General features: G+C 46.2%; 1 protein-coding gene across 2 annotated transcripts; it reads left to right on the top strand.

Annotated features, from left to right (window-relative positions):
- The first annotated feature begins 819 nt into the window (after positions 1–819).
- Positions 820–90,900, top strand: BRMS1L (BRMS1 like transcriptional repressor). Of its 2 annotated transcripts, XM_044271736.1 has the most exons (11): positions 820–1,042; positions 10,781–10,871; positions 33,271–33,398; positions 35,599–35,678; positions 41,488–41,584; positions 44,401–44,487; positions 75,405–75,469; positions 84,760–84,799; positions 84,945–85,013; positions 87,909–88,035; positions 89,687–90,900. In XM_044271736.1, the coding sequence occupies exons 1-11, from the start codon at positions 907–909 to the stop codon at positions 89,802–89,804; spliced, it is 1,038 nt and encodes a 345-aa protein (XP_044127671.1). In that variant the 5' UTR covers positions 820–906; the 3' UTR covers positions 89,805–90,900. The 2 variants fall into 2 exon arrangements, with proteins under 2 accessions (XP_044127671.1, XP_044127672.1); XM_044271737.1 differs by lacking the exon at positions 84,945–85,013.
- Positions 90,901–121,896: the final 30,996 nt, after the last annotated feature.

The following is a 121,896-nucleotide window of genomic DNA, read 5'->3' as shown; positions in this document are numbered from 1 at the left end:
CCGATCAGGCAAAAGATAAAACCGCAGCATGCTACGGTTTTATCTCCGGCGAAAAAAACTGAAGACTTGCCTGAATGCCGGATCCGGCATTTTTCCCCATAGGAATGTATTAGTGCCGGATCCAGCATTCAAAATACCGAAATGCCGGATCCGTCCTTACGGCATGCGCAGACCGGTAAAAATGTGAAAAAAGATACAAGACGGATCCGTCTGTCCGCATGACAAGCGGAGAGACGGATCCGTCCTTGCAATGCATTTGTGAGACGGATCCGTATCCGGATTCGTCTCACAAATGCTTTCAGTCAGCGGCAGATCGGCGGATAGTTCCGACGATGGAACTGCCTGCCGGATCACACAAGTGTGAAAGTAGCCTAAACTCTCCATTCAGAATGTATGGGGATATAACTGATCAGTTCTTTTCCGGTATAGAGCCCCGCCCCCTAGGACGGAACTCAATGCCGGAAAAGAAAACCGCTAGTGTGAAAGTAACAGTAATTACCAGTAGGGCGCTCCAGCCCACTCAATCTTTACTACCAAGACATTAGCATTTGATTGCTTTAGTCTGCCGCCCGTCTGTTTATAAGCCGCCCGACAGCCACGCTGTTTCGCTATGCTACATGGGACATGTAGTTTCATTCTCCACAAGCTTCTGGGACGCACAACGAGAACAGAACAGCCACAAAACCACAAATCCCGGCATGCAGCGCAAACGCGAGCACCGCCTTGCGCTCTCAACCAAACCGCAAACTCCGCAGTGAAGAAAGCAGCAGCAGTTCACATCCAATCAAATTGCTGAAGGAAGGGTGATTTGGGCGGGGCGTTAAAAGTAGTACGGTAGGGTGAGCCTTGGGTCGCCCGGGTAGGAAGGCAAATCTGAGGCGCTGGTGGACGGGCTGTGGGGTGGAAATGCCGGTGCATTCGCGGGAGAAGAAGGAAAGTAACCACAATGACATGGAGGTGGATTACCCGGAAAATGAGGGCAGCAGCTCGGAGGACGAAGACACGGACAGCTCCAGCGGCAGTGAGGAGGGGGACACCTCGGGTAATCTGCGCTCCCCTAGTATAGTCTGCCGGTGTGCAGTTATGGCGGAGGGAACTGAGGCAGTGATAGGACTGGAGGCATCTACCCCATAGGGTGACAGGGCCATCACTGCCGCAGGCTGGCAGGTGACTGGCATTCCTTAAAGGGGTGTTCCAGTAATTATCCTCAGGGTGAGGGGTGGCTATTATTGGCTCAGCCCCCCCATGAGTATTGGAGGGGAGGGGTCATTCATCTGTCGCTCTGCTATGTCTGGCGAGTCCCAGCATCAGGACCCCCACCCGTCCTGTGGATAGGGGATAATTTCAAATTTCCAGATTATCCCTTTAAGGCTACATGGTGACAATTTATGAGACCAAAAAATAAACGCTATGTGCCACTTGTTATGCGACTATTCTACTGCTGTGAACAACCGCCACACAACAGAAAAGTCACATGCGATCTGCGGCCATTAATCAAATGGTGTGGGAGTCTTGGCGGTGGTTGCCCGGCAGATGACATCAGACGCATTTGTCTCCCATGTGTGTACAGTATGTCTGGGCACTGTAGATGTTTGATGCCCCTGAGTTGGACCAGATGATGGTGGCAGCACAGATACAGTTCCACCAGGGACATGGCAGTCTCCTGTTCACACTAGATATAGTGGTGTAGATGCAGGTTGGAGCACTCGCAGGGCATGTGCCCAACTGATGAGTGCCAACAATTTTTTCCCCCTTGTGAAGGCAATATGGCCAAGTCCAGATCAGGTGGGAACGGTTCAGAGATTGTACAACCACCGGCTACGCTTTATAGACGCCTGGTTAAAGGGAACCTGTCACCGGGATTTTGTGTATAGAGCTGAGGACATGGGTTGCTAGATGGCCGCTAGCACATCCACAATATCCAGTCGCCATAGCTCTGTGTGCTTTTATTGTGTAAAAAAAACTATTTGATACATATGCAAATTAACCTGTGATGAGTCCTGTACCTGACTCATCTCACATACAGGACTCATATCAGGTACAGGACTCGTATCAGGTTAATTTGCATATGTATCATATTTTTTATTTTATTTTTTTACATAATAAAAGCACACAGAGCTATATGGGGACTGGGTATTGCGCATGTGCTAGCGGGCATCTAGCAGCCCATGTCCTCAGCTCTATATACAAAATCCAGATGACAGGTTCCCTTTAAGGGGTTTTCCGAGTGTTTAGTACTGACTACCTGTCCTCGGCATAGGTCATCAGTATGTGATTGGTGGGGGTTCGATGTCCTGCACCCCGTCAGTCGGGGCTCGGGTGAGCACCGCAGCCACCTGGCAGATTACCAAGTGCAGCACGGTCAGTTCGATATTACAGCTCAGCCCCATTCAGTGGATAGGTCATCAGTATCTGATCGGTGGCGGACTGACACCCGGGGCCACCACTCATCAGCAGTAGTTCCGTGGCTTTCTCAGCTTTTCCTAGGTCATGTCACATCCCGTTCATCAGTCGTGTGGCCTAGGAGCAGCTCAGTCCTATTCAGGTGAATAGGGTTGTGCGCGATACCAAGTACAGCCGCTGTATAATGTACGGCGCTACTGCGAGTGCTGCTGCCTTCTCAAACAGCTGATCTGCTGTGGTCCAGGGTGTCGGACCCCCACCGATCGGCTACAGATGACCTATCCAGAAAACCCTTTTAAAGTGTATCTAAACCTAACCATATGCTTTATAAAAAAAAAAAACTTATTGTAAATGCATAAAATGAATCTTTCTATTTCACCACCATGACGGCATAGCTATGGATATGAAGAGATTAACCCCTGACCTCTGTAGGGGCAGGAACAGAGAAAGGTTAAATTGCTCCCTGCCACCACCGTTCACCAGTGTGTTCCTGTCCCTACAGTGGCCAGGGCAGAGAAAGTCCTCTCAGAGGGGTAAAGTGGATTATTATATATATATATTTTTTTTTGTTTAAACAGATTTTTATTTGAACTGATGGGTAAGATATATTGTGCCCCCCTTTCATATATTCACTTATCTTAACGTATCCCCTGCTCGCCGGCGGTCTCGTACTAATGCTGGGCTATGGCACCGCTCCTGTTGATCAGGAGCCTGGTCCATATGCTGCAAATGGCTGCCTTTCCCCCATGTGGGATAATCTGGCAGACGTGCACATCTACTTCCGCCCCAAGAATCTGACGTTACATCCAGGGATGTGGTGGAACGGAGCGGCAGCGTGCTGCGCAACCAAAAACAGCAGTCTACTTCCACCCCAAGACTCTGATGTCACCTCTGTGGCGGAACGGAGCGGCAGCACACGCACCCAGAATTGGGAATGACGCGGGCAGAGGTATTTAAAACCCAGCAGGAACTGGCCGTAGTGCACGGAATCTGGGTTCTGTGGAGACCATGTCAGGTTCGGGTTCTAGAGAGCTTGATGCTCCAGCCACCATACCATCTAGAAGTCCCTGTTGGGGAAGTTTTGCTTTTGATATGCAGCTTTCTTTAAATTCATGACTCCTATCATGATGCTTGGTTGCTCATTTGTCATCTCAAAAGAGACTCAGAAGAAAACTAGAAGAAGCGTAAAATGGATATTCTGCTTTAAAAAACTACTGGATTTATATACAAAAAAATGATGCCAAGAATGTTTTTCAAGTATTGTGAGAGAAGAGCAACCTTCTATCATGGAGGAATTGAGATGTGTGATACAAGAAGAGGTTAAATCCTCTAAACGCCAGAAACTCCTAGTTCAAACCCCCTTGGATTCTGAGGATCTCAGGGTAGATTCATCTCCCCAATTTTTCCCTGTGATGGTGAAATAACTGAAGAATCTCCAAAATGTTATTTCTCATCTAAAGAAATTAATGACCTTCTGAAAGCGGTTAGTGCTACAATGGGTATAGAGCAGGTCCACAAAGCCCACTCTATACAGGAAGAGATGTTTAAGAGTGACACGTTCAATTTTCCCAAAAATGAAAATATTAAGGACATGGTGTTGGACGAGTGGTTAGACCCAGAGAAAAGACAGGGAATTCAAAAATCTCCTTTTATTTGATTCTGTAGAATCAAAGATATTTGATGAAATCCCAAAAATTGATGTTCTAGTGGCCAAGGTGGTTAAAAAAACTTCCCTACCATTTGAAGATTCTTCCTAACTAAGAGACCCCATGGAGAGAAAACCTAATCGGTTAAAGGGGCTCTGCAGTTTTTGAAAACTGATCTATCCCCTGGATAGATCATCAGCATCTGATCGGCGGGGGTTCGACACCTTGGGACCCCTGCCGATCAGCAGTTTGAGAAGACAGCAGCGCCACGGCCTTCTCGCTGTTTACTGCAGGCCCAGTGACGTCACCACTAGTATCACTGGCCTGGGCGGGGCTAAGCTCCATTGAAGTGAACTGAGCTTAGCCCCGCCAAGGCCATTGATACTAGTCGTGACGTCACTGGGCCTGAGGTAAACAGTGAGAAGGCAGCGGCGCTGCTGTCTTCTCAAACAGCTGATCGACAGGGGTCCTGGGTGTCGGACCCCCGCTGATCAGATGCTGACGTTTGATCCAGAGGATAGATCATCAGTTTAAATAAACTGCGAACCCCTTAAGGACCCATGACGTATCTGTACGTCATGGGTCTGATCCCTAAACATGCCTTAGGCCTCCTGCACACGACCGTATTTTTTATTTTCCCCGTTCCGCAAAAAAACGGAATGTACTCCGTATGCATTCAGTTTCCGTATTTCCGTTCCGTTTAAAGATAGAACATGTCCTATTATTGCCCGCAAATAACGTTCCGTGGCTCCATTCAAGTCAATGGGTCCGCAAAAAAAAAGGAACATAAGGAAATGCATCCGTATGTCTTCCGTTTCTGTTCAGTTTTTTGCGGGACCATCTATTGAAAATGTTATGCCCAGCCTAATTTTATCTATGTAATTACTGTATACTGTATATGCCATACGGAAAAATGGAAACAAAACGGACCACAAAACACTGAAAAAGCTATACGGTCGTGTGCAGGAGGCCTTAGCCGCAGGTCTCTGCTATGGCTGATTGCATACATCTTACCTTTCAGATGCCGCGGTCAAATGTGACCACGGCATCTGCGCAGACCGGAACCAGAAGTTGCGCGCTTCCGGTCCGGTAACGGCGTCCCCGGCTGAGATCGGGGGGGGACCCTGTTACCTCGATCTAATTGACCGAAGCCCCAAGCCGGCTTCAGAGTCAATTAGATGTATATATCAATACAGGCCACTAGGTGGCAGCCTTGTATTGATATAGTGCAATTGAAGTCTTCAATGATGGCTATTTAGCCATCACTGAATACTATGGGCAATTGAATGATTGCCAGTTATTGTCACCCAAGGCGACTTAAAAAAAAAAAAGTAAGAGATTTTACAAATATAAAAAAATTTAAAATAAAAGTTCAAATCACCCCCCTTTCTTATAAAAATACTTAACCAATAAAAAAAATAAACATCATGGTCATCATCGCATGTGAAAATGCCCATACTATTAAAATATAACAATATAAATGGCGTAGCGGGGAAAAAAAAAAGCAGCCAATTTGCCATTTTTTTTTGTCACTTAACTACCCAATAATTTTTCACTAAAAAGTAATCAAAAAGTCGCACAAACTTAAAATTGGTATCACTGAAAAGAACAGATCGTCCCGCAAAAATGAGCCCTCACACAGCCCCATACACATAGCTACATACATTTTTATAGGGGTCAGAATCTTGTTCTGAAAAAAAAATAATAATAATTTCCTCAATTTTTCTTCAGTATTAAAACGCAAGAAATATTATTCAAGTGTGGTATCGTTGGAACCGTACTGACCTGGAGAATGAAGATAACAGGTCAATTTTACCGCATAGTGAACAGTGTAAAAAATATAAAAACCTTTTATCAGAATTGCGTTTTTTCCCCAATTCTACCCGATTTGGAATTTGTTTTCCCGCTCCCTACTACATAGTATGCAACCGTAAATGGTGTAATTAGAAAGTACAACCTGTCCCGCAAAAATGAAGCCCTCATAAGGCTATGTGAATGGAAAAATAAAACGGGACTATGGGAAGGCAGAGAGTGAAAGACGAAAACGCAAAAAATGGAAAATCCCAAGGTCCTTAAGGGGTTAAGGATGCTGATCTTTCAAATGCAGATAGAAGGGCGTTATGGATAAAATCATGGTCTGGCGATAAAACCTCCAAGATGAAGTTATGTTCCATAGCCTTCTCAGGAGAATATATTTTTGGGCCTATACTAGATACAATTCTACAAAAAGCAGCAGAGAAAAAAATAAGGTCTTCCTGGAAGAGAAGCCCTTCAGATGGAAATTCCCCTTTCGCCCCTATAACAATTCAGAAAGATGGAGGTGAAGATGGGGTGCTGGAGCTACCAAAAAGGGGGGGAAAGGAAGAGTGTTTCTTCTTAACCCCCATAATAAAACAGGAGACAAACAATGACGCCGAGATAGGGGGGAGGCTAATGAGATTTCTACCCAAATGGGAAGTTGTAACTTCAAACCCTTGGATCTTAAATCTCATAGCGAAGGGGTAGGCAACCTTCGGCACTCCAGCTGTTGTGAAACTACAACTCCCAGCATGCATACTTGCTCTGCTCTAAGAAATCACATAGAAATGAATGGAGCATTCTGGAAATTGTAGTTTCACAACCGCTGGAGTGCCGAAGGTTGCTGATCCCTGTCATAGAGAATGGATACAGATACAGAATAGAATTTTCTTTAGACCTCCCCCCCCCCCCCCCCCCCCCCCCCAAAAAAAAAAAAATACTGATTTATAGTCACCGCACACAAGTCAGATTCCTCTCATCAAAACATCTGGCGGGGGGTTCAGGACCTAATAAAAATAGTTGTCCAGATTCTCAGAAGGGCCAGTGATATTACTCCAACCTGTTTCTAGTGAACAAACCAGACGGTTCATTCCGTACAATAATAAACCTGAAAACCCTAAACACGTATATAACATACAAAAAATTCAAAATGGAATCTCTGATAGAGGAAAATGCCTTCATGTGTGCAGTCGACTTGAAAGATTCTTACTATCATGTCCCAATACATCTACAGTCTCAGAAATTCCTGAGATTTGCCCAAAGAGATGTAGCAGGGAAGATAAACCATTTCCAATTTGTGGCGCTTCCCTTTGGCATCTCTTCTGCTCCAAGGGTTGTCACCAAAATAATTGTAGAGATGATACATTCCTGAGGAAAGAAGGGAAAATTATCATTCCTTAACTAGACTATTTTCTTTTAGGAAATAGTCTAGATCAAAAAAAATACTTTCTATCCCTCTTACCAGAACTAGGGTGGGTTAAAAACTTGAAAAATCTTGGCTCTACCCAACTACAAAAATGAAATTTCTAGAGATAGAATTAGATTCAGAAAAACAGGTGTCTATTCTACCACAAAAAAAGAGACTTTCTCTAAAACAGAAAATCTGGAAATGCCAATCAAGAAAGATGTGCTAGATTCGAGAAGTAATGAGTACTCGGATTGTTGACATCATGTATTGCTTCTGTAGCATGAAGCCAGACTAACTTTGACTATTAAAAAAATGGGACAAAAGTCAGACGTCCCTAGACCACATAGTTTATATTCCAGGACACGTAAAATACTCCCTTCAGTGGTAGACAAGATCAGAGAACTTGTCAAAAGCAGTTGTATGGCAAAAATTTCCGGTGATCCAGATTCACACAGACGCAAGGAAGACAGGTTGGGGTGCAAAAATAGGAGAAAACTTCTACCAGGGCACATGGTCAACAGAAATAAGCAACCAGTCTTCAAACTATCGAGAACTAAGAGCAGCTTGGAAAGCCTTAAAAGCAACATCAGAAACCCTGAGAAGTTCTCACATAAAAATTTTCTTGGACAACACCACTACTGTAGCCTACCTCAGACATCAGGGGGGAACAAGATCAGAGAAATTGCTAAACCAATCAGGGAAAATTATTTTTCTGGGCGCAAAGGAAAGTGGAATCAATAACATCAGTCGACCTCAAAGGATCTCAAAATCAAATAGCGGACTTTCTCAGTTGAGAAAAATTGGATCAGGCAGAATGGTCACTAAACCCAGAAATATTCAAACTAATAATGGAAAAATAGGGCCTTCCTTCTGTGGATCTGTTTGCCTTAACAGAGCTCCAGACAAAAAATAAAATAAAAAATAAAGGAGCCATTGGCTCCTAACCTGAAAAATTTAGGAGCCAAATTTAAATTTTTATAAGTAAAAACTGGGCACTCCCTGACAATGGAGAACAAATTAAGGGCAATTTATTTGAACAATGAAAAAATAGGATAAAATACAAGTACGTAAATAGGGTACAATAGATAGCAGCAGTCCTGTATAATACTTCAGAAGAGGGTCTCTAAAGTGCAAAATCGTTAGCGGCATACAACTATCCCAAACAATCAATAAAATCGATATGATCGAATGATACTGAATAAATCGGTTGTTACATGGAACAATTCAAAAATCTATGCATCACAAGGCAAGTAACAATCAAAGATAGTCAGGGACCTGAGGGCTAAGTGCATCAAAAACATGTACCTGGGTACATAAAAAATGTTCGGATCCTTTCAAAAATTTCTAACGAAAATATCTTCAACATTCAAGAATATTGGTGTAAGGAAATAAATTTGTATGGTTAAAAGAAGTTTGCACGAGTTAGCGGCGTCCCGTTACTCTAGATATATAAATGGCGTCCTAATTTCCAAATACTCTTATTTAGTAGATTCCCTTTGCTGTTTTCATTCTCATATATTATCGAAAATAGTCTTGGGTAGAATAGCATGCGATATGTTATTTTCGTGAGAGATGTATAGCACTTCAGTGTACTCGTTCAACTCGCGGTTTGGCGTCCTCGCTACTTCTTTTTCCCACGCTTAGCTAGCACCGCACTCTGACCTTTGTTCGTGTGCCGGTTCACTTAGGACCGAAGCTCTCTTGCACGTTAGGTAGATCTGTATTGAAGAAGTAAGGAAGCTTTTTCGATGATTTTCAAATCGCAGAGAGTCCGTTAGTGAATAAAACCAGCAATGTTTGAAGAGTGAGTCTTCTTAATCTTTCATGGAGGATTGTCACCACTGAGGAAGGGACCGTAGTCCCGAAACGCGTTTGGTACCATCCTCCATGAAAGATTAAGAAGACTCACTGTTCAAACATTGCTGGTTTTATTCACTAAGGACTCTTTGCGATTTAAAAATCATCAAAAAAGCTTTGTTACGTAGGTAGATCTGTATTAAAGTAGTAACAAAGCTTTTTTGATGATTTTTAAATCGCAAAGAGTCCTTAGTGAATAAAACCAGCAATGTTTGAACAGTGAGTCTTCTTAATCTTTCATGGAGGATGGTACCAAACGTGTTTCGGGACTACGGTCCCTTCCTCAGTGTGACAAAAGTACACTATGTGACAAAAAAACAATCTCTGAAAGGCCTGGATAAGTCAAAGCGTTTTAAAGTTATCAGCACTTATTTATAAAGTGGCTAAAAGGTGTAATGCATATCACGATTTCACTAAGGGCTCTTTCACACCTGCGTTATAGTCTTCCGGCATAGAGTTCCGTCGTCGGGGCTCTATGCCGGAAGAATACTTATCAGGATTATCCTAATGCATTCTGAATGGACAGTCCGTCCTTCAGGATGCATCAGGATGTCTTCCGTTCCGGAACGGAACGTTTTTTGGCCGCAGCAAATAGCGCAGCATGCTGCGCTTTTTGCTCCGGCCAAAAATCCGGAACACTTGCCGCAAGGCCGGATCCGGAATGAATGCCCATTGAAAGGCATTGATCCGGCCTTAAGCTAAACGTCGTTTCGGCGCATTGCCGGATGCGACGTTTAGCTTTTTCTCAATGGTTACCATGGCTGCCGGGATGCTAAAGTCCCGGCAGCCATGGTAAAGTGTAGCGGGGAGCGGGGGAGCAGCATACTCACCGTCCGTGCGGCTCCCGGGGCGCTCCAGAGTGACGTCAGGGCGCCCCAGGCGCATGGATGACGTGATCGCATGGATCACATGATCCATGCGCATGGGGCGCTCTGACGTCATTCTGGAGCGCCCCGGGAGCCGCACGGATGGTAAGTATACCGCTCCCCCGCTCCCCACTACTACTATGGCAACCAGGACTTTAATAGCGTCCTGGGTGCCATAGTAACACTGAAAGCATTTTGAAGACTGATCCGTCTTCAAATGCTTTCAGTACACTTGCGTTTTTCCGGATCCGGCGTGTAATTCCGGCAAGTGGAGTACACGCCGGATCCGGACAACGCAAGTGTGAAAGAGGCCTAACTCCGGATCTACTGCTGTTCCATTATTACCCCGAGGGCACAAAGATGACACAAATTAGGGGTGTTTATATATTTATGTTAACTTAACATGAAAAGTGTGCAGGGTTTGAGTATGTCTTTTGACGAGCACAAAAGCCGTATTTTGATATCTATCAATATATGTACGACATTGTGAAAATGATATATGTATCTTGTACACGCAACAGATGAATGTCGATCTAAATAAATTTATAAAAATTTGGTTTAAAAAAAAAGTTATCAGCACTTAAAGGGACACTGGTCAGATTTGCAAAAAATGGCCAAGTCCTTAAGGTGAAATAGGGCTGAGTCCTTAAGGGGTTAAAGGCACATCAAATTAATCAAACTGCCTGTGACATTTAATACATTTTGGCCCAAATTACAGCCAGACCGACTCCTGCAAATCTGACTTTAATAATTCTCCTGATGATAAATACCCCCGCATGGGGTTACTTTTGGTTTTCTTGCAGAGATGGATGATGAGGACTGCGAGCGGCGGCGGATGGAGTGCCTCGACGAAATGTCAAACCTCGAAAAGCAGTTTACAGATCTGAAAGATCAGTAAGTGTTTTATTACCATCCAGGAAGATATATAGAAATAAATGGGTCGTCTTCAAGGAAAATAACGTGTATGTGAAAAGGGTGAAGGACTTGATGATATCCATTCGTACCTTCTCACTGTTAGTGTATTAAGAAGGTGCTTGATATTACTATGGCTGAAACTGCCTCCATATATAATATCAGGGTCTGCATCCTCCGGCACTCCAGCGGCTGTGAGACTACAACTTCCAGCATGCACACTGTTATTCGAAAGGGGTTGTGCAGTGCAATCATATTTGTGACAGGTCATCAACATCAGATTGAAGGGAGTCTGACATCCGGCACCCTCTCTGATCAGCTGTTTAAAGGGGTAGCGGCACTTTGCCATCAAAATTTACCTGTGCACAATCTCCTTTGCAGCAGTCAAGCAGTTGTAATTACACTGCGCAGTCCCTACAAAGGAGACGACGCACAGGTAATTTTGAAACTTTTAACAGCTGATCAGCGGGCATGCCGGGAGTCGGACCCCTTCCAATCTGATGGGGATGACTTATCCTGAAGACAGGTCATCAGTTTGTACTACACAACCCCTAATGAAAGGGGGATTCTGGGAGTTGTAGTTTCGAACCCTGTATTATATGTAAGGGAGACCATTTCCTAAGCACCCAATAGTTATGTACAGTTATAATAAATGTGGATTATACAAAGTGACACAATACTGAATGAAAATACAGTACGAAAGGAAGGTATAAATCCTACAAAGTAACTGAATACAGAGAGTAGAATTACTGGAATAATGATCTTAAAGGGGATGTGTCACCAGGAAATTCCCTGTTATACCAGGCACAATGCTTTGTAGAACAAGTTCAGGTGAATGCAGTGATGCTTTTCACTTAAAGGGAGTCTGTCACCTCCATATGGCCATATACAGCACTTACATGGCTCTGTAGCACACCTATACAGGATTGTAACTGTACCTTTGTTCTTTTCTTTAGACTTGCACCAGCAGGAAAAACGAAATTTAATTCATATGCAAATGAGCACTCGCAAGTGCCCAGGGGCGGCGTTCACTGTGTAGGTGCCCAGGCTGCTCTGCCTTCTTTTCACTTTACTCCTCCCCAGTCTCTGCCTTTGCCCGCCCTCCAAGTCTCTTGCCTCATCGATAGGGCAAAGGCAGAGGCTGGGGAGGAGTAAAGTGGAAAGAAGGCAGAGCAGCCTGGGCACCTACACACTGAACGCCGCCCCTGGGCACTTGCGAGGGCTCATTTGCATTTGAATTAAACTTTGTTTTTCCTGCTGGTGCAAGTCTAAAAAAAAGAACAAAGGTACCGTTATAATCCTGTATAGGTGTGCTGCAGAGCCATGTAAGCACTGTATATGGCCATATGGAGGTGACAGACTCCCTTTAACGATTCTTCACCCCAGCCTAGAGAAAAAGTATTTTAAATCCATATGCAAATGATTGATTAAGTGCACTGGTGGCGGGAGTAAGCCACTCTGTGCACCCTTGCTCCTCCTGGTTCCTTTGACAGCTCTTCCTTCTCCTTTTTGATTGAAAGGGCCAGGTAAGATAACTAGGCATGATCCCTGTCAATCAAGGAGAGGGAGGAGCAAGGATGCACACATTGATGGCCTCTCCTAAGAAAGCAATCGTTGTCTTTACCTTGAAAACAGTTTTAGGTTCCAGAGCTCTTTCAATTGTGTACGGCCACACATAGCGACTTAAAGCGGTTCTCCGGGAATTAAGTAAATGAAAATATGTAAATATTAATTCTATTATAAATATTTTCCCAAATACTTTTCATTAGTTAGAATGGCTTGTTTTGTCTAGGGAGCAATGATTAGGAGAAACAAAATAGCCGCTGTCCTATTAGTACACACAGGACCTGTCCTAATCCCACAGCAGGACAAGTTACTTCACAATACTGAGGTAAAGAGCTGCTTCATCCTCCTATCTGCTCTGCTTGTCAGGGATTATCATCCTGAATACAGTTTAATATGATATTTAGCTGAATCTTTGTGGGAATGGAGTTCATGAGGAGACATGAAGTACAGAAAGGATTGACAGGACATTCTGAGAAAATTTGTTGCTATGATAATGGAGGCTGTAAACAAGAGCTGCTGCTCATTAGCCACATCTGCTCATGAACTCAATTCCAACAGAGATTCAGCTAAAGATCTTTATCATCTGTGTTCAGGATCATAATCCCGGACAGGTAGAGCAGGAGGAGGATGAGGCAGCTCTTTAGCTCAGAGTTGTGAAGTAACTTGTCTTGCTGTGTGATTCGGGCAGATTTTGTATGTACTAATAGGACAGTGGCCATTTTATTTCTGCTAATTATTGCTCTCTAGACAAAACGAACCATTATAACGTAAGTTATTTGGGAATATATTTATAATAAAGTAATATTTAAGTATTTTCATTTTCTTAATTCCTGGAAAACCCCTTTTAATCCACAGCAGATTTGGCCGAAAACTGCTACTGCAAAAAATATCTGAACTGGGCTGGTGTTTGTGGTGGCACTGCTGCCGGGATCGCAGCGGGTCTTCCACTGCTTTCAGCCTTTGCATTGCCAAGGTAGAAAGCCACGTGTCAAACAGTTGACATGCTTCGGATTGAAAACTCATAGCACCAATCAGCTCAGGGACGGACTGGCCATAGACTCTACAGGAAAACTTCCCGGTGGCCAGAAACCCAGGGGGCCGCCCCTTCCTCGCAGCTGACGGCTAGGTACACAACTATCTGATGCTCTAGCATTAGTGCTAGAAGCGTCAGGTACTTGTGCATCTGGATGGTGGCCATAGATCCTCCTTCTTAACCTGTTAGGGAACAGGGCGTACAGGTACGCCCTGATGTCCTGGTACTTAAAGACACAGGGCGTACCTGTACGTCCTGTGTATTTCCGATCTAAAATCATTGAGCAGGCACCTTGGGTCAATGCACGCGGGGGTCCTTCGGTTTGAGGCTTTTACTGGAGGTTGCGGCGGGAGGTGCCATCGGCTCCCCGTGCGGCTGTAGAGGGGACCCGGTGGCATGGAAGGCAGCGCAATGCCTTCCTGTGACGAGCCTGTGAGATCCAGCCCCCTGGATCTCACAGGCCGGAAGCTGTGTGAGTAATACACACTGTATTGCTCATACAGCCAATGCATTCCAATACAGAAGTATTGGAATGCATTGTAAAGGGGATCAGACCCCCCAAAGTGGGACAAAAATTAAGTCCCCCCCCCCCCCCCCCCCCAAAAAAAAATTACGTTTCTAGTAAAAAAAAAAAAGAAAAGTAATTTCCCCCAAATAAAGTAAAAAAATACGGGTGAAAAAAGACATATTGGGTATCGCCGCGTCCGTATCGACCGGCTCTATAAACATATCACATGACCTAACCCCTCAGATGAACACAATAAAAAATAGAAACTGTGCTAAATAAACTTATTTTTTTTTATCACCTTACATCACAAAAAGTAATCGATCAAAAAGGCGTTTGCCCACCAAAATAGTACCAATCTAACCGTCACCTCATCCCGCAAAAAATGAGCCCCTACCTGAGACAATCGCCCCAAAAATATAAAAACTATGGCTCAGAATATGGAGACACTAAAACATAATTTCTCAGACTTTTTTCCGTTGGGGGACACAGACCATGGGTATAGCTTAGAGGTATTAGTAGGAGGGACAATATGCAAATACAAAAGAGCTCCTCCTCCTCGGGCTATACCCCCCGACTCCACCAGGAGGAACTCAGTCTTTGCTTAGTGTCTGGTGAAGGAGGTTGACACTTTTTGATTCGTCTCCCTTTTGTTATTTTTCTTCTAGATGGGGACACAGGTCGGTATGGCGCCTTCCTGGTCCCCCATGGAGTGCCCGCCGCCGTCTGTTGGACGTTGCCAGGCTGCCTCCATTATCCCCCCAAGAAGGCAAGTGGATCCGGGCTCGACCTGTTAGCTCCGGCATCCCACCAGCTCCTGGGTCACCTGCTGCCACCCTCCACCAGAGCACTGCACTCCTGGGCAAGGAGTCAGAAGTCTGATGAGGTGCATCCCTGCTGGTCCTGGAGTCGAGGGAGAAGATCTGCAGGAGCAGATAAGTATGAAGCTGCATCCTTTGTGTCCCCTCCCTCCCTCCCTCTGCACTAAAGACCTATGGGCCTCCTGGGTGAAGGGGATCTGGGTGTCATTGTATGTTCTGTCTGGGGCGCAAGGGTCTGGAGGCACTTAGCTGAGCAGGCGTATCTGGACGCTCCTACTCCTTACGGCTTTCTCTGGCGGCATATCATTTTCTATGAAGCGGCGCCGCTTTTCTCTCTGCAAGCAGCGCACTTCCCCCTCCGGTCTCCACTCTCTCTGGGCCTTACAATCCCCTTGCTGGGGACGCCATATCTTTGTTACTCGCCACGCCGAGCGGCGCCGGAGGCCATTTTATTCATCTTCCTTAAACAGAGAGCGGAGCACGTGCTCTTTTCACTCTCCTATGACGCGGCCGGGGGGCGGAGCCTAATCGGCGGCCGTGGGTGGGGCCTAATCACCGCTCCTGCCTGCTGCTGCTGCTGAGAAGCTTCTCACACCGAACGGCTGCTCCCCCGCTCCTCTCTGGGTTCGTGGCTTGTGCTGTTGCCTGAGCGGTAGGATTTTTTCATTTCTCAACTGATTCTAGTCACTTTTTGTGAGGGACCATCATGCCTAAGCCTAAGTCCGTTAAGACCTCTTCTCAGACCTGTATGGAGTCTCTGCTCCCACTTTCAGTCACTGGTACCTGTGCCTCCTGCCCTGCTCCTGGACAGAATCACCCTTCTCCCCCTTCTCTTGCCCAGTCCAGTCCCCCCCTGGTCACTGCAGAGTCTGCGGCTCCCGCTTGGGCATCTGCCATGTCCAGCGCGTCCGCTGATTTGGCTCTGTTCGCCAAGGCAGCCATGTCCTTTATGGAACGTATGGCAGTTTCCAATCCTGCGGCGCCAACCACTCCGTCCCCTCACAGTGGTTCCCGCAGAGGACGCCTGACTACTAAGAGGCAGCGTGAGCGACAGCATTCCTCCTCGGATGACTCCGCTCTCCCCCCCCCCCTCGGCTAGAAGCATGCTCAGACGACTCTTTCCCCCCCCCCTAGGGAGGGCAGGTCTGAAGGGGAACTGTCCGGTTCGGAAGAGGTCACGGAGCGAGACCTTCCGCCTAAGCTCTCCACTATGGTGGCTGACTTAGTAGCGGCTGTCAGGGACACCTTTAACCTCCAGGGGGATTCTCCTCCTTCCACTAGGACGGAGTTCGCCCTTTTTCCTCCCAAAAAAACGGAGGCTGCTGTCTTTCCGGCCATGAGGAATTTTCCGCGGTCATATCCAGGGCCCGGGACCGTCCTAATCAAAAGTTTTCTGCCACCAAACGCATGGATACTGTCTACCCTTTTCCGGCGGACAGCGTGGAGAAATGGTCTTCTCCCCCTAAGGTGGATCCCCCGGTGGCCAGGTTAGCCAAAAATAGAGCCCTCCCGGTCCTGGACGGCTCCTCTCTGCAGGACGCTGTGGACAGGCGCCTAGATTCTTTGGCAAAATCCATTTTCTCCCTGGCAGGCACGTCCCTGCGACCTGCCTTTGCCTCAGCATGGGTGGCCAGAGCTCTCTCTATGTGGTTGCAGCGCCATCACAAGGACCTGGCGGAACAAGGTGCGTCAGCTGACACACTGGATTTGGTCCTCCAGATGTCTCAGGCTTCCAAATTCCTATGCGAGGCTTCTATGGACATTGGTTCCCTTTTTGCCCGCATTTCAGCCCTCTTGGTCATTCAGCGCAGGGAGGTCTGGTTGAAAGTATGGGACGCCGACGCTTCCTCCAAGCGTTCCCTTGCTAACCTCCCCTTTTGAGGGTTCCAGACTTTTTGGGGCTCAACTGGATGAGTTCATCTCTGCCGCTACTGGGGGCAAGAGCACTCCTCTTCCCCAGCCCAGGTCTAAGCGCTCCTTTCGGCCTAGGACTTCCAGTTCTCATTACCAGTCCTTTCGCCGCTTCTCTTCTAACAGGTCATCACCTGCTTCCTCCTCGTGGTGGGGGGCCGTCTGCTCTCTTATCAGCAAGTGTGGAGGGCTCATGTTCAGGACGCATGGGCTCTAGAGATTGTAACATCTGGTTACAAGATAGAGTTCGCGTCCAGACCGCCGGAACGTTTTTTCCCTTCTCGCGTTCCGGGGGATCCGACCAGAGCCTCGGACCTCTTAATGGCAGTTTCCTCCCTTCTGGATCGGGGGGTTGTTACCCCCGTTTCCCCAGAGGAACAGGGCACAGGCTTCTATTCAAACCTTTTCGTGGTCCCAAAGAAGGAGGGGTCGGTGCGTCCGATCCTGGACCTAAAACTGCTCAACAAGTCTCTACGGGTGCTGAGGTTTCGAATGGAATCCCTCCGCTCCGTTATTGTTTCCTTCTTCCAGGGGAGTTCCTCGCGTCCGTGGACATCCAGGACGCATATCTGCATGTTCCGATCGCGGAATCTCGCCAACTATTCCTGCGCTTCGCCATAGGTGGTCGACACTATCAGTTTGTCGCCCTTCCCTTTGGGTTAGCAACTGCCCCTCGGGTCTTTACCAAGATCTTGGCACCGGTCATGGCGATTCTTCGTACCAGGGGCATTCCTTTACTGCCCTATCTGGACGATATCCTGATAAAGGCCCCCTCGCTTCAGCAAGCCGAGGTCAGCGTCCGGATCACTGTTCAGACTCTGGAACAGTTCGGCTGGATAATCAATTTACCGAAGTCCTCTCTCCTCCCATCCCAGAAGCTCTCCTTTCTGGGAATGATTTTGGACACCTCGTCCACCAGAGTGTTCTTGCCAGCCTCCAAGTCCTCCCAGATCCAGGGGGCAGTTTCGCATCTGCTGCGCTCCCAATTCGTCTCCATACGGGAATGCATGCGGGTCCTGGGTCTTATGGTGGCCTCTTTCTAGGCCGTTCCATATGCCCAGTTTCACACACTCTTGTTGCAACCGGACCTCTCGGGGTCTGGACGATCACATCCGCTTGTCTCAGCAGGTTCGGGCAGCTCTCCCTTGGTGGCTGTGTCCGGTGAACCTGAGGTCGGGGAGATCCTTCTCCCGCTTTCCTGGGCGATCGTCACCACCGATGCCAGCCTCTTGGGTTGGGGCGGTGTTCTGTAGTCTCGCACGGTTCAAGGGGTTTGGTCGGCGGCAGAGTCTCGCCTTCCGATCAACATTCTGGAACTGAGGGCGATTATTTTTATTTATTTATTTTTTATTTTTCTCCACACTCTCTCCCATTGGAGAGAGTCCTTGCGGGCCTCCCTGTGAGGATTCAATCGGACAATGCCACGGCTGTGGCCTACGTCAACCATCAGGGCGGGACTCGCAGCCGGATGGTGATGCAGGAGGTGACGAGAATTCTGACGTGGGCAGAGTTGCACGTTCCAGTGTTGTCAGCGGTTTACATTCCAGGAGTGGACAGCGGACTATCTAAGCCACAACAAGGTGGATCCAGGCGAGTGGTCTCTGCATCCAGAGGTGTTCGAAGAAATCTGCCGCAGATGGGGCCGTCCGTATGTGGACTTGATGGCTTCCAGGCTCAACAACAAGCTCCCGGTGTTCCTGGCTCGCGCCCGGGATCCGAAGGCATACGGGGTGGACGCGCTGGTGTCTCCTTGGCAGGATTTCAGTCTCCTCTGTCTTCCCTCTACTACCGAAGGTTCTACGCAGGATCGAGGCGGAAGGGATTCCGACCGTTCTCATCGCCCCAGAGTGGCCTCGCCGCGCGTGGTTCTCAGATGTGGCTCGGATGCTGGTGGGCGCCCCATGGCCTCTTCCCGACAGGACCTATTGTCTCAGGGCCCGCTCTTCCACCAGAATTTACGGTCTCTTCGTTTAATGGCGTGGCTGTTGAAACCGCCATCCTGAGGACGAAGGGGTTCTCGGATGCAGTGATTAGAACCATGATCAGGGCAAGGAAGCCGGCATCCTCCCGGATTTACTATCATACCTGGAAGGCCTTCCTGACCTTTGTGAGAGCTCGGGCTCCCTCCCCTTCTCCTTTCCATCCCGGTGGTGCTTTTCTTCAGTCCGGGCTTGAGATGGGACTGTCGCTGAGTTCCCTGAAGGGTCAGATTTCGGCGCTGGCCGTCTTTTTTTCAGAGGTCCCTTGCTCTTATGGGTCCTGTAAAGACTTTTCTTCAGGGGGTGGCACATTCGGTTCCCCCGTATGTTCCCCCTTTACCTCCATGGGATCTCAATTTGGTCCTGCACGCTCTGCAGGCGGCCCCCTTCGAGCCTCTGAGAGAGGTCTCCCTGACTCTTCTCACCTGGAAGGTGGTCTTCCTTGTGGCCATAACTTCCATCAGACAGGTGTCGGAGCTGGCCGCTCTGTCCTGCCAGGAGCCTTTTCTGTTTTTTCACCAGGATAAGGTCGTGCTCCGTCCGGTTCCCTCCTTTTTACTCAAGGTGGTCTCTCCCTTCCACCTTAACGAGGATCTTGTCCTGCCCTCTTTTTGTCCTTCTCCGGCAAACCCCAAGGAACGCGCTCTACATTCCCTATATGTCGTCCGGGCCTTGAGGGTGTATCTCACGGCTACCACGTCCGTCCGCCGGTCACTCCACTAGGGCGGTGGGGGCTTCCTGGGCAAGGCGCAATCGTGCCTCTGCGTCTCAGCTGTGTAAGGCGGCCACCTGGTCGTCCTTACATACCTTTTTACGAAGTTTTATCAGTTGCATTCTCTGGCTTCGGCTGATGCTGTCTTTGGCCGCAGGGTTTTGCAGGCTGTGGTTCCTGTTTTTGACCGTTGGACGTTCCTCCTGGCGGTGCTGATATTTTCTCGCCCAATTCCTTGGGGGACACAGGAAAACCTTGGGTATAGCTCATCTCCATAGGAGGCGTGACACTAAGTAAAAGACTGTTAAGCCCCTCCTCCAGCAGCTATACCCTCAGCCTGGAGAGAGAGACTTCCAGTTTTTTGCTTAGTGTCAAGGAGGCAAGACACTCTCTGCACTGCAGAGCTGTCTTTGAAAAGATATATATTTTTTTTTCAATTGTTTTTTTCCACAGGGACAACAGAGTTGCAGTAGACCTCTCTGTTTTCCCGGGGTTGAGCTGCGCCAGGGCCGGTTATCCGCCCTGCTGCCTCCCCCACAGAAGAAAAGGAGGACCAGGGCAGCCCATGCTCCCCTGCATCCCGCCAGCACTGGGTCGCCCACCTGCAAGCCCCTCTCCAGCTACTGCCACTTCTGTGCCAGTGGCTGAAGGGGCGTCCCCAGCTGGATGGACAAGAGGGTGAAGACATCGCATGGTGAGGTGGCTAGTGCAGCCGTTCTGCTCCCCCCTCCCCTCCCCTCCATCCCCTCCGTTCCCGTTCCTGTTAGGTTCCTGCCCTTACTGTCTCTGCTGGCCTCCGTTTCAGGGGCAGGCCTGGCGCCCTGTCGGTTTGGGTACTGAGCGGCGCTCATGGGGGAGGGTTGCTTAGGAACGGCCGGGTATATGCGACCGCTGGTTCGCGCAGGGCCGTTTCTTCCTACCCTCCTTTCGGCTTTCCTACCTTCGCTTCCGGCGGGGGACATGGAGTCGTACGGGGCATGTGGTGGGTTCGCCGGCATGCGGGATTTGAATCGCGCGCGCGAAAATATTTTTCGGCGGGGGGCGGAGTTTTCGTTGTCGCCTTCCTGTGCTTTTGGCCTTCAGTCAAGGGGCGGACGTCCTTCTTCCCGCGCCTCACTAGTCCCGCCTCCTCTTGTGCCTGCTTGCTACTGTGATCGGTCTCACTGCAGGACGGATCTTTGCCTCAGGTTGCCGCTGCCGTTCTTCTGCTGTTGCCGCTGCCGTCTGCTCCCACTGTGATCTGGTAGGACTGTTGACCCTCTCTACCACTGCAGCCCCCTGGCCTGGACGCAGTTTTTTTTATATTGCTCCAACCAACATGTCTGACCCCTTAGTGCCTGTGGGACCTTGGTATCATACCTGCACCGCGTGTAAGGCGCCCCTTCCTCAAAAGCAGTCTGACCCGCATTGCTCGCTTTGCAAAGACCCATCGCAGGGTCCGCCATCTGTTGTGTCACCCCCTGGCCTCTTGGATCCCCCTGACTGGGCTAGATCCCTCTCCCAGGCTGTGGTTAGTCTCACTAGCGTTGTGGGCCGACTTGCAGATGTGTTGCCTTTGCCGCAGCCGGATGATTCCCCTGCTGGGCCCTCCGGGTCCGCTGTCTTAGCCGACCCGTCTGAGTCTCTCTCTGCAGGCGACACCTCCAGAGCCCGTCAATCCCAGAAACGGCCAAGGGCGGATCACCGGTCATCCTCGGATGCTTCGGTATCCCCCCCAAGGGTGCGCTCTGTCGGGTCCTTCCTCATTGCAGGATTTGCCCTCTGAAGGGGAGCTAGTCGATTCCGATTGGGATATGGACTCGGCACTGCCTTCAAAGCTGGCTTCCGCCGTGGGCCATCTTATTAACAATATCCGTGATACCTTTAAGATTCACGATGATCCTCCTGATCCTAAAAAAAACTGTGTTTCCTTTTTTCGCCAGAAGCAGGCGTCTGCGGTTTTTCCCCTCCATGCTGACTTTTCGTCAGTGGTTTCTAAGGCCTGGGCCCGTCCTGATGCACGTTTTACCCCGCCAAAAAAGTTAGATGTCTGTTATCCGTTCCCGGCGGATTGCATTACAAACTGGGCGTCACCTCCTAAGGTCGACCCCCCCCCTGTGGCCCGTTTGTCCAAGAGTACGGCTATTCCCGTCGCAGATGGTTCTTCCTTACAATCCACTGAGGATCGCCATATAGAGGCCCTTACAAAGGGTATCTTTGCGGCCTCCGGGTCCGCTCTTAGGCCGGTCTTTGCCTCCGCTTGGGCTGGAAAAGCGGTTTCAGAGTGGGCGTCTCAGCTGGATCTGGAGCTTGAATCCGACGTCCCTATTCAAGACCTCCGTGCTCTGGCTCAACTTATCGTTCAGGCCGGTAAATTTGTATGTGAAGCATCCCTGGATGCGGGGGCTCTCATTGCCCGTTCGTCTGCCCTGGCCATTTCGGCTAGGAAGGAGCTTTGGTTAAAGGTTTGGTCGGCGGACGCCGCGTCAAAGCGGTCTCTTCCTAGCCTTCCCTTCACTGGTTCTCGTTTGTTCGGGACCCGCTTGGATGAAATCATCTCTGAAGCCACGGGGGGGAAGAGTACTCATCTTCCCCAATCTAAGGCTAGGAGCGCCACTCGTGGTCGTCCCACCTTCTCCCGCTTCAGGTCTTCTCGTAGGGCTCCCGCACCTCGCACCACTTCAGGTCCGCCCACTAACTCTGTCCAGGACAGGCGTAAAAAACCTTTTTTTCGGACCCAGCCCTTCTGGCGCAAGTCGCAACCTGCTCGCCCTCCCGCGGCCAAGCAGACCCCCGCCTGAAGGTGCGCCCCCACCCACCCGGGTGGGGGGACGTCTCCTCCTGTTCAGGGACTTCTGGCAGGCGCACGTCTTTGACGCCTGGGCACTCGAAGTTGTGTCTTCCGGGTACAAGCTCGAGTTTGCGTCCCTTCCCCTAGTTCGGTTCTTTCGTTCCCGGGTTCCCCAGGATCCCCGAGGGGCGGCCGATTTCTTTACTGCCGTTCACACCCTTCTGGACAAAGGGGTCATCGCCCCGGTTCCTATGGGAGACAGATTCAAGGGGTTCTATTCGAACCTTTTTGTGGTCCCCAAAAAGGAGGGTTCGGTTCGTCCCATTCTGCATCTAAAACGGCTGAACCGTTTCCTTCGTCTTCAGCGATTCCGGATGGAGTCTCTCAGGTCGGTGGTGGCCTCTCTGGAAAAGGGGGAGTTCCTGGCATCTATCGATATCCAGGACGCCTACCTTCATATTCCAATCGCGCAGTGTCATCAGTGCTTTCTGCGCTTTGCAGTGGGGTCCGACCACTACCAGTTCGTTGCCCTCCCCTTCGGGCTGGCGACGGCCCCTCGTGTTTTCACGAAGGTCCTTGCCCCTGTCCTCGCCTTACTTCGTTCCAGGGGAGTTTCTCTACTTCCGTATCTGGACAATCTCCTAATCAAGGTGCCTTCTCTGTCACTGACTTCCACCAGTGTGGATCTCTCGCTACAAACCTTACGCCGGTTCGGTTGGATTATCAACCTCCCCAAATCCTCTCTTGTTCCATCCAGGCAATTGGTCTTTCTGGGGATGCTGCTGGATACGGATGCAGCGGTGGTTCGACTTCCGTCGGAGAAGCGCCAGCTCCTTCATCGGTCGGTTCGGAGCCTTCTGTCCCTCCGCCATCCTTCCTTCCGGTTCAGCATGCGGGTTTTGGGACAGATGGTGTCCTGCTTCGAAGCGATTCCTTACGCACAGTATCACTCCCGCACCTTTCAGACGGCCATTCTGTCCGCCTGGGACAAGTCCCAGGAGAGTCTGGATCGACATTTTCCCCTTTCCCCCCAGGTTCGCTTCTCTCTCCTCTGGTGGCTGTGACCCCCTCTCCAGTGGAAGTCTTTCCTGCCAATAACTTGGTTGGTGATTACCACCGATGCCAGTCTGCGGGGTTGGGGGGGAGTGTTTCCTCCTCGGTCCGTCCAAGGCACTTGGTCTCCATCGGAGTCCAGACTGCCGATCAACGTTCTGGAGCTGAGGGCCATCCTCCTCTCGCTCCGGCATTGGACTTCGTTGCTTCAGGGTCGCCCAGTTCGGGTCCAATCGGACAATGCCACGGCTGTGGCGTACATAAATCATCAGGGGGGCACTCGCAGCGCGGCGGCGATGAGGGAGGTGTCTCTAATCCTTCGCTGGGCGGAGGTTCATGTTCCTGCCCTTTCGGCCATTTACATCCCGGGGGTGGACAATTGGGCGGCGGATTTCCTCAGCCGGACGACGATCGACCCGGGAGAGTGGTCTCTGCACCCCGACGTCTTCGAGTCTCTTTGTCTCCGTTGGGGTCGTCCGGACGTGGATCTCATGGCCTCCAGATTCAACCACAAACTTCCCACCTACATGGCCAGGGCCAAGGATCCAGACGCTTACAGCGCGGACGTCCTCCCCTGGACGGAGTTTTCGCTCCTCTACGTGTTTCCGCCCCTGCCTCTTCTTCCGCGGGTCCTTCGGAAGATCGCGGCGGAGGGCACGCCAGCAATCCTGATAGCCCCGGACTGGCCGCGTCGTCCTTGGTACGCCGACCTTATGTTGCTTCTGGCAGACGCTCCCTTGCCTCTGCCTCTCAGAGAAGACCTCCTCTCTCAGGGGCCGATCTTCCACCAGCATTTAGGGTCGCTACGTTTAGCGGCGTGGCTATTGAAACCGCGGTCTTGACGCGGCGGGGGTTTTCTGCTGACGTGGTCCGTACCATGATTCGTGCGCGTAAACCGGCATCGTCCAGGATTTATTACCGAACCTGGAGGGCCTATTTAACTTTCTGCGAGACCTTGGGGATTCCTCCGCTGCGGTTTTCTCTTCCCACGGTTTTATCCTTTTTGCAGTCTGGTCTGGATCTGGGCTTGGGTCTTAGTACCCTGAAGGGTCAGATATCTGCTCTTTCGGTCCTTTTTCAGCGCCCTCTGGCTCCGCTCGGTCCAGTTAAGACCTTTCTGCAGGGGGTTGCTCACTGTGCTCCCCCTTATCTCCCTTCCGTTCCTGCTTGGGATCTTAACGTTGTACTGACGGCTCTCCAATCTTCCCCTTTCGAGCCTCTGCGCAAGGTTTCCCCTCGCTTGCTGTCTTGCAAAGTTTTCTTCCTCGTCGCCATCACGTCTCTTCGGCGTGTGTCTGAGTTGGCGGCTCTTTCTTGCGTGGAGCCCTTCTTGGTTTTTCACCAGGACAAGGTGGTTCTCCGCCCAGTTCCAGATTTTCTTCCGAAGGTGGTGTCCGCCTTTCATCTGAATGAAGATATTGTCCTTCCTTCTCTGTGTCCGTCCCCGTCTCATCCTCGGGAACGGGATCTTCACCGTCTGGATGTTGTTCGGGCTCTGAGGATCTACCTGGATGTGACCAGACCCTTTCGACGCTTGGATTCTCTGTTTGTGGTACTGGAGGGTCCGCGCAGGGGGCTGGCGGCGTCTAAGGTGGTTGTTGCCCGCTTCCTCAAGATGGCTATCATTGAGGCTTACCGTGCTAAGGGCAGGGAACCGCCCTTTGGTGTTACCGCTCATTCTACCAGAGCGGTCGGGTCTTCCTGGGCTCAGCGTAATCGTGCTTCGGCTGAACAGTTGTGCAAAGCGGCCACCTGGTCTTCTTTGCACACGTTCACCAAGTTTTACAGGGTGAACACTTATGCATCGGCGGATGCTGCTTTGGGCCGCCTGGTCTTGCAGGCGGCGGTGCCTTAATGCTTATGGTGCTTTTGTTCGCCTTGGATTGTGGTCCCTCCCTATTTGTGGACTGCTTTTGAACGTCCCAAGGTTTTCCTGTGTCCCCCAAGGAATTGGGCGAGAAAACGAGATTTTTGTATAACTTACCAGTAAAATCTCTTTCTCGCTCTTCCTTGGGGGACACAGCACCCACCCATTGTTTTGGTTGCCCTGACGGGTGTTTTTGACTTGTTGGTGTTGCTTTGGTTACTCCTTGCCTTTTGTTTTTCACTACTTGGGCACATAACTGGAAGTCTCTCTCTCCAGGCTGAGGGTATAGCTGCTGGAGGAGGGGCTTAACAGTCTTTTACTTAGTGTCACGCCTCCTATGGAGATGAGCTATACCCAAGGTTTTCCTGTGTCCCCCAAGGAAGAGCGAGAAAGAGATTTTACTGGTAAGTTATACAAAAATCTCGTTTTTCCCACCCCATGGATTGCTTTAGGACGTCCCATGGTCTGTGTCCCCCAATGGAAAACAGTCAGAAAAGGAGATTTTTTGTGAAACTCACCTGTAAAATCTTTTTCTCAACTTTTCCATTGGGGGACACAGCTCCCTCCCATTCTGCCTGTTGCATGAGGGGTCTTCAGTTCAGTTTCTGTTTGTGGTTGGACCTTATGGCTTGGTCCGATGGTTTCCATAATTTCTTTTCTTGCGCCTTCTCCTACTGCTTGTGCAACGCCTGAATTCCTCCTGGTGGAGTCGGGGGGGGGGGGGGGTGTATAGCCTGAGGAGGAGCTCTTTTGTATTTGCATAGTGTCCCTCCTACTAATACCTCTAAGCTATACCCATGGTCTGTGTCCCCCAATGGAAAAGTCGAGAAAAAGATTTTACAGGTGAGTTTCACAAAAAATCTTTTTCTTTTTTTTTTTTCTTTTTTTTTTATTATTATTTTTTTAAAGCTGTTATTGTGTAAAACTTAAGTAAATAAAAAAAGTATACATATTAGGTATCACCGCGTCCGTAATAACCTGCTCTATAAAAATATCACATGACCTAACCAATGAGGTGAATACCGTAAAAAAAAGTGTGAAAAAAAGCAATTTTCGTCCACCATGATGGCTCTACCATGATTGACCCCTTGACCTCTGTAGGGGCAGGAACACAGAGTTTAAAAGGCCACCACCCACTCTCACCCTCAGTGTTTCCTGTCCCTACGGGGGCACCTCACAGAGAGTCCTCCTGGTGGAGGTGAAGACTTTTTTTTTTTTTCTACCTTTTTATTATTTTAAATACCTTAGTGATCTCTGTCCCTTCCCTCTGCACTCCTACGGTTGAGTCCAAAGCTGGGCAGAGGATGACAATGGAGCTGCATCTCGTCCCTGTATCTCCCCTCATAGCGTCTGGTCCCCCTTCCCTACATTGAAGAAGCTGACCGCGTGCCGCAGAGACACGCTGCACTCTGCTACAGACCGGCAGGAGGCTGAGGGGGCGGAGCTTGGACTGGACGCGCGCACTGCGATGACGTCAGACGCCGCTTTGGCCATTAAGAGGCGGCAGTCTGAAGATGTGGTGGAACACGACTGGGCCTCCCTCTGAGTGTCTCCAAGCTCCAGATGTCTGTCCCTGACGCCCCTGCAGTCCAGATGGAATCTTCTGAAGCTCCCTTAGCTACTCCAACCGTGAGTTCCCCTGAGGGGAGAAAAAAATGGTGCATCATACCGACCTGCTATACTTGTCTTGTCTATTGATACCTGGTTACTCCTCTCTTATAGGGAGTAAAAGAGCCCAGAACTAAAACTAAAGTCCCTAGGTGTGCGACTTGTAGCAAGAGGCTTCCAGAAAATCACAAAAATAAACTCTGCCAAGTTTGCATCAATGATCTTGTAAAGGAGGAGCAACCATCCATACTCATGGAAGTCAAATCCTTGATTCAGAGCAAAATAAAGTCCTCCCTGGCCTCTCTCAGATCTGTCCCTCCAACACCACCGGCAAAAAAACCTAAGGTGTCTGTTCCATCCTCCTCTGACTCAGAGGACATGGACGAGGAGGCTTCCACCTCTAGACAGAACGTAGATATTGACGCTCTGTCTGAGGGAGAAATTGTGGAAGATAGTAAGAAATACTTCTTCTCATCTGAGGACATGGATGAATTATTGGGCGCTGTCAGAGCAACCATGGGCATTGAGGAGGTGAAAAAAACACGATCTGTCCAGGATGAAATGTTCGGGGGACTTGGAGCCAAAAAATTAAAAGCATTTCCTGTGAACGAGAACATAAAAGATATATGATCCTGGATGAATGGGGGTATCCAAGGAATTCAGAAATAGGCTATTATTTGATCCGACTGATGTTAAATTGTTTAATGAGACACCAAAAATTGACGTCCAGGTGGCAAACTTAGTCAAAAAGACCTCCCTCCCATTTGAGGACTCGTCACAATTACAAGACCCAATGGAAAGGAAGGCCGACTCACTTCTAAAAAAAAATCCTGGGAGGCGTCCATGTTTGGTATAAAAACAAACATAGCTGCAAAGTCGGTAGCTAGGTCCATGGGTTTCTGGCTCCATGAGTTGGAAAACCATATTAAAACTAAAACCCCAAGAGAGGAAATATTAAATTCTATTCCACTCCTTAAATCAGCCACCGCATTCTTGGCGGATGCCTCAGCTGAGTCTGTGAGGTTCGCCTCCAAGGATGCTGCTCTCTCCAATTCAGCTAGAAGGGCATTGTGGATGAAAGCGTGGGGAGAGGATAGAACCTCAAAAGCTAAGCTATGTTATATAGCTTTTTCTGGGGAATACGTTTTTGGACCCGTGCTAGACTCCATCCTTGAGAAAGCGGCAGACAAAAAAGGGTTTCCAGAAGAAAGTAAAAAGAAGCCCTTTCGTTCCTTTAATACCCAGACTAATCCTATAGGGGCAAAGGGAAGTCGGGTAGGTGGATTTAACAGAAAGGGGAAAAGGCAGAGGATTCCTTCTCAACCCCCAGAGTAAGCAAGCAGATAAGCAATGATGCCAGAGTAGGGGGGAGACTGAGGAATTTTCTGTCCCGTTGGGAAACCGTGACCAAAAATCTGTGGGCCTTAGACATCTTAGGAAATGGCTACCGCATAGAATTTTCCTCAGTCCCTCCAAAAAAGTTCAGAATAACATCTCACAGCCAAAAGACTCTAGAAAAAATCTGGCAGGTGGTCCTTTAACCTATAGATTCAGGAGTGGTGGCAGAAGTCCCCAGTGCGGAAAGAGTAAGGGGTTACTACTCTAACTTATTCCTGGTTCAAAAACCAGACGGTTCCTTCCGCACTATTATAAATCTAAAGGGACTAAACAATGCTATCACATACAGAAAATTCAAGATGGAATCCATAGCAACCATCATTCCTTTAATCAAAGCCGGAGATTTCATGACGTCCATAGACTTAAAGGACGCTTACTATCACGTCCCCATAAACAAAACATCTCAGAAATACCTCAATTTGCCCTAGTAGACCACTCGGGAGAAGTAAAGCACTTCCAGTTCACCGCGTTAACATTTGGCATTTCCTCTGCTCCAAGGGTATTCACGAAGCTCGTAGTGGAAATGATATCCCCCCTCAGAGCAGAAGGAATAAAAGTATTTCCGTACCTAGACTACTGGAGACAACCAGCCTTACCAACGACCTAATACGCAGGTTCTTGGATCTAGGCTGGATGATAAACCTAAAGAAATCGTGCACAGTTCCATCCACCAGAATAACATTTTTGGGAGTGATCCTAGATTCAGTTTCCCAGATAACCTCCCTCCCTCAGGAGAAAATAAAATCATTTTATAGACAAAATAAAAAAGTTCCAATGCCAGTCTCAGTGCTCCATCCGCAGTGCCATGAGCCTCGTGGAAATGATGACCTCCTGTATAACAGCAGTATCCTGGTCCCAAGCTCATACCAGGGTAGCCCAGTCTTGGATCCTGAAGAATTGGGACAAGAGGCAGTCCTCTCTAGAAAAAGTAATCTCCACCCCCAACTGCGTAAGATCAGATTTGAACTGGTGCACGGAAAACAAAAACTTGCTAAGAGGTGTACCCTGGATAAAAAATCCAGAAAAACAAAAATATATAGATGCAAGTGGCACTGGATGGGGAGCAAAGGTAGGCTCACTAATCTACCAGGGCACTTGGTCGGACAACATAAAAATAAAATCATCAAGCCACAAAGAACTGAGGGCGATCTGGGAGGTTCTAAAGGCCTCACAGGACAAGGTATCCGGAAGACACCTGAAAATTCTTACAGACAACATAACAGTAGTCGCATATTTAAAACATCAGGGGGGCTCAAGATCCCCAAGCTTAAAAGATCTGGCGTAAAAAATATTCTTCTGGGCAGAAAGAAATGTTCCATCCATCACAGCTATCCATTTAAAAGGTACAGAAAATATACAGGCGGACTTCCTCAGCAGGACCCCCCAGATAGACCTGTTTGCGTCAAGTAAAAACGCAAAAGTTCATCCTTTATGCTCCCTAAACCCCAGGAAGAACCCTTGGGCAGTGGATGCATTCTCAATCAGGTGGACTTGGGATCTAGCCTATGCCTTTCCCCCTTGGACGCTAATACCCTGAGTACTGCAAAGAATAAGATCGGAACCGGTAACAGTAATCCTATTGGTTCCATACTGGACAAAAAGAAATTGGTTCCCAGTACTAAGAGAACTAGCTCTGGAAGAACCCAGGAAAATTCCCACGCAGGGGAACATCCTTTCTCAGGGTCCAATCTTCCATCAGAATCCAGGACTGTTCAAATTATCAGCCTGGATCCTGAGTGCGAGGTCCTAAAAAGCAGACAGCTGTCTGAAAAGGTTATAAATGCACTCAAATCCAGCAGGAAAAAAGTCACTTCTGCGATATATCTTAAAATCTGGAAGAGGTATTGTAGCTGGCTAGGACAGAACCCTCCTGTAGATTCTGCCCCAAGCATTGAGAAAATACTTGATTTTCTTCAAAAGGGATTGGATTTGGGCCTGAGACCAAGTACACTTAAAGTGCAGATCTCAGCCTTGGGGTCCTGTTATAATACAGACCTGGCCAGTCATAAGTGGATAAGGAGGTTTATAAGAGCCGCCTCTAGGTTAAGGCCATCCTTAACCCCTAGGACTCCTCAATGGGGCTTGAACTTGGTCCTGAAAGGACTTACAAAATCTCCATTATTATTTTTTTTTCTTTTTCCCCCTATTCAGGATATTTCACTTAAACACCTGTCATTAAAAGCAGCCTTCCTAGTAGCCATAACTTTGGCTAGACTGTTGGGCGAGATCCAGGCGCTATCCTGCCGTGAACCATACCTCACTATCTTTCCAGATAGAATAGTATTACGTTTGGATCCTGGTTTCTTGCCGAAGGTTGTATCGGACTTTCACAGAGATCAGGAAATTGTCCTTCCATCTTTTCCCAGGGATTTATCAGGTCAATCACACGATCAGTTCCAGCTCCTGGATGTTCGGGATACTATTATACAGTATCTAGCAGCAACAAAGGAATTTAGGAAGGATGACAATCTTCTTGTTCAATACGCAGGTCCAAACAAGGGAAAAAAGGCATCCAAAGCCTCCATTGGACGATGGATTAAATCTACCATTGCCTGTTGCTATCAAATGTCAGGTCTTAACAGCCCTACAAATATAAGAGCCCACTCTACAAGAGCTATGGCTTCTTCGTGGGCAGAAAAAGGGAGTGTCTCCTTAGACAAAATTTGTAAAGCGGCCACCTGGTCAAGTATAAATACCTTTTATCAGACATTACCGCATTAATGCTTCTGCTGACTTAACCTTTGGTCAGAAGGTTCTGCAAGCAGTTGCCCACCCTATTAAGTAATCTGGTAGCTCTCATGGTAGAACAGTCATGGTGGACGAAATGGAAAAACCGTAATTAGACTTACTGGTAATTGTTTCCTTATATATATTTTTGCCTAAATTAAGGCTGCACCCACTTGGTAATTTGGAAAGCACTGAGGGTGAGAGTGGGTGGTGGCCTTTTAAACTCTCTGTGTTCCTGCCCCTACAGAGGTCAAGGGGTCAATCATGGTAGAGCCGTCATGGTGGACTCAAGGAAAAAGAATTACCGGTAAGTCTAATTATGGTTTTTTGTCACCTTACATCACCAAAAAGTGTAATAGCAAGCGATTAAAAAGTCATATGCACTCCAAAATAGTGACAATCAAACCGTCATCTCATCCCGCAAAAATCATACTCTACCCAAGATAATCGCCCAAAAACTGAAAAAACTATGGCTCTCAGACTATGGAAACACTAAAACATGATATATTTTTTTTGTTTCAAAAATGAAATCCTTGTGTAAAACTTACATAAATAAAAAAAAAATAGTATACATATTAGGTATCGCCGCGTCCGTGACAACCTGCTCTATAAAAAATACCACATGATCATTAGATGAATGTTGTAAATAACAAAAAATAAATAAAAAAATGCCAAAACAGCTATTTCTTGATACCTTGCCTCACAAAAAGTGTAATATAGAGCAACCAAAAATCGTATGTACCCTAAACTAGTACCAACAAAACTGCCACCCTATCCCATAGTTTCTAAAATGCGGTCACTTTTTTGGAGTTTCTACTCTAGGGGTGCATCAGGGGGGGCTTCAAATGGGACATGCAAAATCTGCCTTCCAAAAACCGTATGGCATTCCTTTCTTTCTGTGCCCTGCCATGTGCCCGTACAGCAGTTTACGACCACAAATATTGAGGTCATAAATATTGAGTTTTGTTTGGCTGTTAACCCTTGCTTTGTTAGTGGGGAAAAAAATATTAAAATGGAAAATCTGCCAAAGTGAAATTTTTAAATTGTATCTCTATTTTCTATTAATTCTTGTGGAACACCTAAAGGGTTAACAAAGTTTGTAAAATCAGTTTTGAATACCTTGAGGGGTGTAGTTTCTAGAATGGGGTCATTTTTGGGTGGTTTCTATTATGTAAGCCTCACAAAGTGACTTCAGACCTGAGCTGGTCCTTTTAAAAAAAAAAGTGGGTTTTTGAAAATTTCTGAAAAATTTAACGATTTGCTTCTAAACTTCTAAGCCTTGTAACATCCCCAAAAATAAAATATCATTCCCAAAATGATCCAAACATGAAGTAGACATATCGGGAATGTAAAGTAATAACTATTTTTGGAGGTATTACTATGTATTATAGAAGTAGAGAAATTGAAACTTAGAAATTTGCAAATGTTTTCCAAATTTTTTGTAAATTTGGTATCTTTTATTTTTTTTTATAAATAAAAATGAATTTTTTTGACTCCATTTTACCAGTGTCATGAAGTACAATATAGCACATAAAGTGACACTGGTCAGATTTGCAAAAAATGGCCTGGTCCTTAAGGTGAAATATGGCCGTTTTCTTTAAGGGGTTAAAGGGGTTGTTCAAGCTTTTAATATTTATGACCAGAATAGGTAATCAATATCGGATCGGTGGGGGTCCAACACCCGAACTCCCGCCAGTCAGCTGTATGAAAGGAAGGCGCGCGCAGTGTGCACGTGCTGTCTCCCTTCCTGCTCGCTGCAACCAGGCAAAGCAGCAGCAAACAGGCGCGCCATCACCTCGCCATCACCTCGTATAGCTGATCGGCAGGGGTGACGGTCCCCCGCTGATCTGATATTGATGACCTATCCTGAGGATTGGTCTTCAATTTTAAAAGCCCAGACATCCCCTTTAATTCATCCTCATCCCCATCCCCTGGATAGAAATACAGTTGAATACTGTGGGGGGGTATTTTGCAGTATTTTGTGCTGTATGAAGGATTGCTGGCCCCGCCTACTTGTTGACCCGCTTACACGGGGCTACTTTTAAGGTTTTACCAGGGCCTCTTTAAGTTTCTAGTCCGGCCCTGAATCTGCTTAATCTGCGGGTGTTCTCCACAGTGTGTGGTTGAGTTCTAAAATCTCATCCACTTTTCTTGTAATGCAAATGTTGAGGATTTTTCGTGCAAAATTGCTCTGTGAAGAATCCACGGCTTTTATACCACGTGTGGCTGTGCCCCTAGGGATCCAGCATGTGCAAAATGGAAAAGTGGTCTAGATCACCATTTTCAGCTATCTTTGCAGAACCAGATTTCCTATATATATATATATATATATATATATATATATATATATATATATATATATATATATATATATATATATATATATAATATTTTTTTTATATATATTTTTTTTCCTATCTTTCATTTTTAGACTTTATAAAGAACGTTTGAGCCAAGTGGATTCCAAGTTGCAGGAAGTGATTGCTGGGAAAGCTCCGGAATACTTGGAACCGCTGGCAGCTCTGCAGGAGAACATGCAAATACGAACAAAAGTCGCAGGTACGAAGAATTGCGTTAACGCAGACATTAACTCTTCATGTGGACCATAGCCCTGAAAGACAAATGTTCTTAATTAGTGCTGCGCCTATTCTGTGCCGTGGCATACTGTATCGCTGTACAGCCTCTGGGTGGGAGCTCTCAGGGTGGCCATACTTTTACGTTATAATGAAAAGCTGCCATACACATGACAGATCTGTCGGCCACAAATTACATACATGGTAACACTCGCTCAGTAGTCAATTTATTTATACATTTCTAGGAGAATTTGTAAGAAAACATGCTTGAGTCATTTTTTATTTTTTTCCTGTAGAATACCTTTTATAAAGGGTACTATAAGACATACCAAATACCACTTTATATGTGTACGGCTAGATTCAGACAGAGGAAAAGCGGTACCGGCTGGAAAGCTATCCTGTCATCTGGACCAAAATCTGTATGAGCTTCTTGCAGATTTCACCCTTTTACATTGCAGAATTGTCCTTTTCAGGTATTTGCAGTCAGCTAGTTTCAAGTCTTAGTGCTATATTCTACTGGAATATTCAGGCTGTTTCTGCGATCTTGCTAACCCTTTAAATGATCTGGCGATCTACAATCGCTTCTTAGGGAAATGTATGCAAACAGATGGCCTTTGTCAGACGGATCAGGATCCTGATGTGTCTGACAAATGCATTGAAATGCTGGATCCGTCTCTCTGATGTTATCCGGAAAAACTGATCCAGCATTTATTTATTTTCACATTTTTTGCAGTCTGAGCATGCGCAGACCGCAATGCCGGATCCACTTTGCAGGAATACTTGGGCCCGGATCCGTCATTAATGCTTTTCAAAGGGAAAAAATGTGTTACAGAATTTTGGACGGAGATAAAACCTCAGCATGCTGCGGTATTATCTCCGTTCTGAAAAGGCAAAAAGACTGAACTGAAGACATCCTGATGCATCCTGAACGGATTACTCTCCATTCAGAATGCATGAGGATAAAACTGACCAGTTATTTTCCGGTATAGAGCCCCTAGGACGGAACTCAATGCCAGAATAGAATAACGCTAATGTGAAACTATCCTTAACACAAGCCTTTCTCAAGAAAGTCTTATTATGTTAAGGCTACTTTCACACTAGCGTTTTGGGGCTCCGCTTGTGAGTTCTGTTTGAAGGCTCTCACAAGTGGCCCGAACGCATCCGTCCAGCCCTAATGCATTCTGAGTGGATGCGGATCCGCTCAGAATGCATCAGTCTTCGCACCGTTTGTCCTCCGCTCAGCAGGCGGACACCCGAACGCAGCGTTCGGGTGTCCGCCTGGCCGTGTGGAGGCAAACGGATCCGTCCAGACTTACAATGTAAGTCAATGGGGACGGATCCGTTTGAAGTTGACACAATATGGCTCAATTTCAAATGGATCCGTCCCCCATTGACTTTCAATGTAAAGTCTGGACGGATCCGTCTGAGCAACTTTCACAATTTTTTCTAAAATATAAAGCAGACGGATCCGTTCTGAACGGATCCCATCGTCTGCATTATAGGAGCGGATCCGTCTGTGCAGACACCAGACGGATCCGCTCTGAACGCAAGTGTGAAAGTAGCCTTAGCCGAAACGTTGCCTGTTTGCTGTGTTGATCGAGAATAAAAAAGAAAAAATCTTGCACAAGGAAGACACTGTTCATGATCTTATTTTATTCCTGTTATTTTCAGCGGGAAGGAGTCTAACAGCTGGCGACCGTGACTCTTCCAGAAGGTGGGACGTTGGTGCTGTCCTTGAAAAAAAAAATTCCTGCTATCCTGAGGATGGGTCATCAGTATCTGGTCGGTGGGGGTATAACACTGGGGACCACTGCCGCTGAGCTGTTTGAGAAGCCACTAGCACTCCTATGAGCACAGCGGCCTTCTTCGCTTTCACCAAGCACAGCGCCATACATTGTATAGTGGTGTGCCTGTGAGAAGGCAGTGGTGCTACTGCAAGCGCCTCTGCCTTCTCAAACTGCTGATCGGCGGGGGTCCCGGTTGTCTGACCCCCACTGATGAGATACTGATGACCTATACAGAGGAAGACTGGAGCTCTACACATAATAAAATCTGTATTCAGAAATGAATCGGCGTAGAATTTCTTTTACCGATGTAGACCAAATAGTCATTGTTTGTTTGAACATAATGCAGTGTTTTGGCAGATGGATATACATGGTTAATTTTTCCCAATTTTTCATTTCAAGGTATTTATCGGGAGTTATGCTTAGAGTCTGTAAAGAACAAGCATGACTGTGAGATCCAAGCAGCACGGCAACACTGTGAGGTAGGAATCTCTAATACTGTGCTATGATCATATGCATAAAGTTTTACATTTGTGTGGGTTTATCATTTGTGTATGTTATGAAGTAAAGGAAGCCTGCACATAGGTCTTGTGCTATCGCTAAAGGGGTTTTTAGAAAGTCTAATATAGAACATCAATATCCGATCACTGGGGGTCCCAGTCAGCTGTTTGCAGAAACCTGGCACTGGAACGCCACAGCTTCATCCATGGTGTAGTGGCCGCGTTTTATCTACTGCAACACTGCGCCCATTCCCTGGAATGTGAGCAACACTTAGGCTGGGTTCACACTTGAGCGTTGCGCAAACGCGCGTTTTACGCGCGTTTTTGACGCGCATTTTTATGCGCGTTTTTGTAATAGTAAACGCGCGTTTGACGCGCGTTTGTGTGATTCACTACAGTGTCCTATGGCCACAAACGCCCCAAAAGTCGCTCATGTACTTTTTGGAGCGTCGGGCGTTTTACAGCGCGATCGTACGCGCTGTAAAACGCCCAAGTGTGAACCATTCCCATAGGGAATCATTGGTTTCTCCTTGTTGAGCGCTTTACAGCGCGTAGGAACGCGCTGTAAAACGCTCAGGTGTGAACCCAGCCTGAAGAAAGCAGGTACGGCCACTACACAGCATATGGAGCTGCGGTGTTCCAGTGGTAGGTTCCTGCAAACAGCTGATCGGCAGGGGTGCCAGGAATCGGGCCCCCATTTATCTGATATTGATGACCTATCCTAAGGATAGATCATCAATATTCAACTCCCAGAAAACCGCAACCCGTAGAGTGGCCATACACTGGAAAGCAATATTGCACCGACCAGTTTGCTAGCAGTTAAATTATCCCAGTTTATATCCACTGAACCTAGGAGCCAGTTTAATTAATTTTAAAGGGTTGTCCAGCGATATATATTGATGACCTATCCTTTGGACTCCCAGCACCCCCCGCCGATCAGCTGTTTGAAGAGGTGGCGTGGCTTAATCTGAGCGCAACTTCCTCTTCATTACGCTGCACTTCGTCTCGGCAGTGCAATGACGAGTATTCGCTCCATAAGGTTTCACCACGACACTTGTCTTGTTTTCTTTTGCTCTTTTATTTCATAATATAAATCAGTTCAATTATCAGTATGGGTCCATAAACTATAACAATTATGATAATGGATACGGCTCACATTATCAAGACGTTTCGCTCCATGAAGGGACCTTCCTTAGTATCATGAGCCTAATAGACAAAAACATGTATATCAGTATATAGAACGTAAAGGATGTTTAATTACAGATAGAATATATAATATAAACATGTGTATTATATCAAGGCTGAAGAATAGAAGTTCATAAGATTCCAAGAAAGTCCTGGATGGATCATCGCTGCTTGTATCATATGCCCATAGCGCATCATTGGCGCTGGTAATCAGTAGATTAATGACTGACAAGCCATATAAGAGAAGCATAAAGGTGCGCACAAACACAATTACCTGTAGCTGTACAATGTAGCATTGTTGCAGGACTGGTAACTGTGTTAGTGCAGACCTTTATGCTTCTCTTGCTTTTTTTGACAGAGCAAAGAGAAAATTCAGATCCTGCTAGTAGAGCATCTTAGCTTTGTATAGAGAAAAGGACTCCATATTTTTAATAGACAAAAAAAATTAGGTTTAGCTCAAAATGAATACAATGTAATAATAAAAAAAAAAATCCTCCCAAAGATGTACATAGCCTTTAAATATAGATAGTGAAAAAGAAGGCTAGGCGCAGCCCCATAGAAGTGAATGGGGTTGAGCGTGATACCAAGCACATTTGCTATGCAATGTACAGGGCTGTGCATGTTAAGCACAGAGAAGGCTGCGGCGCTCACAGTAGCATCAATGCCTTCTCTAGCAGCCGATTGGTGGGGTCCCAGTTGTCGGCCCCCCACCGATCAGACACTGATGAACTATTTTTTTATGTGTGATTGAAAGTGTCCCTTTAAACTCATCCCTATTAGTAGGGGAGGGGGCTGCTTATCGGGTTCAATACCGCCCACTAGGTGGACCGTTCTCTTCAAAGGGGATGTTGAAGTTTTTCAGACATCGATTACCTGTCCTCCAGATAGGTTATCAATATTGGATCAGTGCGCGTGTCCGGTGGATAGGTCACCGGTGTCTAAAAGGAACGCTAAAAATTATAATGGCGAGGCGATTTGTATTTTAAAAAATAATTATTATTTGCCTGCCTTTTAAAAGGGTAATCCTATGACTAATGTAAACAATTAAAATCAGAGATCATATAGTACATGACAATCTCTTTCTAACAAAGCTAGAACCAGCCCTGTACCTCCCATGGATCCAGAGATCTCCTCATTCATTGCTCTGCTAGATTTATATCAAGCTGACCGCTCAAGGGGCGTGTCTTCTCTGCTGCAGCTAAGGGGGCGTGTCCATGCTCTCCCTATCACAGCTCAGGAGGCGTGTCCATGCTCTCTCCCCCATCTCAGTGAGCAGGCCAAAGAAATAAAAAATAAAAAAAACAGCAGGTGGCGCTATACAGATGAATTTTATTGAATAACTCAGTAGCTATACTAAAAAAAATGTATTGCCTGCAATTACAAAAGTATTCAGATTCAAGAACTAGTTTGAAAACTGTAGAATATTTTTGGTGGGACAAGCCCTTTAACTTTTCATTTGTGTCGGCAATTCCTTTTAATGATAGAATAAAAGAGAGAGATTACCCCCAGGGGTTCATTGACATTAATTCGGAATCGGACATACCGGTACATAACTTGTGACCTGGCTGAACTCTTCACCTCTCAAGGTTTTGTCAGGAGGTCAGTGGTCTGATTCAGAATTAACCACCTAGGGGTTCTAGGGTGTTATCTTGAGTTATTTAGTTTAGTTTATTTCCGGGTTAGGCTACTTTCACACTGGCGTTTCTGGGTCCGCTTGTGAGATCCGTTTCAGGGCTCTCACAAGCCGCCCAAAATGGATCAGTTCAGCCCCAATGCATTTTGAATGGATAAGGATCTGTTCAGAATGCATCAGTTTGGCGGCATTTGGTCTCCGTTGCGCTTTTGAGGCGGACACTAATACGCTAGTTGCAGCGTTTTTGGTGTCCGCCTGATGATGCAGAGCCAAACGGATCCGTTTTCACTGACACAATATGGTGCAATTAAAAACGGATCCGTCCCCATTGACTTTCAATGTAAGTAAAGACTGATCCGTTTTGACTTGGACTTTTTTTTTTTTTTTCAGTTTATGAACGGATACGTTATCGGTGCGGATCAGTCTGTGCAGATACAAGACTGATCCACACCGAACGCAGGTGTGAAAGTAGCCTTACATTGGTTAGTTTCTATGTGGGCATTTCCCAGTGGCTCTGCTCATATCTGTTGGTGGCACGTGCACAGGATACATATGTACAATTAGGGTGCATTCACATTATTGTATGTATTTTGCGGTACGTAAAATGCGGATCTACAGAAAATATGGGTGACGTCTGTGCTGAATGCTTTTTATTTTTATTTATTTTATTTATTTATTTATTTATTTTCTCCTGGATCCATTGTAACAATGCCTTTTCTTGTCTTCAAAACGGAGAAGAATAGGACACATTCTATCTTTTTTGTGGGATTGCAGAACAGACGTATGGAGGCATTTTTTTTGTGTCCTCATTGAAATGAATGTCAGCATCCGATTCACAAAAAAATGTGGACCAAAAATAGTCGTGTAAATCGGACCTTAGTTGTAGAATTGGATATGTTATAATTATTACCCAGCCTAGTCATTACACTATAAAACCAGCTTTATTTTATTCGTTATGAGAGTTTAACCCCATATATGTCCTGGCTATTTATTTTTTCTACTCTTCTTTCCTTTTGATGTTATATTAGACTACTTTCACACTGGTGTTTTGGCTTTCCGTTTGGGAGATCTGTTCAGGGCTCTCACAAGCGGTCCAAACGGATCAGTTTTGCCCTACTGCATTCTGAATTGAAAAGGATCCGCTCAGAATGCATCAGTTTGCCTCCGTTCCGTCTCCATTCCGTTTGCAGCGTTTTGTTGTCCGTCTGACGAAACTGAGCCAAACGGATCCGTCCTGGCACACAATGTAAGTCAATAGGGACGGATCTGTTTTCTATGACCCAATCTAGCACAATAGAAAACTGATCCGTCCTCCATTGACTTTCAGTGGTGTTAAAGACGGATCCGTCTTGGCTATGTTACAGATAATACCAACTGATCCGTTCTGAACGGATGCAGACGGTTGTATTATCTGAACTGATCCATCTGTGCAGATCCATGATGGATCAGCACCAAACACGAGTGTGAAAGTAGCCTTATTGTGTATTTCTAATAAATTGGGATGTATCTCTTCTGACTTGGGCTACATGCAAACGAACGTTAGGGCTCCATGCCCGTGTTGCTGACCGCAAATTGCAGTCCGCAATGCACAGGCACAGATCGTGGGGCAACCGCATGCGCATCACTTGAATGGGGTCCACGATCCGCATCCGACTGTCCGCACTGCAAAAAAGTAGTGCATGCGCTACTTTTTTGGCGGTGCGGCGGCACGGGCAAAAACACCATGGAAGCACTCCGTAGTGCTTCCGTGGGGTTCCAATCTGTGCCTCAGTTCCGCATCTCTGTGATTGCAGACTTGAATCGGTTCGCGATCCGTGATGCGGAATGCACTCAGCCGGTGTCCGTGTATTGCGGACCCGCTGTATGCGGGCTGCAATACGGCCAACGGGGGGCGCACGGTCGTGTGTATGTAGCCTTATGTTGGGAGTGCCCTAGTGTTGTTTTTGGTTGGCTCTAAAGAAGTAGATTAAAGTTGTTGTCCAGCTGTTAATATTGGTGACATGTCATGATAGATCATCAATATATGACCGGCGGTGGTCCGACAGCCAACACCCCCGCTGATCAGCTGTTTGAAGAGTAGGCGGCCCTCCAAACGAGCACTACTTCCTCTTCATTACAATGCACTTCATCTCAGATGTGCAGTGTATTACAAGTGCTCGCTCCGCTCAAGTGAATGGAGTGAGTTCTTGTAATTACACTACGCAGCTGCTCCACAGGAGACGACGCACAGTGTAATTACCAGGAAGCGACGCTCACTCAGAGCACCGTCGTCTTGTCTCACAGCTGATCGGTGGACGTCCTGGGTGTCAGACCCCCGCTGATTAGATATTTATGAACTATCCTGACGATGGGTCCTCAATATTAACAGCTGGACAACCCCTTTAAGGGCTTGTCTGCACGTCATGGATTCCCAGACGGAAAATCCTCAGTGCTAGCAAAGTTAATGAGATCTGTAGAAATCTCATCCACACATTATGTAAATTGTTCTTGTGGACATTGATCTGCAGAGTGCATTTTGTAATCCACATCACGTTAATTTCTGTTATGGAGTAGTCCAGGATTTTGCCCGTTGACTTCAATCAGTCTATTCCCGATAAAAGCAATTCAGATGGAACATCCGCAGCAAAAAAGCTGCATCAAATCTGCAAGCAAATCCACGTGAATTGATGGAGGTTTCTGCAGCGAATTTCCTTTGAAGAACTGTGGGTTAGACGTTGGAAGAATGTACAGTAAATCTGTTAGGTCATGCATAAGGCAGAAATGGCAGGATTATTTTATGACTTTCTGTATTTTCGAGGTTTAGTTTTCCTTTAGCATTTGTTCCCTATATGCAGAAATGATTAGGAAGTCGCAAAACTGGCACATTCTATAGTTCAGGATATGATGACGAATGAGAGGGCTGGGAAGCTAGGATATGACCATGTCCACTTATTAGGGTTTGGTCCTAGTCCTGAACCTGCTCTTGTATTCCAGAGTGAGAAGCTGCTACTTTATGACACCGTTCAGAGTGAATTAGAAGAGAAGATTCGAAGACTGGAGGAGGATCGTCACAGCATTGATATTACCTCAGGTACGTTGTTTCCGAGACCCTATTTCATGTCTCCTCAGGTTTGAAACGGTTTCCAACACTGTGGACAAAGGGATATTCCATCCTGGACACCATGGCTCATCCACAGGATATGTCCTTAATCTCGCAAATGCATGGTCCCACCTCTGGGACTTGCTCTTATCTGTAATGAGGCCCTGTCTCATGCCACCAGGAATGGTGCAGTGGCTACAGGATTTCAGAAAATAGCTGAGAAGGCACGCCTGGCTATTTTCTGAAGAGCCCCACCTCACTGGTCCCCAGTATCTTGACATAGGAGCGGTTCCCAGAGGTGGAACCCACCCCTCTCCTGTGTTTGTGCCATAAATGTCAAGATGGAAATATCCCTTCAAGTGTTTGTCTATATAAGCCTTACAGGGGTTCCCCAGGTTAAAGTCTTTATTTCTGTCTTGGCTAGAAAAATGTTATTATAAATTCATGCCATTTACCATAGGGCTTTAATTCTGGCATTTTCTCCATTTGGAACAAATATTCCATATGTGCCTCAGGGACCTCCACCTGTCTTCCTATAATCCCCCACATACCTTCACCATAGGGCTGCACGATATGGGAATTTTGTGCGATTGCGATTAGGGCCCTAAAAATTGCGATAACGATATGTGATGCAATATTTTAAGGGAATTGTGTTAGAGCTCTGTTTGCTGTGGATGGCGCTGTTATGGAGGGGATCTGTGGATGGCGCTGTTATGGAGGGGATCTGTGGATGGCGCTGTTATGGAGGGGATCTGTGGATGGCGCTGTTATGGAGGGGATCTGTGGATGGCGCTGTTATGGAGGGGATCTGTGGATGGCGCTGTTATGGAGGGGGATCTGTGGATTGCGCTGTTATGGAGGGGGATCTGTGGATTGCGCTGTTATGGAGGGGATCTGTGGATTGCGCTGTTATGGAGGGGATCTGTGGATTGCGCTGTTATGGAGGGGATCTGTGGATTGCGCTGTTATGGAGGGGATCTGTGGATTGCGCTGTTATGGAGGGGATCTGTGGATTGCGCTGTTATGGAGGGGATCTGTGGATTGCGCTGTTATGGAGGGGATCTGTGGATTGCGCTGTTATGGAGGGGATCTGTGGATTGCGCTGTTATGGAGGGGATCTGTGGATTGCGCTGTTATGGAGGGGATCTGTGGATTGCGCTGTTATGGAGGGGATCTGTGGATTGCGCTGTTATGGAGGGGATCTGTGGATTGCGCTGTTATGGAGGGGATCTGTGGATTGCGCTGTTATGGAGGGGATCTGTGGATTGCGCTGTTATGGAGGGGATCTGTGGATTGCGCTGTTATGGAGGGGATCTGTGGATTGCGCTGTTATGGAGGGGATCTGTGGATTGCGCTGTTATGGAGGGGATCTGTGGATTGCGCTGTTATGGAGGGGATCTGTGGATTGCGCTGTTATGGAGGGGATCTGTGGATTGCGCTGTTATGGAGGGGATCTGTGGATTGCGCTGTTATGGAGGGGATCTGTGGATTGCGCTGTTATGGAGGGGATCTGTGGATGGCGCTGTTATGGAGGAGATCTGTGGATGGCACGGTTATGGGAGGGGATCTGTGGATGGCGCGGTTATGGGGGGGATCTGTGGCTGGCGCGGTTATGGGGGGGATCTGTGGCTGGCACGGTTATGGGGGGGGGGGGGGATCTGTGGCTGGCACGGTTATGGGGGGGGGGGGATCTGTGGCTGGCACGGTTATGGGGGGGGATCTGTGGCTGGCACGGTTATGGGGGGGGGATCTGGATGGCACGGTTATGGGGGGGGATCTGTGGATGGCACGGTTATGGGGGGGGGGGGGGGCACTGTGGATGACACTGTTATGGGGGGGGGCACTGTGGATGACACTGTTATGGGGGGCACTGTGGATGACACTGTTATGGGGGGGCACTGTGGATGACACTGTTATGGGGGGGGCACTGTGGATGACACTGTTATGGGGGGGCACTGTGGATGACACTGTTATGGGGGGGGCACTGTGGATGACACTGTTATGGGGGGGGCACTGTGGATGACACTGTTATGGGGGGGGGCACTGTGGATGACACTTATGGGGGGGCACTGTGGATGACACTGTTAGGGGGGGGGCACTGTGGATGACACTGTTATGGGGGGGCACTGTGGATGACACTGTTATGGGGGGGGCACTGTGGATGACACTGTTATGGGGGGGGGCACTGTGGATGACACTTATGGGGGGGCACTGTGGATGACACTGTTATGGGGGGGCACTGTGGATGACACTGTTATGGGGGGCACTGTGGATGACACTGTTATGGGGGGGGCACTGTGGATGACACTGTTATGGGGGGGGCACTGTGGATGACACTGTTATGGGGGGGGGCACTGTGGATGACACTGTTATGGGGGGGGGCACTGTGGATGACACTGTTATGGGGGGGGGCACTGTGGATGACACTGTTATGGGGGGGGGGCACTGTGGATGACACTGTTATGGGGGGGGGCACTGTGGATGACACTGTTATGGGGGGGGCACTGTGGATGACACTGTTATGGGGGGGGGCACTGTGGATGACACTGTTATGGGGGGGAGGCACTGTGGATGACACTGTTATGGGGGGGGGGCACTGTAGATGACACATTTATAACATGTTATGTTCACCCCCTCCCCATAACAGTGTCCCAGCAGTGTGAATGACCCCCAATACAGGGGATAGGCCATCAATATAAAAATCTCAGATAATCTCTTTCAATTTCAGTAGTTCATGGTGAAATAAAACAACGTCACATTAGAGAAAGGATCTACTCTCCTGACGTTTCTTGTTATTTCTTCCGCAGAGTTGTGGAATGATGAACTGCAGTCTCGGCGGAAACGCAAGGACCCGTTCAGCCCCGACAAGAAGAAGAAACCTGTTGTTGTCGCTGATATCCTTTTGTATGCAGCATGTGAACTGCTCCTCTCAGTGGGCTCCACAGTATGTATGGAGGTTTTCTACTAGAGCCTCCCACTTATGCCTCATTCACACGTCAGTGATTTCCATCAGTGATTGTGAGCCAAAACTAGGTGCAGATCCTTCCCTTATCTTTGTGGAGGCTCCAATCCTGGTTTTGGCTCACAATCACTGATGGAAATCACTAATGAAAACACTGATGTCTGAATGAGGCTTTAAGCGATTCGTAGAGCGAAGGGTAGAATCAAGTGGATGAATCCATCTCCTGTTTAGTAAATATGTAAAAAGTGAACCTCCAACCTCAGCTGCAGGACCTGCACTGACATGACAAATGAGTGTCATCAGTAGGAAGAGCACCCCTGTCCATGCTAGGACACCCAGCTCAGCAACTATAAGCTTAGCCAACTTGGTATTAGTACATCCCTGTGCAGTTTGATTCTGTAAAGCAGAATGTAGAGATACAAAAAGAGGATTATGGTACAATTTGAACTCCCTGGTATAAAAGTGCCCCAGGAGTCGCAAAATAGGTACCTAGAGTAGAGGCTATCAGAGGCGCCAGGGGGCGGAGGAGGGTTCTATACAGAACAATATAGGAGTTATGCTCATCTGAAGTTATGGAACAAGATAGGCAGCTCAAGTGTTTCAGTGGATCAAGGATTACCCTTGTCCACTTGTGAAGAGATATAGGCGGTGTAGAGAGGACAAAGGAAGAAAAGCCCTTCACACCCGTGAAAAAAAGTTTGAAACACGTACCAGGCGCCAAATCACTCAGTCATTAGTCGTGATGAAAATACAGATGGATTCTTATTTGTATATAAGATGTAGAGAAGACCTTCACCGGGGTCTGTTTGAAGAGCTAGGAGTTTAGAAAAATTTGTATATAAGATGTAGAGAAGACCTTCACCGGGGTCTGTTTGAAGAGCTAGGAGTTTAGAAAAATTTGTATATAAGATGTAGAGAAGACCTTCACCGGGGTCTGTTTGAAGAGCTAGGAGTTTAGAAAAAACTCCTCAGCTCTATATTAGTGATGTTAGAGATCATAAAATAGTGATAGTATTAAAATTAAGGATAATAATAAAATCAAATCCACTCACTTCACAGCGGGGGCAGTCACCAGGATAAACTCAAGACACCTGGGACTATTTTTCCCCCCCAGCCAGGATCGCATGTAGAGATGTAAATAATTGAACGCCGCCTACACATGTGGCTTCTGGTCAATCATTTTATTAGTATAAGGCTCAACGCGTTTCGAGGGTCTGAGGCCCTCTTCTTCAGGAGAAATAAATACATTAATTTCGTTATAACAGAAAAAATATATATAAACAAATATATAAAAATAGAATAAAATATAAATAAAAAACATTAAAAAAAATAAGTTTTATAGGTGTATATATGTGTAAAATTGTGTATATGTATGCTTCAATGCATACACACACAACTACACAATCCCACTCATAAAAGGAGGATTTTACCTCCGATTCTTCATTGGGTACATGGATCATAAAAATATGTATAATATGTATTATAGATCAGGTCTATTCAGAGTTTATGAGCAAATACACCTAACAGAGAAGGAACGAATGGGACCTTGATAGAAAATGAAATATAATATAATAAATGATGATATATATATAAATATATTCGTATGTAAAATAATGAACACATATATGCTGTCCAACCAAGAAACGGATACACACATATAAAATCTACATAGAGAAAACCTAAAATGAAAACGTATATGTCCATAATAATGAGTCCAAAGAAGATTAAGTTGATCCATACCTTCAGGAGTGCTTTGGTAGATTCTGAGACCAGTCAGGAGTCATTAGGATGAGTTGTTCCAGTGAAGTATTTATAGTTTGCACGTGTAGTCTATAGAACCTCCCACTTCCTGTCTGCATGGATCAAATTAAATCCCCCTCTGGAGTCATCTAATTCATATATTTTATTCTCTTTTGCTACAATGACACAGTAGTCCCTAGTCTTATTGTTTTGGGCATAGAAACATTATCTTAGAAAGCAGACTGAATATTTCTAATCGCGATGCGTTCCACTGTGGAACGCACCGCCATTTTCTTCCGGTTGTTTGATGTTAATATAGGAAATGGGTTTGGGAGATTAATGTATAGAAAAATATCTTTTCTCGCCCATTTTCCTTGGGGGACACAGACCTTGGGTATAGCTCAGCTCCCTAGGAGGCGTGACACTAAGTAAAACTGTTAAGCCCCTCCTCCATCAGCTATACCCTCAGCCTGGAGATAGAGGCTACCAGTTTTAGCTTAGTGTCCAAGGAGGCAAGACACCCCCTGCTACTGCAGGGCTGTTTTCTCCTTGTTTTAATTTTTTCTCTAATTTTGTTATTTTATTTTTGTTTTTTCCTAGGGATACCAGAGACGCATTGGACCTCTCTGTTCTCCCGGGGTTGAGCTGCACCAGTGCCAACGTATTTGCGCTGCTGCCTCCCCCACTGAAGCAATAGGAGGATCTGGGCAGCACCGGCTCCCCTACATCCCGCCAGCTAGGGGGTCGCCCGCACGCCAAGCCCCTCTTCCAGCTTCCTGCCACTGCGGTGCCAGGGGCTGAAGGGGCGACCCTGCTGGAAGGAAATGAGGGTGAAGACAGGTAAGATGGCTTTTCCAGCCCATTCCCTGTCCCTGTTGCACTGGGTTCGGGGGGGGGGCACCCGTGGTCGGCCGTTTCCTGCGCTTCTCAGAGCGCTCTGTGGGATCTCCCCATCTGCCTGCTTTTCATGTACCTCCCGACCTTACACATCCTGCCGCCGCCCGCTGCTTAAAGATAGCCCCTGCTTCTTACTACCTCCCCGCCGCCGCCCGCTCCGTACCGTGATCGAGGGGGCGGGGCTTAGGCCCGGCATCGGCGGTTCGGTTCGGCGGGACGGGGGTCAGGTGACCACCTTACCTTCTGACGTCCGGTTATACCGCCGCGCTTTTGGGGCCTGCGGGCCCTTCTTTGACAACATATGCCTGGGAATCTCGGGCAGCACGGGGTGCGGGTGTTTTTTTCGCGCGCGCGCGCGTCATGGGGGCGGAGTTTCGTTATGAAACATTCAAGCGTGGAGGGGGCGGAGCTTGTTCCCGCGTCTCTGCTCAAGCTTGCCGCGCTTCCTCACTCCGGACTGAAGTGGAGACACGTGGGAGACACCGGTGCATCGCTGGGGACGCACGCTGGTTTTCTGGCTGCCTCGCGGCTGCTGATCTGGACCTTCGCTCCTAGGGATCTGACCTGACGTTCTTCTGAGGCACTGGTAGGGCTGTTAACCCTCTCCTAACCCCACTGGTCATAGCCGCTGCAATCCCTTGTCCCTGTATCAAGGTACGACCACTTGTCAGCATGTCTGATCCCACGGGTGCCCCCAAACCCTGGTACCACGCCTGTACCGCCTGCAAGGCACTTTTTCCAAGTGGGCAATCTGAGCCGCATTGCCTTGCATGTCAGGCCCCGGTGCAGGGCCCGCTTTCTGCTGTGCCCCCTGTTGTTTCTGAACCCCCTGACTGGGCTAGGTCTCTGTCTCTGGCGGTGGAGAGCCTTACACACGTGGTGGGCCGTCTCGTGGATAGACCGCCTCTCCCGCAGACTGCCGAAATCCCTGTCGCACCTGCTGGGAATGCCGTTTCTGCCGCCCCCACTGATTCCCTGCCTCCCAGTGAATCTTCCAGGGCCCGGCGTACTCAGAAACGTTCAAGGGTTGAGCGCACATCTTCTCCTGATGTTTCGCTCTCTCCGCCATGCGTGCGAGCTCAGTCAAGCCTATCCTCTCAAAGGGATACGCCTTCTGAGGGAGAACTGGCGGATTCGGATGTGGACATGGACTCAGAGCTTCCGTCAAAATTGTCATCCGCGGTGGGGCATCTTATCACTAGTATCCGCGATACCTTTCAGATACACGATGACCCCCCCAGCTCTGAACAGGCCGGCGTGTCCTTTCTCCGACCCAGACAGGCCTCCAAGGTCTTTCCCATACATGCAGATTTTTCTTCTGTGGTATCCAAGGCTTGGACTCTGCCAAACGTCCGCTTTGTTACACCAAAAAAGCTGGACATTTGTTATCCCTTTCCGGCGGAGTCTGTGACCACCTGGACATCTCCGCCCAAGGTGGATCCTCCTGTGGCTCGCCTGTCCAAAAGCACTGCTATTCCTGTACAGGACGGATCTTCCCTCCAGTCCGCTGAGGACCGTCGGACGGAATCCCTTTCCAAGGCAATATTTTCTGCCTCTGGTTCAGCCCTTAGACCGGTTTTTGCCTCCGCCTGGGTTGGCAAAGCGGTCTCTGAATGGGGTTTGCAGCTGGAGCAGGAGTTGGGGTCGGACGTTCCTGTTCAGGACCTCCGTTCCTTAGCCCAGCTAATTATCCAGGCTGGAAAATTTATTTGTGAGGCCTCCCTGGATGCGGGGGCCCTCATTGCCCGTTCCTCTGCCCTGGCGGTTTCTGTCAGGAGGGAACTCTGGCTGAAGGTTTGGGCGGCGGACGCCGCTTCCAAACGCTCCTTGGCCGGTCTACCGTTCACGGGTTCCCGCTTGTTCGGGACCCGCCTGGACGAGCTTATATCAGAGGCCACGGGTGGGAAAAGTACTCTCCTTCCCCAGTCCAGGCCAAAGGGCGCCCCACGGGGTCGCGCGGGTTCGTCCCGTTTTCGGTCCTTTCGTAAGCCCTCCGGATCTAGACCCGGGGCCGGTTCTTCTTCCTCTGGCCCAACCCAGGATAGACGCAAGAAGCCGTTTTTTCGGGCGCAACCTACCTGGCGCAAGACCCAGCCTGCACGGGCTACCACAGGCCAGCAGCCCTCTGCCTGAAGGTGCGCCCCCACCCACCCGGGTGGGGGGCCGCCTTCTCCTTTTCAGGAACGTTTGGCGGAACCACATCTCAGATGCATGGGCGCTCGAGATTGTATCTTGCGGGTACAAGATCGAATTTGCGGCCATTCCGCCAGACCGTTTCTTCCGGTCCCGTCCTCCGCGGGACCCCGTACGAGCGGCCTCTTTCTTCGCGGCCGTTCGCTCACTCATGGACAAGGGTGTCATCGCCCCGGTGCCTCCGACGGAAAGGTTCAGGGGGTTCTACTCGAACCTCTTCGTGATCCCCAAAAAGGAAGGCTCGGTGCGACCGATCTTGGACCTGAAGCGCCTGAACCGCTTCCTCCGCCTGCAGAGATTCCGGATGGAGTCTCTCCGGTCCGCAGTGGCCTCCCTGGAAAAGGGGGATTTCATGGCCTCCATCGACGTTCAGGATGCATACCTCCACGTTCCGGTTGCTCCATGTCATCACCGCTTCCTACGCTTCGCGGTGGGGGACGATCACTTCCAGTTCGTTGCCCTTCCCTTTGGTCTAGCAACGGCTCCTCGGGTGTTCACCAAGGTCCTGGCCCCTGTCTTGGCCCTTCTACGTTCAAGAAGTGTTTTTCTTCTTCCGTACTTGGACGACATCTTGGTCAAGGCACCCTCCCTTTCACAGGCATCCGGCAGTGTGGATCTCACTCTGGAGACCCTGACGCGGTTTGGTTAAATTATCAACCACCCCAAGTCTTCCCTTACCCCCTCCAGACGGCTGATCTTCCTGGGGATGCTCCTGGATACGGAACTGGCAGAGGTCCGTCTTCCGTCGGACAAGCGTCTGGCCCTTCGCGGGTCGGTTCGCAGCCTTCTCCGTCATCACCGGCCTTCCCTCAGATCCGGCATGCGGTTGCTGGGGAAGATGGTTGCCTGTTTCGAGGCAGTGCCGTTCGCACAATTCCATTCCCGCACCTTTCAGAGGGCGATTCTGTCGGCCTGGGACAAATCACTGAGGAGTCTGGACAGGACCTTCCTTCTGCCTCCCCTGGCTCGGGCTTCCCTCAACTGGTGGTTGCATCTCCCTCTGAGGGGGAGGTCCTTCCTTCCACTGAACTGGCTGGTGATTACCACCGACGCCAGCTTACGGGGGTGGGGGGGGGTTTTCCCTCCCCGATCCGTCCAGGGCGTTTGGTCTCTATCGGAGTCCAGACTTCCGATCAACATTCTGGAGCTGAGGGCAGTTCTTTTGTCCCTCAGACACTGGACCCATCTACTGAGGGGCCGCCCTGTTCGGATCCAATCGGACAATGCCACGGCGGTGGCGTACATAAACCATCAGGGAGGCACCCGCAGCGCTGCGGCGATGCAAGAGGTGTCCCTCATTCTCCTCTGGGCGGAGACGCACGTGCCAGCCTTGTCTGCGATTTACATCCCGGGGGTAGACAACTGGGCGGCAGATTTCCTCAGCCGGTCCACCATCGATCCGGGAGAATGGTCCCTGCACCCAGAGGTGTTCGAGGCCCTTTGTCTTCGCTGGGGTCGCCCCGACGTGGACCTCATGGCCTCCAAATTCAACCGCAAGGTTCCCCTATACGTATCCAGGGCACGGGACCCGGAGGCTTACGGCGCCGACGCGCTTGTCCTTCCGTGGTGCCAATTCTCCCTTCTGTACATCTTTCCTCCTCTTCCCCTCCTGCCACGGGTTCTTCGGAGGATCGCGGCAGAGGGCGTTCCCGCGATTCTGATCGCCCCGGATTGGCCCCGTCGGTCCTGGTACGCCGACCTAATGTTGCTGTTGGCAGACGTTCCGTGGCCACTGCCCTCCAGGGAGGACCTTCTCTCTCAAGGTCCGATCTTCCACGAGCATTTAGGCTCGCTACGTTTGACGGCGTGGCTGTTGAGACCGCCGTCTTAACGCGACGGGGTTTCTCCGCGGACGTTGTCCGCACCATGATCCGTGCTCGTAAACCCGTATCTTCGAGGATCTACTATCGGGTTTGGAGGTCCTATCTGGGGTTCTGTGAGTCCCGGAGCGTCCCACCTCTCCGGTTTTCTCTTCCCACGATCCTGTCCTTCCTCCAGTCGGGCCTGGGGCTGGGCCTCAGTTCTCTGAAGGGACAGATTTCGGCGCTGTCTATTCTTCTCCAGCGTCCCCTGGCCCCTCTGGGGCCGATTAAGACCTTTTTGCAAGGGGTGGCTCACTCTGTTCCACCGTATCGCCCTCCGGTTCCTTCCTGGGACCTGAATGTGGTGCTCTCGGCGCTTCAATCTGCCCCCTTCGAGCCCTTGCGGGAGGTCTCCCTTCGCCTTCTGTCCTGCAAGGTCATCTTTCTTGTGGCCATCACGTCTCTCCGGCGGGTGTCTGAGTTGGCGGCTCTTTCTTGTTCCGAACCTTTCCTGATCTTCCACCAGGATAAGGTTGTGCTCCGACCAGTCCCGGCTTTCCTGCCAAAGGTGGTCTCCGCCTTTCACATCAATGAGGACATCGTCCTTCCGTCGCTCTGTCCCTCTCCTTCCCACTCCAGAGAATGGGAACTGCACCGTCTGGATGTGGTCAGGGCATTGAGGATTTACTTGGAGGTCACCGGATCCTTCCGGCGCACGGATTCCCTGTTTGTGGTCCCGGAGGGTTCGCGCAAGGGTTTGGCGGTCTCCAAGGTGGCCATTGCCCGGTTCATTAAACTGGCGGTGTCTGAGGCTTATCGAGCCAAGGGTAGGGCTCCGCCTTTCGGCGTCACTGCTCATTCCACCAGAGCAGTCGGGGCTTCCTGGGCGCAGAGGCATCGAGCCTCGGCTGAGCAGTTGTGCAAAGCGGCCACTTGGTCCTCTTTGCACACTTTCACCAGGTTCTATAGGGTGCATACGCACGCGTCGGCGGATGCTGCTTTGGGCCGCCTGGTCTTGCAGGCTGCGGTTTCCTGATGCTCCGGTGGTCCGCCTTGGGTTATGGTCCCTCCCTTCTTGGACTGCTCTTGAACGTCCCAAGGTCTGTGTCCCCCAAGGAAAATGGGCGAGAAAAGGAGATTTTTGTATAACTTACCAGTTAAATCTCTTTCTCGCTCTTCCTTGGGGGACACAGCACCCACCCTTCTGTGTTTGGTTCTAGGGTTTTGGCTGGCGCCCCGTTGGGTTGTTGGCTGTTGTTTGCATTGTTGGTTGTTTCCTTTCACTACTTGGACACGCAACTGGTAGCCTCTATCTCCAGGCTGAGGGTATAGCTGATGGAGGAGGGGCTTAACAGTTTTACTTAGTGTCACGCCTCCTAGGGAGCTGAGCTATACCAAGGTCTGTGTCCCCCAAGGAAGAGCGAGAAAGAGATTTAACTGGTAAGTTATACAAAAATCTCCTTTTTTTGGTGGAAACAGGGAAAGGGGAAAGACGGGCCCCCTCTAGTTTGAATCTGTGGCTTAAAGTTTGATTCTGGACTGTCTGACAGACTGGGGTTATCCAGAGACTGATAATGATGACCTATTGTCAGGCTAGATCATCATTATTAGATCAGTGGGGTTCCGACCCCCACCGATCAGCTGTTTCAGGTAGCTGCTGCCCTTTCCTGAGCTCTGGTGAGTGCATCTGCCTCCCGGCAGCTGTCCAAGCGCTGTATAGTGGCTGTGCTTGGTTTTGCAGCTCAGCCCCATTATCAATGATGCTTAGCCGCCCCTAGGCCACTGATACTAGTCGTGACATCACTGAGTTTGCAGGAAACAATGAGAAGGCTGCGGTGCTCCTGCCAGAGCTGCTGCCTTCTCAAACAGCTGATCGACAGGGGTCCCAGGTGTTGGACCCCCACCAATCAGATTCTGATGGACTACCCAGAAAATAGATAATCAGTAAAGGTGCGTTCACACTTCAGTTATGCCCATCGGTAGTTATGCCAGTCAAAACGGAGTAGGCTTCACTATGGGTTTTGGCTCACAATAACTGAAGTGTGAACTCTGCCTAACAAAAAGCTGCACAACCCTTTAACCTATGACTGTGTTCCTGTTAATGGTGGTAATGCCAAATTCAAGTTTGCGGATGAGCCATAATAGTAATAGGTTTGATTAGAGGTGATGATGAGATGGATTACAGGGATGTGGTGCAGCATCTGGCTTCATGGTGTCATGATAACTTAGCACTTAATACTCAAAAAAACTAGAGAGATTGGGGGGATTTATCAAACTGGTGTAAAGTGGAACTGGCTTGGTTGCCCATAGCAACCAATCAGATTCCACCTTTTGTTTTTCCACAGCTCTTTTGGGAAATGAAAGGTGGCATCTGATTGGTTGCTGTGGGCAACTAAGCCAGTTCTACTTTACACCAGTTTGATAAATGCCCTCAATGTTGTGGATTTTCGGAAGGGTAGGTGCTGGGCACATGCCCCTATTCACATAAATGGAGCTGTGGTAGAATAAGGCCCCTTTCACATGGGCGAATATTCTGCAATTGACGTGAACGCATTGCGCCCGCATGGAATCTGGACCCATTCATTTCAATGGGGTTGTGTACATGAGCAATGTTTTTCACGCATCACTTGTGCGTTGCATGAAAATCGCCGCATGTTCTATGTTCTGGGTTTGTCACGCAATGCAGGCCCCATAAAAAATGAATGGGGCTGCGTGGAAATCGCAACAGCAAGTGCGGATGTGGTGCGATTTTTCACGCATGGTTGCTAGGAGATGATGTAAGTAAATAGGGATGAACAAACCGGACCCTATTAAAGTAAATTCACTGCATTATTTTACCTTCTAACATTCCCTAATAGCATTCTTAGTACAGACTGCTAACTAAAATGTCCATTGAGGGGTTAAAAAAAAAAAATTAAAATCTCCTAATCCACTTGATTTCACAGCCGGCATCGTCCTCTTTCTTCTTCCTGCAGGACCTACAAAAGGACCTGCGCTGATGTCATCGCGTTTACCATGTGGTGAACAACTGAACGCAATCGCAGACAAAACTGACTGAAATTGCGTGCCTACTCACGCGGGTTTCCCGCAACGCGCCCTGAACGCATCCGGCCCCTCACCCGCGATGCCCGTGTGAAAGGTCCCTAAGTTTCTGCTTTAAGGCTTTTTGGTTGTCCTACTTCTGATGATGGTCTTTTGTTATGGTCAAAAAGTGCAACAGCATTTATATTTTTAAGGTGCCTTAGAGGGAGTCTGTTCTTAGTTTTCACTCTTCTAACTACCACTAATGGCCGCCGGAACTTTGCACAAGCATGCTAGACATACCTTTTGTCATTTGTCTCATTATTGAATTTACAGAAAAATAACTTTTAATCCTCTGCAAAATGTTTCTCAGGTGCCCAGTGGGGTGGGCTTTGATTTTAAAATTGGCCAAGCCAGCTGCCCTTCTCCATTCTGTGCTCCTTCCCTAAGCTGCCAAGCTTTCCGCCCCTCTCCACTTACATCAGGATAATGCAGTGCTTGCCCACTGTGTGGACCTCCTGTAGGCTTCCTCCCTTTCTCCCTAGAAGCACAGCCCCAGGCGTGTGCACGAGATTTGCCAATGGCCCTGTGTTTTTCTCCCTAGGAACATAGGTGTGGCAGCATCGGATCCGTCAGGGGGACAAACTCTGCCACAGGGAATGAACAGTTCCCTGATCGCCACTAGGGGGAGCTGTTCCATCCCTGCGCACGCAGTATTCAGTACTCTGCTCCCTTCACACATTCGGCCTGTATCAGTGGAGCATCGGAGCATTTCTAGCTCTGATGCTTGCGCTGCATAGCGCAGGACAAGGGCTTTTTCTTCACTGCTGGTTATGTACCGGGCTTCTCATGGGCATGCTAGGCGGAAACTTCCGCCTAGCAGTGATCCCTGTAACGTCACCGGCACACATAGGTGGTCTTTAGCGCTGCCCTCACCTGTTTTACAGGCTAGGGCAGCGTTAAAGACCGCCCATTAGTCACCAGGCTCACTGCTAGGCGGAAGCCTCGTCCTAGCATACGGGGGTTAAAAAGTCAGGTACATCACTACTAGCACTGTGCAGCGCAGGCCAAGGGGGGCCATCGGCTAAATGTGTGAATGGGAGCTTATGTCTGAGCTGAATCCAGACAACCCCTTTAAATGTATGCGATCAGGATTAGCCTTGGGTGTCTGCTGTGTGAAACAGGTACCCAGTGGCTATGGTGTGTGCTCTGGAGTGGGCACCATCGTTAAAGAGAGGACATCTGCCGTACATGTACTGCGGATGTTGACAGGGGGTTAAAGGGGTTTTCCATAGTTCCATATTGATGGCTTATCCTCAGGCTAGGTCATCAATATCTGATTGGTAGCGCCACAGCCTCTTCCTAGGCCAGCTGAGCCCTCTTCAGGTAAATGGGCCATTGCTACAGTACCAAGCACATCCACTATACAATGTACGGCACTGTGCTTGGTATGTCTTGAGGTGGCTGCAGCCTCTTCAAACAGCTGATTGGCAGGGGTGCAGGGAGCTGGACCCCACCTGAGGATAGGCCATTGATACTGAACTCCTGTAACCCCCCATAATACATTTTCCCTAGTGTGTCTTGCAGGACCTGATGGTGTTGTCCATGACATAGGGAATAAAAAATAAATAAATAAAAAAACAGGGAGACGCTGTTAGCTCTATTATGATGGCACAGCAAACAGAGCTCATAAATGAATGGGTTAATAAGAAAGAGACTCGCCATTAGCCTGTAAATCTGTGGGGCAAATGGAAGGGGTTAATAAGTGGTAGTAAGAGTAGCCCACAGATTGCTTGTCTGCCCCACTACCTAGCAGCGGGTATGTATTATACGTACACTATATGTGTATGGATCCTGTATCACCGGTCAATGACGGCATCTTGGTGCACGTGTGCTTCCGTTACCAAAACTCAGCACAGAAGTTTTACATTTCACTCCACGATGGTGGGCTCTGACGGTTATTTTTGCGTTACCTCTGTAACATTAATTTCTCATCCAGAATCTCATTATGTTCTTACATAAGAATAAAATGAATAAGTCTGCTAATAGATACAGCGGTCCGGCTTTCTGGGATGGGCTGGGGGTGACGCAGGCTTTTAGCATGCTCTTGAACCACCATAAAATGTTCTCCCCATATCTGTAGGTCTTTGTTTCCGTAGCTTGGTAATCACTTAATCGTCCAAAATATAAGACTGTCGGTGGTCAGACCTTCACTGAAAATGGCCTCCCTAGGAATGTGGCACAATGTCCATTCACTGCCATAATAAGTAATTATCTTATTATTCTAGTAAAGCCTTTAAGACTCTGCATTTAAATGCACTCCTCCTGCTGTGAATGAAGTCTGCCCACACGAGCAGATTAAGTACTTTTGTCTATGATTATGTGTCAGTGTAAAGAGCGTTTGAGAGTTTAAAGCCCTGCTCTTTTTTTATATGACTAAGTGTAGAATTGACTCTCACAACAGATTTATGGTGAGGACTAAAAGTAAAATGTGGAAGTAGCAGTGTACATCTTTAGTATATGTCAAGAGGATCTCCCAAAGTACTCTATAGGCATACAGTGCCATATATTGCCCATAGGCGTGTGCTATATATCGCACAGAACGCACCACAAAGTATACATTTTTTACGAGATGGCTCTGCATAGAATAGCGTCATCGACTACTCCATGGATGCCCAACCTGTGACCCTCCAGCTGTTGCAAAACTACAACTCCCAACATGCATGGACAGCCTACAGCTATTAGGCCCCTTTCACACGGGCGAGATTTCCGTGAGGTGAACGCATTGCACCCGCACTGAATCCGGACCCATTTATTTCTATGGGGCTGTGCACATGATCATTGATTTTCACGCATCACTTGTGCGTTGCGTGAAAATCGCAGCATGCGCTATACTGTGCGTTTTTCACGCTAAGCAGGCCCCATAGAAGTAAATGGCGCTGCGTGAAAATCGCAAGCAGATGCGGTGCGATTTTCACGCATGGTTGCTAAGATGAAAGTCTATTCACTGTATTATTTTCCCTTATAACATGGTTATAAGGGAAAATAATAGCATTCTTTAATACAGAATGCTTGGTAGAAGGTCAATTGAGGGTTAAAAAATAAAATAAAAATTAACTCCCCTCCTCCTCTTGATCACGTAGTTGCCGTTCTCTTCTTTAATCATGAGCTGCCGGCTAAAGGACCTGTGGTGACGTCACCGTGGTGATGGACCATGTGATGAGCTCAGTGAGGTCACGACAGGTCCTGAAGAAAGAACAGGAGACCGGCAGCTACGCGATCAATTGGAGGAGTTAATTTAGTTTTTTTTAACCCTCAATTGACCTTGTACTAAGCATTCTGTATTAAATAATTACATCTACACAACCTTGAACCCAAACCTGAACTTGCACCCGCGCGATAAAAACTGAACAACGGAACGCAATCGCAGTCAAAACTGACTGCAATTGCGTACCTACTCGCGCGGGTTTGCCACAATGCACCCGGAGCCAAAACGTGACACCGGTGTGAACCCAGCCTTAGGTACGCTGGGAGTTGTAGTTTTGCAACAGCTGAAGGGCCGCAGGTTGAGCATCCCTGGACTACTCTATACTGTCTAGCAAAAATAGAGTTACATCGATGAATGCATATTTAAGGAGGCCTCCTTCAGGTGAATGGTAGGCTTTGTATGCTTTATATCTATTGGCCAGGGCTTTCCTGGAGCGTATACCTAACGTACACTGCAAATAGCAGATAGTTATTCAAGCACTATATTTCTCGTACATTCCATTGGGGGACACAGACCATGGGTATAGCTTAGAGGTATTAGTAAGAGGGAGACTATGCAAATGAAGAGCTCCTCCTCCCCGGGCTATACCCCCCGGCTCCAGCAGGAGAAACTCAGTCTTTGCTTAGTGTCCGGTGAAGGAGGTTGACACGATCACTATCTCTACTCCGGTTTGTTATTTTCTTTCTAGATGGGGACACAGGTCAGCATAGCGCTTTCCTGGTCCCCCGTGGAGTGCCCGCCGCAGTCTTTGGGACGCTGCCTCCATTGCCCCCAAAGTAGACAAGTGGATCCGGGCTCGACCTGCGGCTCCGGTATCCCACCAGCCACTGGGTCACCTGCTGCCACCCTCCACCAGAGCACTGCACTCCTGGGTAAGGAGTTAGAAGTCTGCAGAGGTGCATCCCTGCTGGTCCTGGAGTCGAGGGAGAAGACTGCAGGAGCAGATAAGTATTGCCTGCATCCCTGCCACCCCCCTCCTTCCTTCCTCCCTCTCTCCATCCTCATTACTCCTGAGGCTGCCTGGGTGAGCTGCAGAGATAGGAGTCCTTCTGGGGGCACGTGGGGCTCTTTATTAGGGGCACATATTGCCTGTCTTTAAGGCAGGCATGGCATCTGGCATGCTATGCGCGGCACTTGCCGGCATCGCTCCTTTCCTTGCAGGGGATGCACCACAGAGTTCGGCGGTAGTACTCACTGCGGCAGCCGGCGGCGGCGCTTTCCTCCCCACACCCCAGGGACGTTAGCCCCCGATATGTTTGCTGATCGGGCCCTGGTGGCCATTTTTTCTTCATACGGCACGCGCGCTCTTTTCGCGCCATTATGATGCGCCGGGGGGCGGAGCCTCAGTTCCGCTCTGGCGCTTTCTCCGCTGTGTACGGCCGTCCAATTTCCAAACTCTCGCGTGACTTCCCCTGCTCCTCTCCGCTGGAGGTCTTCTCTTCTGTTGCCTGAGTAGTGGGACATTTCAGACAACTGGTAGGAGATTTTCTAATTCTTATTTGTCAAAGCCATTATGCCTAATCCACTCCTGGCCTGTGGCAGATACAGATGGACTTTGTCAGACCTTGTTGCTAAGCTAAAACAGGTGTAGGGATAAAGACTTTAAAAAGATGAGGGAGGTCTCTGGGGTCTCCCCTTAGTCTGCCATAGCCATTTCTCAGGCCCCATCGGGGTCCTGTCAGGTGTGCCTTCAGCCTTTTTTCTGTCGCCTGTGTCTTGTGCCCTGCCCCTGGACAGGATCTCCTCCATCTCTTGTTCAGCACAGTCCTCCATCTGCATGATGCAATCGTGCCTCTTTGCGGAGACGGCGGTACCCAATGTCCAGGGCGGCCGCGGATCTGGCCTTAGTAGCCAAGGCGGCCACGTCCTTTATGGAGCGTAAGGCGGCTACCAATTCTGTGGCAACCCCCACTCAATCTCCTCTCAGTGACTCTCACAGAGGATGCCTATCCACTAAGAGGCAGCATGGGCGGCAGCATTTCTCCTCGGATGACTCCGCTCCCGCCCCCCTCCCCGCCTAGGGCGCGTTCGGACGACTCTCCCTGGAGGGGAATTGTCCGGCTCGGACTAAGTCATGGAGCGGGGCACCTTAGCCTTCCACCACCACGATAACTAACTTGGTGGCGGCTGTCCGTGACACCTTTAATGCCTGAGACGGTCTTTTTGCCTGTCCATGGGGACTTTTCCATGGTCCTAGCTAAGGCCTGGAACCGCCCTCATCAAAGTTCTCTGCCACCAAACGCATGGCTGTGCTTTATCCTTTTCTTGAGGATAGTGTGGAGAAGTGGTCTTTTCCCCCTAAGGTGGATTACCCTGGTGGTCAGATTAGCCAAAAATACGGCTCTTCCTGTCCTAGATGGTTCCTCTTTGTAGGACGCGGTGGACAGGCGTCTGGATTCCCTGGCCAAATCAATTTTCTCTCTGGCAGGCACGTCCCTGCGGCCTGCCTTTGCCTCAGAATGGGTTGCCAGAGCCCTTTCAGTGTGGTTACAGTGCCACCACCAAGAAATGGCGGAACAAGTTGCGTCTGCTGACACACTGGCCTACGGCCACACCACCCTGAGCACGCCCGATCTCGTCTGATCTCAGAAGCTAAGCAGGGTTTATCCCTTATCTAGACGACTTTTCGATAGTCCGAGAATCACGGTAGGCCTGCAGGAAAGCTGTACAGGAGGTGTTGCAGATTCTGGAAGATATGGGATGGGTCCTGAAGAGAGAAATCGAGACCAGAACCATCACAGTCAGCATTTTCTGGTATTGCTGTTGGATTCAAGGATACAGAAGTGTTTCCTGACTGAAGAGCAGATCTGGAAATTAAGAGAAAAGATACAAGATCTAGCCCAGAACCCAAGAGTATCCTTGATAAAAGGTATGTCGATTCTGGAGAGTTTGACTTTATGTATCCCAGCGGTTGTATGGGCCCAGTTCTATTCCAGAAGGCTACAGTGGGACCTGTTGACTGCCTGGGAAGGGGGCAAGAAACCCTTAGAATCTTGTTTAGTTATACCAGACCCTAGAGGAATTAAGGTGGTGGTTGATGCTTGACTACAGATGCAAACCTTTAGGGTTGGGGGACTCATATTCTAGAACACTCAATCCAGGGCTTATGGCTTAAAGAAAATTTATAGTTCCATCTCTGCAGTTTATATTAAAGGCACAGAAAATATTCATAGTATTAGGTATATGGGCGGATCACCCTATATCAGGAAAGGTACGGTGCTCCAACTGAAATTGATGCACCCAAATCAATACAATTAGGAGGTTACAGAAATAAATATAGAAGGGCACTCAACAAGTCACACCGAATTAGAGAGATCTAAAATACAATTTATTGTACATATGTCTAAAACTATGCGATAATACAAAATATCATAAAACAAATGACATAGAACAAAGAATAAAACAATGGATAGATGATATACTGATGGTAAAATATAATTGTCCAATATCGCTAAAACCGCAACTGAAAAAATTTGAAAGTCAGTGTCACATCCAACTTAAGATCTTTTTTCTGATGCACACAAGGACTTCCGATATATTATCATATACTAGAGTTTCAATATGAGTGTGTGCAAAATCGTATGTTTGGAATCAGTCCATGCTAAAACAATTTGTGGCGTCCCAGGTTTTCGTATAATGGCATATTTAACAAAGCAGCAATATTCGACAAAGTAGTGTACATTAAAATCTGTAATTGTCTTTCTGCGGAAGAACTTTTTATGGCGATCCACTGATAGTCTCTGTAGCAGCAATCAGCTTGTGGAGTGTAGAAAGTTCGTATTCGGCGTCCCACGTGTCTCGGACTATAGTCTTGGCGTCCCACGTGTCTCGGACTATAGTCTTGGCGTCCCACGTGTCTCGGACTATAGTCTTGGCGTCCCACGAGTCTCGGACTATAGCCTTGGCGTCCCACGAGTCTCGGACTATAGCCTTGGCGTCCCACGAGTCTCGGACTATAGTCTTGGCGTCCCACGAGTCTCGGACTATAGTCTTGGCGTCCCAAAATTTCCACTATGCAAGGTGGATAAGGTACCAAACGCGTTTCGGAGTGTAACTGTACTTCTTCCTCAGTGGTAGTACTTGCATAGACTGTTAGCTGCCTTTTATATCCCTCCTTCTTGGGTTCCTTACAAAAGATGGACTGGATTTCAGTTCTAAAAGTACTTGTAAACAGAGTTGCGGTTTTTGATGCTTGATGCGTTTTCAATAAAATCATTGCTTTTACCCTAATTACTTAAAATACAGTAAAAGTTGCAATAAAAATCCAGAAATAAAAAAATAAAATAAGGAACAATTCTTAAAACTTGAATTATGCACATCTCATCAGCTAAAGTTGACTGGGATTCTTTTAGCTCATGTTATCTATTCAGGCGGATTTTTTAAGTCGTCACGTTATCTCCCAAGGGGCATGTAGTCTAAACCAGAATTTTTTTTATAGGATTTCAGACATTTGAGGGGTTCCTTCAGTAGACCTCTTTGCTACCGGTCAAAATAGGAAAGTAAAGAAATGATTTTCTTTCTCCAGAGGGATCTTCCTGTGGTCTAGATGCCTTTTTTCACAGTTGGAATTTTCCCTTTGGGGTATGCCGTCCCTTGATTCACAGAGTATTGCAGAACATAAGGGAAGATCGTGCTTGGGTGATTTTAATAGCTCCCTTTTGGCCCAGAAGAACGTGGTTTACTTGGCTAAGAAAGATGTCTGTGTCGGACCCATGGGTCCTTCCGGAGATCCATTACCTTCTGTCTCAAGGGCCAATTTTCCATCCACATATAAGGAGCCTCCATCTGATGGCATGGAATTTGAAAGGTTCCTGCTAGCCAAGAAAGGGATTCTCGGCCAACTTAGTAAATACCCTCTTGAAATGTAGAAAGAAGGTGACAAATTCCATTTATGCCAGAGTCTGGAAGAAATTCTTGAGTTTTGCTGATATTGATTTTAGGGACATCCCTCCCCAGGTTTGGGTTTTCCAGGTGTTAGAATTCCTTCAGAAGGTGTTGCAGTTAGGGTTATCTCCTAGCACTTTAAAGGTTCAAGTTTAGGCACTCTCTGCCTTGTTTAATGAAAATTTGTCCTCCAATCCGTGGATATCTAGATTTTATTTTTTATCAGATATTTATACTCTACATTAATATCTGTCAAGCGTGCCAGCTCTAGCAATAGTAAAACACATTGTGTTTGGTCTAGGGGCTATATATATCTCTGTAATGCTGCATCCAGGAAAACCAGACTGCTCAGATTTTTTAATGGAGCCTCTCTTGTGATAAACATACTTCTCCATTTGAACCAGATTGTGTACCCTAGCCACCAGCTCATGTATCGTCGGTGGTGTTTCGTCTATCCAGTGGGATGCAATAGTTTTCCTAGCTTGATATAGGATCCGCTCAATAGCCAGCTTCTTTTTCGCCATGCCCAGCAAGATCTCAAAATATCCTAGTACACATGGTAAGGGTGCAACATCTAAGCTTACATCAAAGACAGTGTTTATTAGTTCTATGACCTCTGTCCAATACCGCCTCAGTCTCGGACAGTTCCACATGAGATGAATTAAGTCCGCATTGGACATGTCGCACCTTGGGCAGAGGTCATTGTCCCTATATCCCATATTTTTTTATTTTTTTTTAGGACCACTGCCGTTCTGTAGACCCTATGCAATAGGTACAATTGGGAGACTCTATGCGCTTCACTGACCGCTAACAACGGGCAGTCTCACTCCATTAGTTTTAGGTTGTTGTAAAGTGGTAGGTTTAAATCGGGGGATACCCTTCTTCCAAATTAAATCTCTAAACAGGGCATTTACTTTATAGAAAAAAACGAAGCGGCATCCAGCAGGGTGCATTATGAAGAAGGTACAGTAACTGGGGCATCAAAATCATTTTTATACGGTTGGTCCTCCCGACCATGGAGAGCAGCAGTTTAATCCATGTATTTACCTTATCTTTAAATCTAGATAATCTAGATTTAGCAAATGCGTTAAGTTCAGGTTTTTCCAAACACCCCCACAGCGGCACGACAGGAGGATACCCCGCCTCCCCAGGGACAGGAAACAACGTGGAGATCTTTAAATACTCCCCTCCCCTTACCTGCTCCAGTTGTTTCCTGTCCCTCTGGGAGCAAGACGTGGAGTTCTCTTCGCTGGTGGGATGTCTTTCGCCCATCAGCAGGATCGCCGGCAGGTCGTTAGGGGAGCAGGATCGCGGGACTGCGGTGCGGTTCTCCCTGTCTCCCAGGCACAAGTCCTCCGGTGGAGGCAGCCCCGGGCAGCGCTTCCTCGCTGATATCGCGAGAAGGAAGCCACAGGATCGCGGGTCACGTGAGCGGGAGCTCACAAGCGCGGGAGTTAGACGTCACTTCCCTGCGCAGATTTCAAAAAAACGGCGGGAATCGGCGGTGTCCTAAGAACAGCCTGCAGCATGTCGGCATCAGGAGAGGACGCAATGCGCAGACCCTCGGATCCTTCCAAGACCGGCAGCCCGGTAAGCTACCCTCCTCTGGAGGGAAATGAGGAATGTATATTGCCTGTGATTCACTGTGGGGTTTAGGTTTTCTGACCTTCTGCACTGGATAAGGGACTGCCTCTCCCTTTCTACAGACTAGGCAGCCCCCTTTTTTTATTAAACAAATTTTCTGACTTATATCTAATATAGGTCAGGGAAATTCAGAAATCTGAGGCCCAGCGTGTCAAAAAGTGTTCCATTTGCAAAAAGGCCCTACCGTCAGGGTATAAAAAAGCCCTTTGTACCAAGTGTTTGGAAAAGATTGTGGCAGAAGAGTCTCCTTCCTTATTGGATAATATTAGAAATATTATTAAGGATGAAGTAAGCAGCGCTGTGGATCAAAAACTAGCTGCTACGTCCCAGAAGCCTTCTACTTCTATGGCTGAGATGCCTGCGACTTTAGAGGCAGAATATCAGGAAGTGGATCTTGATGAAGGGGAACTCTCAGAGTCTGAACCTCTTTCCTCTGAAGATGAGTCCGGGAAGCCTCTTTGTTCCATTGAGGAGACCGAAGTATTATTAAAGACCATTAGGGCAACTCTAAACCTAGAGGAGTCTAAACCGTCCAAAACTATACAAGATTTAATGTTTAAGGGCTTAGGAGAAAAAAGGAAGAGGGTGTTCCCCCTCCACTCTAATATTACAAAGTTAATTAATAAGGAGTGGACCGATGTGGAAAAGAGACCAAGCGTATCTAGGGTCCTAAAAAGAAAATATCCCTTTGCTGAGGAAGATACGTCCTCTTGGGACAAGTGTCCTAAGGTGGATGCCCCCGTAGCAAAGATTACAAAAAAGTCAGCCTTACCCTTTGAGGATTTGGGTCTCTTAAAAGACCCAATGGATAAGAGAAGCGAGGCCCTACTAAAAAAATCTTGGGAGGCTTCCATGTCCATCCTTAGACCTAGCGTGGCCGCTACATATACAGCCAGGTCCATGTCTATCTGGTTAAACCAGCTAGAGGAGCACCTAGTATCAGGAACCCCTAGAGAGGATATTTTAGCTTCTCTTCCAGTTCTTAAACAGGCGGCAAAATTTTTGGCCGATGCTTCGGTCGACTCTATTAAGTTAGCAGCCAGGTCAGCGGCCCTCTCAAACTCTACCAGAAGGGCAGTATGGCTTAGGTCCTGGTCAGGTGATGCGGCATCCAAAAACAAACTCTGCGGCATCCCCTGCGAAGGTGATAGGGTGTTCGGATCAGTACTGGACGACATCCTTGATAAAGCCACAGACAGAAAGAAGGGGTTTCCTTCGGAACAAAAGAATTTTCGTCAGAGACGGTTTTTTCCCACATCTAGGGGCAGACAGGACCAAAAGAGAAGGGATTTTTCCCCCCGGTGGCGTTCGGGAAGAGGAAGAGGTCGAGGGTTTTTATTCAACCCCTCTGACTCCTCCCAAAGGTCATCAAAGCAATGACGCCAGATGCAGGGTAGGAGGAAGGCTGAAGTACTTCCTTCCAGCCTGGGAGAATATCTCCAATTCCCCATGGGTTTTGGACGTAGTCTCCTCAGGCCTAAAGTTGGAGTTTTCCACTCTTCCCCAGGAGGTGTTCCACATCACCAAAAAAGCCGGTCCAGTCCAAGCTCTAATACTAGATCAGGTAAAAATCCTTTTACAAAAAGAAGCCATAGCGTCAGTTCCCCTAGCAGAACAGGGAACAGGTTATTATTCCCCCTTATTTTTAGTCAAAAAGCCGAACGGCTCATACAGAGCCATTATAAACCTAAAGTGACTGAACCAACATCTACTCTACAAACGGTTCAAGATGGAGAGCATAAAATCCACTATAGGTCTGTTACAGAGAAACACCTTTATGGCAACCCTAGACCTTACCGACGCGTACTACCACATTCCAATCTGCAGAGAGCATCAGAAATTCCTAAGATTTTCAGTACAGCGGGGTTCGGTGGTACTCCATTATCAATTCCAGGTCCTCCCCTTCGGCATTACGTCAGCACCAAGAGTCTTCTCCAAAGTGATGGCAGAGGTGATAGCAGATCTTCATCTAAGGGGCATATTAGTTGTGCCGTACTTAGACGACTTCCTTATAGCCGCGGCCTCAAAAAGTCTCCTATTAGAACAGATAGAAATAGTGAAGCAGAGCCTAACAGACCTGGGGTGGCTAATAAACATAGAAAAGTCAGACCTCCAGCCCGAAAAAAGGAAGATCTTTTTAGGAATGCTGCTGGATTCAGGCCTCATGAGGACCTTCCTCCCACAGGAAAAAGTCCAGACTATCAAGCAGGAATTTACGCTGTTCCGCAGCAGATCAAGAGTGACAATCAGGTCAATAATGAAAATCTTGGGTCTAATGTCCTCAGCTATCCCAGCAGTAAAGTGGGCTCAGGCTCACTCAAGAACCCTCCAGGCTTTCATGCTCAGGGAATGGGACAAGAGCAAAGCTTCTCTAGAACGGAGAGTAAGAGTCCCTCAATATGTAAGAGACTCCGTAAATTGGTGGTTGATCAACCAAAACCTAAACACAGGCGTCCCGTGGCAGCAAACAGATGTGGTCACTATCACTACAGACGCCAGCAAGAACGGTTGGGGGGCCTTTTCAGACAGGTCCGTAATACAAGGGGGCTGGCAAGAAAATCAGATCCTAGCCTCTTCCAACCTGAAGGAGTTAGGGGCAGTATGGGAGGCCTTGAAGGCCCTTCACTCAGAAGTCCACGGGAAAGAAGTGAGAATACTCTCAGACAACACCACAGCGGTGGCCTATCTGAACAGACAAGGGGGCACAAGAAGCCCATCCTTGGCAAGGGTCTCAAGAGAGATTTTCCAGTGGGCGGAAAGAAACATACTATCAATATCGGCAGTTCACATAAGGGGAGAAGACAATACAGTGGCGGATTTTCTCAGCAGAGATGTCTTGAAAGAAGGGGAGTGGTCCTTAAACCCAAGGATATTCCATCGGATAGCACAAACATGGTTCCTTCCAGAAATAGATCTGTTTGCCACGCGTCAAAACAGACAAGTAGAGAAGTTCGGCTCTCTGGCTTATTCAGATCACCCTCTTATAGTGGACTCTCTCTCCCACCCATGGCCAAGAGTAAACCTGTATGCCTTCCCTCCCTTTGCGTTAATCCCCAAGGTGCTGCAAAAGGTACTTCAGGAGAACCACAATCTGATCCTGATTGCTCCTTACTGGCCCAAGAGGTCATGGTTCCCTCTCCTAGTGAGGATGTCAGCAGGAGACGTGTGGCATCTACCAAACATCCCGGATCTCCTTCACCAGGGCCCAGTATGGCATCCCAAGACAACACAACTTCAGTTGACAGCATGGAGACTGAGCGGGAAATATTAAAAGGAAAGGGCCTCTCGGACGCGGTAATTTCCACAATTCTTTTTAGTCGCAAAAAGGTGACTTCGAGGATCTATGACAGGATCTGGCAGTCTTTCAGAAGATTTACAGGGGGGGATACCAGAGGTCCCCTTATAGTCACTAAGGTCCTAGAATTCCTCCAGTCAGGTCTTCAGAAGGGGCTAAGAGTAAGCACTATAAAGGTCCATATATCAGCCTTGAGTGCCTTACTTGATATAAAATTAGCAGACATAGACCTTGTTAAGAGATTTGTGAAAGGAGCTCGGAGAAAACAGCCAATAGTGAGGTCCACTGTCCCTCCTTGGGACTTAAATCTAGTTCTAGCAGCCTTATCAGACAACCCTTTTGAGCCCTTATCTGAGATATCTCTAAAGATGCTTACCTTTAAAACAGTTTTCTTAATAGCCATCACCTCGGCTAGGAGGGTGGGGGAGATACAGGCTTTCTCGTGCAGGCCCCCGTACCTGTCCATCAAGGATGATAGGATAGTACTGAGACATTCTCCCTCTTTTTTACCCAAGGTGGTCTCTAAGTTCCACTGTCTTCAGGAAGTGTCCCTCCCTTCCTTTGGATCCCCATCAGGCAGTCAGGAACAAAGACGCTTCCATAACCTGGATGTAAGAAGAGCCGTTCTTACCTACCTAAAGGCTACAGAAGATCTCAGGAAGACGGACAGACTATTTGTTCAGTTTGCAGGCCCAAATAGGGGAAACGCGGCAAGCAAAGCATCCGTTAGTCGATGGATTAGATCGACAATCTTGGCTTGTTATGACTTAAGGGAGGTTCCTCCCCCGGCAGGCTTAAAAGCCCATTCAACCCGATCTGTAGCAGCCTCTTGGGCTGAATCAGCGGAGGTTCCGTTAGAACAAATTTGCCAGGCAGCCACCTGGTCGTCACCTTCTACTTTCTTTAGACATTATCAGTTAGATGTGTTGAAGAACAGGGAATTATCATTTGCTCGCAGAGTGTTATCTGCTGTTGTCCCCCCCTGATATGGGATTCCTATGTTATTCCTCCTGTCGTGCCGCTGTGGGGGTGTTTGGAAAGATTTCAATTACTTACCGGTAATTGGTTTTTCCTCTAGCCCCCACAGCGGCACGGGGAATTTCCCTCCCAATGATTATTCTAACTTTTATTTAAAAAAAAAAAAAAAAAAAAAAGGATGAAAGAAGGAAAAAGTTATGTCTTTCTTGGAGAGTATCCTTGTCTAATTCTCAAATATACATAAAGATTAATTTTGTTGCATCCATTCCAGAGTTTTCTCGGTTATTTACTGGAGCAGGTAAGGGGAGGGGAGTATTTAAAGATCTCCACGTTGTTTCCTGTCCCTGGGGAGGCGGGGTATCCTCCTGTCGTGCCGCTGTGGGGGCTAGAGGAAAAACCAATTACCGGTAAGTAATTGAAATCTTTATAATCCCTTATATCAGGGGTTATTTGGACGCCTAAATACTTAAAGGAGGATACTATCGTTAGACCCATGGCCTCTTCCGGGGTCGGAGTGCCTCCATTAGTTAATGGCATAACCACAGACTTCGTCCAATTAATTCGAAGACCAGATAGTCTACCATAGTCATTAATGATCTGCATGGCTCCTTTAAGGGAGTTCCTCCAGTCATCCATGAACAGCAGTAGATCATCTGCACAAAGTGCAACTTTTTCAGTCAGCTCATCATACTGAAAACCTCGCACTGAGACTGCTCGTCTCAAAGCTTCTGCCAAAGGCTCCACCGCCACCGCAAATAAAAGCGGCGACAGGGGACACCCTTGCCGCATCCTCCTATGCAGCTCAAAGGGGTCCGACAGAGTACCATTAATATGGCTTTCAGGGATGCATACAGAAGTCGTACCCACTCTATGTAGTGATTTTAAAGCCCATCCTTTCGAGCACCAGCCATAAATATCGCCATTCCACACTGTTGAATGCCTTGGCCGCATCAAGAGATGCAACCCTGCCACACACGAGGTGTGGACCTGGCTCGCCTGAATATTCAGAAAAAGTCTTCTGACATTAACAGCAGTGGAAGCATTTGGCTTGAAGCCCGCCTGGTCTGTGTGGATAAGCATTGTAATAACCCGATTTAGTCTGTTTGCCATCACTTTAGCCAGCAATTTCACGTCCGTCTGCAGGAGCGAAATTGGCCTATAAGAATCCGCTCATCTTTACCGGGCTTCGGAATGAGCACAATTATAGCTTCATTCATCGAGGCAGGCAAGCGTCCCGCTTCTTTCGCCTCCTTGCAAACATCCAGCAACTGGGGAAAAAGTATGGATGCATACCTTTTATATAGTTCAGGGGGTAGGCCATCTCTCCCTGGTGCCTCAATATTAGACATGGATCCTAAAGCCTCCTCCAACTCCTTTAAGGGTTACTGGGGCATCTAACATATCTCTCTGTTCCCCCGAAAGGGTACGCATCGGCAGCTGCTTTAAAAACTTCTGAATTTCCTCCTCTGAAGCTGTTGGACTTGTACAGCGAGGAATAGAAGGACTGCATAATATGAACTATCATGTCAGGATCATCTCTTATTACTCCCTCTGAATCCCTGCGCGCCGCTATATATGATGTCTGCTGTTGAGCTCTGGAAATTAAGGCCAACAGCCTCCCTGCTTTTTCGCCCTCCTCATAATGGGACTGCTTTTGGAAGAATCTTATTCTTTGCACTTTGCAACAATTTGTCATTAAATTTTTCCTGCGCCTCCTTCCACCTTGTCTCAGTGTTCGCCGTTGGAGCAGGGACATGCGGTGCCTCCAAGAGCCCCACCGTGGTAGTCCATTTTTATTTTTTTTGCATTAATGTCCACTATTAACAGCCCCCTCAAATAGGCCTTCATGGCCTCCCACACCACAAGTTTAGATGCCGATGGGAGATTGATGTCAAAATATTCCTTCAGTTTGTCACCTATTCCCCCCAGATCCAGTAATACATACAGCCAGTGCGGGTTAAACTTCCAGACCAGGTTTCTCCGTATCCTGGTGGGCTGAAAGTCAGCGATCGCCAGAACCGGAGAGTGGTCCAAGAGTCTACGTGGTAAGTATTGGATATCCCGGAGAAAGCGCCCCATACCAGCATTCCCCAATATGAGGTCAATCCTTGATAAAGAGTCATGGGTAGAGGAGACACACGAATACTGTTTCATCAATGGATCTTTCAACCGCCAGAAATCCAACAGAAGGGATTCCCGCAGAAGCTTTCCAAATGGAGTGAGGTCACACCCAGGAGAGTGAGAGCCCCCTCACATCTTATCCAGTGCAGGGTTAACAATACTGTTCAAGTCTCCCATAACTATGACTGGAACATCCGGCACGTCCACCAAATAAATCGGAATAGATTTAAGCACCTGCAGATAGTAAGGCGGTGGGATGTAAACCCCTATTATACACGGGATAGTATACAGCATGCAGTGCAGGCAAATATATCTTCCTTCCCTATCTATCCTATGTGAGATGCAAGTAAAAGCGATGGATTTGTGTACTAAAATGCTTACGCCTCTCGCATATGTAGAGTATGTAGCATGATGGCAGTGTCCAGCCCAATGTGGACTCAGCAGCTTTGTTTGATCCTCCAGTAATTGCGTTTCCTCGATGCAGCATATCACAGGGTGGTGCTGTTTGACACTATCTAGAATAGCCCTCCTTTTATTACATTCCTTCACCCCTCTGGTATTCCAGCTGAGGAAGTGAACTATCCCTGCCATGATGATAGTTTATTCATCGGCACATTGAAGCGGGTGAGACCCAGGGAGTCTACTGTTAAAGGGCACAACATATTCCTCACATCATGCTCTAGGACTCTAACTATGGAACTTTGATAAATCATGGTCACAATTTACAGACTCTAACTAGCAAGAATGGGAACCGCCCCCCTCCCCTTTTCATTAAACTAAGCAAACAAATAGAACCCAAAAAGGCGCTCTAGCCTCAACAGCGGGGTCCCACCAATAACACCCGAGTTACCAGGCCCGTGGGATCCAATTGGCACCCGCCGTCAAGGCCAAGCACCAGTAGTTAGCCTAGGGCGGTATCAGCAACATATATCTGTAGGAAATAACAGAACAATTTACGTTGCACTTAGCAAATACACAAAGTATGCGACATACACCCACACCACCTGCACCTCTAGAACAGAAAGTATTGAACCCAATGCGAGATGTCCCCTCCATTAATAGGTTTTAGGAGCCATTCTACTCTGTACATTATAAACCACTAATAATCTCACCAGCCATATTGTCGCACATACCGACTGACACACCACACGCCCTCAATGATGGTTGTGTAGATTATCACCGCATCTTACGGCCATCAATTTCTATCTGCCGCCAGCTGTCTCTCATGACAGTCCAGCCACTTCCTTGCTTCCTCTGGGTTGTTGTGGAAAGTCAAAGTCCCCAAGGCCACTATCCGCAACTTGGCAGGGTATATCATGGAATACGCAACATTCAGGGACCTTAGACGTTTCTTTATGTCCAGGAATTTCGCTCTTCTTTTTTGCACTTCCTGAGAGAAGTCTGGATATAGTGACACCTTATTTCCATCAATCGTAAGATCCGTCAGCTCTCTGGCTTTTCTCAAAATAATGTCTCGATCTCTGTAGTGCAGTAATTTCACCAGTATGGGTCTCGGAGGCGCCCCCGGTGGTAACGGTCAGGTAGGAACTCTTATGAGCTCGTTCTACAGCAAAAAACTGCGTCAGCACCTCCACGCCAATTTTTTTTTTAAGCCAGGTTTCAAAGAATTCTGCCAGCTGATTCCCTTCAGCCTTCTCAGGTATGCCAACCATTCTAATGTTTCGGCGGGCCCGGTTTTCCAGGTCGTCCTGTTTGGCAGCAATGACATCCACCCGCCTGGCGTACTCTCTCATATCTCTTTTCAGGGGGGGCAAGATATCCTCTACCGCACCCATTCTGCCTTCCAAGGCTGTGGTGCATTCTGCAAATTTTCTCAAATCGTGGCGGACAATGGTAACGTCTTCTTTCATGGATCCTACTTGTTTAGTAAGAGTAGTAAGTGACTTGGCACAGTTAGTTATTCCCAGCGTCACCTCTTTCAGAGTAGGTTCATCCATATCAGACTCTGTAGCCCCCATAGTGTTTGCGTCAGCATCAGGGCACTATGGAGAGAATCTATTATTGTGGACGATATGCTCCCCAAACGGCTCCTCCATTTCAGGATCAAAGTCCATTTGCTCACCGCCACTGAAGAGGACCTGGCAAACTTCTCCAGCCTGGCCGCCGCGTCCCGTTGCGCCTCTGCTGTCCAGCACTGTCGGCCTGGAGTTGCCGAGCCAGCGCCATCTTGGATCTCCCTCTCCACCACTTTCCCGTCCTTTTTCACTTTCATGGTTGCAGGAAGCCTGCTCTGGTGCAGTCCAGGGGTCAGCAGTATATTAATGAACCGATCAGAGGCTTTTATCTCCGGTTCCGTGTGGGTTTCAGGATGTTTGTCCCGTATGGTGCAGAGGGCAGAGGAGCTCGGCCGCCGTGCTGCCGCTCACATGCTCTGCTTAGCTTCGCCCCCCCCCCTTCTCTTAATATTTGATTAATATAATGATTTTGGTCCTAAACGCCTTAATAAAACATCCCTTTGAGCCTATTTAAGGAGATTTCCATAAAATGTATATCTTTCCCATAGGATTAGTGATTTCCATCAATCCTTCCTATACAACCATACTAGAAGATGGGGTTCATTTAACCTGATCCATCCTTTCAACCTTATATCATCTACTGAAGAAGAAAAGGCTGATCATTGTCTTGACGTTAGAAGGTGTTTAACACAGTATTGGTCCAGGACTAAAGACTGGAGGAAGTATTCCTCAACGTTTGTTGTTTTTCAGGGGAAAAGGGCCATGCAGCATCAAAAAATAACTTTGCCAGATGGATTAATTCAGCAATCTCATTGGCATTTTTTTTTTCCATAGGAATGTATTAGTGCCGGATCCGGCATTCAAATTGCCACATTGACGGATCCGGTATTCCAGTCTGCGCATGTGCCGACCTTTAAAAATGTGAAATAAATACCCGATCCATGCGCTCCTCCCCTCCTTTAGGCCGGCGGCGCACATAATGGTGTGCTGCCAGCCTGTGTGGATGGAGCTTGCAGCCTGGAAATCTGCATAAGCACCACCAACACAGTGCTGCAGAGCGATCTGTGTCTGCAGGTGAGAGAAGACTGTGAGCTTCAGGAATGGGACAAGGTGAGTAGTTACTGTGTTTTTTTTTGTTTGTTTTTTAACGCAGAGGGCATTTCTACCCTGGAGGGGGGGCCGCAGAGGGCATTTCTACCCTGGAGGGGGGGCCGCAGAGGGCATTTCTACCCTGGAGGGGGGGGCCGCAGAGGGCATTTCTACCCTGGAGGGGGGGGGGGGCCCGCAGAGGGCATTTCTACCCTGGAGGGGGGGGGGGGGCGCAGAGGGCATTTCTACCCTGGAGGGGGGGGGGGGGCCGCAGAGGGCATTTCTACCCTGGAGGGGGGGGGGGGGGAGGGCCGCAGAGGGCATTTCTACCCTGGAGGGTAGGGGGGAGGGCCGCAGAGGGCATTTCTACCCTGGAGGGGGGGGGGGGGGGCCGCAGAGGGCATTTCTACCCTGGAGGGTAGGGGGGGGGCCGCAGAGGGCATTTCTACCCTGGAGGGGGGGGGGGGCCGCAGAGGGCATTTCTACCCTGGAGGGGGGGGGGGCCGCAGAGGGCATTTCTACCCTGGAGGGTAGGGGGGAGGGCCGCAGAGGGCATTTCTACCCTGGAGGGGGGGGGGGCCGCAGAGGGCATTTCTACCCTGGAGGGTAGGGGGGGGGGGCCGCAGAGGGCATTTCTACCCTGGAGGGGGGGGGCGCAGAGGGCATTTCTACCCTGGAGGGGGGGGGGCGCAGAGGGCATTTCTACCCTGGAGGGGGGGGCCGCAGAGGGCATTTCTACGTGTCAGGGCCACTTAGGGGTATCATACTCTGGCGCACTAAAGGGATATTGTACTGTCCGAGGGGCTTTAAAGGGGCATCATTCTTGTCAGGGGGCACTGAAAGGACATTCTTGCTGTCTGGTCGGTAGAAAGGAGATTAGGTGGGTTTGGAGCTGTGGATTATTGTATTTTTTTGTTTTTGTTTTTGTTTTGCAGCTCAGACCTTCGTCCTACAATAGACTCGGGTATGTAGACCTTTACAAAAAGTACTTGCGTACCCCTGTACTACAAAAAAGTCGCAATTTCACTCCAGTGAGGACCATGCTTATCTTATGAGACTTTTTAATAGAATATGCGACTTTTTCATAAAAACCTGCGACTTTTTCATAAAAACCTGCGACTTTTGTAAAGCTGCTTACTGACAGATAAACTGCTACCGTCAAACCACATTTATTACAGTCTTAAAGGGCCGATCATAAATCTGACTTTGCTAAAACCGACTTTAACCATATGTGAAAGTGGAGTGAGCTGTCAGAGTAATGATAAATCTGGCCCACAATGTATTGTGGTGCTTGACAAAATCTTGGTCTTGTTTTAAAACCTAGATTGTCAACTTTTAAGACAAGTCTTGGCTGATATCTCTAGCTGCTACACAGTTATATCATACTTTCTTGGCAGGGGAACAGTTAAAGACATTACAGTAGGGGTGGGTTTTAATTGACTGGCACTACTAAGTAGCTAGAACTTGTATGATTTACTATGTTTGGGCATTGGTGTATGGCACCACAGACTCATATTATCTGAAACCCAAATGGTATAACTCTCTTGGAGGTAAAAACCAGGGTCTTTACAAAGTTGGTAAGGACATCTCTTGTATAAAGGCACAGACCATTTCAAGATGTGTGTGCCTGGGTATGATCCTTATTATGTGAATTTGTGATGTAATTCCGCCCTCCTTCACTCCGTTTCTAATATCCATAATGTTTGTAATTAATGATGTTGTATTTATTATTGGCTGTGCTCTTTGAGGCAGTACAGTCATTTTTGCCAGCAGTGTAGGCGGTGGGTCCTTCAGCTTGTTGTTGGCTCGTATGCCCACACACATCTTTTTCCTGTTTTCTTGAAGGTCAGTTATTGCTTTCCACAGTAGTAACAACGTTTAGATGATCGTACGTATTGGAACATGTCTCCTACAGATTACAAGGATCCTTAACATACTCACGACCATATATTGTTTACATGCTACAAGACCTGGATATCCTTGAAGACTGGACGACTATTAGAAAGGTGAGGGTTTCTGCCAAAATACAGCATTCTCACTCATTGAATGTGAATTTACAGGTGCACCAAGATAATGGGTTGCATGGCATTTGCCAAATTTACTTTGTTTTAGACACACTTTACACCTGCAGCAAAAAAAAGTATTTAAACACTGTGTAAAATCTGTGCGCTATATTGGTGTAAAGTATGCCAAATCTAAGCCAAGAATGTCTACCATCCCTAGCGAGTTGCAGCAAACTTACGGTACTCTATTTTGATCCATTTGGATTAGTTTGCTGCATCATCTTGTAGGACCTTGACTCTTACGTGATTACTGATCCATCTGTAGAGATTTGTGAACCCATACTTCTTTTACGTCTTTTTGGAATACAGGTACTGTAAGGCCTCTTTCAACAAGCGAGTTTTCCATCCGGATATGTGTTGTGAATGCATATCATCCCGACCTATTCATTTCAACGGTTCTGTGTACCAAAATTTTGTTTTTTACACCATCTTTGTGTTCAGGAAAAATCACAGCATGAGCGTTTTTCAGGCAGCCCTGGCTCCAAAGAAGTGAATGGGGCTTGCGTGAAAAACAGAAGACCTCCAGATGCAATGCATTTTTCACTGATGGTTGCTGGAGATGTAGGTTATTTTTCAGTTTTTCTTCACACGCATGAAATCGGACGGGAAAAGAAGAACACACACAACGCAATTGCACAAAAAACTGACTTAACCACTTCAACCCCGCTAGCTGAATCCCCCTTTAATGACCAGGCCACTTTTTACACTTCTGCACTACACTACTTTCACCGTTTATTGCTCGGTCATGCAACTTACCACCCAAATTAATTTTACCTCCTTTTCTTCTCACTAATAGAGCTTTCATTTGGTGGTATTTCATTGCTGCTGACATTTTTACTTTTTTTATTAATCGAAATTTAACGATTTTTTTTGAAAAAAAAAGACATTTTTCACTTTCAGTTGTAAAATTTTGCAAAAAAAATGACATCCATATATAAATTTTTAACTAAATTTATTGTTCTACATGTCTTTGATTAAAAAAAAAATGGTTTGGGTAAAAGTTATAGCATTTACAAACTATGGTACAAAAATGTGAATTTCCTCTTTTTGAAGCAGCTCTGACTTTCTGAGCACCGGTCATGTTTCCTGAGGTTCTACAATGCCCAGACAGTACAAACACCCCACAAATGACCCCATTTCAGAAAGTAGACACCCTAAGGCAGTGATGGGGGACCTTTTAGAGACCGAGTGCCCAAACTGCAACCCAGAACCCACTTATTTATCGCAAAGTGCCGACATGGCAATTTACCCTGAATACCAGAGTCCAATATAGTATATCTTCAATGTACTTTATCATTTGGCTATAACAACCTGCCTACATTCAGTGTGCTGCCTGCGTTGTTCGTAGTGCGCCCTGCACTGATGAATGGCAGGAAAAGTCTAAGGCATATTGGTACACAATAGACTTTTTTCAGGGTGCGGGTGCCCACAGAGAGGGCTCTGAGTGCCGCCTCTGGCACCCGTGCCATAGGTTCGCCATCACTGCTCTAAGGTATTCACTGATGGGCATAGTGAGTTCATAGAACTTTTTATTTTTGGTCACAAATTAGCGGAAAATGATGATTTTATTTATTTATTTTTTTCTTACAAAGTCTCATATTCCACTAACTTGTGACAAAAAAATAAAAACTTCCATGAACTCACTATGCCCATCACAAAATACCTTGGGGTGTCTTCTTTCCAAAATGGGGTCACTTGTGGGGTAGTTATACTGCCCTGGCATTCTAGGGGCCCAGATGTGTGAGTACTTTGCAATCAAAATCTGTAAAAAAAAATGACCGGTGAAATCCGAAAGGTGCCCTTTGGAATGTGTGCCCCTTTGCCCACCTAGGCTGCAAAAAAGTGTCACACATGTGGTATCGCCGTACTCAGGAGAAGTTGGGGAATGTGTTTTGGGGTGTCATTTTACATATACCCATGCTGGGTGAGAGAAATATCTTGGCAAAAGACAACTTTTCCCATTTTTTTATACAAAGTTGGCATTTGACCAAGATATTTATCTCACCCAGCATGGGTATATGTAAAATGACACCCCAAAACACATTCCCCAACTTCTCCTGAGTACGGCGATACCACATGTGTGACACTTTTTTGCAGCCTAGATGCACAAAGCGGCCCAAATTCCTTTTAGGAGGGCATTTTTAGACATTTGGATCCCAGACTTCTTCTCACGCTTTCGGGCCCCTAACATGCCAGAGCAGTATAAATACCCCACATGTGACCCCATTTTGGAAAGAAGACACCCAAGGTATTCCGTGAGGGGCATGGCGAGTTCCTAGAATTTTTTTTTTTTTTGGCACAAGTTAGCGGAAATTGTTTTTTTTTTTGTATTTTCTCACAAAGTCTCCCTTTCCGCTAACTTGGGACCAAAATTTCAATCTTTCATGGACTCAATATGCCCCTCACGGAATACCTTGGGGTGTCTTCTATCCGAAATGGGGTCACATGTGGGGTATTTATACTGCCCTGGCATTTTAGGGGCCCTAAAGCGTGAGAAGAAGTCTGGAATATAAATGTCTAAAAAAATTTACGCATTTGGATTCCGTGAGGGGTATGGCGAGTTCATGTGAGATTTTATTTTTTGACACAAGTTAGTGGAATATGAGACTTAGTAAAATGTCTGAATGGAGCCTTACAGGGGGTGATCAATGACAGGGGGGTGATCAGGGAGTCTATATGGGGTAATCACCCCCCTGTCATTGATCACCCCCCTGTAAGGCTCCATTCAGACGTCCGTATGATTTTTTTACGGATCCACGGATACATGGATCGGATCCGCAAAACGCATACGGACGTCTGAATAGAGCCTTTCAGGGGGGTGATCAATGACAGGGGTGTGATCAGGGAGTCTATATGGGTGATCACCCCCCTGTCATTGATGGTCGATCCAAACAAAAGGGACCACCAGAGGACCAGGTAGCAGGTATATTATACGCTGTTATCAAAACAGCGTCTAATATACCTGTTAGGGGTTAAAAAAATCACATCTCCTGCCAGCGAGCGATCGCCGCTGGCAGGCTGGAGATCCACTCGCTTACCTTCCGTTCCTGTGACCGCGCGCGCCTGTGTTCGCGCGTTCACAGGAAATCGCGGCTCTCGCGAGATGACGCATATATGCGTGACTCTGCGCAGAGCTGCCACCTCCGGACCGCAGATCTCCGTTAGGCAGTCCGGAGGTGGTTAATTTGCGTGCAAAACCATCAGTTTTTCTCTGAACAGACCCTGACACAATCTATATTGCTTGCGTGAAAGAGTCCTAAGGATAGTCACCCAGCTTTCCCAGACTCCAGAATGGCATAATTACCCAATTCTGCAGTATTATGAGAATAGGTGGTAACCAGGGGTGGAACGTAAAGCCTCCCCGGAAAATAACTAAAAGTGGGCCCAAGTTGAAGGAGAGCTCAAATTGACAGAAGGCAGAGACAACAGAAGTCGGCGCTGCCTGCAGCACTGTAGTGAATCACAAAATACCGCCCCAGCAGAACCAAGTACCACAGTGCAGTGTAAAATACTGCCCTATCACCATACTGAGGACAGGTGGGCACATGGCTACTGCTGGCCAGGTGCATAACAACCTGATACTCTTGCAGTACATTAACCACCTCAGCTCCCCTAGCTTTAACCCCCTTAATGACCAGACCACTTTTTACAATTCTGCACTTCACTACTTTCACAGTTTATTTCTCGGTCATGCAACTTACCACCCAAATGAATTTTACCTCCTTTTCTTCTCACTAATAGAGCTTTCATTTGGTGGTATTTCATTGCTGCTGACATATAACTTTTTTTTGTTAATCAAAATTTACCAAAAATTTTGCGAAAAAATAACATTTTTTAGATCCGATCCGCGGATCCGTAAAACACATACGGACGTCTGAATGGAGCCTTACAGGGGGGTGATCAATGACAGGGGGGTGATCAGGGAGTCTATATGGGGTGATCAGGGGTTAATAAGGGGTTAATAAGTGACAGGGGGAGTGTAGTGTGGTGTGGTGATTGGTGCTATTTACTGAGCTACCTGTGTCCTCTGGTGGTCGATCCAAGCAAAAGGGACCACCAGAGGACCAGGTAGCAGGTATATTAGACGCTTTTATCAAAACAGCGTCTAATATACCTGTTAGGGGTTAAAAAAAAATCGCATCTACAGCCTGCCAGCGAACGATCGCCGCTGGCAGGCTGGAGATCCACTCGCTTACCTGCAGTTCCTGTGAACGCACGCGCCTGTGTGCGCGTGTTCACAGGAAATCTATCGATAGGACGCGTAGATGCGTGACTGTGCCTGAGTGAGCCGCCTCCGGAACGCGATCCTGCGTTAGGCGGTCCGGAGGCGGTTAAAGGGGTGCTCCGGGCTTTTAATACTGATGACCTATCCTTAGGATAGGTCATCAATATCAGATCAGCGTGGGTCTGACGTCCAGCATCTCGTCGATCAGCTGTATGAAGGGAAGGCGTGTGCATGCAGTCTCCTATCTCTCTTCCTGCTCGCTGCTGCTATGTCTATGGCGAGCAGGAAGAGAGGAGGGAGACGGCATGCGCCTTCCCTTCATACAGCTGATCGGCGGGGGTGTCGGACTGCCGATCTGATATTCATGACCTATTCTGAAGCTACTGTAGGTCATCAATATTCAAAGCCCAGAGAACCCCTTTAATAAGTGCTGAGAGTGTCAGATCATTAAGTACCTGGCTGGTGGCCAAGAGGAGGGCTCGGACAGCCCACCAGGAAATTTCCCTGTAGGGCAAGGATCGGCAACCTCCTGCACTCCAGCTGTGATGAAACTACAACTCCCAGCATGCACACTTAGTTGTTGTCGGGACTCCCATGAAAGTGAATGAAGCATGCTGGGAGCTGTAGTTTTACCACAGCTGGAGTGCCGGAGGTTGCTGATCCCTGCTGTTGGGTCTTTCGTCAATCAGCGCAGTTACCACTAGAGGTAGAGTCAATTTGATAATTGGGAGTCTGCGTAAGTGCCATGTATCCAGGTGGGTTGTAGCAGCCATTGTTTGTTCCCCGTTTTTCCGAAAGCAGCTGTCATAAAACTACGTGTTTCCATATAGGTAAAATTAGTTTGTACCTGCTACTTTGTTACGCTACTTTGTTTGGTGCGTTCACTGTGCTCCGGCCCCGCCGCTCCAGTACAGTTATAAAATGTGTAATTCAGTTAATGATTCATGCTGCCCCCTCTGTAGTATAACATTCAATATATCCTACTCACAGGGCTACTGTTATATCGTAATGCAGTCCGGCCGGGCAGACGAGCGTCTTCATTATGAATGAAGCAGGCATGTGACGTCAGTCAGTCTGCATTACGATATAACAGTAGCCCTGTGAGTAGGATATATTGAATGTTATACTACAGAGGGGGCAGCATGAATCACTATTAATTGAATTACACATTTTATAACTGTACTGGAGCGGCAATGGGGGGTCTGTGGATGACACTGTTAAGGGGTGGGGGGGGGGGGGGGTCTGTGGATGGCACTGTTGTGGAGTGAGGGAGGGGGGGGGTCTGTGGATGGGTCTGTTAAGGGGTTGGGGGGTCTGTGGATGGCACTGTTAAGGGGTTGGGGGGTCTGTGGATGGCACTGTTAAGGGGTTGGGGGGTCTGTGGATGGCACTGTTAAGGGGTGGGGGGGGGGGGTCTGTGGATGGCACTGTTAAGGGGTGGGGGGGGGGGTCTGTGGATGGCACTGTTAAGGGGTGGGGGGGGGGGGTCTGTGGATGGCACTGTTAAGGGGTGGGGGGGGGGGGTCTGTGGATGGCACTGTTAAGGGGTGGGGGGGGGTCTGTGGATGGCACTGTTAAGGGGTGGGGGGGGGGTCTGTGGATGGCACTGTTATGGGGTGGGGGGGGGTCTGTGGATGGCACTGTTATGGGGTGGGGGGGGGGGTCTGTGGATGGCACTGTTATGGGGTGGTGGGGTCTGTGGATGGCACTGTTATAGGATGGGGGGGGGTCTGTGGATGGCACTGTTATAGGATGGGGGGTCTGTGGATGCCATCCACAGATCCTCCACCCCATTAACAGTGCCATCCCCAGATCCCCCATTAACAGTGCCATCCCCATCTGGGGAGTTTCTTTGCTGGGCTGGACTTTTATAGCCCGTAGGGGTAAAAGTACACTGGGGGTAGCAACTTTTGCAAAAGTTGCACACAGTAAATGAGCCATAATCCAGGTCTAATCTCACTTTTAGCTCTTAACCCTTTCATGACCAAGGGTCATTGATGCCCCAGTGTCCAGGTCAAAATTTTCAAATCTGACATGCGTCACTTTATGTGGTAATAGCTTTGGAACACTTTTACTTATCCACGCCATTCTGAGATTGTTTTCTCGTGACACATTGTACTTCATGATAGTCATATATTTGAGTCAATATATTTCACCTTTATTTATGAAAAAATCCCAAATTTACCAAAAATTAGGAAAAATTCACAATTTTCCAAATTTCAATTTCTCTGCGTCTAAAACAGAAAGTGATACCTAATAAAATATTTATTACTTAACATTCCCCATATGTCTACTTTATGTTGGCATCATTTTGGAAATGTCATTTTATTTTTTTAGGGCGTTAGAAGACTTAGAAGTTTAGAAGCAATTCTTACAATTTTTAAGAAAATTTCCAAAACCCACTTTTTAAGGACTAGTTCAGGTCTGAAGTCACTTTGTGGGGCTTACATAGTGGAAACCCCCATAAATGACCCCATTGTAGAAACTACACCCCTCAAGTTACTCAAAACTGATTTTACAAACTTTGTTAACCCTTTAGGCGTTCCACAAGAATTAAGGGAAAATGGAGATGAAATTTAAAAATTTCACTTTTTTGGCAGATTTTCCATTTTATATATTTTTTTTCTTTAACACATTGAGAGTTAACAGCCAAACAAAACTCAATATTTATTACCCTGATTCCGCGGTTTACAGAAACACCCCACATGTGGTCGTAAACTGCTGTACGGGCACACGGCAGGGCGAAGAAGGAAAGGAATGCCATACGGTTTTTGGTAGGCAGATTGTGCTGGATTGGTTTTCTGAACGCCATATGTTTTTTATTTTTCTGCCGATCGTCTTGTGCAGGGGCTCGTTTTTTGCAGAAAGTGTTGAGGTTTTTATTGGTACCATTTTTGGGTACATAGGATTTTTTGATCATTCATTATTACACTTTATAGGGCAAGGTGACCCAAAAATTGGCTGTTTTGGAACAGTTTTCATTTATTTATTTTTACAGAGTTCATCTGAGGAGTTAGGTCATGTGATTGTTTTATAGAGAAGATCGTTACGGACGTGGCAATACCTAATATGTATACTTTTTCTTATTTATTTAAGTTTTACACAATAATAGTATTTCTGAAACCAAAAAAATGATGTTTTAGTGTCTCTATAGTCTGAGAGCCATAGCTTTTTTATTTTTTGGGCGATTGTCTTAAATAGGGTATCATTTTTTGCGGGACGAAGTGACGGTTTGATTGGTACTATTTTGGGGGTCATAAGCCTTTTTGATCGCTTGCTGTTGCACTTTTTGTGATGTAAGGTGACAAAAATAGCTTTTTTGGCACTGTTTTTTTTATTTTATTTTTATGGTGTTTATCGGACGGGGTCCATCACGTGATATATTTATAGAGACGGTCGTTACGGACGCGGTGACACCTAATATGTGTATTTTATTTTATTTTTTCATTTTTTTATAGGAAAAGGCAGTCTTTTTTTTTTATTTACATTTTAATTTATTTATTGATTTATTTTTACTTTTATTATTTTCACTTTTTTTTTATCAGTTCCCTCTTGGATCTTGAAGATCCAGTGGGGCTGATAGTTGTACTATACTTTGCAATGCTCTTGCATTGCAAAGTATAATACTTCCAGACTGCCTGTAGGTGGCAGCACTGGACACCTTTGCCATGGCAACCGGACGCTTTTGCAAAGCGTCCGGTTGCCATGGCAACCATCGGGCGCTGCGATCACAGCGCTGCAGCCCCGATGGTGGAGAGAGGGAGCCCCCTCCCTCTGTTAACCCGATGGATGCCGCAACCGCAGCATCTATTGGGTTACAGGAGAGTGTCAGCATAGAGCTGACACTCTGCTGATGGCGGCGGCTCAGGAATGGAGCCGCCGCCATCACACACACAGAATGGGGAATCGGGGGGTAGGGACAATATTGAGGGAGGCTGGGGCAGGAGGGGCGGCCAGAAAATTAATGCAGGGGGCGGGGAGGGGGCGGACCGCATGCCAATCAGGGCAGGAGGAAGCACATGAGCGCCGGCTGGGAACAGATCAGCGAGGCACAGATCGGGGTAGGGGGGGACCACAGAGGGGCACCAAAGGCTTGGAGGATCGGGGGGCATGAGGAACACTATCGGCTTTCAGGCTCTGATCTGCAGAGCGCAGATCAGAGCCTGAAACCGGCATTTTTTCACTGCCGCGATCCGATTGGTTAGTCTGCACAGACTAACCAATCGGATCGATTGCCGGCAAGGGGCCACTCCGATTGGTCCCTTGCCGGCATTACTGCACTGTATGCTGTCCGTGACAGCATACAGGGCAGGGGCAGAAGCTTTAATCCAAGCGCTTTGCAGCGCTTGGATTAAAGAGCTGCCAGAACGTTTATATACGTGGTAGCTGCACGGGGTATGTGCAGCTATCACGTATATATACAGATTGCGGTCGTGAAAGGGTTAAACATAGACCACTGTGAAAAGTGGCGAAGATCTCGAAATGCCACAATTTTAACTAAATGTGGTAGTTGCAGACTTTTTTTTTTTTTTTTTGACCACAAAACGGACACATTGTCCAATATCCCCCCCTAGATCGTTCACATGTTGTGGATTCTGTCAGGATTTAAGCACCATTTCCGCACCTCAATCCTGACAGCATCTGAAACTATTCTGCTGTGGATTTGCTACGTTGAACAGTAGACTTGATCCATATTCAGATCTGCATGCCGCGGCGAATATCTGACTTTCATTTGCAGATTTTCTGCCATGGAATATCCTCAATCTATGGTTGTTTTGCCTAGCACAAATCCTCACTGTGTGAACATAGCCGTACAGTCCATATAATTGCATGAGCCCGCACATCTCCACAGTTTGCATCGCTGCCTACAGTAGGAGAAGTGGAAAATGCTTTTTTTTATATCCCAAAGTTACTAGTTTTATTACTGCTCCAGCCGATTCCTGCACATTTATCGATGCTGTGTTTTTATATTTTGTAAAACAAATCTTTTTATTTGTTCCTGTATCAGGCCATGGCGACGTTGGGTCCTCACCGTGTAAAACCAGAAGGTAAGTTGTGAAGCGAGAGTTGGTTAGTTTATAACGTATATTTTAATTTTCAGACAAGCATATCTATTGCTGAATGCTAAGGAAAACACTAATTTTTCCTGAAATAAGACCATTATGTAATGAAACAATGTAACGTTTACCACAGGGGACATATTGCCTCACAGTGCATCCAGGCATGCAGCACCTGATATGCAAAGGACTGACCCCCCATCTGGTAAGTAGATTGCTACACTACATGGTACAGACGCTGACAGTCAGTGAATGGCACTTGTTATGGATGTGTTTCCAGCGGCCCATAGTAGTGGACGGCTGCAGTGTTATGGGTTGGTCAGGGGAATCCTATGCAAGAAGTAGTTCATGTGTTTCATGTAGGCAATTGTCCACCTAGAATGGTTTTGGGATCCTGTGTGAACCCAATTCTGGTATATTTAATTTTGACTGTCCTACCAGCAATGCTTGGACAGGGGCCACAGTGGTTTTTGGCAGCAAGCAGCCATGTTCTTCTGGCCATGTATCCTGTATGCTTAAAACTAGCATACGGTATAGAGCATAATCTGATTTTAGGGTTTTTCCCAAGACTTTTATACTGATGAGCTATCCTCTGGATTGGTCATCCGTATCTGGTCAGTTGGGATTTGACACCCAGGAACCCCATAGATCAAATGTTTGAGAGCTCAACAAGCACAGTGCCGTACGTTGTATAGCGGCTGTGCCTGGTATCGCAGCTCACCTCCATTCGCTTCTATGAGGCTGAGCTGCTCCTAGGTCATGTGACCGATTAAACTTGATGTCACATGGCCTAGGCTGAGCTGCTCCTAGGTCATGTGACCGATTTTAAACTTGATGTCACATGGCCTAGGCTGAGCTGCTCCTAGGTCATGTGACCGATTTAAACTTGATGTCACATGGCCTAGGCTGAGCTGCTCCTAGGTCATGTGACCGATTTAAACTTGATGTCACATGGCCTAGGCTGAGCTGCTCCTAGGTCATGTGACCGATTTAAACTTGATGTCACATGGCCTTGGCTGAGCTGCTCCTAGGTCATGTGACCGATTTAAACTTGATGTCACATGGCCTAGGCTGAGCTGCTCCTAGGTCATGTGACCGATTAAACTTGATGTCACATGGCCTAGGCTAAGCTCTGAGAAGGCCGCGGCACTACTGTAAGCGTCAGTACGCCCCAAGAATGAAACCAAGATATGGCAATAGTAATGATTGATGCCATAGAATCACAGATAAAAATCAACTGAAAGGTAACATGCAGTAAGCAACATTGTCTATATTATATGTAAAAATTGTGAAAGTCGTGGAAATCTAGTAAAAACCACACCATTAACACTAGATGCTGTATAATAAAATGCCATGCTCAGTGTGAATAGCCGCTGATCTAATGCTGTGTCCTGGCACTGTTCCATGGTGGACAACTCAGATTTTCCCATCACCCCGATCAAACAAATACTTGCTAATACACCAAATAGGTTTCTGAAACTGCAGCAACATGAATCCTGTTTGGAAGCTGAATGGTTGGTCTCCACACATAAAGCATCGGTCTCTGATAAATCCCCCCAATGTTCTGTGGTGTAGGCACTAGAAAAACAAGGCAAAAGGAGTCATCAGAAAGTGGTGTAAGTGGTGCCATCAGAATAGGTCATGAAAGTGGTATAGTTCATGGAGCTGTGCTTTTGACCACTTTTACTCGTTTTGTTTACTGCATTTTATCTTTTAGATGGATTTATCTGTGATTTTATGACTTTATCAATAATCATGTCTTGGTTTTTATGCAAATGAAATTAGAGGGCAACCTGTTTTGGCACCTTTATCTTTTCTATATAACCCGGTCTTGTCACTGTTCGCTTGTAAGGCCTGATGAAGATGTTCTGCACTGAAACGCGCCGCGCTGTCTGTTACAACAAGCATGATAGAGGTTCATATTATCTCTTTTCCCTGGCAGCACTTTGTCTTTTTTCTTTATCTATCATTTTGTGGGCATTGCTATATGGTCTGCAGCCAGGGTTTATATATGTCCGATACAGAGTTGAGCCTCACTAAGGTGAGCAGTTCCCTATACGCTCTTTTCACACGGTCCTCCAGGGCATTGATTGCACTGTGTGGTGCCCCTTCTTTTTGCTCTCCATACATGTACTGAGCAGAATGAGCCTTAGGGCTGTATTACACAGGTATAGCAGACGATTGTCGGAAGGGAAGCGTTACTTCCCAGCAATCGCCTGCTCCCCATTGATCGCCACATTTACATTCAGGGATATCAGCCACAGTATGGGGGGGAATGATCGCTAATGCCATCGCTCGTCCATAGACTGAATCATTATTTGCCAGCAGCATGGCATGATTAGACTGGCAAACAATGATTTTTGTGTCCTCATGAAAGATGCGATTACCTGATAAATAAGCGTTTCGCTCATTCATCAGTGGTACCTTTTACATTGGCAGATGATAGCTAACGAGCGTTCCTATGAACCTGCTAGTGTGCTGTCCACAACTCATGTGGTCACATTGAAATGAAAAGGTCTGCATCTGATCCGCAAAATTGCGGAACGAATGCAGACAGAAAAATGCGTGTAAATGGGCCCTAAGAGGAAGCCTGGAGGGCTGTATCTATTTGGCAGACTCCCTGCACCAGAATAGTATAGATATGGTAGATCAGGACTATCGTAAATTGTTCGTTATGAAGGCAGTGAACAACACAACAGCAGGGAAGTTTCTATGTGGCACGTGATGAAACAAGCACATGCCAGTATTGGGCTTCATACACACACGTGCAGTATATGAACAGTGCTTGTGGTGCCAACAGCAAGTTCTGCTGTCACCAGAGGAGAGCTGTTCTTGTTGAGTGTCATGTCGGCAGCGAGCGTCAAAGTTTAAACCTATTTTAAGAGTCCATGTTGTAATGTTCTAAAACCCAAAGTACTAAACTAGATTATAGTTAACATTCTGCAGCTGGTCAGTATGGGTTGTTTTTTATTGTCTACCACCTTCTTGATTTTTATATATTTTGTATTTATTTTTTCTCTTCGCTTTGTATGTAATATGAAGTCTTTTTGTTCTATCACTGTTGTGTTTTGTGTTTTTGTATTATTTTTGCCCCCCTCAGTTACAGTAAAGATGGAAAAGCATCAGCACAGCGCCAGGTCAGAGGACGGTCGTCTGCATTACGATGGAGAGTGGTATGGTCGAGGGCAGACCATCTGCATCGACAAGAAAGACGAATACCCAACCAGGTAATAATCAGGAATGGACCTGTGTTTTAAAGGGAATGTCTCATCAGAAAGGGACCTATTGTTTAAATAATTTTTTTTATGTTGCATATATTCGTAAATAATTTTTGCTAATGTAATTTTGACTTTTCAATGTCAGTATCTATATTGAAGAAAAAAAAAAAATCCTGCAGTTTTCACACTGGCCACTAGGCTTAATAATAGTAAGCACAGATCACTTTACTGCATATCACTACCCTACTCTACCTCTGAGACCCACTCCTATCTTTAGAACAAAGCCTGCAAAGTGAATGAGGGTGCACAGCTCCCTATGGGAGCGCCAAAAATAGCCGAGTGCTGGCTCTGCTATTTCCGTCAGCCCCATAGAAGTGAATGGAGCGGTGGTCGTGCTTGCGCAGTGCGCTTCCCATTCATTTCGCTCGGCTATTTTCTGCCCTCCCATAGAAATGAATGGAGGGCGGATGCACATGCAGGATCTGTGCTAAAGATAGGTGCAGGTCCCAGAGGTGGGACATATTCTAGCGATATATGCCCAAAGTCTGAGGTGAGACAAGCCCTTTAACTACTTATCTGTCATTCTAATCCTGCCTGTAATATCATCTGTATATAGGTAACACAGAATCCGCCATTCACAATCGGTGATATCCCAGCTTATCTGCTCCCTCTCTGCACAGGTCACAGAGCGTGCCTAGAAAACTATCCCATAGATGCAAATGGGGTCCTCTCCTGACCATTATGTCTATAGCCCATGGTGGCTGCTTATAAAGCATATCTCTAAAATGTTAATGCTGTTAAGAAAAGCTCAGGCAAGATGGCTGCCCCTATAATCATGTTCAAAACTTAGAATAAGAAAATCTGCAATCAGAAAATTAAAACCGGTTAGAGAATAGATGTCCCTATCTGGTTGATCTGTCCACTCAGTTTGGAAACTAAAAACTGTGAAATGTGCAGATTGCAGGTTCAATACTGATCTTGCACATTTATCATTTTCTCGATGTTTGGAACATGCCCAAAGTGGGTGCCTGTGCAAAATACCATGTTGTATAGATAGACCTTGTACAGTAGTAGTAGTGGCATGTACGGCATACACCTGTTATTGGCTAGATCTGGAAGGACAAGGAAATGGAGAGTAGCAGGGACTTGGAAGAGTCATTAAACGAGCGGCAAGGGATCGGTCAGGTGACTATGCCCATTTTTTTATTTTTTAGGTCATTCTGACCCTTTCAGATGGAGTTGTCTCTGTGGCAACATGTTCTATCAGTAGAGGCAGTGCCTCCCCTGGGACTTCTCTTACTCTGGAGGACCCAGCACATCACACAGGTGGACCTTTCTAATCGCTGCCTGTCATGCTTCATTTCTCCACTGCGGGCACTGCAGCTGAATTGGGCAGGTACAACCTGTGATCCGCTAATTGTCAGGGAACTGTAGTAACAAAAAGGGTTGTCAAAAGCGCACAACCGTTGTAGACTGGGGTATCGATATGACCCGCTAATTAACAGTAAGGCTGGATGTACGATGGCACATTTCCTACGTGGTACACGCTGTTATTGATCCTGGTCAGGACTGTCAAGCTTACACGTGACCTCTACTAGATATTCACCACCACCAAATCCCACCCCGTGTAACCTGCCCGTGCTTTTCTTTTCTCTTCTAGTGCCGTCATCACCATGATTAACAGTGATGAGGTTTGGTTTAAGAGGCCAGATGGCAGCAAGTCTAAATTGTACATTTCACAGCTGCAGAAAGGGAAATACAGCATCAAGCACATCTGACTGGAGCAGGACTCTCCACTTGTCCGGCTGGAGAACTTTTCAGGACTGAAATTGTGCCAAGTCATGGGACTCTCATTGTGATGTATATTCGGGGCCGTGTATCTGAGCATGTAGTGTAAATCTTGACCGTGTATCTGTACAGTGTTGTGTAGACCATGTCCAGATGATCATTTAAAACCCTCCTGATTAGCCCTCCCAGCATCCACGTCCTTGAAGGCTTCGGCTGAAACGACGGAAGAGGAGAAGACAGCGTCCTCACTTGGGATAGCAAAGTGCGGCAGTATTAAATAAGATGATTTTTATTATATATGCATTTATTTACTTCAAACATGAGTTGAGCTCCGTGTATGTAATGTAAGAGTCTCTTTGGAGAGCTATCGGCGCTCTTCTATCACGAATCTGAACGGCCGGAGGGTCAATGCACACGTTCTAATGCGTTCTGTTTAAAGAACCAACTAAAGTCCTTCACCTGCTTGGTTTGAAGTTTTCTTCATTTCTAGGTGTGCAGCTTCCACTCAGATGAAGTATCTCATAGTTCTAGAAAGCTCTCTCGATGAATTATAGAAACTGCTCTTATTAATCAAAATGTTCTGCCAAGTAGAACTCCTTGGGTTACAGCTAAAGTTTTGGGGGGCATCTATTCAGACTGCAAGTGTTTTCCAGGTAAATCAGAAAATATATTCAAAGGTAAAGTCTGAATTAAAATTTCCAAGGATACCAGGTTCCTTTTAGGTAGGCACCCATAGCGTTTTTATGTTTGACTGGTGTCTGTGAAATCTGTACGATATGTAGGGATCGCGAGGCTTGGAATATAGAAGGAGATGACATTTTGGCAGTGATCTATCTGTGGCCTAGACCAGATATAAATTTGTCTTTTTTTACAAGGGGGGGAGGGGGTTCAAAATCAATTGAGCCAAGTATTGAGTAAACTATGACCATGGTTGTATCTGTTGTCGTCTCATTATCCTTATCATGATAGAGGGTTTTTTTTATGTCAAAAATAATGTGGCTTTTATTGTTACATTCATTTACCATTTGTGCCAACATGACTGTGGGTATTTTATATTTTATTTCAATATATATATATATGAAGTAACTTTGCAAATACTCATGTTTTGTGCTTTTTATGTTCTGTCATCCTCGATAGCTGCTTTTGGGATTTTGCTGGTCTCCTTTAGGGTTCATGCACAAGACAGTTGGATGTTTTGCGGTCCGTAAATTGCAGATCCGCATAACACAGATACCAGCCGCCTGCATTCTGTATTTTGCAGAAACGGAACAGCCGGCCCCTAATAGAACAGTCCTATTCTTGGCCGTAATGCGTTTTTGCAGAACAGACATACGGAAATGGAATGCACACGGAGTAATTTCAGTTACTCAGTTCTATTCAAAAAGAATAGAACGGACCCTCAAAAAAAATGTTCATGTGCATGAGCCCCTAGACAGAGATTGTGTATAAGACTTTAATCACTTTACCATTTTTTAAAGGATCCTTTCAACAGGACATTCGGGCAAGGTGCAATGCCTTGTAGGGCTAGCCCAGCTGAATGTCTTAGAGATCCACTGCTTCATTCTGGAGACATAGTACTTCTAATCCTTTTATAAATGAGCGCACTGAGGGCGGACCCAAGACACTCTATGCACTCTGGCACCTCCTACTTCCAATGCCAGCCCCTCCTTCTCCTTGATTGAGAGGACCAGGCAAGAATACTATGCAGGAACCTGGCCCTGTCAGTCAGGAATGAGATGAAGATGGAGGAGCAAGGGTGCACAGAATGTCGTAGGCCCGCCCTCTGTACATTTGCCTATGGATTAAAAGTACTTTTACCTACAAGACATTGTAAGTGGTCTTATTTCCTGGTGACACACTTCCATTAAAGTGTTTGTCCAGCCTTGGAGCTGACAACCCCTATCATCCAGACTCTGAACATAAAAAATAAAGCAGACTCCCCAGCACATAGTCCCAACACTGCTCTGTTCCCAACTGCTTCCGGTCCCTGCGGGACCAGAAAGTCTCTCGTGACCACCATGGCCTCAGCGCTTACATCGGGTTGAACAGTACAACTATTAGGTACCATTCAAGCCGATGTGACTGCTGAGGTCTGTGAGTGACTTCAGCGGTCACAGGACCCAACCGCTTCCTGATACTTTGGGGACCAGAAGTGGACGGTAACAAAGCAGTGGCGGGACCGCAGGCAGGCAAGTCTGCTTTTTCTTACGTCCAGGGCAGAGGTTGCCGGTTCGAAAGCCAGATAACAACTTTAATTTGACATCAAGAATAACATAGTAGTAGAAGTTGTGGAATGGAAGCCATATTGGTGATGTAAACAGCGCCTTTACTTCATGTTGGCAGCTTAGGTCTCAGGAGACGAGCTCCTGGATCCAAGTACAAAGATGGGAAACCTCTTAAAAACATTTTATTGTGAATCTTTCCATTTTTCTATGTATTGGGTTCCATTTCTTATCTATATAGATGTATAGCAGTGCAAATCTCCTGAATGTATCCTTGGCTCCAACTGTTGTCTGAGCGTCCATTACCCATTGCATTCCAGCAACTGGAAACTAGTAGAAGACTGACTTTAGCCATGAAAAGAGAAGAAAACGACAGATGATCAAATATATTCATAACGTGCAACATTCTATTAGATTTTTACCAGGATATCACCAGCTGTTGAGTAGTATATACAATCTCATATTTTATTCTGTGAACATACCAGATAGGCTGACCATACCATAAAGTGTCTGATAGTCCACAGAGGTTTACCTACCGACCTTCTGAATGTGCCATATAGATTGACCGTTCTGGAGCATCCCTTCCAAACAAGCAGCTACCAGTTGTGTAGTCGGGGTGTCTCCCTGGGAAGTCAGTGGCTGCTATATAGGCACTTGACCCCAACACACATGGCACACTAGGGGCAGTTTTGTAGGGAGCCAGTGTCCTTATTGCCTATCAAATGCTTTTCTTAGATTATCCTCAAGGATGAGATCCTGAACTCTAAGCTTTGCTGACGACACATAATGTACTAAGGGATTATTTGTTGGTAACCAAATTGTGCTGTCCTGCTGCTTGCTTGGTTCGAGAAGCTAGTAAAGATTTTGAGGTCACTGGAGAAGAAATGACTATAGAGTGCCCACTAAAGGGTTGTCAAACGTCAGCAAATGGTATTTATCATGTCTTAAGGCACTTACTAATGTATTGTGATTGTCCATATTGCCTCCTTTGCTGGCTTGGTTCATGTTTCCATCACATTATACACTGCCCATTTCCATGGATTACGACCGCCCTGAAATCCGTGGTGGTCGTGCTTGAATGCTATAGAAAAAAGTGCCGGCCTTTGAGGGAGAACATAGGCACTGATGCACAGCAGCTCCCTTCCCGAACACCTCGTATCTGCTTTGCATCGGTGGCCGAAACCTGTGGACACAAGCAGTATATAATGTGATGGAAAAATGAATAAAGAAAGGAGGCAATATAGACAATCCCAATACATTAGTAAGTGCCTAGTATTAACTTTCTCTACATGATAAATGCCATTTGCTGAAATGAGACATGCAGTGTAAGGGTCCATTCACACATCCGCACTTTGGGTGCGGACCGATTCATTTTCAATGGGGACAGAAAAGATGCGGGCAGTACACAGTATGCTGTCCGTATCCGCATTTCCAGTCCGCAGCTGCGGACAAGAATAAGCATTTCTGTTGGGGTGCCGGCCCGGTGTTTTGCAGATCTTCAATTTTTGGATCTGCAAAACACTGCGGACGTGTGAATTGGACCCTAAAGGTGATCATGCCTGCCCAGTCCTGTCAATCAAGGTGCAGAGGGAGGGGCAGTTGCAGAGAGAGCAGAGCCTCTAGGTGTAACGGCAACACCTCCATTGCTCCTAGAGGCTCATTTGCATATAACAAACCATAATTTTTCTCAGCAATGCGGGCACATGTGAACACTGGACCAACACAGATGTCTTCAGCTGCCGAGTGCACATGTAACAGGTCAGTTTCATAGGTGCAAATCTGCTGACAGATCCCCTTTTAACGCAATGTGAATGTGCAGGTATTACGCTTGTCAACAGATTTAAAACAAAACCACATTGTCCCCAACTTCTGTGTCCCCTCATATTTCTTTTTATTTATTAGTCCTGCAGATAAGTAGTCTAGATTGGTAATTTTTTCCCCCCATTGCTCTCCATTCCCTGCTCAAAGCTGCCCTAAAATCCCCAATCTGCACTGCTGAGGTTGGGCATCGAATGGAGCGAGGACTCGAGAGCTTGCACAGCAGTCTGGAATGGGGATTTCAGGGCAGCTTGGAGCACTCGCAGCAGGGGAAAAGGGACAGCAGGAAAAATACTGATCTGGGAAAGTCCAGAATGATGGCAACGAATCTGCATGATATATGCGTAATGTTGGAATGTCTGATGTACTTCTCTTTTCAGCTTAGGCTGCTTTCACACTGGCGTTTTGGCTTTCGGTTTCTGAGATCCGTTCAGGGCTCTCACAAGCGGTCCAAAACGGATCAGTTTTGCCCTAATGCATTCTGAATGGAAAAGGATCCGCTCAGAATGCATCAGTTTGCCCCCGTTCCGTCTCCATTCCGCTCTGGAGGCGGACACAGCCTTTTGGTGTCCGTCTGATGAAAACTGAGCCAAACTGATCCTTCCTGGCACACAATGTAAGTCATTGGAGGACGGATCTGTTTTCTCTGGCACAATAGAAAACGGATCTGTCCTCCATTGACTTTCAGTGGTGTTCAAACGCTAGTATGAAGGTAGCCTAATTGATGACCTGTTACTAGTACCAGAAGTATTTACATCATGTGGGTTAAACTGGAATGGCACAATGTGAAGGCTGCCCACATACGCTGCTTGGCATATTCTCTTACAAAATGAAAAATAATCCCTGGGCATACCACCAGGTGCTGGCATAGGCCAATCCTTGAAATATAAGCTGTTTAGTAATTACTCACAGTCTTGCTTTAGTAGTATACAGTCCTGATCAAAAGTTTAAGACCACTTAAAAAATGGCAAAAAATCATATTTTACATGGCTGGATCTTAACAAGGTTCTAAGTAGAGCTTCAACATGCAACAAGAAGAAATGGGAGTGAGACAAAACATTTTTTTTTGAGCATTCAATTTAATGAAAAAATGAATACACTGCAACAGGCTGTTTTTCAGCTGATCAAAAGTTTAGGACCACATGCCTTTTAAAAGGCCAAATCTGTGCAAAGATGTGGATTCATTGTCATTTTCTGTCAGGTAGTCACACGTTGTGATGGCAAAGGCAAAAAAACTCCCTTTTTGAACGTGGTCGGGTTCTTGAACTGCATAAGCAGGGTCTCTCACAGCGTGCCATCGCTGCTGAGGTGGGACACAGTAAGACAGTCATTTGGAATTTCTTAAATGATCCTGAGGGTTATAGAACAAAAAAAGTCAAGTGGAAGGCCCAACAGAAATTTCACCAGCACTGAGCCGGAGGGTCCAATTGGCTGTCCGTCAAGACACTGGACGATCCTCGACCCAAATTTAAGGCCCTTACTGGTGCTGACTGCAGCCCCATAACCATCAGACAGCATCTGAGACTGAAGGGCTTCAAAAACAAAAAACATCTTCAAAGACCTCGTCTCCTTGAACTCCACCGAACTGCTCGTTTGGACTTTGCAAGAGAGCACCAAACATGGGACATTCAAAGGTGGAAGAAAGTTTTATTCTCTGATGAGAAAAAATGTAACCTTGATGGTTTCCGTTACTGGCATGACAAGCAGATCCCACCTGAGATGTTTTCTACGTGCCACAGTAGAGGGGGCGCCATAATGTTCTGGGGTGCTTTTTCCTTTAGTGGAACAATGTAGCTTCAGGAAGTGCAGGGGCGTCAAACGGCCGCTGGCTATGTCCAGATGTTGCAAGAGCATTCCTCATGACTGAGGGCCCTTGTCTGTGTGGTATCGACTGGGTTTTTCAACAGGACAACGCTACAGTACACAATGCCCGCAGGACAAGGGACTTCTTCCAGGAGAATAACATCAGTCTTTTGGCCCATCCTGCGTGTTCCCCTGATCTAAATCCAATTAAGAACCTTTGGGGATGGATGGCAAGGGAAGTTTACAAAAATGGACAACCGTTCCAGACAGTAGATGGCCTTTGTGCGGCCGTCTTCACCACTTGGAGAAATTTTCCCACTCACCTCATAGAAACGCTTGCATCAAGCATGCCGAAACCAATTTTTGAAGTAATAAACAATAACAGCGGAGCTACTCATTACTGAGTTCATGTTTGGAAGTTGGATTTCTGTTTTGGGGGCGTTTTTAGTTTTTGTTTTTTTTTTGGAGGTGTGGTCCTAAACTTTTGATTAGCTGAAAAACAGCCTGTTTCAGTTTATTCGTTGTTTTCATTAAATTGAATGCTCAAATGTTTTGTCTCCCTCCCATTTCTTCTTGTTGCATGTTGAAGCTCTACTTGGAACCTTGTTAAGATCCAGCTATGCTAAATATGATTTTTTGCCATTTTTCAAGTGGTTTTAAACTTTTGATCAGGACTGTATAAGGGCCGTTGTTGGGGTGTATTTTTTATTTTTTTTTATGTTTTTCTGCCTTTTTCATTTATTTCATATGGACCAGTTTTCCCTTTGAGGTGGTGGTCTGATTATCCTGTGCCATATCACACCATGAATTTCATGCCAGTTCTAGCAAAAAAAAAAGTTTTATGTGAATTCTGAATTTCTAGCATTTTTTTGGGCTTCCCTTAATACCTAAAAATGTGCAATTTTATTTCCCAGATAAGTCTAGGAATGGTAATGGATACCTGGAGGCAGTTATGGTTGTAAGGTTTCCTTCACCATCCTGTCATGTATTTTATGGCAAAAATTGGGTAAGGGCAGGGTTAGGAAAGGCTTTAATCCCTTAGCACTATATGACACTCACATGAAATTGTTATATGGCGGTATCAATGAAGCCTAAAGCTGACCGTTTAATGATAATGGGAAATGCACAAGCTTTAGGCCCCTTTCACACTCGCGAGAATTCCATGTGGGTGCAATTTGTTAGGTGAACGCGTTGCACCCGCACTGAATCTGGAGTCATTCACTTCAATCGGGCTGTGCAGATGAACTGTGATTTTTCACTCATCACTTGTGTGTTGCGTGAAAATCGCAGCATGTTCTATATTCTGCAGTTTTTTTACGCAACGCAGGCCCCATAGAAATGAATGGGGCTGCGTGAAAAAATCGCATAGCATCTGCAAGCAAGTTCGAATGCAATGGTATTTTTACGCATGGTTGCTAGGAGATTGTTAGTAAACTGATTAAAGTCAAATTACTGTAATATTTTCCCTTCTCACATGGTTATAAAGGAAAATAATAGCATTCTTAGGGTACTTTCACACGTTTTTATTTTCCGACACTGAGTTCCGTCACAGGGGCTCTATACCAGAAAAGAACTGATCAGTTTTATCATAATGTATTCTGAATGGAGAGTAATCCGTTCAGGATGTCTTCAGTTCAGTCGTTTTGACTGATCAGGCAAAAGAGAAAACCGTAGCATGCTACGGTTTTATCTCCGGCGAAAAAAACTGAAGACTTGCCTGAATGCCGGATCCGGCATTTTTTCCCATAGGAATGTATTAGTACCGGATCCGGCATTCAGAATACCGGAATGCCGGATCCGTCCTTCCGTTCTGCACATGCGCAGACTGAAAAAAAGGTGAAAAAAATAAATACCGGATCCGTTTTGCTGGATGACGCCGGAAAGACTGATCCGGCATTTTAATGCATTTTTTCGACTGATCAGGCATTTTTAAGACTGATCATGATCCTAATCAGTCTTACTAATGCCATCAGTTAGCATACATTTTGACTGATTCGGCAGGCAGTTCCGGCGACGGAACTGCTTGCCGGATCTCTCTGCCGCAAGTGTGAAAGTAGCGTTAATGCAGAATGCTTACTAAAATGTGGCTTGAGGGGTTGAAAAATAAAACAAAATTAACTCACCTCATCCACTTGATCGCACAGCCGGCGTCGTCGTCTTTGTTCTTCTTTGAGGACCTGCAAAAGGACCTTTTTGACGTAACCACGTGGTGAGCGCGATGACGTAATCAAAGGTCATTTTGCTGGTCCTGAAAGAAGACTATGCCGGCTGCAAATCAAGTGGATGAGGAGAGTAAATTTTTTTTATTTTATTTTTTAACCACTCAAGCAACATTTTACTAAGCATTCTGTATTAGGATTGCTATTATTTTCCCTTATAACGGAAAATAATAACATCTACACAACACCGAACTTCAGTGAAGAAGTTCGGGTCTGGGTACCACATTTAGTTTATCACGCGTGTGCAAAACGCATTGCACCGGCGTGATAAAAACTGAACAACGCAATTGCAGTCAAAACTGACTGAAATTGTGTGCACGCTCGCGCAAGTTTTCCGCAATGCACCCGGGACGCATCCGGAGCAAATCCAGGGTGCCCGTCTGAAAGAGGCCTCAGAGATTTTCTCATTTGTTATGAAATCTCTCGTTCATCCACTTACCAGCAATATTAGGGCTCATGCACCCGGCCGTAGTTTCTATTTTGGCGAATTGGATGTGGACCCATTTTAATTTTTTTCAATGGGGCTGCAAAAGATGGGGTCAGCACACATCCGTTCCCCACAAAAAAAAGTTCCTATTCTTGTCCTATCCTTGTCTGCAAAACGGATATTTCTAAGTAAAAAAAAAAAAAAGTGGGATCCCGGTTTTGCAGATCCCCATTTTGCAGACCACAAAACAGATGCCCCCTCCCCCCACCTGCTTAACAGACAGGCATTTTACCAAGCCTTGACAATATTGCGCCTGCACTGCTGCTCCGAGTTGCAGTGCCTCTGCTTCCAGAGCAGTGACTGTTCATGGGCCACTACTCAGAAGTGTAGTGGTGCACACACAGCCGCTGCTTCAGTATTGGCAGCAGAGCCTCTACGTTTGCGCCGCTACTTGGAACAGCATTGCTGGCTCAAGGTGTCTGGCCCTGTCTATCAAGCAGCAGCTCTGCCAGTAGAGGGGGCAGCCCCTTGCAGTTGAAGAACTCATGATAAACAAACGGAGTCGCTCATCACTAGTGAGAAGTCTTCTAATGCAAGGTCACGTATTTCTCATTGGCATCACGCACAACCATATACTTGATAGCTGTCAGCTCCCTCATACACATACCTGTTCCATCGAGCATGCATCTGTTCTTGGTAAGAAGAGGGGGAGGAAGCCGCTGTTAGACTCCTTTAGAACAAAAAGATCAGGCGGTTGAAATCCAACTTTACCCGATCATTCTGTTCCCCCACATCTGCCGTTGGGAGGCTCAATACACAATAGAGGGTCGTCTGGTCCCTCTGAAATTGTCAGGTTTGGCCACCATCCATCTAATGTGTACCAACCTTCACTTTGTAAGAACTGGAGATAATTTATTACTGGGGGCACCAGAGTACGTACCCTTTGTGTTTGTATATAGACACGAGGTGAAGGGACATGGAAATAGACGTTTTAAAAAATCTGTATTTATTTTTATCAGTATAATCTTGCATTGTAAGGTTCTCATCCATTGTTCTTCATCATTCAAAAGTCTTTCATCTTGTATAAATGTCGGGGAGGGCGGTTTATTCCTCAATGACGTTGACTGTGTAAGTCAAAGCTTTGCCATGTGTATCTTTTATGTGTAGTAGTAAATGCCCAAGCACATATAAAATATATTTTTATCTATATATAATATACGAATGATAACTAGAGCAGCACTCCAGTAAAGTGAAAAAAGAAAGCTGTTTATTCACCCAGCGGTGACACGACGTTTCGGCTCCAACATGAAGCCTTTCTCAAGTGAGAAGGTTGAGAAAGGCTTCATGTTGGAGCCGAAACGTCGCGTCACCACTGGGTGAATGAACAGCTTTCATTTTTCACTTTACTGGAGTGCTGCTCTATTTATCATTCGTATTATCCTGGGACGCTATTCCCACTGGAGCTTGCACCCGATTTCCAAACTTTAAGATATATACACACACACACACACAGTTGATATAAAAAGTCTACACACCCCTGTTAAAATGTCAGGTTTCTGTTATCTAAAAAAAAAAATGACAAAGATAAATAATTTCAGAACTTTTTCCACCTTTTAATCTGGCCTATAAACTGTACAACTCAATTGAAAAACAAACTGAAATATTTTAGGTAGAGGGAAGAAAAAATATAAAAATAAAATAATATGGTTGCATAAGTGTGCACACCCTTAAACTAATACTTTTACTGGAGCACCTTTTGATTTTATTACAGCACTCAGTCTTTGGGTATGAGTCTATCAGCATGGCACATTTTGACTTGGCAAGATTTTCCCACTCTTTGCAAAAACACTCCAAATCTGTCAGATTGCGAGGGCATCTCCTGGGCACAGCCCTCTTCAGATCACCCCACATATTTTCAAACGGATTCAGGTCTGGGCTCTGGCTGGGCCATTCCAAAACTTTAATCTTCTTCTGGTGAAGCCATTCCTTTGTTGTTTTGGATGTATGCTTTGGGTCGTTGTCATGCTGAAAGATGAAGTTCCTCTTCATGTTCAGCTTTCTAGCAGAAGCCTGAAGGTTTTGTGCCAGTATTGACTGGTATTTGGAACTGTTCATAATTCCCTCTAGCTTAACTAAGGCCCCAGTTCCAGCTGAAGAAAAACAGCCCCTTGGCATGATGCTGCCACCACCATGCTTCACTGTGGGTATGGTGTTCTTTTGGTGATGTGCAGTGTTGTTTTTGCGCCAAACATATCTTTTGGAATTATGGCCAAAAAGTTCAACCTTGGTTTCATCAGACCAGAACACCTTTTCCCACATGCATTTGGGAGACTTCAGATGTGTTTGTGCAAAATGTAGGCTGGCTTGGATGTTTTTCTTCATAAGAAAAGGCTTCCGTCTTGCCACTCTACCCAATAGCCCAGACATATGAAGAATACGGGAGACTGTTGTCACATGTACCACACACCCAGTACTTGCTAGATATTCCTGCAGCTCCTTTAATGTTGCTGTAGGCCTCTTGGTCGCCTCCCAGACCAGTTTTCTTCTCGTCTTTTCATCAATTTTGGAGGGACGTCCAGTTCTAGTTAATGTCACTGTTGTGCCATATTTTCTCCACTTGATGATGACTGTCTTCACTGTGTTCTATGGTATATCTAATGCCTTGGAAATTCTTTTGTACCCTTCTCCTGACTGATACCTTCTAACAATTAGATCCCTCTGATGCTTTGGAAGCTCTCTGTGGACCATGGCTTTTGCTGTAGGATGTGACTAAGAAAATTTCAGGAAAGACCAACTAGAGCAGCTGGACTTTTATTTGGGGTTAATCAGAGGCACTTTAAATGATGGCAGGTGTATGCTGACTCCTATTTAACAGGATTTTTATTGTGATTGTTTAATTCTGAACACAGCTACATCCCCAGTTATAAGAGGGTGTGCACACCTATGCAACCACATTTATTTTAGTGGTTTTTTTTTTTTTTTTTTTCCCTCCACCTAAAAGATTTCAGTTTGATTTTCAATTGAGTGGTACAGTTTATAGGTCACAAAGGTGGGAAAAGTTCTGAAAGATTTCTTTGTCAAATTTTTTTTACATCACAGAAACCTGACATTTTAACAGGGGTGTGTAGACTTTTTATATCCACTGTATATATGTATATATATCTTGGGGAAAATTAACTGCACATAGCAACCAGAGCTCCGCATCCATATTGCAAACTGCACTCAAAAAGATTACCTAAGCTCTGGTTGCTGTGGACAGTACAACCACCTTTTCTTTTGCCTGTTTATACATGATTGTATAAAACTCAAGACTCCTACCCAATATTATATTGTGTACAGGCATCACTTTACTTTCCACATCTGAAGAGCTTCCTTTCACAATAATTTCTCTCTGAACTGCTGCTCTCATGTACTGAAATCTTCTGCATGTTCTGTATAATTACCATTTTACCATGTATTCTAGCTGTATCCAATGTGTGCATCTGGTTTTGTGTATTGTACATTTTTATTTCTGCCAAATTATATTTTTACATTCTTATGTGTAATGTCATCTTCATTTGATGTGGATCTCCAGACAGCTTGCGTGCAATATCATTTATAAATCTGTGTAAGGAGACCGGGCCACGGCACCAGGCACAACCGCCCATGTGGACAAGGTGCAGTAGCTTATGTGGTATGTGCAACACCAAAGCCTTTTCTTTGTGTTGCATGATGGGGTCCCGGGGCCAAACCCACATTAAGCAGACATTGATGGCATGGAAGTCCTCTCTATGTGACCCATTTCCATGCTGTTGGTTGAGACCAGTAATTACTGGTCTTGCTGTGAATGCCCAAGTCGGGCATTTCTTTCGAAAATTACAACGATGAAAATATAGTTGGGAGAGTGACTATCGGATGGAAGGGGTGAGGTACTTCCTGATTTGTCAGCTGGAAAATCTGAACCTTCTCTTTATGTTAAATGGACTTCCAAAAGATGCACCAAATTTACTACGGTCTCTTTTTCTTAATAAATCTGGCACATTTTAGGCCATCAAAACTGCTGCATAAAATGCTAGTCTTTATTAATGACTGCCCCATCATCTTTTGTGAAAATATATAGACCTATTGAAGTTGTATGTTAAGTTGGGTTCTTCACACCTATAAATTTAAAGAGGACCTTTCACCTGGATATCCTTAATCTAATTATTATCCTACCTTTATAGTGCAGGCCCCACTGATGTCTTGGCGCTTTATTTTTTTTCTAAAGAACCTCCCGTTCGTCTGCTGTGGTCCCGGTATCTTTTGGCACCTCATATGCTAATGAAACGACTCGGTTATACTAGGCGTGGACTTGTATTTCTCCTAGGTGTGGTTATCTTCCTGGCTGGAAGCGCATCCAATCACAGCGCCCGCTCTTAGCCAGGGTGAAGGAGCTCAAGTTCTCGTGAGAATCGCAGCTTCCTCTCCTGCGAGAACTTGAGCTCCTTCTCCCTGGCTAAGAGCGGAGCGCTCTGATTGGATGCGCTCGCAGCCAGGGAGAAGATAACTGAGCCCAGGAAAAATACAAGTCCACGCCTAGTTTAACCGAGTCGCCTCATTAGCATATGAGGCGACAAAAGATACGGGGACCACAGCGGACAAACTTCTTTAGAAAAAATAAATAAAAAGTGCCAAGACATCAGTGGGGGCCGCACTAGGATAATGATTAGATTAAGGTTATGCAAGTGAAAGGTCCTCTTTTAAACCAGAGGCTTTTTTTTTGCTGGATTTTCCATCACGTGTTTCCCTGGCCTGATAGTACTTTAGATTGTCCTGTATGTCTGATTTAGAACTGAGAAGAACCAAAGTCCCCTGAGAACTCGTCCAACATTGGTTTTGGCTGCGGAGCTTCTTTGGGAACATGGTTCTAGCTTGTGGAGGTTCACCGGGCTTCAGTATGGTTCTTGGCTGTGGGGGTACTCTAGGCTTCAGAGTTGCTCTTGGCTGTGGAGCTCCTCTGGGCTTCAGCATAGTTCATGGCTGTGGAGCTCCTCTGGGCTTCAGCGTGGGTTTCGACTGTGCGGCTCTCAAGCTGTTGTAAAACTTCAATTCCCACCAGGCCCTGCTGTAGGCTGATAGCTGTAAGCAGTCTAGGCATGCTGGGAGTTGTAGTTTTGCAACAGCTGGAGAGCGGCAGGTTGGCCATTCCTGCTCTAGACCAGGGATGGGCGAACTGCGGCTCTCCAGCTGTTGTAAAACTACAACTCCCAGTCTGCCTACAGCAGGGCATGATGGGATTTTTTGTTTTACAACAGCCGCAGTTTGCTCTAGACCAGGCATGCTCAACCTACGGCCCTCCAGCTGTTGTAAAACTACAACTCCCACCATTCCCTGCTGTAGGCTGTTCGGGCAGTTGTAGTTTTGCAACAGCTGGAGGACCACAGGTTGAGCATGCCTGCTCTAGACTAAAGTGTGGTTCTCATACGTGGAGGCCCTTTGGGCTTCAGTGTGGTTCTTGGCTCTAGAGGTCCTCAGCTTTTTAGCGTGTCTCTTAGCTGTGGAGCTCCTCTGGGCTTCAGTGTAGCTCTTGGCCTTGGAGCTCCTCTGGGCACCTATTGAATACAATGGACATGGTTATTGATGTATAGTATATGCTATTGCTTCACAGTCATTTCTCCCTCCCCCCCTATAGATAACAGATTAAGGTTTCTGCTAGTTTACGTGAACCAGGCAAACTCTCTTTTTTTATCTGCTGTTTATGCTGCAGAATGAGCAAATGTTCAGCATTTTGAGCTCTGTACATTGAAGGGGTGAAATATACAATATTTTGAAATGAGTGATTTTTGTAGTATACAGTAGTTAAAAAAATAAAATAAAAAATTCACATATTTTGTAATTTGCTGTGTTTTTGAGATGTAAAATGCCCCACAAACCTACCAATAATGTGTAAGTGATAGTTTTACTTTTCCAAGTTTGTAACGATGAAATTGAAGAACAGGAGTTGGATGGCCTACTTCATCATTTGTTAGCTAGGTGGCAGTGTTGCTTCAAAAAATGTATTGCCTTCATTCAGACGTACTCCACTGCAGATTCCTTAAAGTGATGACTGCACTGTAGGTCTAATTAATTATCATATTATTCGAACAGATATTTAATGTGCTAGTCACACCTTTTTATTGTGGTACTGAATGTGTAGCTCTAAACTAAGGTGAATAAGATGACCATCAACACAGCCGTTTGTTCTAGAGGAAGGCAAAAACAACCTCCCCATCCCTGGCCAAGTGTAGCTACTGAAATTCTGCCTTATGAGGATTTCTTTTTTTGCCTGACATACACGTTTAAGGGCTTTATTTTCAGGTTCAGGACAAGACATAGTTTAGTGTTTTTCTTCAGCACAAGTTGGTTTAAAGGGGTTTTCCAAGACATTGTAACTGATGACCTATCCTCACGCGAACGAACATTGTGGGTCCGTGGCCGTATTGCGGCCTGCATACGGCGGGTCACGGATGGGTCCCCAATGCACGGAACGGATGAACAACGTTCGTGTGCATGAGGCCTTATACTGGAACAATTGGTGTGGCACTTGGGTCCAGTTTCTTTGGGTGCTTTTGTTTTGGGTTCCCAACCCTTAATACAATTTAATAAAAACTTCTTCAGCACTCCTTTTGATATGGTAAATTCAGTGCATTTTTTATTTTATTGCAAGGCATTTAAAATAATACATAAGTTATAAGGTATCTGGCGCTAGGTCAGCACACTTCCACTGGTGGGATTACACCTGACCTAGCACCAGATACCTTATAACTTATCCTTATCATTCCTGCTCTTTCTTTGGCAATTAGTGTTTGATGAAGGTCAATTCTGACCAAAACATTCACGTGCATTATTTGAATTGCCTTGCAAAAGAAACTAATAAAAAAAAAATAATACACTGAATTCACTATATCAAAGAAGTGCTGAAGTGTTATATTTTTTTATGGGGATTCATTGTGCGGTATAAACAATAATTGAATTATTTGGGTTGATACGATTATGATATATATATATATATATATATATATATATATATATATATACTAAGTTTATATAGTTTTATTACTTTTACACCATTAAATACAGTTTTTTTAAAGTGTTTTTTTACATAATTTGTATTTTGTGTCACTATATGCTAGGAACCTTTTTTTATTGTACATATGACATTTAGATCATTTTTTAAATTCCATTATTTGGTGGGTGAGATGGCCAAATAGCATTTGTAAGGAGTTATTTTTAATTTTTCATACGTCTCACCGTGCAAGGTAAACTTTTTTATTCTGTAGGTTGGTACAAATTAAATTTTATATAATGTTTGTTTTACTAACTTTTGCATCATAAAATCACTGAATTAGAATATGGTGTTGCAAAAAATGATTAAGGCCTCTTTCACACTACCGTTTTTCTTTTCCGTTTTGCGGTCCGTTTTTTGCGTTCCGTATACGGTCCGTATACGGAACCATTCATTTCAATGGTTCCGCAAAAAAACGGAATGTGTTCCGTATGCATTCCGTTTCCGTATTTCCGTTTTTCCGTTCCGTTGAAAAGATAGAACATGTCCTATATTTGGCCGCAAATCACAGTCCGTGGCTCCATTCAAGTCAATGGGTCCGCAAAAAAAACGGAACACATACGGAAATGCATCCGTATGTCTTCCGTATCCGTTCCGTTTTTTGCGGAACCATCAATTGAAAATGTAATGCCCAGCCCAATTTTTTCTATGTAATTACTGTATACTGTATATGCCATATGGAAAAACGGAACGGAACAACGGAACGGAAACGGAACCACAAGGGAAGCAAAAAACGGAACAACGGATCCGTGAAAAACGGAACGCAAAACACTGAATTCAACATACTGTAGTGTGAAAGAGGCCTAAGGCCTATAAAATATTTTTTTTGCGTCAAGCCAGTTGTACAAGGGTTTATGCTTTTTGGGGGGTTAGGTAGCTGGGTGACCCAAAAATTTTGATTCTGGCATTTTTAATGTCTTTTTCTCTAACAATGTTAACTGTGCAGGATAAATACTTTTATATAATTAATAATGTTATTTTGGATGTGGCAATACTAATTATGTATGTATGTAATAAATATATGTTTGTTAAATGGGTCCTGAACACACGATTGTTTGATCGCTTATACTATAGGGTGCAATAGTTTGCTATTGCAGCCTATGGTTATTTTGACAACATCCTATTAAGCCCTGCCACAAGGCCCCAGGATGCCTTATCTTCGCACTGTGATTTTTCTATGGGTGGGGGGGGGGGGGTCGAAGTGGCCCTTCTTATTTTGTCTAATTAGATGCCACTGTTTCTATTGACTAGGGATGAGCCAATTGACTTCGGATTAAACATCCGAAGTCGATTCACAGAAGACTTTGTTCTAATACTGTACGGAGCAGGAGCTCCGTACAATATTAGAATGCATTGGCTCTGATGAGCCGAAGTTATTGCTTTGCGAAGTCTCTTGAGACTTTGCGTTATAACTTCATAAATTGATTTGTACTGTAAAAAAAAACATTTCCCGAACCCGAAACTTCACAAAGCAATAACTTCGGCTCATCGGAGCCATAACATTCTAATACTGTACGGAGCTCCTGCTTCATACAGTATTAGAACAAAGTTTTATGCAAATCAACTTCGGATGTTTCATCTGAAGTCGATTCGCTAATCTCTACTATTGACCATGGCATTTGAGGGATTCAATGACTAGTACCACAATTCTCTCCATTCCTGGTCACTGTGGCCAGGTGTCAGCTATGTAACGTAGCTGGCACCTGACATGCATGGAGCAGGTTCAGCTCCTGAACCCACTCCATACTTCCCTGAGGCCATCAAAAATGTTTGTCACAAAGGAAATAAATATAGCACCAGCTCAGAAACTGAGGTGGTGTGTGTTGGCTTTGTTACACAAATGACATCCTTGAACATTGTCTGTGATCAGAGGTAATGCCTTAGATGCTGTGGTTAATTAGAGGGAGGGGAGCTCACCAAGTGCTTGTCGTGGAGGCTTTGTAAGGACTCTCCCACGAGCGTGTCTCTTGCGGGAATCGCGCTCCATGTGAGAGAGGGATCGTGCGTTCAGGACTTAGGAAGCGCACAGAATTATCATGATTTATAAAGCTGTGTGACCTTTCTGCAACAGAATCATAGTGATATAAACCTGTCAGTATGATTCCGTTACAGAAAGGTCAGGCAGAGGCACACAGCATTATCAATCATGATAATGCCATGCGTTTCTTAAGTCCCGAACACACAATCCCTCTCTCACACGGAGCGTAATTCCCGCAAGGAACTGTCTCCAGATCTTTGAGAAGTTCTGTTAGACGTTCTTCAGTACCTCCTGCATGATCTTCTTTTGTTTTGCTTTCATTTTGACATCTCTCCTCCCTCTCCCAGCTGTCATCTATTAGCAGTAATTGCCTCCCTATATATCTCCTCCCCATACTGGCTCACCTTGCGGTTTATATTACATCCTGGATTGTGTTCTCTGCTAGGAATTGCTACAGCTGGGTTTTCAGATAAGTCTATTTCTGTATTTGTTGTTTTCCTGTTGGCTTGGTTCTAGGTGACCCTGACTCCCTCCATATTTAGTGCAGGGAGCTGGTGGTCGTGTCCCCTCACTATTATAGGGTTTGTAGGTGTCATTCAGTCTAGGTACGTGGACATGCAACCTTCTATCACTGAGATCTTTGCATGGGCTGAGAAGACAGGGAGAGCTTCAGGGCTTTATTAGGGGTCACCCTTTTGTTCCTTAGTTTTGGATCAAGCCAGTCGGATCCTTATTTGTAACTTCATGTTTTCTGTTACACCATCCGTGACAGGAACACGCTCATGTGAAAGAGCCCTAAAGGATCCTATACCTGCTATAGTAATCTTTCTGTTACTAAATAGGAAGTATGGAGAATCCCCATAGACTTCAGTAGTCCACTAAAAAGTAAGTAAACTATGACTTACCTTCTGAGGAAGCATCACGCGGTACGTGCATTAAGGGGGTGCACCATCTTCACTCAGTATGTAGTTATGTGTAGTTACATTATTTGTCACTGCCTATATGTATAACTATTAGGTCGTTAGTCACTATTAGCTAGTTAGTTACTATAAGCATTTTGTTAAGGGGGCTAGTGGTTACATTGCCCAGAGGTTATAATACCAGGCCCTTTTGGTACATACATATAGTTTATGCCCCCACCTGTTTTAGTGATCTATAGTTGGAGTTTAGGTTTAAGGTGCAATATTAGTATATCCTTACTGGTTTTAATTTACTGAGTAAATTGAAGATTTTGATGGTGCTTTATATTTGATTCGACTACTATTATTATGAATTTTTTTTATTTAGATTAATTATAAATATAGATGTTTTTAAAGGGGAACTGAGTCGTACTGAATTTTTGTTGGTTGAATATATCAAAATGACAGAGATCACATTTGGACCCATAATGGATGACTATTAGTTTTTAAATTACAGCACTACCCATCATACAGACGAAATCATTACTATATACCTGTTCTATCCAGTGACTCATTGGTGATGTTTCCTCTACTTGTAGACATTCTTTCCTCATCATGTACATTCTGCCCAGACCACCATGACTTCTTCTTCCAGCCATGTCTTGTCTCTGCAGATCTTGCCACATAGACATTTTAGATTCCCAACGGTTCCATCATCCTTCTCAACACAAACTCCCCATCCTGGTGCCCCAACAGAGTCATCCTGCAGTTACAAAACCACTGGAAATACATTATTTTTGTGCCCCCCAATACCCCCAAATACTATATTGCAGAAACAGAAAGTACCCCATCTTAATAATTATTCTCATAGTGTCCTAAAAAAAAAATACTTGTGCCCCCTGACGGTAATGGTGTCACAAACATAATATCCTCCAAAAAGAAATGTGCCATGTGCCCACCAATGGTAAGAGTGCCATTAATAATACTGCTCCCCCAAAATACCTGCATTAGTAGTAGTGCCCCCGGTAGTAATAATATTTGCTGTACTAATACAGTACTAATAATGCTCCCCCACAGTGCCCCCCAGTAGTAATGATGCCTCTCTATAGTGCCCCCTGTAGTGCGCTTTACTCCCCCATAGTGGCAAAAGGAAAAAAAAATCTAATACCTCACTCCCGTTCTATGCCACCATCTGTGATAGAGAGGGGTCTTCTAGCCTGAGCTGTCCATACTTAAGCGGTCACGATAATGTCATCGGTCTGTCTGCACCATTGATCTGTCCTCTCGTAGGCTTCAGATAGTCAGAGGCCTATAAGGGTGAACAGTGGAGCAAAGAGACAGCGGTTCTTGTGCTCTGCCGCAGTATTCAGCTGTATCAGTGTTCTGAGCGCTAACATAGTTGCATTTGGAGTGGCCCCATGTCTGTCTCAGCAATAAATTGAAAAATATTTTTAAAAAAGCGTCAAACACTCACCCCCTTTCCAATTTTACATCTAAATAATAAAAAATAAACTATTATAGTCACAGTACCAAAATCATGTTTGTTTTTTTTGTCCCTTTGCACCCTGAAAAACATTTAATAAAAAGTGATTAAATGTTGTATGTACCCCAAAAGTTTTCCAATAAAACTATAGCCTGCCCTGCAAGAAGGAAGCCCTCACACAGTAAAGCATAGGAAAATGTATATACATTTTTACTGTTGTAATTGTACTGACCTGCACAGTAAAGTTGTTGGATTTAGTGTACAGTGAAGGACGAAGAAACAATGGTGGAATTGAAAGGTTCAATTGCACACCATAAATATTATATTATACGTCGCTTTTGCCACCATATGGGTGAATAAATACACACTGTTTTACTGAAGATTCATCTGGAGTGCAGTCCGATTTATTGTTCCGTATAAGTGGGTAAGCACCAGTTACCATACTTGGACATTGCACCCATTTTTTCCATTTATACCGTTTTGGGTGGTGCTGCCAGTAGTTATATTACAGTGGGATGCTAAAGTTTGGGCAACCTTGTCAATCGTCATGATTTTCCTGTATAAATCGTTGGTTGTTAAGCAACACCTTCCTAAACTTTGGACTGAATTCGGCTTTGGATGCTTCGCTCAACACTAATCAATAAAACTAGCAAATATGACAAATAGTGTAATATAGCTTATTTCAGGCATGGAAAGGGATGTAAATTAATGGTGTTTTCCAAGATCTTTTTACTGATGAGCTATGCTATGGATAGGTGATTGAGAAGGCTCCGGCGCTCGCTGTAGCACCACATCCTTCTCACAGCTTTCTCTAGGCCATGTGATGTCACATTCATCAGTCACATGGCATAGGCATAACTGAAGTGAATGGTGTCGAGCGGCGATATCAAGTGCAGCCACTATACAATGTACGGCGTTATGCATGGTGAACATGACCAGGAAAAGCAAAGAGAAGGCCGCGGCGCTAGTGTGAGTACCTTCTCAAACAGCTGATCGGCGGGGGTCCTGAGCATCGGACCCTTACCAATTAGATACTGATGACCTATCCAGAGGATACCTTTTTAAGGGAATGAAAACTAGAATTGTACACATTTACATAGGCATTAATGTTATCCTGCTGTGACCACCTCCTGAGGCAGACTATACCACAGAAGGCTCGTCACCTCAGACTGAACTACTACTCCAGTTGGAGGCAGCGCCCTTTGTAATTTGAGAGGAATTTAGATGGAACAGCTTTTCACCAAAACATTTTTGGGCCGTTTATATATTTGTATATGTTAATCATTTCGCCCTTTGTTGTCACTTCTCAGGACTAAAATTATTTATTAAATTCCTTCCTCTTTAATTAAGACCCTTCATGCCTCTTATCAGTTTAATTGCTCTTCTTTGTAATTTACAAGCTCCAGGGCATCCTTTCTATGGACCAGTATATTCCAGATGCGGCTGCACCAAGGCTATATAGAACGGTACGGGTGCATTCACACGACCGTATAAATGGATCCGGTCCGCAGCCCCGCAAAAAGTATAGAGCATGTCCTATTCTTGTCCCCAACCACGGACAAGAATAGGCATTCTCTATGTAGCACCGGCCATGTGCGAACCGCAAAACACGGTCGTGTAAATGCACCCTTACCCTAAGTTCAGACCTGAGCGTTTTACAGCGCGTTCCTACGCGCTGTAAAACGCTCAACACGGAGAAACCAATGATTCCCTATGGGAATGGTTCTCACCTGGGCGTTTTACAGCGCGTACGATCACGCTGTAAAACGCCCGACGCTCAAACAAGTACTTGAGCTTCTTTGGGGCGTTTTGACGCGCGTTTGTGGCCATAGGACACTGCAGTCAATGACACAAACGCGCGTTTACTATTACAAAAAACGCGCGTCAAAAACGCGCGTCTGACGCGCGTTTGGGAAACGCTCAGGTGTGAAAGCAGGGTAAGGCTACGTCTACACGACGACAGATAGGACACCACTACACTGCAACATTTGTAGCGCAACAATTTTTATAATGGCAGTCTATGGTGTCGCACTGCAACATGCAACATGCTGCGACTGCGACTCAACAGTCGCAGAAAAATCCATTTTGAATGGATTTTCTGCGACTGTTGCGTCGCAGCATGTTGCATGTTGCAGTGCGACACCATAGACTGCCATTATAAAAATTGTCGCGCAACAAATGTCGTCGTGTAGACGTAACCTAATACTGTATTACATCCCTGTCCCTCAAGTCCATGCCTTGTTTTAGCATGGACTTGAGGGAGCTGATTGCCATTGTGCTGACTAGTCTATGATCTAAAAGTACACACAAATCCTTCACTACAAGTGACTCTCGCAGTGTTACTCACCCTAGAATATATGATACACGTACATTATTACCACTCGGATGCATAACTTTACATTTATTCAAACTGAACATCATTTGCCAAGTTGATACTGAAACATTAAAACTGTCTAAGGCTACTTTCACATTAGCGTTTTTTTTGCTGGATCCGGCAGGGTTCAGCAAAAAATGCTTCTGTTACTGATAATACAACCATCTGCGTCCGTTATGAACAGATCTGGTTGTATTATCTTTAACATACCCAAGACAGATCCGTCATGAACTCTATCGAAAGTCAATGGGGGACCGATCCATTTTCTAATGGTGTGCCAGGGTGCCCACTGCCTCCCCCCCCCCCCCCCCACCACAGTAATAGTGCTCCCCAAAAGTCCCACTAATAGAAATAATAATCTGCCAGAGTACACTTAGTAGTAATAATAATGTCCCCATTGTGCCCCAGAAGTAATAATGCTCCCATAGTGCCCATACTAGTATTCTTGTTCTCCATAGTCCCCCAGTTGTAATAAAGCCCACCATAATTTACCCGGTAGTAATAATTCTCTTTATAATGTGTGACAGTATAAAAATGCCCCCTTATAATGTGCGCCAGTACAAAAAAAAAATGCCCTGTTGTGTGGCAGCAAAAAAATACCTCCCATAGTGCCCTTATATTGTGTGCAAAAGTCCCCTGCTCTTATATAGTGCCCCCAATCGATTCCCCTCCCCCTGTCCCATGGTGCCTGACATAATGTGCCAGTATAAAATGCCCCTATAGAGTGCCCCAAGTAGATGCCCCCAAAGTGCTCCTCCCCCCCATGTGTGCCAGTATATAATGCCCCCATGTGTGCCAGTATATAATGCCCCCTAGTAGATGCCTCCATCGTGCTCCTCTCCCCCATGTGTACCAGTATATAATGCCCCCTAGTGCTCCTTTCCCCCATGTGTGCCAGTATATAATGGCCCCTAGCAAATGCCCCTATAGTGCTCTTCTCCCCCATGTGTGCCAGTAAATAATGCCCCCATAGTGCTCCTCTCCCCCCTTCCCCATACTGGCAATCAGCATAGTGTTAATTTAAAAAAAACTCACATACTTACCTCCATGCCACTCTCAGGGAAGCAATACAGGCCTCTTCCAGCCTGTGTTCTGCGCTGCACGGCTCAGGCGTACAATGACGTCATCACACAGCCTACAACAGCCTCTGATAGGCTGCAGGCCTAGTGCCTGTAGCCTATCAGAGGAACGGGTAAAGGAAACGTCTCTCTCCCCTGCCCCGCCGCAGCATCCATCTGTATGTAGGTGGAATGTCTGCCCCTGAATCCCATCCTCAATATCATTAATAAATAATATCGGACCCAGCACTTATAACTGGGTCTATTCTGAAAAGGATTCATTGACGAGAACTCTCTGAACACGGTCCTTCAGCCAGTTTTCAATCCAATTACAGACTATAGTTTCTAAACCTGTAGACCTTATTTTAGTTATTAAACGTCTATGAGGGACCGTATGCAGTGCCTTTTCAAAGTCCAAGAACACTACATCCACAGCCGCCCCTCTGTCCAGGCTTCTACTTACCTCACTACAGCCACAGCCGCCCCTCTGTCCAGGCTTCTACTTACCTCACTACAGCCACAGCCGCCCCTCTGTCCAGGCTTCTACTTACCTCACTACATCTACAGCCGCCCCTCTGTCCAGGCTTCTACTTACCTCACTACATCCACAGCCGCCCCTCTGTCCAGGCTTCTACTTACCTCACTACATCCACAGCCGCCCCTCTGTCCAGGCTTCTACTTACCTCGCTACATCCACAGCCGCCCCTCTGTCCAGGCTTCTACTTACCTCACTACATCTACAGCCGCCCCTCTGTCCAGGCTTCTACTTACCTCACTACATCTACAGCCGCCCCTCTGTCCAGGCTTCTACTCGCTTCCTCATAAAAACAAATACAATCAGACAGCGCTCCAAATGATGTGACCAAATAATTTGTAAATTTTATTCAGCCGGACATGATGCGCAACAATTGGTTGGTACTGGTGCTGCGCGAGAGAGAGATGGCGTGGATCCGTCGTCTTGATACGCTACAACCTGCTGGTCTTAACAGAGAGTATTGCTGTGAATAATTTCTTCTTTACGGACGGTATAGATTTACAAATATTCGTTAAGTGTTTAATTTTTCTTTTGTTCACAGGGCCGTAGCCGTTCAATAGCGAGTGGAGACACTCATGAAGCACGTCCCGTGGTCCACTTCTTCTGATCTTCTCGCTGAGGATGTGCTCTAATATCCCCTTCTTGTCCCCCCTCTCTTCCCTCTTCCTCATTTATTATTATTCTTTTATATGTCTGCTTCAAAGAGGATTTATTAGGCTATTACTAATAACTAGGACTGCTACTGTATTACAAGATTGCCAGTTTCTAATAATCCAGTATTGAAGACCCTTCATTTGTGTAAGTGGCCCCCTTTAGCAGTTTTAGGTAGTGGTTTATTCGCATCTCACCTACCGACATCGGTGTTCTTATAATGCCGATCATTGGAGTTACTGTACCTTACTTTTGCCCTCATTGAAGACTGCTTCCGTAGCACCTTTGTTCAGTGTGCTTGCGCGATAGCTAGGACTGCAGCGGTTCCTACTGCGTGTGCGCACTGTCTTAGGCGCCGGTCCGCCACAGAGGTTTTCGTTCCTTCCTGCGTTGGAGCGCCTTGTTCTGTGCGCACGCCCCTGACCCTGCTACGGAGGCCAATAGCCTCCTGCCTCTCATTATTTAATATGGCCACTGCCATCTCTCTGTCTCGGTGCCGGCGTTCCCCTTATGTAGGCATAACCAGGGTAAGCCTATGTATACTATTTCCTTGTTGGATCATATAGACTGTTCAGTTATATAGGCTTCCTTTGTGTTATGCAGGCAGCTAGGTATGTGATGCTGCCTTATGGATTTCTCCCCTATGGATTTCAATGGTTTTCAACGCTTCTATCTGCCACTATTGTCCTACCCGCTTTTCTCTTTTATTCATCCTTCCTTTTCTTTCTTTCTTGCACACTGATATAATGGGGTACTTATGTATTAATATTCAGATTTTTTTTATTTTTTATTAATTATGATTTTTTGTTATCTACAATCATGTATTTTTTTATTTTGTTTGTGTTATCTACAATCATGTATCATTAATATGGAATCCTGGTGTTAGTGATGTCATGAAATCATTTAGGTTATACCTGATTCTTATGCATGGTTAGTCAGATTGAATTAATTTATTTTGTATAATATGTTTGTTTTTAAATTATGGACTGATTTCGTTGATTTCTTTGCACCAAGCCTGATGAAGGGCTACAGTTTAGCCTGAAATGTTGCCTTAATTGTTGTGCATCATGTCCGGCTGAATAAAATTCACTAATTATTTCATCACATCATTTGGAGTGCTGTCTGATTGTACTAAGTCTCAAAGTGTTGCTCCTGAGGTGGAGTCAGAAACATTTCTAGTTGAGTGCTGTAACCACCCTTGAAGCAGTTCTCATAAAAAACAAATGAGGTTAGTCTGACAACTTCTGTCCTTAGTAAACCCATGCTGGCTACCACTTATGATATTATATACAGTCACATACTCCTGTATATAGTCCATTAAAAGTCCTGCAAACATTTTTCCCACAACAGAAGTTAGGCTTACTGGTCTATAATTACCTGTGGAGGACCTAGAGCCCCTTTAAATATGGGCACCACATTTGCCTTGTGCCAGACACCTGGCACTATACCAGTCCCTAGAGAATTTCAGAACTGAGCTCTTTAAGCACTTTTGGGTGTAACCAATGTGGACCCGGAGTCTTGTTCACATTTACTTTATTTACCTTTCACCAGAATAAAACTTCTAAACTAACTATACAGACATGTAGAGCGGCGCCCAGGGATCCCCCTTCACTCACTGTTATAGTAATAGCCTGAGAGAAAAAAAGCCTGCGATTGGCCAGCGCTACAGCATGGGAGAATGAGCTTCCGGCAGGTTACCCTGGGTGGAGCCTAACTATGAAGATACTGGAGGACATAATGGGAGAACGGAGCGGCGCCCAGGTATAACAGTAAGTGCAGGGGGATCCCTGGGCGCCACTCTACATGTCTGTATAGTTAGTTTAGAAGTTTTATTCTGGTGAAAGGTCCTCTTTAAATCAACATTCCTATTGTATAAAGTTATCTCCTATCCATAATTATTAGAACAGAGCAGCCGGTCGGTCTTGTGTGTGACCACTCCATTCATTTTTATAGGAGTTGTGGAGATAGCAGAGTGCAACGCTCGGCTATCATCTGGAACTTCCATAGAAATAAAGGGAGCGCCCGCACACATGCCCAACCACCTGCTACATTCATTTTGGGGGGACCCCACGGGGTACAGGGCTCTCGTTCTCATGATCGGTGGGGGCCCCAGTGGTAGAACCCCCAACGATCAAATAGTTATCCTCTCATTCTGTGGATAGAGAACACCTTATATAACCAGAATAGCCCTTTAACTTACCTTGGACCATATATATATACAGTTAGTCTCACGGCTGTGTCATGGTCTCGTTGTTTGCTGTGACACGTTTGCCGTGCATGCTGGTTGCCTGGGGCAACGTGTAGATGTACACTTCTCCTTTAAGGTTTGTTTCCCTTCCCTGTCTGGTGCTTGTGTGGGTTAACTACCTGGCTGGGTGTGGTCACTAGGTGCTTAGATTGCCTGTGGCTGGTAGCCTGGAGTTTAGTTGTCCTCCAGCCTCTGTTAGTGCTGGAGCTATGCTCCTGTCCTGGGTATTCTATCTGTCCAGTTACTAAGGACCACCTAGTGAGACATCAATATCATCTCGTTGTTACCATGTCTTCCTACCTTACCTGTTTCTATGTATGGTGTGTTTTTTTTTTCAGGGTTTGTGTTGTATGTCTAGTTGGGTCTGTTTTGGTGTGTACGGTCCTGCCTGGACGCTAGACACTCCCTCTGTGCCTTCGGTGAGAGGGCTCCTGGGTTCTGCATGGGGGTCCAGGCAGTTTCTGGTGGGCTGGATTCTGTGTTTGTTGTTTGTACTGTGTCCTGTAGGGTGTTTGGGTCCAGTACATATTCATGGATTCCGGTTGTTGTGGTGTGGACTGCTGGTGTTCCTTCCAGCAGCCACGGCGGGTTAGTGCCTAGGATCCCGGTGCCCTTCATCCTGTGGGTATTATTTGCCACTGAATTCTTACCTGCCGAAACAGTTTTGCTTATCACTGTCTTCTCTTTATATGTGCATGTTATGGGGATTCCTTTCATTGTGGAATGTTCTAGGGGTTAGGTGAACCCACTCTGGAACATGAGTTTGTTTTGTCTTCCCCTTTTATAGCATCCAGGCTGGTGGGAGACTCCTGTTCATCCGTGTCTTGGAAGAACAGGTCGTCTCAGTCCTGTCACTATTCCAGGGATCTTTAGGGTTAGTAGGGCCTGAGGTTCCTGTGTATGAGCCCACCTACCATCTGGGTCCGCTCATACAGATAGGAGTCAGGGCAAGGATTAGGAATGCTTTAGGAGGTTTCTTGCTCCATTTTCCGGGTGTCCTGACCTAGTATTCCTGTTTATCTTCGGTGTTCGGTGGGAAGTTTCCCCCCACTCCCCACTGTGACAGTATGTCTCACCAGGTGGCCCTCAATAATTGGGCAGATGGAATACCCAGGACAACAGAGGCTGGAGGACAACTAAACTCCAGGCTACCAGCCACAGGCAATATAAGCACCTAGTGACCACACCTAGCCCAGGTAGTTAACCCCCACAAGGACCAGACAGGAAAGGGAAACCAACCTTAAAAGTGAAGTGTACACACATGCTGCATAAACTACATGTTGCCCCAAGCAACCAGCATGCACGGCAAACAACACAGAGACCGAGACACAGCCATGACAGTTAGCCTATAGAGCAGGGGTAGGCAACCTCTGGCACTCTAATTGTTTTGAAACTATAACTCTCAGCATGCATACTTGATCTTCTCCAATAGAAATGAATGGAGCATGCTGGGAATTGTAGTTTCACAACAGCTGGAGTGCCAAAGGTTGCTGACCCCTGCTATAGAGTATCTAATTGGATGTACTAACAACACCGGCACCACCTACATCAGCTCCTTTCTCTTCTTTTGTATATACAGCACTAAAAACGTATTTAGTAACTCTGCCTTTTCTTGATCTTCAGTGGCCATCCCCCATTACCATTATTTAGGGGACCTAACTGCTCTGACCTTGGCTTTTTAGCATTTATGTATTTAAATAATTTTTGGGGGATTCATGTCATTCATTTTAGTATTTTAGTAGAGTTTAATAAGTCCTTTGTAGTTTTCAAACGTTATCTGACCCTTCAGATTTGTAATTTAGAAATGGCATTTTTTGTCCTTTATTGCTCTTTTTATTTGTATTTTAGAAATGGTCTTTTTAGTCCTTTATTGCCCTTTTTACAGTAGCTGTAAGTCATGTGGGGTTTCATTTTAGTTGTTTATGCTTATTTGTAAGAATACATTTTGCAGTTTAATTACCCAAATTAGATTCAAAGCTTTCCCATTTATCATCTATATTATTATGTGACATCTCATGCTCTGTCCATGCCATTAAGTGCTGACCTTAACCTAGGGAAACACAGCCTCTTCCTGGGCCAACAATGTCAGGTTCATCAGTCACATGGCCTATTTGCAGCTCATTGAATGGACTTGGGCTGCAATACTGATCAGATATCGATGACCTATCCTGAGGATAGGACATCAATACCGAAGTCCCGAAAAGCCCGACTTAAATGCAGCACTGTATCCTTGTTGTTCAGATCCAAAATACCCTCATGTGCATGAGGCCTAACTCACAACAATACAAATTTACATGTCCTATAGAGTCAAGGCCACCTACACATGCCTGGTTTTTGATGACCCTATGGATCCAACTGATTGACCCTAATTAGAAAAGAGAGAATCGAAGTTTAAGAAGTGGAATTCGATCTGAATTTCAGGAAAAATGTTGATTCATCCCGAAGTCAAATTTTCTCGTGGTTCGTGGTAACGAATCAAATTTTTTCTAAAATAGCTGCTGCACATGTTACAAAGTGAAAGTAAGAAGCCCGGGAATAAGGGAGCACCCATAATGCCGTGCAGCCAGCCAATCAGCAGATAGCCAGCCCCTGTGATGTCACAGCCCTATAAAAAGCCTCCTCAGTCCCGGTCTCTGCCATTTATATTGAACTAGGTACAGGGAGAGACGTGACAGGCACTAGGGACAGTGATTAGAAAATACTTTATTCACAAAAAATTACTATTGAGCAGTTCAGGGAAAGATTATTCATAGTGTAGGGAGGCATTATGTACAGTGTAGGGAGAGAGCAGGGACCAAAAGAGGAGTGTAAAGCCTGGGTAATAGGGGCTATTCTATTACACCTTACATTGGGGTTACTAAAAGTGATCTATTACTACAGATTTTAGGTTGTTTTAAACAGTAATTGCAGTAATCCTAGCATTTTTTATTGGGGTGAATCTGATAACCAGTTTTGGGGTGTTTTTATTTTAAATATATAAAAGAATATAGCGTGTAACAGAACAGGTTCTGTAGAAAATTATGTGGAATCAGCTGACGACGGTGTAAAAGGAGTGCGCTTCTTCTTGGCGCTAACATCGACCTGTAAGGCTGAGTTCACACCTGAGTTATTTGGTCAGTTTTGGCCCCGTGATTGCCCAAATAAGTGAAGTGTGCAGTGATTCTAAGAGCGACGCCAGTCATCTGCATGTCATACGGACTCAGAGTATTGTTTCACTACCACAGCAGACTCGCTACGCGTGTTACTGCAAGGCACAGTGTTCTACATTACTATAAAGGCTCTCTGCAGCCAGGAAATAGACGTTTTTTTATGTGATTTGTCCCAAATAAATTCGGTGAACCATCCGAATCAAATTTTTTAGAAATTTGTTCATCTCTAACCCTAATCTTTATATTTGAAAACATTCTCCTAATTAGAATAAGAACCATTAAATTTAGTTAAAGAAATAAATAAATCTGAGGTGTTTGCGCCACTTGCCGTATTCCCTGGATCCGCAAAACACGGACAGCGGAAGTGTGTGTTCCGCATTTTGCGGACCGCACATTGCCGGCACTAAGAGAATATGCCTATTGTCCGCTATTGCGGACAAGAATAGGACATGTTCTATTTTTTTCGGGATCGGAATTCTGTTTCGCAAAATGCGGAGCGGAATTGCGGATGTGCGAATGGGGCCTTTTTGTAAGTCTTAGGCTACTTTCACACTGGTGATTTGGTTGCTGTTTCTGAGATCCGTTCAGGGCTGTCACAAGCGGTCCAAAACGGATCAGTTTTGCCCTAATGCATTCTGAATGGAAAATAATCCACTCAGAATGCATCAGTTTGGCTCTGTTCCGCCTCCATTCCGCTTTGGAGGCGGACACCAAAGCGCTGCTTGCAGCATTTTGGTGTCCGTCTGACAAAACTGAGCCAAATGGATACGTCCTGGCACACAATGTAATTCAATGGGGACGGATCAGTTTTCTATGACACAATCTGGCACACAATGTAAGTCAATGGGGACGGATCCGTTTTCATTGACACAATCTGGCACAATAGATATAGTTCTAGACGGATCCGTCTTGGCGATGTTAAAGATAATACAAACGGATCCGTTCTGAACGGATGCATTTGTGCAGATCCATGACGGATCCGCACCAAACGCGAGTGTGAAAGTAGCCTTGGCATTCCTCATGTTGAGACGGAATAGTTTAGTGCCTCTTCATCCCTGTATGTAAGTTGCAATGTTGAAATAATTCTGTTATCTTTATTGAGAACATTCATTGATCTAAATGGTGCCCGAAGCATTTCTGCTGTCAATAGGAAGCTCTTAGCAGAAGCAGTGTGTTACTAAGTGGTTGACCGAATATGTCACTGGTGACCTCAATAGTAAGGGATCTGAACGTCCCGTCGTGTGCCTACAGTGACACTGACTTCTGGTAATCAACACTAAAGAAAAAAATCTTTTGTGAGACAAGAAAGACATTCAGGCTGTGCTTGGATAACTGTGTGTTTGTGTTCAATTTAGGGCAGCCTTGAAATCGTCAATACCTGCAGTCTGCACCCTGACATAATGGCAGGCTATTTTCTCATTCGTCCCTTAATGGTATCGCTCAACAAAAGGTTTTTTTTTTTTTTTTAGCTTGTGCAGTAATGTAATCGTGAGGAGGATCACAACTTTCAGATTTGATGTCATTTGTTCTGTGGTTAGAAGAAGGCTTTTCATTTTTATTGTCAGTTAGCTGAAACCTAGCTTGTTTTCCCCAAGATCTAAGTAAAGACTGTATACTAGATAGATAACTCACCAGAATTCCTTAAAGTGACCCTCTTATTTTACATAAAAATGTGGTATAAGCTTGGGAATGTATAGTAGATGTACCTGTTCCCCTTCTTTGGAGTCGCTGTAATGGGGATCTGCCATGAGCGGACTGGCCATAGACTCTACAGAAAAATTTCCAGGTGGTCCGATACCCAGGGGACCACCCAAGCCCTACTCATGGCCACCATCCAGGTACATAATGATTTGATGTTCTCAGCAGGAATTAATCTAGGAGGATCAGGCAGTTATGCACCTGGCCAGCAGCCGCAGGTGCCCTCTTGAATTCAACTGTATTGCAGTCTGGATACAGTTCCATACTGTGGGATGGGTAGCAGTATTTTGTGTCGTATTTGGTTCTGCTGGGGCAGTATTTTGTGTCGTATTTGGTTCTGCTGGGGCAGTATTTTGTGTCGTATTTGGTTCTGCTGGGGCAATATTTTTTTCTGAGTTGTGGTATTGCTGGTCCCACCTACTTCTGTTGTTCCACCTTCTGTCAGTATAGCTCCTCC

Source organism: Bufo gargarizans, chromosome 11 (assembly GCF_014858855.1).
Source record: "Bufo gargarizans isolate SCDJY-AF-19 chromosome 11, ASM1485885v1, whole genome shotgun sequence".
In the NCBI taxonomy this organism is placed as follows: domain Eukaryota; kingdom Metazoa; phylum Chordata; class Amphibia; order Anura; family Bufonidae; genus Bufo; species Bufo gargarizans.
Note: the sequence above shows the minus strand (reverse complement) of the source record. Positions and strands in the feature narration are given on the sequence as shown.

What these genes read in the sequence shown, in the direction of transcription:
- BRMS1L (XM_044271736.1), top strand. Translation starts at nt 907, where the DNA reads ATGCCGGTGCATTCGCGGGAGAAGAAGGAAAGTAACCACAATGACATG. An exon ending in GAAACCTGTTGTTGTCGCTG is followed by an intron (nt 44,488 to 75,404) that starts ATATCCTTTTGT and finishes TAACATACTCAC; the next exon opens with GACCATATATTGTTTACATG. An exon ending in TCACCGTGTAAAACCAGAAG is followed by an intron (nt 84,800 to 84,944) that starts GTAAGTTGTGAA and finishes CGTTTACCACAG; the next exon opens with GGGACATATTGCCTCACAGT.